This window comes from Neoarius graeffei, chromosome 20 (genome assembly GCF_027579695.1).
Source record: "Neoarius graeffei isolate fNeoGra1 chromosome 20, fNeoGra1.pri, whole genome shotgun sequence".
Classification (NCBI taxonomy): domain Eukaryota; kingdom Metazoa; phylum Chordata; class Actinopteri; order Siluriformes; family Ariidae; genus Neoarius; species Neoarius graeffei.
Genome location: NC_083588.1, coordinates 57,720,089 through 57,848,615, shown reverse-complemented (window position 1 = coordinate 57,848,615; position 128,527 = coordinate 57,720,089). Strand labels below are relative to the sequence as shown.

The 128,527-nt window shown below is 41.4% G+C and overlaps 3 protein-coding genes and 4 non-coding genes across 9 annotated transcripts; 6 read left to right on the top strand and 1 right to left on the bottom strand.

Moving 5' to 3' along the window:
• The first annotated feature begins 7,072 nt into the window (after positions 1-7,072).
• On the top strand, positions 7,073-49,992 carry map3k14a (mitogen-activated protein kinase kinase kinase 14a). 3 transcript variants are annotated; one of them, XM_060902063.1, is made up of 16 exons: positions 7,073-7,170; positions 35,596-35,864; positions 35,941-35,980; positions 36,068-36,254; positions 37,433-37,837; positions 38,769-38,903; positions 39,001-39,130; positions 39,714-39,842; positions 44,101-44,199; positions 44,297-44,454; positions 44,583-44,733; positions 44,874-45,209; positions 47,395-47,504; positions 49,051-49,189; positions 49,294-49,394; positions 49,483-49,992. In XM_060902063.1, the coding sequence occupies exons 2-16, from the start codon at positions 35,606-35,608 to the stop codon at positions 49,681-49,683; spliced, it is 2,580 nt and encodes an 859-aa protein (XP_060758046.1). In that variant the 5' UTR covers positions 7,073-7,170; positions 35,596-35,605; the 3' UTR covers positions 49,684-49,992. The 3 variants fall into 3 exon arrangements, with proteins under 3 accessions (XP_060758046.1, XP_060758048.1, XP_060758047.1); XM_060902065.1 differs by having other exon boundaries at positions 7,087-7,166; XM_060902064.1 differs by lacking the exon at positions 7,073-7,170 and adding an exon at positions 31,899-32,202.
• Positions 49,993-64,112: 14,120 nt separating this feature from the next.
• Positions 64,113-86,721, bottom strand: LOC132868836 (apoptosis regulator BAX-like). The gene is made up of 6 exons (XM_060902051.1): positions 86,653-86,721; positions 80,289-80,337; positions 80,030-80,188; positions 74,505-74,640; positions 74,185-74,289; positions 64,113-65,844 (listed from the first exon to the last, which is right to left on the bottom strand). Exons 1-6 carry the CDS (start codon positions 86,684-86,686, stop codon positions 65,746-65,748), a joined length of 582 nt encoding a protein of 193 aa, XP_060758034.1. The 5' UTR covers positions 86,687-86,721; the 3' UTR covers positions 64,113-65,745.
• A 25,257-nt stretch (positions 86,722-111,978) lies between these two features.
• rps11 (ribosomal protein S11) lies at positions 111,979-115,445 on the top strand. The gene is made up of 5 exons (XM_060902050.1): positions 111,979-112,082; positions 113,985-114,119; positions 114,353-114,428; positions 114,691-114,820; positions 115,247-115,445. The coding sequence occupies exons 1-5, from the start codon at positions 112,068-112,070 to the stop codon at positions 115,368-115,370; spliced, it is 480 nt and encodes a 159-aa protein (XP_060758033.1). The 5' UTR covers positions 111,979-112,067; the 3' UTR covers positions 115,371-115,445.
• LOC132869480 (small nucleolar RNA SNORD35) lies at positions 113,812-113,897 on the top strand. The gene has a single exon (XR_009650945.1). It is a non-coding gene; the product is annotated as a small nucleolar RNA SNORD35 (small nucleolar RNA).
• Positions 114,167-114,251, top strand: LOC132869479 (small nucleolar RNA SNORD35). The gene has a single exon (XR_009650944.1). It is a non-coding gene; the product is annotated as a small nucleolar RNA SNORD35 (small nucleolar RNA).
• LOC132869481 (small nucleolar RNA SNORD35) lies at positions 114,479-114,562 on the top strand. Its single transcript, XR_009650946.1, has one exon. It is a non-coding gene; the product is annotated as a small nucleolar RNA SNORD35 (small nucleolar RNA).
• On the top strand, positions 114,877-114,968 carry LOC132869482 (small nucleolar RNA SNORD35). Its single transcript, XR_009650947.1, has one exon. It is a non-coding gene; the product is annotated as a small nucleolar RNA SNORD35 (small nucleolar RNA).
• Positions 115,446-128,527: the final 13,082 nt, after the last annotated feature.

Below are 128,527 nucleotides of genomic sequence, written 5' to 3'. Positions count from 1 at the left end.
TTGCTCAAAATCCTCATGACTTCTGGATTTTCTTCACTGCTCCCTCTGCTTTCAAAATTTCTACGTCGTGGATTTGTGTTTTTGTGTCTTTATTTAAAAAATGGTTTTGAATTTTGAATTGTTGCCACATCTGAGTGATATTGAAGACTTCTTTATCAAAGGCCCAGCAGAAGTCACAACAGCTGACTTTGTCCACACAGGGGTTTTTATATGAGAAGTAGATACCACATATTTATCGCACAAATTGTTTTCAAACTGCTCGTTTTCTCGGTATTAGTTCTGCTCATGTTGTACCCACACCAAACCCATCTGGTTTTCCCCCAGTGCCTACCGTTGAAGGAAAAATGTGAAGACTTCGTTTTACAGTCCCTTTATTTTTCTAACCAGGTGGCTGCGATACCCACCTCCACTTCATTTCACCAAGCTGGATTTGAAAAATACACATCAAATACATACATCCACTTGCTGTTTGACGCAGTTATCTAATCAGCCGATCAGCAGCACAATGTGTCAAATCATGCAGATACAAATCAAGAGCTTCAGGTAATGTTCACCATGTTCAAACATCAAAATGGGAAAAATCGTGATCTCAGAGTGTGACTTTCTTTCACTGTGGCACTGTGGGTGTTGGTTTGAGCCAGATGGACTGGTTTGAGTATTTCAGAAGCTGCTGATCTCCTGGGGTTTTCACACACAACAGTCTCGACACAGAATGGTGCGAAAAACAAAAAACAAGCATCGAGTGAGTGAGTGAGTGAGTGAGTGACAGTTCTGTGGGTGGAAACAAACAGCTTGTTGATAAGAGAGGTCAGAGGAAAATGGACAGATTGGTTCGAGCTTTTTGGCCAGGAAGGACATAGCAACTCATAGCAACTCTTTACAACCGTGGTGAGCAGAAAAGCATCTCAGCATGCAACAGCAGAACAACACACTGGGTTCCACTCCTGCAGCCAAAAACAGGGATCTTAGAATCAAGAACAAGCTCCTATTAAAGTGGCCGGTGAGTCTATCTGAATTCAGCAGAATGTGAGGCAGTGATGAAAAGAAAATGGCATCGTTCACCAGCAGGGGGCACAATGACTCCCTCATGAGGCCATATGTTCTGATTTAAGCTCCTACCATGTTCCAAGAATTGTCTGCCACATCCTGTGAGAGGAGATCAATTTAATGTGTGAATTTTTTAGAAAAGTGGATTGTTTGTATTTCTAATCTGTGCATCACTCACTCTATTGTCCTCCATATTGATCAACTTTTAGACTTTCTACAGTAAACCCAAGCACAAAGTGTACAGGTGTGGGAGATAACAAAGTACAGCCACCCAAAATGACCTTCATATTCGTCCTTATAAGCAACATCTGCCCTTCATTGTTACTGAAGATTTATAATGTCATGAAATTCGCAGTTCACCTTTTTAGTTTAAACTTCTTTCACTGACACATTTGTCTGTTTTCATTCAACTTCTCGCGTTACCCACAATGCTGTTCGACTACCTGCTGTGAAAGTGGTGCTAGTGGAAATAATGCTGTATTCGAGGAAAAACTCTTAGTTTGGAATTTCTTTTTATTATCAATATTTCAATGAATATCAACATTTCTTTTTATTATAAATATTATATCATTATATTTGTATTATATTTTGTGCGACGGTTATTATTGTGTGTGCACAAGTCATTTATCTTGTGGGAACAAGTTCTTTACCTTATGTGCATAAAATTACTACTATCTTCGGTGCAAAAGGAATTATCTTGTGGGAGCAAGTTATTTATATGGTTATTATCTTGTGTGCACAAATTTTTATCTTGTGAGAACAAGGTTACCTTGTTATTTATCTTGTATGCATCAGGAATTATTTTGTGGGAACAAGTTATTTATAAGTACACAAGTGATTATCTTGTGTGCACAAGTTATTATCTTCTGGGAACAAATTATCATCTTGTGAGAACAAGTTTATCTTGTTAATTACCTTGTATGCGTCAGAAATTATCTTGTGAGAACAAGTTATTTACACATGCACAAGTGACTATCTCGTGTGCTCAAGTTATTGTCTTGTGTGTACAATTTATTATCTTGTGCACAAATTACCATCTTGTGTGCAAAAGTTATTACCTTGTATACACAAGTTACTATCTTGTGGGCACAAGTTTACCTTGTTATTTATCTTGTATGCACAGGAAATTATCTTGAGGGAATAAGTTCTTTATATTTGCACAAGTTATTATCTTGTATACAAAAGTTATTATCTTGTGTACAAAAGTTGTTATCTTGTGAGAACAAGTTATTATTTTGTTATTTATCTTGTGTGCACAAGGAATTATCTTGTGGGAATAAGTTCTTTAGATTTGCACAAATTATTATCTTGTGTGCACAAGTTATTATCTTATATACAAAAGTTATTATCTTGTGGGAACAAGTTATTTATACATGCACAAGTTAATATCTTGGATACACAAGTTACTATCTTCTGGGAATAAGTTATTATCTTGTGAGAACAAGTGTATCTTGTTATTTATCTTGTATGCATCAGAAATTATCTTGTGGGAACAAGTTATTTTTCATGCACAAGTGACTATCTTGTGTGCTCAAGTTATTATCTTGTATACAAAAGTTATTATCTTGTGGGAACAAGTTATTTATACATGCACAAGTTAATATCTTGGATACACAAGTTACTATCTTCTGGGAACAAGTTATTATCTTGTGAGAACAAGTGTGTCTTGTTATTTATCTTGTATGCATCAGAAATTATCTTGTGAGAACAAGTTATTTACACATGCACAAGTTAATATCTTGTGTGTACAATTTATTATCTTGCGCACAAATTACCATCTTGTGTGCAAAAGTTATTACCTCGTATACACAAGTTACTGTCTTGTGGGCACAAGTTTACCTTGTTATTTATCTTGTATGCACAGGAAATTATCTTGTGGGAGCAAATTATTACCTGGTAAGAACAAGTTTATCTTGTTATTTATTTTATATACATCAGAAATGATCTTGTGGGAACAAGTTATTTATACGTGCACTTGTATACACAAGTTACTGTCTTCTGGGAACAAGTTATTATCTTGTGAACACAGGTTTATCTTGTTATTTATCTTGTGTGCACAAGGAATTATCTTATGGGACCAAGTTATTTATATGTTCACAAGTTACCATCTTGTGTACAAAAGTTATTATATTGTGGGAAAAAGTTATTTTTTTTGTTATTTATCTTGTGTGCACAAGGAGTTATCTTGTGGGGATAAGATATTTATATTTGCACAAGTTATCTTGTGTGCACAAGTTATTATCTTGTGGGAACAAGTTATTATTTTGTTATTTATCTTGGGTCTACAAAGAATTATCTTGTGGGAATACGTTCTTTATATGTGCACAAGTTATTAGCTTGTTGGAACAAGTTATTATTTTGTTATTTATCTTGTGTGCACATGGAATTATCTTGTAGGAATAAGTTATTTATATTTGCACAAGTTATTATCTTGTTATTTATCTTGTGTGCACAAGGAATTATCTTATGGGACCAAGTTATTTATAAGTTCACAAGTTACTATCTTGTGTGCACAAGGAATTATCTTGTGGGAACCAGTTCTTTATATTTGCACAAGTTATTATCTTGTGTGCACAAGTTATTATCTTGTGGGAACAAGTTATTATTTTGTTATTTAGCTTTTGTGCACAAGGAATTATCTTGTGGGAAGTTATTATCTTGTGGGAACAAGTTATTATTTTGTTATTTAGCTTGTGTGTACAAGGAATTATCTCGTAGGAATAAGTTCTTTATATTTGCACAAGTTATTATCTTGTATACAAAAATTATTATCTTGTGGGAACAAGTTATTATTTTGTTATTCATCTTGTGTGCACAAGGAATTATCTTGTGGGAATAAGTTATTTATATTTGCACAAGTTATTATCTTGTATACAAAAGTTATTATCTTGTGTGCACAAGTTATTATCTTGTGGGAACAAGTTATTATTTTGTTATTTATCTTGGGTCTACAAAGAATTATCTTGTGGGAATACATTCTTTATATGTGCACAAGTTATTAGCTTGTTGGAACAAGTTATTATTTTGTTATTTATCTTGTGTGCACAAGGATTTATCTTATGGGACCAAGTTATTTATAAGTGCACAAGTTACTATCTTTTGTGCACAAGGAATTATCTTGTGGGAATAAGTAGTTTATATTTGCACAAGTTATTATCTTGTATACAAAAGTTATTATCTTGTGTACAAAAGTTATTATTTTGTGAGAACAAGTTATTATTTTGTTATTTATCTTGTGTGCACAAGGAATTATCTTGTAGGAATATGTTCTTTATATGTGCACAAGTTATTAGCTTGTTGGAACAAGTTATTATTTTGTTATTTATCTTGTGTGCACATGGAATTATCTTGTGGGAATAAGTTCTTTATATTTGCACAAGTTATTATCTTGTGCGCACAAGTTATTATCTTGTTATTTATCTTGTGTGCACAAGGAATTATCTTATGGGACCAAGTTATTTATAAGTGCACAAGTTACTATTTTGTGTGCACAAGGATTATCTTGTGGGAATAAGTAGTTTATATTTGCACAAGTTATTATCTTGTGTACAAAAGTTATTATCTTGTGTACAAAATTTATTATCTTGTGAGAACAAGTTATTATTTTGTTATTTATCTTGTGTGCACATGGAATTATCTTGTGGGAATAAGTTCTTTATATTTGCACAAGTAATTATCTTGTGGGGACAAGTTATTATTTTGTTATTTATCTTGTGTGCACAAGTTATTGTCCTGTATACAAATGTTATTATCTTGTGGGAACAATTTATTATTTTGTTATTTATTTTGTGTGCACAAGGAGTTATCTTGTGGGAACAAGTTCTTTATATTTGCACAAGTTATTATCTTGTGTGCACAGGTTATTATCCTGTAGACAACAGTTATTATCTTGTGGGAACAAGTTATTATTTTGTTATTTATCTTGTGTGCACAAGGACTTGTCTCATGGGAATAAGTTCTTTATATTTGCACAAGTTATTATCTTGTATACAAAAGTTATTATTTTGTTATTTAGCTTGTGTGCACAAGGAATTATCTTGTGAGAATAAGTTCTTTATATTTGCACAAGTTATTATCTTGTATACAAAAGTTATTATCTTCTGGGAACAAGTTATTATTTTGTTATTTATCTTGTGTGCACAAGGAATTATCTTGTGGGAATAAGTTCTTTATATTTGCACAAGTTATTATCTTGTGTGCACAAGTTATTATCTTGTGGGAACAAGTTATTATTTTGCTATTTAGCTTTTGTGCACAAGGAATTATCTTGTGGGAAGTTATTACCTTGTGGGAACAAGTTATTATTTTGTTATTTATCTTGTGTGCACAAGGAATTATCTCATGGGAATAAGTTCTTTATATTTGCACAAGTTATTATCTTGTATACAAAAGTCATTATCTTGTGGGAACAAGTTATTATTTTGTTATTTAGCTTGTGTGTACAAGGAATTATCTCATGGGAATAAGTTCTTTATATTTGCACAAGTTATTATCTTGTATACAAAAGTTATTATCTTGTGGGAACAAGTTATTATTTTGTTATTCATCTTGTGTGCACAAGGAATTATCTTGTGGGAATAAGTTATTTATATTTGCACAAGTTATTATCTTGTATACAAAAGTTATTACCTTGTGGGAACAAGTTATTATTTTGTTATTTATCTTGTGTGCACAAGGAATTATCTCATGGGAATAAGTTCTTTATATTTGCACAAGTTATTATCTTGTATACAAAAGTTATTATCTTGTGGGAACAAGTTATTATTTTGTTATTCATCTTGTGTGCACAAGGAATTATCTTGTGGGAATAAGTTATTTATATTTGCACAAGTTATTATCTTGTATACAAAAGTTATTATTTTGTGGGTACAAGTTATTATTTTGTTATTTATCTTGTGTGCACAAGGACTTATCTCATGGGAATAAGTTCTTTATATTTGCACATGTTATTATCTTGTGTGCACAAGTTATTATCTTGTGGGAACAAGTTATTATTTTGTTATTTATCTTGTGTGCACAAGGAATTATCTCATGGGAACAAGTTCTTTATATTTGCACAAGTTATTATCTTGTATACACAAGTCATTATCTTGTGGGAACAAGTTATTATTTTGTTATTTAGCTTGTGTGTACAAGGAATTATCTCGTGGGAATAAGTTCTTTATGTTTGCACCAGTTATTATCTTGTATACAAAAGTTATTATCTTGTGGGAACAAGTTATTATTTTGTTATTTATCTTGTGTGCATAAGGAATTAGCTTGTGGGAATAAGTTATTTATATTTGCACAAGTTATTATCTTGTGGGAACAAGTTATTATTTTGTATTTATCTTGTGTGCACAAGGACTTATCTCATGGGAATAAGTTCTTTATATTTGCACATGTTATTATCTTGTGTGCACAAGTAATTATCTTGTGGGAACAAGTTATTATTTTGTTATTTATCTTGTGTGCACAAGGAATTATCTCATGGGAACAAGTTCTTTATATTTGCACAAGTTATTATCTTGTATACACAAGTCATTATCTTGTGGGAACACGTTATTATTTTGTTATTTAGCTTGTGTGTACAAGGAATTATCTCGTGGGAATAAGTTCTTTATGTTTGCACCAGTTATTATCTTGTATACAAAAGTTATTATCTTGTGGGAACAAGTTATTATTTTGTTATTCATCTTGTGTGCACAAGGAATTATCTTGTGGGAATAAGTTATTTATATTTGCACAAGTTATTATCTTGTGTGCACAAGTTATTATTTTGTATTTATCTTGTGTGTACAAGTTATTATCTTGTAGGAACAAGTGATTTATATGTGCACAAGTTATATATCTTGTGTACAAACGTTATTTATCTTGTGGGAACAGGTTCATCTTGTTATTTATCTTGTGCGCACAAGTCATTTAAATCGCCTTAACGAAGTGACTTAAATCACTTTTTGAGACTTTCGGGGCTCTGTACATGTTTGCATATTTGCTGCGACTCTGATTCTCCATCCCACCTCCTCTTATGGTTACCGCCATCAGCTTCCTCCTGCTGAAGGGAAGCACATCTGGCGGAGAGAGAAGGGAAGAAACCGCCCCAGGCCAGCACACCACAGTTTTACACGAAATTTACACCAGTAGGTAAGTCAATCTCACTTTAACTCGTCCACATTGCGACTATATTGATCAAAAACTTCGGTTTGAATACGAATTCGCGATAACAGACTTTAGTTCGGTTACATTTTGAAACATTCGAGCTGTGAAATGGCGGAGGACAGAGGAGGCGGAAGTGCCTGACTTTAACATGACATCATTCAGCCCGGGGTTAGAACCAGAACTAACTTTATACCGGATTATTTGGTAACATGACGCGTTTACAGATGTTCAATACGTACATATACATCTATAAACATCAACATTTAAGCCTTTTTAACGGGTTTGTATGAAGTTATAGAAAGATACTGAAAACTCAGTCTTGTACCAGGAAGCAAGAATGATTTCCTCTTGTAGGTCTGTTGTCATTAATGTCTGAACCCGGGTTTGTATACCTATAGATCCTGTTTTTGTTCTTTATTTTTGTGGAAAGTAACTTTTATTTAATTAGAAGTAAGTTAAGGAAGTAGGCTGGGCTTAGATTTAATGAGAAACAGGTTCTATTTGGACATGTTCTCTTAACTTCCAGAGTAATTAACCCTTTAACAGATGTATACTCAGGAGGTTGTGCTATCAGATCTCTATTGTCCATGCACTGTATATATATATATACATACATACAGTACTGTGCACAAGTCTTAGGCACATGTCATAAAAAATACTATAAACAGTCAACAGTAAGCCATAATAAATGAAACAAAGTCGATATTTGGTGTGAGATGAAATTCCCTTTGGACATGTTTTCTTAAAGGGCATATTCTGGACCAATTTCGTGTTTTTTTTATATGAAAGCATGTCCCTTTACACACTCATCCACAAGGGTTGAGTGCCGTCTCCAGCAGAAAAAAATGAAATAACAAAACACGTCTGGAAAAATCCCAAGGGAGTCTGGAGCCAGATTCGTGACGTCACCTGCGGAAGCGCCAGCAGGCTGCGCGAGCTTTGCACGGTTTCAGTGCACAGCCTGTGTAGACCAAACCAAGCGCTCCCATTTCTCTCTCATTGTCCGGTCTTTTGGAAAACGATGAGTACTAATCCCATCATGATTGGTGTTGCTACACCCTCCGACGATACATCTGTTAACCATTTTAATAATTACGTGATAACGTTGAAGAAATTTGCAGAAAACCACCAGGTCGTTTTCTCATAAACAAACCAGCGCTGACGTAGGATTCAGAGGGAGGCGTCCCGCACGCGACGTCACGAAAATCAATGTTTGCCGGGAAATCCAAATGGCAAGTTTTTCAGAGGCGGACCAATTCGCCTCAAATGGCTTGATTTCAACTGAATTTTTCTGGTATTGCGCAAGGTAAAAAAAATTGCAGAAAATGCAAAATGTGACAGATATTTGACCAAAGTTTAATATAAAATAGGAGAATTACATTGATCTTGCTCCTGAATTTACCCGTGATATGCACTTTAACTTCCAGAGTAATTAACCTTTTAACAGATGTATACTTAGGAGGTTGTGCTTTCAGATCTCAATTGTCCATACGCTGTGTGTACATACAGTATATATATATACAGGTAGTCGTCGACTTACGACCTATGCGACTTACGACCGATTGACTTTACGACCTTCTGGTTATGACTGGCAAGTGTTTCCCAGCTGAGCTAGCTGAGCGTACGACAGTTTCCGCCCCAGCTCCTGGCAGCGCCCAGCATCCAGCCAGTGTCGCCAGATACTGCTGACGGTTTCCAGCCCAAAATATGTTCAAAACCTGCCAAAATGCACTTAAAACCGCCCAATCTGGCAACACTGCATCCAGCCTCTTCTATTATGTGTGCAGTGTTTTGCTGGACAAACAACGAGCGAGCTACAGCGCGCGTACGGCTTAACCAGATCTTGTGCTATAACGTGCGCAGCTGGTGATTAAAGTAACTTTCACTTTTCTGTTCTGTTACACTGTTCTGTGTCCAATGTCCAAAATGAAAAGTTAGTTTTCAACTGTTCAGCGAAAAAAAAATTTAATTAAAACGATTGTGTTGTTGAAATGATGTGTTTGCAATTTATTTATAATCAAAAACTGATACAGGTGGATGAAAGAGTGATAGTGTGATAAAAAAGTACTATACTAGTACTACTGAGTGATAAGAAGTCCTAGTGAATGCTTGAAAAGTAGACAATAATAAATAATTAGGTGTATTTTTCGGCGCACGCTGTGTGCGCGCACTATGGCTCAAAATGATATACTGGCAAGAAATAAAAGTTACTTTCACCCCTGAGTATGCAGTGTTTGACTTAAACCAAATAATGAGCCAAGGTAATGAAATAAGAAAATGTTGATAAAATAAGACTTTAAGATGATTACAATATCATTACACATCACAATATACTTACGTTCATTTAACATAGGCCGACTTACGACCAGATCGGTTTACGACCGGTCAGTCGTAACCAAATGCAGTCGTAAGTCGACGACTACCTGTATATACACTACCGTTCAAAAGTTTGGGGTCACTTTGAAATGTCCTTATTTTTGAAAGAAAAGCACTGTTCTTTTCAATGAAGATCACTTTAAACTAATCAGAAATCCACTCTATACATTGCTAATGTGGTAAATGACTATTCTAGCTGCAAATGTCTGGTTTTTGGTGCAATATCTCCATAGGTGTATAGAGGCCCATTTCCAGCAACTCTCACTCCAGTGTTCTAATGGTACAATGTGTTTGCTCATTGCCTCAGAAGGCTAATGGATGATTAGAAAACCCTTGTACAATCATGTTAGCACAGCTGAAAACAGTTGAGCTCTTTAGAGAAGCTATAAAACTGACCTTCCTTTGAGCAGATTGAGTTTCTGGAGCATCACATTTGTGGGGTCGATTAAATGCTCAGAAAAATGTCTCGACTATATTTTCTATTCATTTTACAACTTATGGTGGCAAATAAAAGTGTGACTTTCCGTGGAAAACACAAAATTGTCTGGGTGACCCCAAACTTTTGAACGGTAGTGTATATATATATATATATATATATATATAGTACTGTACACAAGTCATAGGCACATGTAAAGAAATGTTAGAGACCAAAAAAAATCAAGGTCAAGGTTCTTTATTGTCATTTGCATGTTTCACATGGAAACGAAATTTGTGCCTCAGGGCCAGCAGCGGATATAAATAAAAGAATTAAAATTAAAAATAGAATAGAAAATAGTGCAACCGTGATTAGAAAGTGTTCAGGTGAACAGTAAAAACTTCAATATGTGCAAAATGCAAAATGAGGGGAGTGGAGGAGGCAGCATCAGAGCTGCTTAGTGTTGATTAGTCTCACAGCTTCTGGGAAGAAGACGTCATAAAATAGAAATCTGTAAAAATAAAGGCTTAAAAATAATGAAATGAAATGTTTCATCATTAAAAGATATACTACAAACAGTATTAAGCCATAATAAATGAAACAAAGTCGATATTTGGTGTGAGACAAACTTCCCTTTGCTTTAAAAAAAAATAATAATAATTTCAGGTCCAATGAGTGCAGTTTTATGCGGAAATGAGCTGTAGGTTTTACTGAGCATCTTCCAGAACCAGCCACAGTTCTTCTGGACACCTTGACTGTCACACTCGCTTCTTCATTTTGCACCAAAACCCAGCAGCCTTCATTATGTTTTGTTGTTTTAATCTGGAAAGTCCTCTCTTGTGTAATATCCTACTCAGATACAAATTTTTTTCTTCCTGTAACATTTCATTTTGTTCTGGAACACAAACGTTTGGACTCTAAAATGTTTTTGTACTGTTTCGACTCGATAATATGTAATTATCGATAATTATCTGTAAAATAGAAACTGTAAGAAAGTTTGTATGGAAAAAAAAACAGGGGGTCTAAAACTTTTGCGCAGAACTCAATCCTGTACAAAAGTCTTCAGCACATGCAAAGAAATGCTTTTGAGAAAATATACTTTCAAAAGTAATGAAATTCAAGGTTTCTAGATAAAAAAACCACAATAAATAGTAGTAAACAGTGATAAATGAAACAAAGTCAGTCAGTGTTTAGTGTGATGATCTTTTGGTTTTAAAAAAAAATAAAAATACTCGTCCCAGATATGATTAATGCAGGTTTATTATAATATTATAAGGAAACGAGCTGTAAGGGCCTCTGCATGCTCTTGCGACAAGGCTTTCGCAGATAGCTTTTCGCAGACAGTTGTAATTTATCGTTGAGCGGGGAGTAATAGGCGTGCGCGATGTTATTCACCGCCACAACGCAAGGGGGCGTGAAGTCGCGAAATCGCTAGGAGTAGTTGGTGGGTGTGGTTAGTGGAGTGTTTATCCTCCGGTTACTTATAATGACTAGAACTGGAGTCGTATAGATGTCTGTACTTCCTCACTTCCTCGATCAACCGCTCTTCGTGCTGCTCCATCTTCGCTCGTGTTTTTAAAAATGGCGGTAGTGAAAACAAAACAAACTGGGAAAGTAGGGAAGCGGAAGTGCGTGTACAGCGGATGTAGAGTGGACCTGGAGTGGACCAATCAGAGCCCTCTTGTCTGCGACGCTGTTTGCGAGGCTTCTGCGGTGGTCACAATTTTTGGGAGGTGCGCGCAGAGCGTCTGCGAAGGTGGGGGGGCTACGCAGACGCCATCTGCGACGCCATCTGCGAGGACTGCGTTGTCAGCATAAATTGGCCTTAAGTTTTATTGAACATCTTACAGAACAAGCCTCAGTTCTTCTGGACACTTTGGCCCAATCCCAATTCTAATTTCTACCCCTTCCCCTACCCCTCCCCCTTCCCCTTGGCCCTTCCCCTTGAAACTGAGCTACAAGGAATAGGGCTTGAAATTGAACCCCTACGTATTGGGATAGCCCTTCAACGATCGCATACGTCATCGCGTACCTCCGTCAGCGTTTACGTTAGCAAAACGCGACCAAATGCGTCATTGGCTGCGACCAGCCGCTACAGTCAGAGCCAGAAATCTCTGCTGGCAGGGTGTGATTTGTTAACTAACACCACTGAATGGGATATCTTTGGCGCTTCGTGCACCACATCCGACAGAATGAGGTGTCAGAACACTCATGTAAACAATAAAAGCGAGAATAACAGAACAAAACGTACGCAGTCAAGCAACCGAAAACAATACTCACTCCCAAAGCTTTTTAGCAGCAGCTTGGATTTCAGAAATCGCTGCTCATTCTCAGCTCGAAAGCGAATCAAGCGGCGTGTTTCCTCTGGATAACAACTTAAAACACGTAAATAATGGAGAAAATACATTTATGACAATCTTTCGCCGCGGGAACCGCCATCTTTCTGAAATCCGCATGAAATCTCGCTGAAATCCGCATGGCATTGTGGGAAATCACTCAAACCCCTTCGTTCGGAGTCAGCTCCAGGAAAATCTCCGTTTGGAGGGGTACAGAAGCCCTACCCCTTCCCCTACCCCTCCGCGTTAACTGGGATTGGGATACCCCTACCCCTTCACGTGAACGCGCAAAATGGAGGGGAAGGGCCAAGGGGTTGGTCCAAGGGGTGAAATGGGATTCGGCCTTTGACTGACACTTGCGTCTTAGTCATCTTTTTTTTTTTTTTGCATTCAAAATAACAACCCAGCTACTTTCATTATGCTTTTTGTCTGAAAAGTTGTCTCTTTTGTAATAAGCTGCTTTCTTTACTGACATACAAACATTTTTCTGTCGCACTACTTTTGTGCAGGAAAACTAATTACCTCCACCAAGGAGGTTATGTTTTCGGTAGCGTTGGTTTGTTTGTTTGTTGGTTTGTCTGTTAGCAACATTACGGAAAAAGTTATGAACGTATTGATCTGAAATTTTTTCCAGAGGTGTGACTGGGCACAAGTAACAATCCATTAAATTTTGGCGGTGATCCGGATCACCTTCCGGATCCCGGATTTTTTTAAAGGATTCTTGGCGGAGGTCTGCGCTCTCCGAGTGATTTTCTAGTCTGGAATCGAAAATGTTTTGTACTGACTATAATGTAGAAGTCATGAAATGAAAATCTATAACAAAGTTTGTATGGGGAAAAAAAAATACGGTGCCCCTGCACACTTCATATTTTCATATAGCCTACATTACAATCATATTAAGATACATGATGCTAACTGACTTTACATTTAATACTTGTAAGACTGAATGTAATGCATTGTTTATAACTTTATTACGATATAACATTTTGTCGTTTGGAAAATGCTGGAATATTTTCACGTTTGTTAAAAGTAGCCCTCCTGTAATAGTTCTTTGCAACAATGGAGTCCAGTTTTCCCTGAATTCCATCTGGTATGTTTGTTGCAAGCAAGTAAAAATCTTGCTCATGCATTTGGAAATATGACCCCGATTCCAAAGAAGTTGGGACAAAGTACAAATTGTAAATAAAAACGGAATGCAATGATGTGGAAGTTTCAAAATTCCATATTTTATTCAGAATAGAACATAGATGACATATCAAATGTTTAAACTGAGAAAATGTATCATTTAAAGAGAAAAAATAGGTGATTTTAAATTTCATGACAACAACACATCTCAAAAAAGTTGGGACAAGGCCATGTTTACCACTGTGAGACATCCCCTTTTCTCTTTACAACAGTCTGTAAACGTCTGGGGACTGAGGAGACAAGTTGCTCAAGTTTAGGGATAGGAATGTTAACCCACGATTGTCTAATGTAGGATTCTAGTTGCTCAACTGTCTTAGGTCTTTTTTGTCGTATCTTCCGTTTTATGATGCGCCAAATATTTTCTATGGGTGAAAGATCTGGACTGCAGGCTGGCCAGTTCAGTACCCGGACCCTTCTTCTACGCAGCCATGATGCTGTAATTGATGCAGTATGTGGTTTGGCATTGTCATGTTGGGAAATGCAAGGTCTTCCCTGAAAGAGACGTCGTCTGGATGGGAGCATATGTTGCTCTAGAACCTGGATATACCTTTCAGCATTGATGGTGTCTTTCCAGATGTGTAAGCTGCCCATGCCACACACACTAATGCAACCCCATACCATCAGAGATGCAGGCTTCTGAACTGAGCGCTGATAACAACTTGGGTCGTCCTTCTCCTCTTTAGTCCGAATGACACGGCGTCCCTGATTTCCATAAAGAACTTCAAATTTTGATTCGTCTGACCACAGAACAGTTTTCCACTTTGCCACAGTCCATTTTAAATGAGCCTTGGCCCAGAGAAGACGTCTGCGCTTCTGGATCATGTTTAGATACGGCTTCTTCTTTGAACTATAGAGTTTTAGCTGGCAACGGCGGATGGCACGGTGAATTGTGTTCACAGATAATGCTCTCCGGAAATATTCCTGAGTCCATTTTGTGATTTCCAATACAGAAGCATGCCTGTATGTGATGCAGCGTCGTCTAAGGGCCCGAAGATCACGGGCACCCAGTATGGTTTTCCGGCCTTGACCCTTACACACAGAGATTCTTCCAGATTCTCTGAATCTTTTGATGATATTATGCACTGTAGATGATGATATGTTCAAACTCTTTGCGATTTTACACTGTCGAACTCCTTTCTGATATTGCTCCACTATTTGTCGGCGCAGAATTAGGGGGATTGGTGATCCTCTTCCCATCTTTACTTCTGAGAGCCGCTGCCACTCCAAGATGCTCTTTTTGTACCCAGTCATGTTAATGACCTATTGCCAGTTGACCTAATGAGTTGCAATTTGGTCCTCCATCTGTTCCTTTTTTGTACCTTTTAACTTTTCCAGCCTCTTATTGCTCCTGTCCCAACTTTTTATGCCTCCGCCACCATAAGGTTCAGGAGGCATTATGTTTTCGGGCTGTCCGTCTGTCCGTGCGTCCGTGCATGCGTGCGTCCATCCCGAAACCTTGTGAACGCGATATCTCAAAGGCTAATGAAAGGAATTTCACCAAACTTTCACCATTTGTGCACTTTGGGACAAACATGAACTGATTAGATTTTGAGATCAAAAGGTCTAAGGTCAAGGTCACTGTGAGGTCAAATGTCTGTCCAAAAACCTTGTGAACACAATATCTCCAAGGCTAATACAAGTAATTTCACCAGGTCACGATTACTTTGAGGTCAAATGTCCATCCCCAAATCACAACTTAATAAGGTGTGTAGTCTACCGGGCGGAGGCATCCCCATCGACGCTGTTGGCGTCGAGTTCTATCTAGTTTGAGATGTGTTGCTGTCATGAAATTACAAATGAGCCAATATTTGGTATGAAATTTCAAAATGTCTCACTTTCGACATTTGATATGTTATCTATGTTCTATTCTGAATACAATATCAGTTTTTGAGATTTGTAAATTATTGCATTCCGTTTTTATTTACAATTTGTACTTTGTCCCAACTTTTTTGGAATCGGGGTTGTAATATTTTACTACTTTTTAAACATTCATTCATTCATTCATTCATTCATTCATTTGTAGAATATTTAACATTGTCTTGTTACAGTATGCCATAATAGTTTTACATTACTGTGCAAAATGTCTTCGGCCATCCAAGATGTTTATGTTTATCAGGATTTATCTGGGCGTTAAGTGATCGTTTATGTGTTAACATGAAATAAATGTCATCTATTGGTATTAGAATTAACTGGATTTCTCCAGAATTGTTCCTAAAGTTACACATACGCCAAGAAAAGTTTTGAAAGTTACTTAAACACTGTCACCTTTTGCATGAGGATATTGTGAGCAGTGTCATACAAAAAAAAAGAAAGAAAATCTTTCCATGATATTGTGTTCAAATTTACATCAAGAAAGTGGGTAAATTATAGAAAATGCTGCTGAAGATCCAAGTGGTCAAAGAAGCGCACCATTTTCAACCAGGAAAACAAAGAGGAAGTGATTTCAGAATACTAAACAGCTACGTATACTGCAGTCAAATAATCTGTTAATAATCCGATTGATAGATCAGATTATTAATCTGAATAAAATGTTCTTGTATACAGTACTGTGCAAAAGTCTTAGGCACATGTAAAGAGCAGAAATGGCTTAAAAATAATGAAATTAAATGTTTCAACATGGAAAAAAAAACTATAAACAAAAGCAGTAAGCTGTAATAAATGAAACAAAGTCAGTATTTGGTGTGAGACGACCCTTTGCTTTGGGCAATTCCATGTAAATGTCAACCTCACCATGCAAAAATAAAGCAGCATGTAATACATCAAAACCACTCCCAGAGATCTCACCTAGGCCTGTATTTTACAGATGTGAATAAGTTGAACCAATTTGTAACCAACCTAATATGTCACTGTCAGTCTTTCTTTCTTATAATGTAAACCCCAAGCTAAAATCAACTTTGATCATGTACAATTCTGTATTATTGCCACAAGCCACAGAAATGTATGCTAAAATCCACAAAACAGCAAAACAATAGCCATCCTAAATATTATTTAAGAACTTTGATAGTTTTAGCTGATATTTAGAGTTTTTCAAAGGGTTATGGTGGTTAAATTGCTGATTTTCTAAACATATGCCATGTCTATTTCAGACGCGTCACATCCATAACGGAATTTCGTCACATCCATAACGCTGACTTTTCCTTCCGAAACTCTGCATGAAATACAAAACATTTTAAACAAAGATTTTTTAATATTCACCTTGGACCCCTCTATCAAATGGATATCTCCATTTCGACATTAGGTTTACGATTTCACAGAGTTTGATAAAAATGTACAGTCACCCAAGAAAAGTGATACTTTTTCTGTCACATCCATAACGCATCTTTTATTGGCATTTTCTGGCATGCCCTAGACGTACTATGGGAATTGTTCTTGTTCTATCGCTTCTCCAGTATGGTACAGCCTTAAAATATGCAACACCTGTTTAAATACTGGGAGACAATAAAACATGCACTGGGTCATTTGTTGCCGTTTTGAGTTCAAGTGTCACGTCCATAACGCTGGAATTGCTCCTTTAAAAAAAAAATGGTTTCAGGTCCAGTGAGTGCAGTTTTATGCGGAAATGAGCTGTAGGTTTTACTGAGCATCTTACAGAACCAGCCCCAGTTCTTCTGGACACTTTGACTGTCACACTCGCGTCTTCATTTTGCACCAAAACCCAGCAGCCTTCATTATGTTTTCTTTTTTAATCTGAAAAGTGCGCTCTTATGGAATGTAGAACGCACTTTTCAGTAATATGCCGCTCAGATCTCAGATACAAATTTTTTTTTTCTGTAACATTTAATTTTGTGCTGGAAAACGAACGTTTGGAACTCTAAAATGCTTTTGTAATGTTTTGACTTGATAATGTAGAAGTCATAAAATAGAAATCGAGACCAAAGTTTGTATGGAAACGCAAAAAAGTAGGGTGCCGAAGACTTTTGCACAGTTCTGTGTATATCAGTCGGATTAGAATAAACTGATTCTATTTTCTGAACATGTTTGTTGGAGTCACAGCGCATGTTGACCAATGTGGCTGATGCAAGAAAAGTCTTGTGGTTATACATGGTTCATCATTACGAGTTAAACACTTAGCTCTATGTACACGTGTATACATGTAAAAGCGACTCAGTGCATGCGTCTAACTTTGAATCAGATCACATGTAGCATTCTTGGTTCAGGGTGAACAGAGTAAATGAGTAATTTGGAGATAAACAGTACAATTTTATGCAAACATGAGTTCAGTTCTGAGATTTATGGATCAAACAGGAATGCAACTTGAATTTTACACCGGAGATATGAATCCTCAGAGTTGTTATACTTTGCATGGCTTATTGATGACGGTGTTGTTCCTCCACTAAATGTACTAAGTTCCGTCAAAATATCCAGCACTGCTGTTTATTCCACTGAAGATATTGGGGCTGTATACTGAATTGTATTAATGTGCATTTCAATTTATTCTATCCACATTCACTGGATATGAGCAATCGCACGCTCTGATTGGCTACTCTACTACTACACTGTAAAAAAAGAATAGTTGAGAATACTTGAAATTTCAAGGCAACAGTCTGCATTAAGAATTTTATGTTTTGCCAATGATGTGCCCATGATAATCCAAACTATGATAAAACTGTTATCTTTATTAAGAATTCTTAATTAAGTCAATTTTCAATTCCTCATTCTGCCAACATAGATTTCTCTTTTTGCTGAACAGTGGCATTCACAGTAGTACAAAAAGGCAATTGAGGTTATCAGACTTTTTTGGGGGGCTTTTTTTCACCTTTATTTGGATAGGAGAGTGTAGAGACAGGAAATGAGCGGGAAATGACCTTGGGTCGGAATCGAACCTGGGTCCCCGGATTTATGGTATGGCGCCTTATCCACCTGAGCCACAACGCCATACCTATGACGTGGGTTTTAAAAATTTTTGTAATTGTGTAGAACAATGAAAAAAGGCATGTATGGTTTAATGATAAATTGTGATAACCTCAGGGGCGTCGTGGCTCAGGTGGATAAGGCGCCATATCATAAATCCGGGGACCCGGGTTCGGTTCCGACCTGAGGTCATTTCCTGATCTCTCTCCTGCTCATTTCCTCTCTCTACGCTGTCCTATCCAAATAGAGGTGAAAAAAGCCCCCCCCAAAAAAATTGTGATTGCCTTTTTGCACTACTGTGAATGCCACTGTTCAGCAAAAAGAGAAATCTATGTTGGCAGAATGAGGAATTGAAAATTGACTTAATTAAGAATTCTTAATAAAGATAACAGTTTTATCATAGTTTGGATTATCATGGGCACATCATTGGCAAAACATAAAATTCTTAATGCAGACTGTTGCCTTGAAATTTCAAGTATTCTCAACTATTTTTTTTTACAGTGTAGGAAATCAGCTCATATACCGTGAGTAGAGAAAAACAAAATGGCGGCGCGTGTTGCCGAACCAACCGAGGATGGAAAACAATCACCTTGTGTTTGTTACAATGTGTCGTCCATTCAGTCTTCCTTCACCGACCCACCAGTTTCTTCAAAGTACTTTAATAGCCGAATTTCCTTCTTTTCCTGAAATAAAAACTCTACTCAAAAACAAAACCACAAAAAATACAACAAAAAAAAAAGCAGCAAAATATGGAATTAAAGTATTTGATGGGAAGAACGTATCTTTTTTATTTTTCAAGAGTTATTATTATTATTATTATTATTATTATTATTATTATTATAGCATTTTTCACAAATTGCGACTGTCATTTCGCCGGTTTGTTTACATTGAAAGCGGAAATGATTTTATCGGACGTTTTGTATAAAGTTTTTATTTATCGAATTTGCAAAAAATAAAAATGCTTTGTTTGTCATAATCCAGTGAATGTGAGTAGAATAAAACAGTTATTCCATTCAATCTCGTCGTACATGGTTTATAGCCGACTCGGTGCTACGCGCCTCGTCGGTTGTCAGCTCACGTACGACTTGATTTCGTGGAATAACTGTTAATTGTTTCAAAGAGTTAACCATTTGTTTGTGAGATATATTTTGTACAATTTACTTAAAAAGCGCCTAACAAATAAATAGAAAGATGATGGAAGTAAAATTGATCGTGCATAAGTAACTTTAAGGCATTCGTTAAAAGCAAACGTAAACGTATGCTCATATGAGTCTCAGAGAAAATGAGTAGGAATGAAATGTAAAGGTCAAGATTTTTTTTAATTATTATTTTATACTTAATAAGTAAGTCATGCACATGCGGCGTGCTATTCTCGGGAAAACAGTCAACAGCAGGGTGGAGTGATGTGGCCTGACGAGAAGTGGAGTTCCTGATACCACCCTAATGTTGATTATTTTCCCATCAGAGCATGTCCCTTATATAAAAGTTCCTCTTATTACTTGTGTTACAGCAGCATCAGCCTCTCATTTCTTTCTCTGTCTTGAAATTTACAAGACAAAACAAATGCAGTTTATTATTTTACCGAGAAAGTGTGGGTTGAGTCGGCGTGTGCAGATTCTTATGAATTTGCATCGATGAGAATTATTCTATTACATCCTTTCGAGTCATAACATGCCATAACATTATACATGCTGCTGCTGAATGAACGTGAAATATGAATGGAAGCGTGTGTAGTTACAGAAACGCTCACAGCCCGCATAGCAAACTGGATATATCCATTTGTATCCATGTTATATTTATAGCTGCTCAGAGCAAACAGGTGTCCTTGTGTATCCCGTGTTTAGTCGAGGTTGCCACAGCAGCTGGAAAATGTCCATGCTGAGAAGTTCAGCATCGAGTATCCAGCGGAAACATTTCTGAAAACCAGGACTCGGGTGTAAATCCTGTTTCTTTGCAAACATGCACGAGTTTAAAGTGTAGATGAAGTTCTTTGTCAGATATTTCATATGCAGTAGGTATTCTTTGGCACTTTGTCTCAATCAGAAATCAAACTAATGGCTGAATACACAAGTATTATAATAATAATGATCGTTTCTCAAACATTTGTTCTCTTCGAAGATGTATGATGATCATAAATATTGACAACCATTAGTGTACGAGTGTACAGAATTATTATTATTATTATTATTATTATTATTATTATTATTATTATCCTAATGGTTTTTAGGATGCTATTTCCCCCTCGGTTTTCAACCAGTCATCACCAAATATTGCATGATGAATACCGCTGGGCTGAATTACATTGCTATGACTTTTGGTACTGATCTGGATCACTGAACCGGAATGATCCATGAAAAATGGGATTTTTTTCAATCACTTATAACTCTTGTCAATTTTCATGATTTTTTCAATCAGTTTTATTTTTTATTTTGTTCAGCAAAAGAGGCAGGGCGCAACTTTTCCTCACTCTTTCTCATTCTCTATCTCTTATCGTTCCGGATCTATAGATTATGCTGACCAGGTTTGTAACAGCGAGCGCAAATTACTGTGACTTTAGTCACAGTCTCTATCTCGTTATTATTATTATTATTATTATTAGTAGTAGTAGTAGTAGTAGTAGTAGTAGTAGTGACTTGTAATCAGATACTGGAAATAGGACACAATAGACCTTTATTAAAAAAGAGAAAGAAAAGGATTTTAAAGGAGTAAAATATTTCGAACAAGTTATAAAGTAAAAAATTACTTTGTACGTAATTCAGAATGTAAAATGCTGAATAAAGAACGTAATGCTGAAAGAACATACTGTAATTCAGTCTGTATATTGCAAAGAAGAAAGGAAAGTGAAAGCTTTAATAGTTGCATTTTGAGAAGGATTATTAAATAAATTTGAGGTTTTTGGGGATTAAGAGCTGACTTAAAACACCTAGGCAGTGTAAAAAGTCACACTAATAGGTGTGTCAGTGTTGCATGTTGCAGAATTTAAAAAAAAAAAAAAAAAAAACTTCCTGTACTGGATGTTTTTTGGTACCCCAAGAGAGGTGGATATGATTTAAAGACTGAAAGATACACGCTTTCTCCCTGCTGGGGTAATCTGTGTGGGTGGTAGCTAAATGTAGGGAACTTATTCAAGTAATCAGTGTCCCAGAGGATTGTGGGTAGAAAGGAGTGGGGCTACGGGGTAAGGAGAGGTCGCCTGGTGCAGGTTAGGACTGGTTTTGGGGCTTTAGGTTCCTCTGGGCCCCAGATACAAAGCTCAGAGCGGGTCTTACTCAGGCCTTAAGCATCCTGTATATCTGCGTGGGCGTACATGAGTCATAGCCCTGTGTGTGTGTGTTTCTCATTCTGCCTGGTTCTGCATTTTAATGTCTTTTTTTTTTTTAATAGCGTTTGAATGTGTGCCCAAGCCATTGCACATTCTTGTCAGTGCCATTATCCTCTCGCTGAATGCACGAATCCATGTGAAAAGCTGTGATTGATCCTATTATTGGCTAAACCAAGAACTTCTCATTGCTCGCACACATTGTCTAGTCTCAGTTCCTTTTTGATACACCCATCACCCACCCACCACCAGATTATTACACACAATCCTGAGTGTAAACTTTCCTCTCTTCCTCTCCTCCCACTCCTGCACACTCCTTCTGTCAGGACATCAGGGTAGAGAAAACATCCGTTTTCCATTAGGAGAAGCTCTGCGATCCGTCTTTCTCATGCATTCCGACGTATCAAACACATTTTTTTTCACCGATAGTCATGCAATGGGGTGGGAACACAAATGTTTTTATTTCCTCCGGTAAGATTTCAACTTATACCACACCACTGCTGAATTCATGAATCTGATTGTTTAGTAACGGTCTGTAACTTGTAAGCATAAGCAATAACAGGAATTAACTTGCTATCACACACATTCTGAAACATTAAGCATAACTATAAATGGATACCAGGATTTCACAGATACATAGACACCAAATTTGTTTATAGTGATTTCCATTTCATATGACATATTCCGATAGGCTCCAGCTTGCCTCCGACCCTGTAGAACAGGATAAGCGGCTAGAGATAATGGATGGATGGATGGATGACATATTCCTCAATACTAATTGTGAACTCATCTCAGGAAAAAGTTTGTTTGGGTGTTGGATAACTGATAAAATCTTGGATCGCATATAAAGAGGGATAAATTAGGAGTGTAGTTAGTAGGGTGCATCAGTTGCCCTCACTTTCATAAAATCTGATGCATTTTTGTTTGGGTGTTCCTTTTCACCAATAAAGACATCCTGTAAAATTTTTTGACCATATTCAAAAGTCTAATGGCGGCACCATGAGGTTCATTTTTTGCCAAAAAACGCTTATTTTATGTTTTCGCGTAAGGTTTGAATCACAATGTTGGACTCCATTTATTGATTTCTTGTGAGCCAGAGATCATGTTAAGAACCTTTGCAAGGGATTGAGAAGCATTAATGTGATTCATAATACATTTGTATTGTTTAAAAGTAGTTGAACAATGATTCAATGAACAGCTAAAACTCAAACTGTGCTTGATAATATATTTAGAATATGTACTAAACATGTGTATCTAAGATATTTGGTATACTCTATAAGGTGCCATAATGTTTCATGAAAAGTGATCGAAATTTTGTCATAAAAGTCATAAAATAGCAGCTTTTTCCATAACTTTGAGCTCCTGGTGCCACCATTAAACTTTTGACTTTTGTCAAAATATTTCACCCAGTGTGTTTTCTTACCAAAAGGAACATAAAAACAAAAATGCATCATGATCGGAGGAACTTTTCATTTTTAGGGGGCAACTGATGCACCCTAGTAGTTAGTGATGTTGGGGTTTATTTACAAAACTAGGAGGGCATTCAGTAGAGTCCATACCTCCACCAAGCTACATATTAGAATATCCTGGATCCACATACATGGCCAGATTTGCATCAAAATTGAAACAGTTGTTCCTTGGCCCATGGCTCACCTTTCTGCCAAATTTCATCCAAATCCGTTCACTACTTTTTGAGTTATGTTGGGAAAAGTAAAAAATGTCCTGGATCCACATATATATCCAGATCAGCATCAAAATCTAATATATTGTTCATTGGCCTATGGTCCACCTTTCTTCCAAATTTCATCCAAGTCCGGTCACTACTTTTGGAGTTATGTTGGGATCCTGAATCCATATACATATCCGGATTTGCATTAAAATTGAATCTATTGTTCCTTGGTCCATGGTTCATCTTTCCTCCAAATTTCATCCAAATCTGGTCACTATGTTTTGAGTTACGTTGGGAAAAGTAAAAAATATCCTGGAGCCGCATACATATCCGGATTTGCATCAAAATCTAATCAATTGTTCCTTGGCCCATGGCTTACCTTTCTGCCAAATTTCATCCAAATCTGGTCGCTATGTTTTGAGTTATGTTGGGAACAGACAAAAATATCCTTGATCCACATACATATCCGGATTTGCATCAAAATCGAAACAAGTGTTCCGTGGCCCATGGCTCACCTTTCCTCCAAATTTCATCCAAATCTGGTCACTACTTTTTGAGTTACGTTGTGAACAGACAAACAAACAAATGGAGGTGAAAACATAGCCTTCTCCAACAATGCTGGCGGAGTTTAAAATGATGCACAGTACAGAGAGCAGCCAACATTGTAAATTAGGTTTTTCCCTGTGATAAATGGTCATTTTGGATTTCAATCAAACTCAAATTGAATTTTGCTGCACATTCCAGTGCAATATTAGTATAAAGCCTTAAAGCCTTTTAAAAACAGTGAGATGTTTTAACAATGTAGTTATCTTTTTACAGGCTCTTTAAATGTTGTTGGCACCTGAAATGCGAACATGCAATGAATAAATAAACATGAAACCAACATTATTACTGCTCTAATGTCGAGACAAAAATGGGAGAAATTCTTTCATGTTTCATTTTCATGCAATTTTGAGGAAAGTTAATAGATTAGTGGTTTTATTTTGTCTTCATAATGCAGAAACAGGCTTCTGCAAATGTAACGCCTGCCCTTTGGTCATACTGATGTAGACCGTACCCTATATTTTGTCTTTAATACCAAATGGACGAGACGCGATCCTCTGTAGACGCTGTGACAATATTTCTTTGCCTGATGTTGTCATATGCATGTGTTTTTACTTCCACACAGGGGCGCAGATACATTTTTTGAACTGGGGGGGACAAAGCTGTCAGCAAACCAACCCCAACCCCACCAACAACATGTGTTGTGCGAGGAATATACTCTGATGCTCGCTGAAATTATGGCAGGGAACGCCAGATTAAACATTAAAACTGCCTTCTGAGCACTGTATCTACAGGCTACCACCGAAAGAAGGAGGCTACCAGAAAGGCATCTCTGTTCCGTACGATTTTACTTTCACTACGACATTACTTTGAACAGACTATCAAAAAATTGCAAGGTGATATGACAAAGTAAGGCACAGTTTACTTACAGTCGTTGTTTTTTGAAAAAACGATGCAGTCGTTTTCTGCCTTTTCGGTTTGGCGCCCTTCATCATGCCGTGTTGGGATCCTGAACGAGGAGCTGTCCCCGATATGCCTGTCAAACTTGTTGTGGGTAACCATAGCAACCAAGCTCGAGCTCGCAACCTGTGCAGTCTGCGCAGCTCAACCAACCGAATATCAGTCTTTGTTTTGTTTTATGTGAGTTGTTGCAACTGTGTATGTACTGCTGTGCACCTCAATAAACCGAATGGTAATTAGTGTTTTGATTTTTCCGTGAGGTTTGCCTTATGCAAAGAAAGACAGCATAGACGTTTTTTCCTCCCTATAAGTGGGGGGGACCAAACGAGGTGAATTTAAATCTGGGTGGGACGAATCCCACCCGTCCCCCCCTCTATCTGCGCCCGTGCTTCCACAGACCTTTAGTAAATGAGTAGATATACCTACTGCATAATGATATATGGTCGTATCGTGTCGTGAATCAAGTGGCGATGGTTTAGTGAGGTGACATTCTTTGCTGTTAGAGAGACATGAGACATGGTGCATGTTCAGCTTTAGTAATTCACAGTACTGAGCTTGAGAATGTTCATATCCAGTGGTCAGGGTGGTTTGTAGTTTCAGGCCATGAAGAAGTGAACCCTATCATTAGAGTAGAAAACTGTAAGAGTGTGTGATTTCCTCTATGTTCAGCTCCCACCCAGTTGCTCACCACAGTTTACCGGGTGCTGCAGCCAGAACCATCTTTACTTCCCTTTTCAGTGGTGCAAACTTTATTCGATTGGGCGAGAAATTGTGAAATTTCTGTTCTACCCCCCAAACAGTTCTTGGTCAGGAACCCTGTATTGTCTGTTCTACAGTACCAGTCAAAATTTGTATACCCCTACTCTGCTCGTTCATAGGTTTTTCTGTATTTTGTATTTTTTACATTGTCAAACAATACTAAAGACATCAAAACGATAAAATAAGACATGGACCATATATGGAATTATGTGGTAAACAAAAAAAGTGTGAAAAACAAAAAATTTTTCATATTTTAGGTTCTTCAAAGTAGCTACCGTTTATTTTGATGACACTTTGCCCACTGCTGGCATTATCTTAACCAAGTTCATGAGGTAGTCACCTGGAATGCTCTTCAATTAACAGGTGTGCCTCGTCAAAAGATAATTAGTGAACGAGTTTCTTGCTTTCTGAATGCGTTTGAGATTCTCTTCTCATCATCTCTAGCCGCTTTATCCTTCTACAGGGTCGCAGGCAAGCTGGAGCCTATCCCAGCTGACTACGGGCGAAAGGCGGGGTACACCCTGGACAAGTCGCCAGGTCATCACAGGGCTGCACATAGACACACACAACCATACACACCTACGGTCAATTTAGAGTCACCAGTTAGCCTAACCTGCATGTCTTTGGACTGTGGGGGAAACCGGAGCACCCGGAGGAAACCCACGCGGACACGGGGAGAACATGCAAACTCCGCACAGAAAGGCCCTCGCCGGCCACGGGGCTCGAACCCGGACCTTCTTGCTGTGAGGCGACAGCGCTAACCACTACACCACCGTGCCGCCCGCGTTTGAGATTAAATAGTAAATAATAAAAATACTAAACAAGTGTTGCCTGGCAAAACAAACCTCGCCCGGTAGCACTTATGGTGAATATGAAGGACGATATCGCGACAAAACGATTTAGACCTTTTTGGTGACCTTGACCTTGATTTTGACCTTGTGTGTGAACATACTTGTCCAATAAACATGGTTCTGATTCTCTGCTGCTCTCAGCCAGTCAGAACACACCGTACTACTGTCAGCCAATCAGAACACACCGTACTGCTCTCACACCATACTGCACGATTGTTACACTCAGATTCTTACAGCACAATGACATAGTGGCTACCGCCTCTATATGCAGCAGTAGCCACAAAAACCTTGACCTTGACCGGATGACCCTCAAAATGTTGGCGGTTCTATTTGAGACCAATGCCCATGTATCCTGAAAGTTTCATGAAGATTGGTCCAGACGTTTTCCCGTAACATCATTAACAATAAAACAAACAAACAAACCTGACCGAAAACAATACCTCGCCCCCTGGTGGACTTCGTCCTGGGCGAGGTAATAAATAAATAGCCCAGTTCCGCACCTCAAGTCAAGAACCGCTCAACTAAGTAAAGAGAAATGACAGTCCATCATTACTTTAAGACATGAAGTGACTTTTAATTAATAAAAATAAAGAAAAAACATTGGATTAGAAAGTGTGTCCAGACTTTTGACAGGTAGTGTATATTTAACAGTTATTCCACGAAATCGAGTCGTAAATGAGCTGATAGCTGAGTCGGCTATAAGCCATGTACAGCGAGATCGAGTGGAATAACTGTTTTATTCTATCCACATTCACTGGATTTTGAGAAACAGAGCATTTTCATTTTTATTTTTTGCAAATCCGATCAATAAAAACTTCATACAAAACGTCCGACAAAATCATTTCCGCTTAGAATGTAAACAAACCGGCGAAATGACAGTCGCAATTTGTGAAAAATGCTCTAATAATAATAATAATTCTGAAAAGTTAAAAAAAGATATGTTCTTACCATAATATACTTTCATTCCATATTTTGTTGTTGTTGTTGTTGGTTTGTTTTTTGGGTTTTGTTTTCAAGTAGAGTTTTTATTTCGTCCTCAGTTGGTTCAGCAACACGCGCCGCCATTTTGTTTTTCTCTACTCACGGTATATGAGCTGATAGCCTAGTAGTAGAGTAGCCAATCAGAGCGCACGATTACTCATATCCAGTGAATGTGGACAGAATAAATATATATACACAGTGTCTTGCAAAAGTATTCATCCCCCTTGGTGTTTTGTCGCGTTACAAGCTGGAATTGAAATGAATTAAGAAACAATTTGCACCTTTAAAGTGGTAGACATGTTGTGTAAATCAAATGACACTAACCAACCCCCCCCCCCCCCCCCCCCCCAAAAAAAAAAGAAAAATCCATTTTAATTCCAGCTTCTACTGTGACAAAACAGGACAAACGCCGGGGTGTGTGTGTGAATACTTTTGCAAGACACTGTGCATATACTAACTGTTGTCTCTGAGTGATACAGTCATCACTGTAAGTTTCTCACTTCCCCAAACGGTTTCAGAAGAAAATAAGGATATGAGAAGTGGCTTATTTTGTTCAACTTTGGAAAATATTAACATTTTAATTTGTTGCAGTTGACTTTCAGGCATCACAGTTCAGTTTCCGATGCTGTCATGTCAAAGCCCACACCCATAAAAATAATAATAATAATCATAATGTTTTCCCTTCAAGCGTGTTTTATACCAAAACCGAAACAGGAGTGTCATGTCAGAGTTGTGGTCTAACGTCTATTGTGGTTAATTAATAAATCATCCTGACTGTAAACCTTCAAAAAAGAAGAAAAAAAAAGTGTGGGGGGGTAAATGTAGTATGATTGTTCATAGTGTAATGAATAAAGCAACAAAGTGCACTGCACTTGTGCCGGTTCCTTTAAATGTGAGTTAGGAAAATGTAGTTTACTCTAATTTGAATAAATTATATCAGACAACCTCTACTTTCTTCAGCGTCATCTCACTTACTGTCGAGTGATTCATCCTTATCACAGAAACACAGGTTTAAAGCTGTAAATTCTTCCATGTTGTGTGCGCATATAAGGAAACGAAGAAGAAGAAGTAGTCTTTTATACTTGGCGTGTTTGCCTTCTCAGATGTTCCTTAATCATAACAAGGAACAGAAATGGTTAACTCAGAAGTTAATCGTGAAAAGATCAAAATACAGTCGTTTTGAAAAAAGTAGTGACGAGTAGGGATGCGGGGCAGCACAGTGGTGTAGTGGTTAGCGCTGTCGCCTCACAGCAAGAAGGTCCGGGTTCGAGCCCCGTGGCCGGCGAGGGCCTTTCTGTGTGGAGTTTGCATGTTCTCCCCGTGTCCGCGTGGGTTTCCTCCGGGTGCTCCGGTTTCCCCCACAGTCCAAAGACATGCAGGTTAGGTTAACTGGCGACTCTAAATTGACCGTAGGTGTGAATGTGAGTGTGAATGGTTGGCTGTGTTTATGTGTCAGCCCTGTGATGACCTGGCGACTTGTCCAGGGTGTACCCCGCCTTTCGCCCGTAGTCAGCTGGGATAGGCTCCAGCTTGCCTGCAACCCTGTAGAAGGATAAAGCGGCTAGAGATAATGAGATGAGATGAGATGAGTAGGGATGCGTATCTAAACCCACATTCAGGTTCAGGTCCAGATTCGAATCCAAAGGTTTAGGTTCAGGTCCGGACCTAATAAGTCCGGACCTGAACCCATGGCATATTTGAATAATGTTATAACAGCATGACGCGAGCAACTTGGCAAATGTCTTGCAATGTTAGAAGTACCTCCAGCAGTGTGGATAACGCTCTCACAAAGTTTGCACTTTGCCTGGTTCTGTGGGAGTTTTGTTACATGGTCCCATACCCTGCTGCTAGTACGCCGCGGCATTGTGTAAACCAGGGAGGTCAAACAAACATGACCCCGTCTGCTGCCGAGAAAACACAAAAGACCTCTAAATGTCCAATATGGCGCCCACTGGCAGCCACGCGGTGTTTAGCGAATCACATCGCTAGCTTCCCTTGACATCATCCAAATCTCGCGAGCAGTTGCGACAACTTGCGAGACTCCGGGAATTCAGCAATGGCCGCCATACACAGCGATGCATGAGAATGTTTTCGTCTTTTTCCAGCACGAATTTCGCAATCTATGGAAGGTTTAAGATGGTCTAAAACGAAAAGGATATACAGTGGTGCTTGAAAGTTTGTGAACCATTTAGAATGTTCTATATTTCTGCATAAATATGACCTAAAACATCATCAGATTTTCACACAAGTCCTAAAAGTAGATAAAGAGAGCCCAGTTAAACAAATAAGACAAAAATACTATACTTGGTCATTTATTTATTGAGGAAAATGATCCAATATTACATATCTGTGAGTGGCAAAAGTATGTGAACCTCTAGGATTAGCAGTTAATTTGAAGGTGAAATTCGAATCAGGTGTTTTCAATCAATGGGATGACAATCAGGTGTGAGTGGGCACCCTGTTTTATTTAAAGAACAGGGATCTATCAAAGTCTGATCTTCACAACACATGTTTGTGGAAGTGTATCATGGCACGAACAAAGGAGATTTCTGAGGACCTCAGAAAAAGCCTTGTTGATGCTCATCAGGCTGGAAAAGGTTACAAAACCATCTCTAAAGAGTTTGGACTCCACCAATCCACAGTCAGACAGATTGTGTACAAATGGAGGAAATTCAAGACCATTGTTACCCTCCCCAGGAGTGGTCAACCAACAAAGATCACTCCAAGAGCAAGGCATGTAATTGTCGGCAAGGTCACAAAGGACCCCAGGGTAACTTCTAAGCAACTGAAGGCCTCTCTCACATTGGCTAATGTTAATGTTCATGAGTCCACCATCAGGAGAACACTGAACAACAATGGTGTGCTTGGCAGGGTTGCAAGGAGAAAGCCACTGCTCTCCAAAAAGAACATTGCTGCTCATCTGCAGTTTGTTAAAGATCACGTGGACAAGCCAGAAGGCTATTGGAAAAATGTTTTGTGGACGGATGAGACCAAAATAGAACTTTTGGTTTAAATGAGAAGCATTACGTTTGGAGAAAGGAAAAGGCTGCATTCCAGCATAAGAACCTTATCCCATCTGTGAAACATGGTGGTGGTAGTATCATGGTTTGGGCCTGTTTTGCTGCATCTGGGCCAAGATGGCGTGCCATCATTGATGAAACAATGAATTCTGAATTATATCAGCGAATTCTCAAGGAAAATGTCAGGACATCTGTCCATGAACTGAATCTCAAGAGAAGGTGGGTCATGCAGCAAGACAACGACCCTAAGCACACAAGTCATTCTCCCAAAGAATGGTTAAAGAAGAATAAAGTTAATGTTTTGGAATGGCCAAGCCAAAGTCCTGACCTTAATCCAATGGAAATGTTGTGGAAGGACCTGAAGCGAGCAGTTCATGTGAGGAAACCCACCAACATCCCAGAGTTGAAGCTGTTCTGTACGGAGGAACGGGCTAAAATTCCTCCAAGCCGGTGTGCAGGACTGATCAACAGTTACTGCAAACGTTTAGTTGCAGTTATTGCTGCACAAGGGGGTCACACCAGATACTGAAAGCAAAGGTTCACATACTTTTGCCACTCAAAGATATTTAATATTGGATCATTTTCCTCAATAAATAAATGACCAAGTATAATATTTTTGTCTCATTTGTTTAACTGGGTTCTCTTTATCTACTTTTAGGACTTGTGTGAAAATCTGATGATGTTTTATGCTGAAATATAGAAAATTGTAAAGGGTTCACAAACTTTCAAGCACCACTGTATGTGAGTGCTAGATTTTTTTTACAAGTCCAGTACCGAATCACTGGGGTTTCAGTTTTTTTGGACCTGAACCGAAACGTTTTTACAAGTCCAGAACCGGTCCGGCGTACCGGTACGCATCCCTGGTGACGAGCGTGGCCTCCGTCTTCTTTTGAACAAACTCTGTTGATTAAATTGCAAAACATTTGGCACATTTTATTTTATTTTATTTTATTTTAATTTTGACATTCAAAACCCATGGTGGTTGAAAACTTTTGCCCTCAGTTATACACTAATTGAGTCCTTTCAGAAATCTAATGGAAGTTCCTGCTTACAGGGCCATTGCAAGTCCTGATGTAAATAATCCTTTCACGTGCATGCACGCATCTTTTGTATGCATTTGCATGTGTAAGACATGACAGAGGAATGGAGGAAGCGGAATTAACGATCGTTCGCGCGACGATGAATCGTATGATCTGAAGAGGGCGGGGCATCACGATAACATCTCACAGATCGACAAGTGTTGTTTGTTTGTTTGTTTGTTTGTTTGTTTGACTGGTTTCTAGGGTAACTCTGTTTCCTCAGATGGTGTCGTAAATGTAGTGAAGATAACACAAAGTTTGTGATCGAGTGTGGAATTGCGTTTATCTGACAGCTTTGAAGAGAGAGCGAGCTTTTTGAAAGGTCACACTGCAGTCTTTTTTCAGAGGGAAGAAGAGAGAGAGAGAGAGAGAGAGGAGGGGTGAGAAAAGAGAAGCCGGATGGATTTCTTGTAAATCAGCATACCACTCGTCCAATGAGATCGCTTCGTTCACCTGGCAGCAGGCCAACATCAGAGGTATACACAGAGAAGGACGGATAGAGTGGGAGAAACAGAGAGGGAGGAGCGAATGAGCAGGACCTTGTGTTTGAGTATGCAACACACACACGCACGGACATGAGCACAAAAACCGTGCCTTCTCTCTCATGAACCTGGAACGAATAAAGAAAGAAGAAACCACTAGGAATGAACCATTCTCTACACTCGCATAGCTGGTATGTTTTTCCTCTCGTCTTTTCAGTCGTCCAATCTTCTTGACTTTTTTTTTTTTTTTTTTTTAATTCATGTGCAAGTTTACTTCCGACTGCGTATTGTACCGGTACATATTTCATAAAATAAGCTGTTTACCGTTTCCTACCTGGCGTGTGATTATTATGTGTAATACACAGGACAGTATTTAGCATTTAAATGTGTGTGTGTGTATGCATGTACATATACCGGTACAAGAGCTTATCTTGTTTTGAACCTGACAGTATCAGGAAGTTGGACAGATAAAAATGCAGTTTTACCTGCTCGACAGTTCACTGAGGCATGACAGCATAGCGATGGAGTGATGAGAGGGACGAGTTAAGGATCTAATCTGGTAACGTACGCTGCTTGTGTGTTTAATCAGTCATTACCGTGTAACAGGATGACATGCAGGCAGGATGACATGTTTCACAGCACTCATTTTTCAGTATGTAGGGATGCTTTGGGCCATGCAAATATTATGTCATTTTTGAAGGAGCATCATGGTCACTGAGCGGTCTCGCCGATGAAGAAAAACAACCATGCTGTGTTATATGGGCTTGTGCTGGCGTTTGGTTCGGATCAAAGGGTCAAAACTTTGCGTGCTGAGAAGAAAGGACGTTTTATATCTATCCAAACCTGTGCTGCTCTGATCTCCTACATTCTGATCTTCTTCATTGTAGTTTTATCACACAGAGATCTACCACTCCCACTTTCAAAGGTTGTCCCTGTGGCACTAAGTGGCACATGACCTAACATGCACCCATTTTCTACCCGGAGCAATAAGGAAAAGATGGCTGCGAGGATTAATGCGTTTTGCATCAAGACAGTGGATACATCTGCGCCCTTTGTGCGTGATTCGGTAATCAGCAACGGACTCGATGTGAGTGTTTGCTCAGTGCTGAGCCTGATGTTTAATGACGTCATCTCCCGCCTTTTTAAGGAGTTCAAAATGGAGAACTCAGCTTTCTGAAGCCTGTGAGTGTTTGGCAGGCTCAACACTCTGTTCACGAGTTCGTGTCAGCTTCAGAACGAGGCCTGCTTTCTTTTAAATTCAGAGAGAGAGAGAGAGAGAGAGAGAGAAAGTGGGTGAAAGGAGTCAAACGAGGACGCACTGATGCAACATGCTGTAACCATCGTAATCTTTGCACACATCTCTTGCACTCCCAATCAGTTGGCCAACTAAATATCTCAACAACATGAATAATTACTTGATTTTTTTTTTTTTTGTAGGTTACGTCGTAGGCCATTTTGGTAGATTTGGGAAGCTTTGGGAAGAAAGTAAAAAATGATACACTTTTTTGGGTCAGCCTTTGGGTGAAGCCTATAGAGGCACCAGTCTGTGTATGTTTAACCGAGTTCGAGCGGGTTTAAGAATGTAAGACGGTCATTGGCGTGCCAGCTTCAGGTCGCGATTCTACAGTCATGGCATGGCGCCACTGCGTACTGATTATATAAGTGCCATGTTACATAACTTCGGTTTGCGATGTAATCCTCCATGGCTGAGCAGTCTAGAGAACTGTCCAGGAAAGGGACGCGTTTTGCAACGTCGGTTTGAATCCTGGCGTCGATGTAAAAGGCGGAGCTCAAGGTGATGATACACGGGGCAACTTTTTGGGCAATGTTGCCGAGCAATGTTGCTGGCAACGGGCAACTAGGTGAGACACAGGGCAACTTTTCAGGGCAACTAACAATGGGCAACAACAGTTAGCAACGGCAGTTTACAGTTAGCTAAAAAAAATCGATGTCTTAATTTTTGCTGTGACCATTTAATCAAGCTGTCTGTTGTTTTTTAGAGCTTTGGTGAGGTAAATTCCTCCATATAGAATATTAAAATAACAACTTACCAGCAGGGCGGCACGGTGGTGTAGTGGTTAGCGCTGTCGCCTCACAGCAAGAAGGTCCTGGGTTCGAGCCCCGGGGCCGGCGAGGGCCTTTCTGTGCGGAGTTTGCATGTTCTCCCCGTGGGTTTCCTCCGGGTGCTCCGGTTTCCCCCACAGTCCAAAGACATGCAGGTTAGGTTAACTGGTGACTCTAAATTGAGCGTAGGTGTGAATGTGAGTGTGAATGGTTGTCTGTGTCTATGTGTCAGCCCTGTGATGACCTGGCGACTTGTCCAGGGTGTACCCCGCCTTTCGCCCGTAGTCAGCTGGGATAGGCTCCAGCTCGCCTGCGACCCTGTAGAACAGGATAAAGCGGCTAGAGATAATGAGATGAGATGAGACAACTTACCCGCGTAAAAACAGATGAGGAGTCTCTCCATCTCTTCACTCCACTGACACTGAGCGGCCGCCATGTTTGTTTGAAATTTCTGATCCGAACCTCACCGGAGGTCACATGACTCGATGCTCGCGTTCTGATTGGCTTATCTCAAAAAGTTGCCAGAGATTATCAAAACCATTCAGAAAGAAACAATGTTGCCCAATCTCAATAGAAAAGAGTCAAAACGCAATTGCCCAGCAACATTGCTTGGCAACATTGCCCAAAAAGTTGCCCCGTGTATCATCACCATCAGACCTGCACAGGTCTCTAGCGTTGTTGTTGTTTTCTTCAAGACCCAATCAAAAATTGTCGCTCTTTGGATATATATATATATATATATATATAGGAGGGGCACGATTTTGTGAAATTTTGTTTCATAAACAATATCTTCTTTCATTTTCCTCAGCAAGCTTTCCGCCAAGCAATTCTAACAACTTTAATAAATTCCGACAATTGTAAAATTTAAGAACGTCAAACTAGCGACTTCCAATCAGAAAATATTGAAAAAAAATGTTGAAAGAAATGTCAGAAAAGCGTATCGGGACATAATTTATAATAATGTTGGCATATTTCCCATTACGTCTTTATTAATTTAGATTTTAAAAAGTATAGCGTATCTGGATAGAAGGTCTTGTTTTCGTTGCCATCGATGATAAGGGTTACTGGTCTCCAATCATTGATTGTTGAAGCAGAGTTGGTACACTGGTACTTTTTGTCATATAATGTCCAGTTCGTATCTTATTTCGCTCTTAAAGCCTATAAACCAGCCTCACTGGCTTTGCTTTTCTGCCACATCCAGGCAGTCACTTCCTCGTCAACTTCACTGTCATCCTTTGAGGTCTCTGCTTCAACTGAGATAAGCGCTTGAGAACTGCTATCGGGTTTCCTCCTCGCCAGATGGCACAAACGTCCTCATGAGGCCCTGAAAGAACAGAGTAGCATTTGTCAGGGGTCCAAAGTTCACGAGAGATTAGTGAATCCTCTGGCTGTTGAAGTCGACAAGTTTTTATTACCGTCTCATGTCTGAAAGAAAATACTCACCCGTGCAAGTGACCTTGACGAGCAGCAGTTAAAGAAGGCCAGGTGTGAAGGTGGATCTTTTGTGTCTCCTTGTTCAGGTTCTGAAAGATGGCGAGGGTCCAGAGGATCTTTAACTCCACCCAGCCATTCTCTATGTCCACAACGCAACCTAAACTCAAGGTCCACGGCTGTCTCGCTTCCATCCCTGAGCCTCAGTCGCCTGTCACCTCTGGGAAGGACGATAAACAGCACGGGCTGACGGATTATTCCAACTTCCTTTTGAAGGTCATCTCTCATGGAACAGCCAAACATGTAGGCACAGGGCCTCTGGGCACCGAGAAGCCCTCCATCATCGCCCAGGCAGAGTGTAAGTATTTAATTCTTCGAATAAGAGCTTGAAAAAAGAAGCACCTGTGGTCAACATTATCTTTTTTTCTCAACAGGTGAATCTCAGGACTCACAGGAATTCTGTCCCAACAGCAGGTAAGGACCTGACCTGTCACTGAAAGACATCGTAAATGAAATGTGTACTGGTTGTTTGATTGGTTGGTTGATTTTATTTCTTTCCAGACATAAAAATGCATACAGCAACTTCAGGGCAGCCCTGTCCTCACCCCATGGCACAGTCTCTCACCGCCAGTCGAGGAGAAAACGACGGAAGAGACAACGGCGGAGAGAAGGCCAACAGAGGGATGGCGGGAGCGAGAGAGTGAGAGAAAGAAGACTCACAAGAGTGCCGCAACAGGACAGCGGAGAGGTGAGAAGGACTCGAGTGTATTTAACAATTTTATTCCACGAAATCGAGTCGCACATGAGCTGATAGCTGATATACTGTACGTAAGCCATGTACGATGTGATTGAGTGGAATAACTGTTTTATTCTATCCACATTCACTGGATTTTTGAGCAGCAGAACATTTGTAGTTTTATTTTTTGCAAATTCCATCAGTAAAAACTTTATACAAGAACGTCCCACAAAATAATTTCCGCTTAGAATGTAAACAAACCGACGAAATGCCAGGAACACTTTGTGAAAAATGCAATGATAATAATTCTTGAAATAATTTTAAAAAGATACGTTCTTACCATCAAATACTTTCATTCCATATTTTGTTGCTTTTTTCGTGTGTATTTTTTGGGCTCTTTTTCGCCCTCGGTCGGTTCAGCAACACGCGCTGCCATTTTGTTTTTCTCTACTCACGGGATACGAGCTGATATATCCTCGTAGTAGAGTAGCCAATCAGAGTGCACGATTGCTCATATCTAGTGAATGTGGATAGAATAAATCAAGTTATTAAGGGAGCCATTAAACAAAGTCCACGAAGAACAAAGTGACACACAGGGGTAACAAGCAATAGATTGTACTTATTAATTGTCTTGGGAACAGGGAACCGTGAAAAGGAAGCATTGACCATATAAGGAAAGCGGAGAGAATATAGATAGATAGATAGATTTATTAAACACAAGATCCACTCAGCTGACGCAGGTTTCCATTGGAGATGTGTATAAATATAATCTATATCTGCATTATAAAATTAACAAATTATGTATTATATAACGAATAAATTAAGTAATATATAATATAGTGATTACAATTTTGTTCCAAACACCAGCAGAGTGCTTCCAATAGTTAATTTCATCATCGTCTCAGAATTTTTAACATAGTCAGACATGGGACAAAACGAGACGTGTTTGAAAGGGACAGAATCTGGTGGACATGACTCTGTACTTTTCTGTAGATGTAACGTGAGAGATCCTTTACATTTATGGTTCGAGTAGAGGATCAGTGTCAGGAGCACGAGTGTATGGAAGCTCAATACTACTGTTTGAAACATGAAACTGCTTTATAGTGATGCTTTAACATTTCTCACAGTTTGTACTGTGTGTGTGTGTGTGTGTGTGTGTGTGTGTGTGTGTGTGTGTGTGTTTCCACCAGCCTGGAGAGTGCAGCTACATCAGCAGCAACAGCAGCAGTGCGATTAGCACAGAAAGCCTGTCTGTCCAAGAGACAGCAGCGCCGTCTTTCTCCTCTCACCCGAGCCACATTAGCGTTCAGCTATCTTCCAAATCCTGGGAGGGCCTTTACACGACCCCGCATGGCCTGGCGTCCTACAGCCAGGAGAGCGAGCGCTCTCTGAACCCCGACTCGCCGCTCGTCAGCGAAGCCGAATGCAGCCTGGCACTAGCAGGCCTCAGGAACAACGTCTCACAAGCCGAGTGCTCCTTTGCGTCGGCGTTCGCCAAACAGATGGTCCGAGACGTGAAGGACAGAGAAGACGAAAAGGATGGAGAGGACGAGATGGAAGAGAGCAACACAAACGAAGGCATCCTGTTTAAAGAGGTGCGTTTTTAAAAGCACTCTTGCGTGACATGTGCGTCAAGTCACACTCGACGTTTCATACTGAAAACGAATGCCTGACATATTCGTGCAGCAGTTAAAGAGTTGCTGCGTTGAATCGAAGCCTCAGAAATGTGACTCACATACAGTAGTCATACTACGACATACAAGAGAGAGTGAAACATACCTCGATAAAAACACAAGGCGCGCAATCGCTTGCATGTTTGTTCAGCAGTTTCCTGTTTTTCAGCTCTGAGGTTTAATGTTTATCTCAGTAGCCTAGTTCTGCTTACGGGAGTTTCCTCATATGCACCATACAAAACACATGAACATTTGTAGATTGTTGCGATTCACTCGCTGCGATTTGCTCTTCTGCAAGCACCGTTTTCACACCGGTATCATACACTAAGGTGTTCATTTAGACGTGCTTTTTGCTGTCTGTGAGAATTTTGAGGAAGATGTATTATTATTATTATTATTATATAGCTAAGAAAAAAATTTTGCATGAAAAAAATAATAAAACATGAACATTAAATTCAATTTAAAATCAGATTAAAACTACAGATAATTGATCGGCCAGCACAATAAATACAGACGTGAATTATTTTCGACTAAAAAATAAAAATCCTGTGACTGAGTTGGGAAAAAAAAATCACAGCTTGCAGGAAATGAGGAAGTGTGAGAGCTCATGTCAAGGATGTTATACAGTGCGCAGTGTGTATTCAGGAATTTCTTCGGAAAGATTGGACAGAACTCGCATAACTATATCTGAAATTGAAATATAAGAAATGAGAATACATTCGGAAAAGTAAGTAAGTATATCCAGTAATGTGCGCTTGTTGTAAAATGAGGAACTTTTGGATAAACCAGACCTTGTCCTATGTGTGTGTGTGTGTGTGTGTGTCTTTGCGTGTGTGTGTGTGTGCATGAGTAGGAGCTCCAGCCGCAGGACTATGAATATCGAGAGGGACGGGATTACGAGTGCTGTGATTTACTAAAGCAAGGCTCGTTCGGAGTCGTCTACAGCATCAGAGACAAATCCAGCGGCTTTGTGTGCGCTGCCAAAAAGGTGCTTAGGAATGCTACGTGCCAGTGTGTACACTGTGTGTGTGTAGGTCATGTTTGTTTGTCCTGACCTCTGTCTGTCTCTCTGTTGCGTTCGTTAGGTGCCGATAGAACGTTTCAGAAGTGACGAGGTGGGCTCGTGGAGTGCCCTCCAGTCTCCTCACGTGGTGGAATTTTTCGGATTTGTCCGAGAGGGTCGATCCGTCATCCTGTTCATGGACCTCAAACCTGGTACGAATTAAGGCTAACCCCGCCCCTAATGTGTTGTAGCCTACCGTATGTATTGGTGAAGTCGTGCAGGTAGCTGAATTTGCATTTGGGAGGCAGTGTTATAAAACACACACGAAGCAAGGTCTGAAACATCAGCAAGGACACACAACCAGACCAAGAGGAAGTCATTATTTATCAAAAATGAAGATATTTTAGTTGTTTGGTTGAAATTGTGCTGTTTCTACAAATAGTAATATCCGATTTGCTCATATGTTTATCGTTTTCTTAACGATTACCGTAAATCACTTACGGATTACACAAATGGCATTTAGCAGATGCTCTTATCCAGAACGATGCACAACATACAACCCAGAGCAGCCTGGGGTTAGATGCCTTGCTCAAGGGCACTTCAGCCATTCTTGCTGGTCCAGGGAATCAAACCAGCAACCTTTCGGTCCCAAAGCTGCTTCTCTGTGATCCATTAGGCCATGTCTTCCCTGTTGAATCACTTCCGCTTCCTAATTGAATCTCGTGCCAAACTTCACTTTGCCTCTCCTCTTTTGCTCCTTCTTCTCTCTTCGTTCTCTTCCTCGTCCACCTCCAGGCTCTCTGAGGCAGTTGTTGGCAGAAAGAGGTCTCCTGCCTGAGGATCTGTCCCTGCACTACATGCATCAGGTCCTGGGGGCGCTAGAGCACCTGCACAAGAGACGCATCCTCCACCTGGACGTCAAAGGTATAACCTGAAAAAAAGAAAACAGAATAAAATGAACCGTGGTGCATGTTAGGAATAAAATACTTGGAGTGCTGTACTATTAAAGGATAGTAATTAAATAATATTGGTTAGGGTCGAATGGTATATCAGATATATTCCATTCAGTCGAAGACGAGGTCAGTATCATGCTAGCTGAATGGAATATATCTGATAGACCATGAAAAAAGCCAGCCAATATTATTATTATTATTATTATTATTATACATACGCATTCCTTTCGGGTGTTCAACACGTCTTTCTCTTTCAAAATTCTCTCAAAATCTTCCGTATTTAACAAAGCAAACCTGGCGGCCATGTTTGTTTACAGATTGTCCCAGTCGCTCGCTAGCGTGGAAATTTTACGTCTCTGATGTGTGACGTCATGTTGTCTTGACAACCATGCAATATCGTGAACCATATTCAACGCTCATTCTCCATCGGGTAGAGTGACGTAATAGACGTAGGATAAGCGATATGCTAACGGTATCGCATGCTTTTAAAACCAAATGAACAAAACTCGCTAGAAGGGAATAGAACACGTGTTTTTATTCCATCGAAAAAGCGTCCTGCATGTACGGTATAATAATCAAGACGGGGTGATGCTGTGCGACGTCGACAAAACTAATTAATTCTCATTATCGCTTCAACTAGAGCAGCTATACAGTCATTCCCTCACCAGCCTCACTGGAGACTCGTTCCATAAATTCTAAATAAATCGTCTGCTTACAGAAAACTTCACCACATCAACGCTTTTATTTTAGGGTTTTTTTGTTTTTTTTTTTCACATGGACCATTTTTCACGCCGCGAATGAGTTGTTACTCTAGAAATGATACCGTATTAGACCATAAATATCAATAGCTGCTGTTACAGAAAACCATTAATCAACACCTTCTGACCAATACGAGTTCAAGAGAATTCAGGCATGATGAGGGTTAAATTTGGATCTTGACTCATTTTGCATTCACCAGTTTTGGAACATTTGAGAGTGTGAAACGGCGAATTTGTCGTTCTTTAATTTGTCTTTAAGAGCTTTCGGTCTGAAACTGAGAAGGTGAGTCATGTGTTCGAAACGGATCATGCCGAAAAGGTGCGTGTCACACCGGTCACTTGGAAAGCAGTCACAGACGCCAAAGCGCATTAATATTGCCTCGGTGGTTACTGCCTTTAATACGAGCGTGATCAGAACCCCAGCCAGTGATGAGTTAATATGCGTCTGTGCTGTGGGGTCGTACTAAAATTACCTCCATGATGAATATCTGTTCCGATAAAGTCGGTATCACAGAGAGCAAATAAGCTGGTTATTAGAACGATGGGTTCCAAGGTGTTGTGATGAAAAGATTAAAAAGGGGATGGGATGTTACTATAGTGTAACAACACTTCAGTTGTTTTGTTCTGTGGCTTTTTTTTTTTTTTTTTTAATGGCTTTTCTGAGGAATCGGGTGGGGCACAGAATACAGCACCTGTGGTGAGAATGAGGGCAGTCTGATGTGTGTGTGTGTGTGTGTGTGAGTTAAAGAATGATAGTGAGAGAAAGAAAGAGAGAGAGAGAGAGAGAGAGAGAGAGTGTGTGTGTGTGACTGAGACGAAAGCTGGGAATTTCCCAGAGTGACTCATGAACAGTGCAGAAGGGAGGAGGGAATGAGATGATATCAACAGTCAGAGGAAAGCGAACATAAAGAGACGTAAAGAGGATCCATTTGTTTTAAAAAACTGTGAAGACATTACTCTATGGTATGAACGTTTCGGTCTTGAATACACACCTTTGAGAGAATATTTAGGAAGGCAAGAAAGCTGGCTTCTCTCTCTCTCTCTCTCTCTCTCTCTCCACCATGTGTCGTCTGGAGCGCCCTCTCGCGTTGGGCTCAGCAAAGAAACAACAAAGGCCTTGTTTGTGTGGGCCATCAGGTTTATACTGTAGTCCGGTCATGACATGGAAACCGAAAGCATTTTTTTTTTTCCCACACACCTTCCTGGAACGAACCAATGACTGAGCAAAGCACCTGATTTCTGGGAAGAGTTGGCTTAATTACTTCAGTGTAATCCTGCAGAAGTCTTTCATTCACTTGCCAATCGAGACACGCAACCTCGATGTGACCTCGGCACGCACGCACACACACACACTCCAAATTAAGACAGCTTTAAGTGCATCTTTGTTGGTTCATTTCTTTGTGCACGAGTTATCAGTATCATCTAAAAGACCATAACAAATAATAATAATAATAGGCGGCACGGTGGTGTAGTGGTTAGCGCTGTCGCCTCACAGCAAGAAGGTCCGGGTTCGAGCCCCGTGGCCGGCGAGGGCCTTTCTGTGCGGAGTTTGCATGTTCTCCCCGTGTCTGCGTAGGACATGCAGGTTAGGTTAACTGGTGACTCTAAGGCCCAATCCCAATTCTAATTTCTTCCCCTCCCCCTTCCCCTTGGCCCTTCCCCTTGAAACTGAGCTACAAGGGATAGGGCTTGAAATTCAACCCCTACGTATTGGGATAGCCCTTCAACGATCGCATACGTCATCGCGTACCTCCGTCAGCGTTTACGTTAGCAAAACGCGACCAAATGCGTCACTGGCTGCGACCAGCCGCTACAGTCAGAGCCAGAGGCAGAACCAGAAATCTCTGCTGGCAGGGTGTGATTTGTTAACTAACACCACTGAATGGGATATCTTTGGCGCTTCGTGCACCACATCCGACAGAATGAGGTGTCAGAACACTCATGTAAACGATAAAAGCGAGAATAACAGAACAAAACGTACGCAGTCAAGCAACCGAAAACAATACTCACTCCCAAAGCTTTTTAGCAGCAGCTTGGATTTCAGAAATCGCTGCTCATTCTCAGCTCGAAAGCGAATCAAGCGGCGTGTTTCCTCTGGATAACAACTTAAAACACGTAAATAATGGAGAAAATACATTTATGACAATCTTTCACCGCGGGAACCGCCATCTTTCTGAAATCCGCATGAAATCTCGCTGAAATCCGCATGGCATTGTGGGAAATCACTCAAACCCCTTCGTTCGGAGTCAGCTCCAGGAAAATCTCCGTTTGGAGGGGTACAGAAGCCCTCCCCCTTCCCCTACCCCTCCGCGTTAACTGGGATTGGGATACCCCTACCCCTTCACGTGAACGCGCAAAATGGAGGGGAAGGGCCAAGGGGTATGTCCAAGGGGTGAAATGGGATTCGGCCTAAATTGACCGTAGGTGTGAATGTGAGTGTGAATGGTTGTCTGTGTCTATGCGTCAGCCTTGTGATGACCTGGCGACTTGTCCAGGGTGCACCCCGCCTTTCGCCCGTAGTCAGCTGGGATAGGCTCCGGCTTGCCTGCGACCCTGTAGAACAGGATAAAGCGGCTAGAGATAATGAGATGAGAATGAGATAATATTGGCTGCCTCCCCCCCACACACACAACTTGACTCAACACATCCTGGCTACAAAGGGTTGCGTCTTTAACCCTCTAAAGCCGACATAGACCAAGACACGCCTGGACGTACTTTTATATTTCTGCCAATTCTGAGCTTATTCTTTCAAATGTGATACATCATACGATTCAGACGAAGCTCCTCTTTCTTTCTAGCGCAGTATAAAGTCAGCATCCTGCATTACCTTTGTATGAGCATTCAATATTTAAATAATATTGTCTGGCATCGAGTGGGATATCAGATATACGGTGTAACTCCTCTTCGACTCGATCAATATCATGCCAGCTGAATATCTGATATACCATGGAAAAAAAGGCCTGCTGATATTATTATCGTTATTATACAGTACGTACGTATTCCTTTTGGGTGTTTGAAGCGTCTTTCTCTTTCAAAATCTTCCGTATTTAACGGAACAAACCTGGCGGCCGTGTTTGTTTGCAAATTGTCGCTAGCGCGGAAGTTTTGCGTCTCTGATGTGCGATGTCATGTTGTCTTGACAGCCATGCAATATCGTAAACCGTATTCAACGCTCATTCTCCATTGGGTTAGAGTGACGTAATGGACGTAGGATAAGCGATATGCTAACAATATTGCATGCTGCCAGACCAAATGAACGGAACTCGCTAGAAGGGAATAGAACACGTTTTTATTCCATCGAAAAAGTGTCGGGTCTGAATACGTGTTCGTTTTCTAGCACAGCGGTACATTATTTTCCTTTCCAATTCTGCATTTTAGATTGATTTTAAGCAGGAGTAATGATGCGAATTAGGAATTAGGAATGACTGAAAAGTTTTGGTTTTAAAATCGGTCCGTTGTCTGTCTTTTCAGTGGATAACGTGTTGTTGTCCGAGGATGGGAAAAACACCTTCCTGTGTGACTTTGGTGAGTCAGAGCGACTCGACCCGTATGGATTCAGTCCGTCTCAAGGTAACTTTAATAACAATTCAACGTTAAAAACATTGAGTGAAGACCATGTTGCAGATTGGATGACCAGGTATGTCTTTGTGTGTGTGTGTGTGTGTAGCTCTGAAGGGGACGGAGACTCACATGGCTCCTGAGGTGGCACGTGGAGAGAAGCGCTGTGCCAAGGTGGACGTGTGGAGCAGCTGTTGCATGCTACTGCACATGCTCAACGGCTGCCAGCCGTGGACGCGCTACTACTCCCGCCCTCTCTACCTCAAAGTAAGCGTAACGCCAAGTGTTCCGCTCGGTTATTTATTACATGAAAAGTAAGCTGTTTTCTGTTCACAACACACGTTTGCGTTCAGCCCTTGTGGGTCATGCTGATTGTAATAAACGTGTCGATGCAGATAGCCAAAGAGCCGCCGCCCCTGAGAGAGATACCACCCAACTGCAGCCCTCATACTGCTGATGTCATCAAGCGGGGACTGCAGAGAGAGCCGAGCCGAAGAGCCTCAGCCAAGGATCTCAGAGTTCAAACGGCTAAAGCGCTTAAACAATGTAAGTTTATGTATATACACACTGCGATATGTACTCCAAACGGATGTTTTTTACACGTGTATAATTTCACGTCATATTCAGGATAATATCGTCACTGTAGTTCCGTAGTCTTCACTGACTGTTCGTGTGCGTCCCTGCAGTGGGAGGTCTTCGGAGCCCAGCAAGGGGAGGAGCCTATCAAAAGCCAATTGGGAAGCCAGAAAGGTGTGTGCCCAGCCACTTCTCTGATAGCTCTGTGCAGCAGTGGATGGGCCCAGGGCAGGAGTGGAGAGAGCGGGCTGGACTGAGGGCGGAGCCGAAGTGCCGTAAACAGCGAGTGGAAAAAGTGGATGATGTAAAGGTGGAGAATGACAGGGAGGAAGAGATTGTGCTGAGAAAAGAGAGCTACGTTTCTCCACCTTCACCGCTCTACTTACATTCTCCACCTCACGAGTCCCACAAACCCACAGAGCAGGAGCTACGCAAACTTGAGAGGGGTCAGTCTTCACTCTGCCCTAGTACCCTACATTTATATTTACTATGCCCTTGTACCCTATACTTATATTCACTATGCCCTAGTACCATAGAATTAGGGTCATAGTGAATGTAAGTATAGGGTACTAGGGCATAATGATCCCCTAGTACCCTACATTTAGATTTACTAAGCCCGAGTACCCTACACTTATATTCACTATGCCCTAGTACCCTACACTTATATTCACTATGCCCTAGTACCCTACATTTATATCCACTGTGACCTAGTACCCTACACTTATATTCACTATGCCCTAGTACCCTACAGTTACGTTCACTGTGACCTAGTACCCTACATTTATATTCACTATGCCCTAGTACCCTACAATTATGTTCACTATGCCCTAATACCCTACACTTATATTCACTATGCCCTAGTACCCTACACTTATATTCACTATGCCCTAATACCCTACACTTATATTCACTATGCCCAATTACCCTACACTTATATTCACTATGCCCTAGCACCCTATACTTATATTCACTGTGACCTAGCACCCTACATTTATGTTCACTGTGACCTAGTACCCTACACTTATATTCACTATGCCCTAGTACCCTATACTTATATTCACTATGCCATAGTACTCTATACTTATGTTCACTATGCCCTAGTACCCTACACTTATATTCACTATACCCTAGTACCCTACACTTATATTCACTATACCCTAGTACCCTACACTTATATTCACTATGCCTTAGTACCCTACACTTATATTCACTATTCCCTAGTACCCTACACTTATGTTCACTATACCCTAGTACCCTACACTTATATTCACTATACCCTAGTACCCTACACTTATATTCACTATGCCCTAGTACCCTACATTTATATTCACTGTGACCTAGTACCCTACACTTATATTCACTATACCCTAGTACCCTACACTTATATTCACTGTGACCTAGTACCCTATACTTATATTCACTATTCCCTAGTACCCTACACTTATATTCACTATGCCCTAGCACCCTATACTTATATTCACTGTGACCTAGCACCCTACATTTATGTTCACTGTGACCTAGTACCCTACACTTATATTCACTATGCCCTAGTACCCTATACTTATATTCACTATGCCCTAGTACTCTATACTTATGTTCACTATGCCCTAGTACCCTACACTTATATTCACTATACCCTAGTACCCTACACTTATATTCACTATGCCCTAGTACCCTATACTTATATTCACTGTGACCTAGTACCCTATACTTATATTCACTATTCCCTAGTACCCTACACTTATATTCACTATGCCCTAGCACCCTATACTTATATTCACTGTGACCTAGCACCCTACATTTATGTTCACTGTGACCTAGTACCCTACACTTATATTCACTATGCCCTAGTACCCTATACTTATATTCACTATGCCCTAGTACCCTATACTTATGTTCACTATGCCCTAGTACCCTACACTTATATTCACTATACCCTAGTACCTTACACTTATATTCACTATGCCCTAGTACCCTACACTTATATTCACTATGCCCTAGTACCCTATACTTATATTCACTGTGACCTAGTACCCTACACTTATATTCACTGTGACCTAGTACCCTATACTTATATTCACTATTCCCTAGTACCGTACACTTATATTCACTGTGACCTAGCACCCTACATTTATGTTCACTGTGACCTAGTACCCTACACTTATATTCACTATGCCCTAGTACCCTATACTTATATTCACTATGCCCTAGTACCCTATACTTATGTTCACTATGCCCTAGTACCCTACACTTATATTCACTATACCCTAGTACCTTACACTTATATTCACTATGCCCTAGTACCCTACACTTATATTCACTATGCCCTAGTACCCTACATTTATATTCACTGTGCCCTAGTACCCTACACTTATATTCACTGTGCCCTAGTACCCTACATTTATATTCACTGTGCCCTAGTACCCTACACTTATATTCACTGTGACCTAGTACCCTACACTTATATTCACTGTGACCTAGTACCCTACACTTATATTCACTGTGACCTAGTACCCTACACATATTCACTGTGACCTAGTACCTTACACTTATATTCACTATGTCCTCAAAATTTTTTTTTTTACTTTTTTCAAAAAATTCTGTAAACACAAGCTCTCTTGTTGTCTGTAGAGTTTTTCCTGAGCAGCCTGTCTCAGCCACATTCGGCCGAGTTACAGGAGCAACTTCTTTCCTGCCTGGGTAGTGACTGCCTTTCTAGCAGAGAGCCAGGAGACAAAAAGGTAAACACACACACACACACGGAATCAGCACATCAGGACAGTGCGTGATATGAGGAAACCCACTTTTCGCTTGCAGATTAGATTAATCAGAATTAGTGCAGATAACAGTAACAGTACAAGCTGGTGTGTGTGTTTTGTTATGGTGTTTCTGGTTGTTACCAGAAAACTGTAGGAGGCCTCATTTCTTGTAAAATCTCTGAAATGAGTCCATCATTTCCTGACGTATCAATTCTTTTCAGTATTGGCTAATAATTACTGTCAGGTTCAGAGGCTTGTTTGTCCGTTGAAGCACATGATTCCTCACTTTGTGAGACTTGTCATGTTAGGGTATAAACCGATATCCAATAAACAGTGTGGATTTACACTTCTGCATTCCTTCTGTCTGGAAAGTCCACACTTCCTCAAACCTTTAAAATCTCTGTTCTCTGATAGTTGTTTATTTGGTCTCTGAATTTTGCATAAAAGTCTGTCTACATCAGGGTCACAGCTCAACTGAATGAGTGATACGTTTGTGTTTTTGTTTTTTTTAATAATGGGGAAATGCTTTTTGAAAACATTTGTAATATAGCGTTTTAAATATCTTGAATAGATGCGCAACAGTTTTACTTCTTGAAAAATTCTTTGTAAGCCTTAAAAATCCACAATATCTCAACCATGAGTTCTTTAAATGTCATGCTGTTCCTAAAATAATTTCTCAAGAAATTCTGAACCATGGTGTCAGGAAGAAAAAAAAAAAAGTTTGCAAATTAGATTTTGATCAGATGTGTAATTATTATAAAGTAAGAAAAGACAGATCTGCTAATCCCATTTAACACAGTAATAAAAGTACTTTTATTTTTAGATTTTTTGGGGGGCTTTTTCCACCTTTATTAGATAGGACAGTGTAGAGACAGATCGGGAAATGACCTCAGGTCGGAATCAAACCCAGGTCCCCGGATTTATGGTATGGCGCCTTATCCACCTGAGCCACGACACCTCCATAAAAGTACTTTTAAATCTCATCTCATCTCATTATCTGTAGCCACTTTATCCTGTTCTACAGGGTCGCGGGCAAGCTGGAGCCTATCCCAGCTGACTACGGGCGAAAGGCGGGGTACACCCTGGACAAGTCGCCAGGTCATCACAGGGCTGACACATAGACACAGACAACCATTCACACTCACATTCACACCTACGCTCAATTTAGAGTCACCAGTTAACCTAACCTGCATGTCTTTGGACTGTGGGGGAAACCGGAGCACCCGGAGGAAACCCACGCGGACACGGGGAGAACATGCAAACTCCACACAGAAAGGCCCTCGCCGGCCACGGGGCTCGAACCCGGACCTTCTTGCTGTGAGGCGACAGCGCTAACCACTACACCACCGTGCCGCCCACTTTTAAATCTTAAAAAAATAAATAAGCATTAGCTTGTTGCATTTCAAACAGTGCATATAATTTTGGATTTTTTTTTTATGATTAAATTAACGTGATTGATTGGAAGTTAAATATGCTTTTTTTAAATTATCTTATATGTGTTTTTTCCTTCTGTCTCTCCTTCTTCCAGGACTCCGGCCGCTGGTCAGTTGGCCCCGGGGACGACCTCAGCTCAGGTGTGTTTTCCTACAACAGCCAATCGGACGGCCAGAGCTTCAGTATGGATTGGCTTGGCCCCGCCCACCAGCCCCCACCTCGCTGCTTTGAGGGTGAGTGATGAATCATATGACCAGGTGTTAGATTTAGGTTTAGAGAAATGAGTCAAGCGCATTATATGTCATACCAAGCCGAGATTTTCTTTCTGTGCGTTCAGGAGTGGACGTTTGCATCCGGGACTTCAACGGGCGATGCCTCCGTATCCGTGAAACCCCCCGCGTAAAAGTGGGTCACATCGCTATAGGAATCAGTGATCAGGTAAGAAGACAAAGGAGCGTATACAAAGGAGTTCAAAATCACTCTCTGAACATTCGCGTGCTGACGTGTCCGTGCTCATCTTTGGCAGATATCCGAGAGTGTGTTCAGTCTGCAGAGTGAGGACGGTTCTCTGGTGCCCCATGATAAGCCGGTACAGGATGCTGGTCTCTTCCTGCGCTGTGTCCCTGCCCCTGACTCCGTCCACGTTCCACAACACAGACGAGGCTCCTCCTGCAACATGCCGTGGAGCTGGAGGATCCGGGACGGGAGGCTGGAGATCAGGGACTGATGTCTTTATGATTGGACCTCCTCTGTTGTCTATCATTTCACTTTTTGTATTAAAAAAATATATATATTTCACGTGCTCAACTGTGCCAGTGTGTTTTGGAATGATCTTATACACATCTTTCTACCAATATTGCAGGAAAGTATTTTTTTTTTATGTGTACTGTCTTCATGTTTAAGTGAACATAGTTCATCTGTCGGTCAAGGACATGACACAGATTTTTTTTTTTTTTTTTTTATTTCTGATCGGAAAGACAGAAGTCATTTCTATTGCCATAATGTACTGTATGTCACTGTACCAATAAACCTTATGATGATACATCATACCTCAGCTGTCGTTATTGTTCCAGACCTCACTGTTGGGATGAATTAAGTGATTTGGCAGTAAAACATATCACTGTAGAGTATTTCTTTTTTCATAGACGTATGATTTTATTTAATATCTCGTCGTCATGTTATGATGTCGTCAGGTTCGGATCTGATGGATCAAACAGCGGCACAACCGAATTATATTTAGGACAAGGTTGCATTCGCAGAACGTCTTGTTCCTTTTGTCCGAAATGAAAATCTACAGCATGATACGGTAGCATGTTTCTCATGCTTTGGCCAATGACGCTTCTATCGCTCCAGTGATGATTTAATTAATCAGTGCAAGCTACAACGTAGGCTGAGTCGCTGAAAGCCGCACGCACCGAATCTGGGAAACTCCATCTGGTGCTGACTCAAATCAAGCCTGACTAAAGCAGCTATACCACATTATTATACCATATTTATAGATATATTTATACACCACATATATACACAGACATTAAGACACTTTACTGGAAACATTGTCAAGCATCGATCCGCCACCCAAAATGTCACGCTTATTTTAATACATTGGTTTATTCGGAAATTCTCAGTATGTAGTTAATAAAACATAGGGTAACGTCCTGAGTATACAGTGCTTTGCATAAGTATTTACCCCTCCTGAACTTCAACACATTGGTAGTGTTAGAGTCTGGACTGAAACTGACTTTGGAAATCTGTGTCAGGAATCGAAGTGAAAGTCAGACATAAATTAAACTGCAGAAAATATCAATATAGTTTGCAACATTATTTACAAATGAAAAAAAAAGATATTTTTTTCTTGTATAAGTATTTAGCCCAACTGCTGTGATATGCTAAATCAGTTCGTAAATGATATGAAGTTTATCTTCGAGTGGTGGACGTACAACCCCGATTCCAAAAAAGTTGGGACAAAGTACAAATTGTAAATAAAAACGGAATGCAATGATGTGGAAGTTTCAAAATTCCATATTTTATTCAGAATAGAACATAGATGACATATTAAATGTTTAAACTGAGAAAATGTATCATTTAAAGAGAAAAATTAGGTGATTTTAAATTTCATGACAACAACACATCTCAAAAAAGTTGGGACAAGGCCATGTTTACCACTGTGAGACATCCCCTTTTCTCTTTACAACAGTCTGTAAACGTCTGGGGACTGAGGAGACAAGTTGCTCAAGTTTAGGGATAGGAATGTTAACCCATTCTTGTCTAATGTAGGATTCTAGTTGCTCAACTGTCTTAGGTCTTTTTTGTCGTATCTTCCGTTTTATGATGCGCCAAATGTTTTCTATGGGTGAAAGATCTGGACTGCAGGCTGGCCAGTTCAGTACCCGGACCCTTCTTCTACGCAGCCATGATGCTGTAATTGATGCAGTATGTGGTTTGGCATTGTCATGTTGGAAAATGCAAGGTCTTCCCTGAAAGAGACGTCGTCTGGATGGGAGCATATGTTGCTCTAGAACCTGGATATACCTTTCAGCATTGATGGGGTCTTTCCAGATGTGTAAGCTGCCCATGCCACACGCACTAATGCAACCCCATACCATCAGAGATGCAGGCTTCTGAACTGAGCGCTGATAACAACTTGGGTCATCCTTCTCCTCTTTAGTCCGAATGACACGGCGTCCCTGATTTCCATAAAGAACTTCAAATTTTGATTCGTCTGACCACAGAACAGTTTTCCACTTTGCCACAGTCCATTTTAAATGAGCCTTGGCCCAGAGAAGACGTCTGCGCTTCTGGATCGTGTTTAGATACGGCTTCTTCTTTGAACTATAGAGTTTTAGCTGGCAACGGCGGATGGCACGGTGAATTGTGTTCACAGATAATGTTCTCTGGAAATATTCCTGAGCCCATTTTGTGATTTCCAATACAGAAGCATGCCTGTATGTGATGCAGTGCCGTCTAAGGGCCCGAAGATCACGGGCACCCAGTATGGTTTTCCGGCCTTGACCCTTACGCACAGAGATTCTTCCAGATTCTCTGAATCTTTTGATGATATTATGCACTGTAGATGATGATATGTTCAAACTCTTTGCAATTTTACACTGTCGAACTCCTTTCTGATATTGCTCAACTATTTGTCGGCGCAGAATTAGGGGGATTGGTGATCCTCTTCCCATCTTTACTTCTGAGAGCCGCTGCCACTCCAAGATGCTCTTTTTATACCCAGTCATGTTAATGACCTATTGCCAATTGACCTAATGAGTTGCAATTTGGTCCTCCAGCTGTTCCTTTTTTGTACCTTTAACTTTTCCAGCCTCTTATTGCCCCTGTCCCAACTTTTTTGAGATGTGTTGCTGTCATGAAATTTCAAATAAGCCAATATTTGGCATGAAATTTCAAAATGTCTCACTTTCGACATTTGATATGTTGTCTATGTTCTATTGTGAATACAATATCAGTTTTTGAGATTTGTAAATGATTGCATTCCGTTTTTATTTACAATTCGTACTTTGTCCCAACTTTTTTGGAATCAGGGTTGTATATTTCATGAGTGAACAAAGTGAACGAGTGAAAATATTTTCAACGTAAGAAGATAAACGTCATATCTTTGCACCACCATGTAACATTCTTTATATTTCTTTATATGGACACAAACACACACAAAAACGCAAGTTAATTTTGAACCGGTTTGCCATTTTATAAACGCACGTCTAGTCAGCGGGAAAACACTGGGAGTGACGTTGCCGGAGTAAAATATCAGGAATTATTATACATACAGGACACTTTTTCGATGGAATGAAAACATGTGTTCTATTAACTTCTTGCAGGTTTCATTCATTTGGTTTGATAGCATGGAATATTGTTAGCATATCATTTATCCTACGTGTATTACTGTACATCACTCTACCCAATAGAGAATGAGCGTTGGATATGGTTTACGATATTGCATGGTTGTCAAGACAACATGATGTCACATCGTCGGCGCTGATGCAAATATTTAATGAGAAAATTTTCTGCTGCGCGTGTGCAGAAACATTTCTTTGTTCGCCGGGAAAAACAAAGATGCGTTGAACACCTGAAAGGCTACCAAAACTTCATTAGATATTCTTCACACATATTTACAAGAGAAAAACAGACCAACGGACATCAAAAAACTGGAAAAGGGACATGTCAGAGGATTAAAACTTCAGCGCTAGCGAGCGACTGTGACAATTTGTAAACAAACATGGTCGCCAGGTTTGCTTCATTAAATACAGAACATTTTGAGAGAATTTTGAAAGAGAAAGATGCGTTGAACACCCAAAAGGAATGTATAATAATAATAATAATAATAATAATAATAATATTGGCTGGCTTTTCTTCGTGGTATATCAGATAGCTTGTCTTCGACTTGTTCAGTATCATGCTAGCTGAATGAAATATATCTGATAGACCACTCAACGCCAGCCAATATTATTTAAATATGTCACTCAGATCCACGATGTATTTTGTATGAAAAATGTGTTTTTCAGCACGAGAAGGTATATCTTCAAGCCAGTGTGTGATTTTCTTTTTATTATATCGACACATTCACAAACAAAAAGGACCCAAATATCTCAAAACAATTCATCGATTTCCTCACGAGTGACATAAAGAGAAATGTCCTGGATGGAGCTCAGATGAAAAATATTTTCCAGTAAAACACAGGTCTATATAATATCTCATCTCATTATCTCTAGCCGCTTTATCCTGTTCTACAGGGTCGCAGGCAAGCTGGAGCCTATCCCAGCTGACTATGGGTGAAAGGCGGGGTACACCCTGGACAAGTCGCCAGGTCATCACAGGGCTGACACATAGACACAGACAACCATTCACACTCACATTCACACCTACGGTCAATTTAGAGTCACCAGTTAACCTAACCTGCATGTCTTTGGACTGTGGGGGAAACCGGAGCACCCGGAGGAAACCCACGCGGACACGGGGAGAACATGCAAACTCCACACAGAAAGGCCCTCGCCGGCCACGGGGCTCGAACCCGGACCTTCTTGCTGTGAGGCAACAGCGCTAACCACTACACCACCGTGCCGCCTGTCTATATAATATATAAGGAATAAAACATGATGATGTACTGCTATAAGAAAACCATCCCCTTTATTGTTTATTTTCCAGTAACAAGTCACAAAGTGGCACGGCATGGTGGTGTAGTGGTTAGCACTGTCGCCTCACAGCAAGAAGGTCCTGGGTTCGAGCCAAGCAGCCAGCGGGGGCCTTTCTGTGCGGAGTTTGCATGTTCTCCCCGTGTCCGCGTGGGTTTCCTCCGGGTGCTCCGGTTTCCCCCACAGTCCAAAGACATGCAGGTTAGGTTAACTGGTGACTCTAAATTGACCGTAGGTGTGAATGTGAGTGTGAATGGTTGTCTGTGTCTATGTGTCAGCCCTGTGATGACCTGGCGACTTGTCCAGGGTGTACCCCGCCTTTCGCCCGTAGTCAGCTGGGATAGGCTCCAGCTTGCCTGCGACCCTGTAGAACAGGATAAAGCGGCTAGAGATAATGGATGGATGGATGGATGGAAGTCACAAAGTTATTTATTCCACTTACTAATATGTCACAACTATTTGCCAATGCTCACATGAACAACACATTGCTCTTTTTAACCCTTATATTTAAAAGGTTGCCTCACCCTTCCCAGAATCCAGTGCTTCGTTTTTATTTGAAGTCATGTGACTGTGACTTTGCTAGTTTGCTGTGCAGCAAAACATCTGCAATTTCACTGTTAGCAATCCTGTCTAAATCCATCTCAAACTTTTTCTTCATCTGCGTTTCAGATGTGGAAGTTTTGAGTAGAATATGCCTGATGTTTTCTTTCCTTCTTGGCTTCCCGCGAGATAACCGAGGCCGGTTCTGGTCCATTAGAACAGACCATATGAAAACGGAATGGTTTGGTGTAAATTATTGAAAATATAACTACTTGGATAATATCTTCAATTTCATGTTACAATTTATGATCTATGGCTTAGGATGTGACCAGATTGTTGGGAATTCTTTTTTTTTCTTTCCCCCAAAACAGTGGAATATCCATGGATGTGAAAATGGTGACTCGCGACTTGGCGCAGAGGCTTCTGGGAAGGGTGAGGGTGAGCCGGCCCCTTTAATGCTGTGGAATGGCTGAGAAACAAGTGAATTAACAGTTATTCCACGAAATTGAGTCGTACATGAGCTGATAGCCAATGACGCGCGTAGCGCCGAGTTGGCTATAAACCATGTGTGACGAGATTGAATGGAATAACTCTCTTATTCTATCCACATTCACTGGATTTTGAGAAATGGAGCATTTTTATTTTTAGCAAATTCGCTAAATAAAAACTGTATACAAAACATCCAGCAAAATAATTTCCGCTTAGAATGCAAACAAACCGGTGAAACGACAGGAGCGATTTGTGAAAAACGCTACAATAAGAATTCTTGAAAAAAAAAAAAGATACGTCCTTACCATCAAATACTTTTTATTCCATATTTTATTGCTTTTCTTGTATTTTTTTGGGTTTTGTTTGCGAGTAGTTTTTATTTCATCCTCGGTTGGTTCAGCAACATGCGTCGCCATTTTGTTTTTCTCTACTCACGGTATATGAGCTGACAGTCTAGTAGTAGAGTAGAGTAGCCAATCAGAGCGCACGATTGCTGATATCCAGTGAACGTGGATAGAATAATTCCTATTATCACTTGGGGCCAGTTCTTCAAAAAATTTAATCTGGATCAAAATGATCCGTATTTCCAAATCACATTTTTTGCTATCCAGGATCAGGTAATCCTTCTTACTTTTATGCCGGTTTTTGAAAGCAACATTGGATTGGATCACGCTAATTCAGATACACCGTTTTCAAGATTACCTAATCCAGATAACCAATGCTCTAAATGGGACAGCATATCACAATGTGGGCTACCAGGTATGTAAAGAACAGGTGGAAGAGCCAATATGGGGTCACTTAAATGTACACTAAGTAACTTTAAAAACGCACATTGATAAAACTTGCTGAATTCGTGCTGAGTTTATCTCAAGAAGAAAAGAAATATATCACAATGGAAAAATAACTGCGTTCCGCCCGAATAAGTTCCAAATCTGTGCTCAAATCAGAATTTAAGGGAGTTGTACTCAATAACGTACAATATGACTCGGGTAGTCAATGACATGGACAGGCTTTAATTTTCAAACAAATTTTGCATACACTGTACACACACAATCTTGCCTATAAATACCCGGGGGAAATGATGGGAAAATTGTCATTATTGAAGATGCCACGCCGAAGCCAAAATCAACGTGAACAGGCCATCGGGATGTTGCGTGCCGGAAGTACACAGACAGAGGTCGCCCGGCACTTCGGTGTTCATCATTCGACCATTTCCCGTTTGAGTCAGCGTTACAGACAGACAGGGAGCACCAGGGATCGTCCACGCCCTGGTCAGCCTCGAGTCACGACGCCAGTTCAGGATCAGCACATCAGGCTAGCTCACCTCCGTGACAGATTCCTGACCCCCTCAGTCACTGCTGCTGAGACCCCTGGACGACACGGACCCAGAATCTCCAGCATGACGGTCCGAACATGGACCAACTGTCACTTTGAATTTTTTTATTGTGAATTAATTCTTGAGTTTGACAATAAATGTTCTTTATCGATGTTTCAAGATGTGTGTGCATTACATACACATCACATCACATCACATTATCTCTAGCCGCTTTATCCTTCTATAGGGTCGCAGGCAAGCTGGAGCCTATCCCAGCTGACTACGGGCGAAAGGCGGGGTACACCCTGGACAAGTCGCCAGGTCATCACAGGGCTGACACATAGACACAGACAACCATTCGCACTCACATTCACACCTACGCTCAATTTAGAGTCCCCAGTTAACCTAACCTGCATGTCTTTGGACTGTGGAGGAAACCGGAGCACCCGGAGGAAACCCACGCGGACACGGGGAGAACATGCAAACTCCGCACAGAAAGGCCCTCGCCGGCCACGGGGCTCGAACCCAGGACCTTCTTGCTGTGAGGCGACAGCGCTAACCACTACACCACCGTGCCGCCCCGTTTTTAAAGTTACTTAGTATATTTTATTTTGAGACAAAACACAAAAATAACCCACAAAAAGACCCACTTTTGTTCATAATTGCTTTTACAACCTCCTCTGAGCAACAACAAATAAAAAATACATTAACAAATACATTGTGACTATTTTGAAAATATCTTAAATTAAAAAATTAAAAAAAAATGTCCTATTCACAGGGTTCTTCTTCAGATGAGGAGGGAAGAGCAGCATTTTCAAGGCCTGCTTTCAGGATGAGGATCTGAAGTTTTGCTTTGGTTTGCTGCAGTTTGATTTGTTCCTCTGCCAGGAGTATCTGTGTTTCTGCCCTTTCAGTTTCTCTTTTAAGTAGTAATTGATAGGCATCATCATTCTTATTTGGCAAAGGACGCTTCAAGGATATTTTCTGAGCTCCTGTGACTGCTGGCTCTAACTGTGAGGATACAGGTTGTTCTTCCGTAACAGGGCTGAGATCTAGAATAACTGTTTCCTCCTCATTAAGGGGAACTGGCTCACTTTCCTCTACAGTTGGCTCACCATCCCCTACAACACCTTGAATCCCATGCAGAGCATTAGAGTTCTCACCTCCAATAATGTCCAGAACCACATCTGTGTATTCACCTTTCTTAAAGGGTTTGTTGCCCGTTTGGGTGTTTTTTACTTCAGCGAGGTCCTTTGTTGCTCTGGCCCTCAGATTCTTCCATCTAAATTTCACTTGATCCAAGGTCCTCTTCTGGCCAGAGCCCATTGCATTCACATTCTGGGTGATTTCAATCCAAATGTCTTTCTTCTTTTTGTTAGTTACTATTGCACCTGAACTAGAACTTCCTATTATTGAGGCATAATGGTGCTTAACACCCTCCAGCAGTGCATGGGTTTCTGCAACAATGAAATTAGGTCCTTTTGAGTCCATGGTTCCACCTCATCTGTTGCAGTGAACAGAGTATTCATAGGCTTTGGACATCTCATCTCATCTCATCTCATTATCTCTAGCCGCTTTATCCTGTTCTACAGGGTCGCAGGCAAGCTGGAGCCTATCCCAGCTGACTACGGGCGAAAGGCGAGGTACACCCTGGACAAGTCGCCAGGTCATCACAGGGCTGACACATAGACACAGACAACCATTCACACTCACATTCACACCTACGGTCAATTTAGAGTCACCAGTTAACCTAACCTGCATGTCTTTGGACTGTGGGGGAAACCGGAGCACCCGGAGGAAACCCATGCGGACACAGGGAGAACATGCAAACTCCACACAGAAAGGCCCTCACCGGCCACGGGGCTCGAACCCGGACCTTCTTGCTGTGAGGCGGCAGCGCTAACCACTACATCACCGTGCCGCCCCAGCTTTGGACATGATTGATGTAATTGAACACAAGCTGAAGGACATCAACTAATGAGTGGGTGGGTATTTGACAACCATCTTATATTCAGCCTCTCTCAGAGGACTTACAGAGAGACACTGAAATGGCAGGTACTGTCCATCGCTACCACCATGTTGGAGGAAGAGGATACCATCAAAGGGTGTATATTGAGCGTGCAAAACTACTCGAGCAATACACCACTGAAGAAATGTATGCTCACTTTCGCTTTGGGAATGCAGATATTATGTACATTGCAGACCTTGTCAGGCCAAAATTTCAACGGACAACCCGAAGCAGTCACAGTCTGTCCGTGGAAGAACAGGTCCTCATTGCTCTGCGCTTCTATGCATCTGGGACTTTCTACCAAGTTGTTGGTGACAATATAGGAGTAGACAAGTCAACTGTGAGTGATGTCGTGAAAGCTGTGTCAACTGCATTGGCCAGCCTGGTCAATCAGTTTGTTTCATTTCCAAAGGATGACCAGATTGCACAGACCAAGCACAAGTTTTTTCTTTTGGGGAACATGCCCAATACTATTGGGTTTATTGACTGCACACATGTGCATATCCAAGCACCTCATGAAAGGGATTGGGAGTACATCAACCGAAAGGGGAGGCGTAGTATCAACATTCAACTTGTGGGCGACGCTGACCTAACCATCACAAACTGTGTTGAAGTGGCCTGGGTCTGTTCATGATGCACGTATCCTGAGGGAGAGTGCTTTATACAGAGAGCTCCAAACTAACCAACCGGATGGCATAATATTAGGAGACAGTGCCTATCCACTCCTACCATGGCTAATGAGTCCTTTTCTTGCAGCAGCCACACCTGCTCAGGCACGCTTCAACACTGCTCATTGCAAAACAAGATGCTCAATTGAGCATTTAAATGGAGTTCTAAAGAGACACTTTGCATGCCTTAACTACTTATGAGTGAAACCACAGGTAGCATGTAAAATAATACTTGCATGTATTGTCCTACACAACATCGCTACCAGACGCAATGTGTCTCTCTGTGACAACGTTTATGATGCACCTGAGCCTGTTGAAGAACCAGACCAACCTCTGGCGTTTTGTCAGAATGTGGGACAGACTGGACGTGTAGTAAGGGATGCAATTGTTAGAAATTATTTTTGATGGCATCTGTCATCTCTGATTGTTTCTTTGAAATTAATATAGCCTACAATGGTCAATGACAGAAAAATATAATGTATTTTAGTTTGTTAATGAATTCTGTTTGGGGGAAAAATATATATATATATGTATATATTTAATACAATACTGAAAGGCTTAATTGGTAACCTATGTCTACTTCTACTTTATCACTGTACAGTGGTGCTTGAAAGTTTGTGAACCCTTTAGAATTTTCTATATTTCTGCATAAATATGACCTAAAACATCATCAGATTTTCACACAAGTCCTAAAAGTAGATAAAGAGAACCCAGTTAAACAAATGAGACAAAAATATTCTACTTGGTCATTTATTTACTGAGGAAAATGATCCAATATTACATATCTGTGAGTGGCAAAAGTATGTGAACCTTTGCTTTCAGTATCTGGTGTGACCCCCTTGTGCATCAATAACTGCAACTAAACGTTTGCGGTAACTGTTGATCAGTCCTGCACACCGGCTTGGAGGAATTTTAGCCCATTCCTCCGTACAGAACAGCTTCAACTCTGGGATGTTGGTGGGTTTCCTCACATGAACTGCTAGCTTCAGGTCCTTCCACAACATTTCCATTGGATTAAGGTCAGGACTTTGACTTGGCCATTCCAAAACATTAACTTTATTCTTCTTTAACCATTCTTTGGTAGAACAACTTGTGTGCTTAGCGCCGTTGTCTTGCTGCATGACCCACCTTCTCTTGAGATTCAGTTCATGGACAGATGTCCTGACATTTTCCTTTAGAATTCGCTGGTATAATTCAGAATTCATTGTTCCATCAATGATGGCAAGCCGTCCTGGCCCAGATGCAGCAAAACAGGCCCAAACCATGATACTACCACCACCATGTTTCACAGATGGGATAAGGTTCTTTTGTCGGAATGCAGTGTTTTCCTTTCACCAAACATAACGATTCTCGTTTAAACCAAAAAGTTCTATTTTGGTCTCACTCGTCCACAAAACATTTTTTCAATAGCCTTCTGGCTTGTCCACATGATCTTTAGCAAACTGCAGACAAGCAGCAATGTTCTTTTTGGAGAGCAGAGGCTTTCTCCTTGCAACCCTGCCATGCACACTATTGTTGTTCAGTGTTCTCCTGATGGTGGACTCATGAACATTAACATTAGCCAATGTGAGAGAGGCCTTCAGTTGCTTAGAAGTTACCCTGGGGTACTTTGTGACCTCGCCGACTATTACACGCTTTGCTCTTGGAGTGATCTTTGTTGGTCGACCACTCCTGGGGAGGGTAACAATGGTCTTGAATTTCCTCCATTTGTTCACAATCTGTCTGACTGTGGATTGGTGGAGTCCAAACTCTTTAGAGATGGTTTTGTAACCTTTTGCAGCCTGATGAGCATCAACAACGCTTTTTCTGAGGTCCTCAGAAATCTCCTTTGTTCGTGCCATGATACACTTCCACAAACATGTGTTGTGAAGATCAGACTTTGATAGATCCCTGTTCTTTAAATAAAACAGGGTGCCCACTCACACCTGATGGTCATCCCATTGATTGAAAACACCTGACTCGAATTTCACCTTCAAATTAACTGCTAATTCTAGCAGTTCACATACTTTTGCCACTCACAGATATGTAATATTGGATCATTTTCCTCAATAAATAAATGACCAAGTATAATATTTTTGTCTCATTTGTTTAACTGGGTTCTCTTTATCTACTTTTAGGACTTGTGTGAAAATCTGATGATGTTTTAGGTCATATTTATGCAGAAATATAGAAAATTCTAAAGGGTTCACAAACTTTCAAGCACCACTGTATTGGTTAAACAAGTCAAGTGCAAAACATAAAAGTATCACTAAATAATGCAGTTGTATTATTGGACCAATTTTTGAAGTTTTACTACATTTTCTACCTGATATCCACCTTGAAATCCTACCCCCTGTTGGGATCAGGATAATCTTGTTTTTTTGGATTAAAGTTATCCAGATCCTTCTGAAAAGTTTTGAACAACACAAACTGAAGGTTTGATCCAGATTGAAACTAGAATTGGATTACATGATCTGATCAGATTTCAGAATCCTACTTTCTCTTCTGAACAACCCATTTTCAAGATTTGATCCAATCCGATTACCAAAATCCGCCAAGATTACCTTTGAACAACTGGCCCTCGGTTATAGCAGCTATAATTAGTTGTTCCCTCACCAGCACTTATTTCTCTCTCTTGAAGTTAAAAAAAAAATCTCATAGCTTCACAGTATCGATAATTATGTTTTTCTTTGCTAAACAACAGCACGTTTCATTCATCTATTATCATCATCATTCGGGTTAGATTTCAATGAGCTGAACTACCATTAGAGTCGCTGTTAGAGAACATTAATCCACATCTCCAGAAAATTCAGCGTAACAAAAATCAGTATAATGCAGGACCAAACAAAAATTATTAGACACAGCTTCGAATTCAGTGTTTTTTTCTTTATTGTTATTAATTAAGTCACTTTACTTCATGTCTTAAAGTAACGATGGATGTCATTTCTTTTTACTTTCTTGAGCGGTTCTTGACATAATATGGATTACTACAGTTGTGGTGTTGAACAGGGCCATTTACTGTATTTTTATTATTTATTATTTGATCTCAAATGCATTAAGAAGTCAAGAAACTAGTCCACTAATTACCTTTTGACGAGGCACCTGTTAATTGAAAAGCGTTCCAGGTGACGACCTCATGAAACTGATTAAGATAACGCCAATAGTGTGTAAAGTGTCATCAAGGTAAACACTGGATACTTTGAAGAATCTAAAATATTAAACCTACAGTGCTGAGCGTAAATGAGTGCACCCCCTTTGAAAAGTAACATTTTAAACAATATCTCAATGAACCCAAACAATTTCCAAAATGTTGACAAGACAAAGTTTAATATAACATCTGTTTAACTTATAACGCGAAAGTAAGGTTAATAATATAACTTAGATTACACATTTTTCAGTTTTACTCAAATTAGGGTGGTGCAAAAATGAGTACACCCCACAACAAAAACTACTACATCTAGTACTTTGTCTGGCCTCCATGATTTTTAATGACGGCACCAAGTCTTCTAGGCATGGAATGAACAAGTTGGAGACATTTTGCAACGTCAATCTTTTTCCATTCTTCAACAACGACCTCTTTTAGTGACTGGATGCTGGATGGAGAGTGATGCTCAACTTGTCTCTTCAGAATTCCCCATAGGTGTTCGATTGGGTTCAGATCAGGAGACATACGGTACTTGGCCACTGAATCACTTTCACCCTGTTCTTCTTCAGAAATCCAAAAGTGGCCTTAGATGTGTGTTTAGTCATGTTGGAAAAGTGCACGATGACCAAGGGCACGGAGTGATGGTAGCATCTTCTCTTTCAGTATAGAGCAATACATCTGTGAATTCATGATGCCATCAATGAAATGCAGCTCCCCGACACCAGCAGCACTCATGCAGCCCCACATAAGGACACTGCCACCACCATGTTTCACTGTAGGCACCAGGCATTTTTCTTTGTATTCCTCACCTTCGAGACGCCATACTGTTTTGAAGCCATCAGTTCCAAAAACATTTATCTTGGTCTCATCACTCCAGAGTATAGAGTCCCAGTAGTCTTCATCTTTGTCAGCATGGGCCCCGGCAAACTCTAGGTGGGCTTTTTTGTGCCTGGGCTTTAGGAGAGGCTTCTTTCGTGGACGGCATCCATGCATGCCATTCCTCTGCAGTGTACGCCGTATTGGGTCACAGGAAATAGTCACCCCAGTTTGGCTTTCTACTTCTTTAGATAACTGCAGTGAACTTGCATGCCGATTTTCTTCAACCCTTCTCATCAGAAGACGCTCCTGTCGAGGTGTTAACTTCCGTGGACGACCCGGACGTCTCTGTGAGATGGTTGCAGTTCCATCTTTCTTAAATTTTTGTACCACTTTTGCTACAGTATTCTGACTGATAAGTAAAGCTTTGCTGATCTTCTTGTAGCCTTCACCTTCGTGGTGGAAAGAATTTATTTTCTTTGGGGAATTCTCTCCAGCCAGTATCCAGTCACTAAAAGAGGTCATTGTTGAAGAATGGAAAAAGATTGATGTTGCAAAAAGTCTCCAACTTGTTCGTTCCATGCCTAGAAGACTTGGTGCTGTCATTAAAAATCATGGAGGCCATACAAAGTACTAGATGTAGTAGTTTTTGTTGTGGGGTGTACTCATTTTTGCACCACCCTAATTTGAGTATTATTAACCTTACTTTCACGTTATAAGTTAAACAGATGTTATATTAAACTGTCTTGTCAACATTTTGGAAATTGTGTTCATTAAGATATTGTTTAAAATGTTACTTTTCAAAGGCGGTGGACTCGTTTACGCTCGGCACTGTATTTTCTTTACCACATAATTCCATAAATGTTCAATATGTTATTCCAATAGTTTTGATGTCTTCAGTATTCTTCGACAATGTAGAAAATACAAAACACAGAAAAGCCTACAAATCAGTAGGTCTGTCCAAACTTTTGACTGGTACTGTACGTGAAGCCGAAGGTGATTTGAACATTGTGATGCTTCCCGAAAGTCAAGTCCCGTAATAAAGTCCATACGAGTTGAACTTCATAAAAACATTTTATTAGTTATTACAACTTACAAAAAAGGTAAAGGGCTCAGAGAGAGAAAACAGCTGCAGGGCATCGAATCCGGCGGAAATTCATACGATTCTACAAACATTAAGAAAATGACAGGAAAATGGTGATTGTATCAAAGTGGATTTATAATAAAAAACGCCAAGGCACTGTCAACATAAGAAAGAAACGGTTGCTTCAAAACATTGTATCCAAAGAACACGTCGTGAAAAGGCGTAGAAAAGTGTGATTGCGTGTGATTGAGTTTTAAATAATCAAGGAAAACTAAAACAACGGTACAGTACTAAGACCACTTTGAGAAGATCAGGTCGATGTCCGTCTATGTGCAAGTGTGTACTTTTGAACGAAACACACACACACACACACACACACACACACACACACACACAAGGAGCTTGCAGCAAGTGGAACATCTGGAGCTCTTATATATTGCTCTTCATCCAGCAGGTTGATCAAATTCAAAACTGTGAACTCCAAGTTTTATATACAGTCAAATTTATACAAAGTCCTGGATGACTGACTGTGTGTTAGTGTGAGTTTTTTTTTTTGTGTGTGTGTCCTGTTCCGGGTTCGAGCACACCACTCAGTAACTGGCGAATATCATCGGTGAGAAACTGGTAAAGAACCCAACCAGGACTTGTATAAAACCCCTGCATTATTAGATTGTCATCGTTATTTACCTTTTTTTCTTTTCCCTACTGTTAAAGCTGCAAGCTCCTATAGTGCCTCTGCATAAGAGTTCAGCACCAAAATCACAACTGTGTCCACACACACACACACACTCGCTCGCACTCACTCACACACACTCGGTAGTAGGACAATCTGGATGTTGTTGAGATGAAAGGAAGGAAAGACAGAAAGAACAAGAGAGACAGAGCAGAGTACCTCCTGAACCTACTGCTATCAGTTACAACTTCAGCTGACATTAAAAAAAAAAAAAAATGAGGTAAAATATCAAATGGCATGCTTATAAAGCCTTTATAAACTCTTTGTAAGTTGTAAGAATGTGCAATTCCTATGTGTGTGTTCATTGCAAGAGGAGAGTGATTCAAGTAGGCATGCAGATCATTTCCTCATCCAGGAAGAGTCTGTCAATTCTTTCAAAAAGTCTAAACTAAATATCTAATCTAGTCGATATATAAAGACAAAAGGCAACTCTTGTTTAATTTGCCTGATAAAAAATAAATAACTTAAAAGTAAGGCCCACCACAACCTCCTGCACATCCCTCACTCTGTCTCTCTTCGTCTCATTTTTTTCAGTGCATGTGTGTGTGTGTGTGTGTGTGTATTTATATATATATATATAGATTATATATATAAAAGATTGACGAGAAAGGAAATAGGCTCAAGAGTCATGAAGTAGAGCGATTAAATAAGCATTCCGCTTGGCTCTCTCGTTATCATCCAATCTCAGTCAAATCTATCTCTCTCTCTCTCCATTCACATCACAACGGATCTGCCTCTTATTGCCTTTCTCCTCCTCCTCCTCTTCACCTCTGCTCCCTTTATCAGATCTGTCTCTCCTTCTTTCCATCCTCTCGCTTGTCTTGAGTGCCACTCTTGCCGCCTCTCGGGTTTTTCTTCCCCCTTTTTCTTTTCACATCTTGCGCATGACCAGCACGGTGGTGAGAACTCCGGCCAGAAAGACGCCGACGGTCTGCCAGGTCGGTGTGCCGAAGTAGGAGCGGATCCCTTCCTGGGGGAAGAAAGGAAAGGAAGAAAGCTTTGCACAGGAATATAAATACGATTTGGATTCGAACTGCATCGGCTCCGTTTTAGCTTCCTTGTCCGTCGAGGATACGGTTTTGGTTTCTTTTCACGGACTTGTGTCTCGCGACAAAACCGAAACGTTCAGTGGTCTGCTCCCACCGTTACGATTTTTAAATAAAAGTCAGAAAATAACCGAGATCGCGTTTTCATTCATGAGTGCTGACAAAGCAAAGCACTACACTGTTCTTCCTCGGCTTCTCTTTCGTCCATGTTTTTCCCTCCTGATCAATTTTCTGCTTCACGTAGAAGTTTCCTTGCTTCTCTCTCTCTTATCCATGTTAATATCTGACTTCCCCATCCGTTTAATTTCTTTATCTATCCATCTATTTCAATTTCTTATCTCTCTCACACTCACTCCATCCATCACTTTCTATGTTAATATTTAACTTTCCCATCCATTTCTCTCACTCTCCCTATCCATCTCTCTCTCTATTATAGTATATCTTCCCCATCCATTTCATTTCATTTCTTTCCTTCTCTCTCTCTCACACACACTCACTCTATCCATTAGGGCTGGGTAAAAAAAAAAATCGATTTAATCAATTTTGGATCGACTTCATTTTAATCAACTTTGGATCGATTTCATTTAAATTTCGCACTATCGATTCACAGGGCATGAGATCGAGGTTTTTTTTATTTTTTCCCCACAACACAATCTCGTGTGTTGTGTGATTTTCCTCCCTCAGCCGTCTCGTGCGTGATGACGCAGCTGCGCAGTCGTACGTCGTGACGTTCAAGCACGCACACAAAATGGCTGAGGCCAGAGCCATGGCTGAGGCAGGGAAAACACCGCTCGGCAAGCCGTCTCAAATGAAATCTGACGTGTGGGATCATTTCAAATTTAAAACGACAAAGAGCTTGATAAAACCAAGGTCGTTTGCAAGACATGCCAAGCAGAGCTCAGTTATTGTAGGAATACTACAAACCTCAGAAACCACCTGACAAGGTGGCTTCTTCTGCCCCTCGGACCTGCTTGATCCATCCTGGTGCCCTGTGTCTGGTCGGAGTTTTATCGCACCGCTCCTGTGAAGGACGGCCCCATGAGGACAGTTGAGGGTTATACCTGGAGGACGCTCTGGACTCTTACAGTAATGCTTTTATGGCTGAGGACTACAGTTGTCTTGCTAACTTTAGGACTGCAGTTATCATGAACAGTTTTGCACTCAAGTTTCCATCAATGAAGAGTTTATAACATCAACGAAACTGACTTCATGTTAAAACTGTTAATATTATAGTCAGGCTGTCTGTTGTTGCCCAAATGAGGATGGGTTCCCTTTTGAGTCTGGTTCCTCTCGAGGTTTCTTCCTCATGTCGTCTGAGGGAGTTTTTCCTTGCCACCGTCGCCACAGGCTTGCTCATTGGGGATAGATTAGGGATAAAATTAGCTCATGTTTTAAGTCGTTCAAATTCTGTAAAGCTGCTTTGCGACAATGTTTATTGCTAAAAGCGCGATACAAATAAACTTGACAAGGTACCGCACTACGCTAACCTTAGCTTCCGACAACAAGCCGCCCGGAGCAAAACAAAAGGAACTGAAGGACCTGCTAGCGTTACCATCAGAGTCTCCGCAGGCCATAAAGATAACAGAGGCCATCGCAACTTTTGTTTGCAGAGATTTACGCCCATACTCGGTAGTGGAAAATGAAGGATTCAGGCAGCTCATTCAGGCACTCGAACCACACTACGTTATGGTGCAACGTAAACATCTGACTGAAACTGTGATACCCATGATGTATACATCTGTGAAAGACGCGATACGAATGAAAATGCAGTCAGCAAACAGAGTCGCTATCACGTGTGACACCTGGACATCGCTGTCAACGCAGTCCTATCGGAGAGGGTGTTTTCCACTGCGGGTGATATTGTCACTGCCAAAAGGAGCTGCATCACCCCAGAACACGTCAATGAGCTCCTTTTCCTCAACAAGAATCTCGCAGTCTCTTAAGTGTGACAGTTTAAGGCCCTGTCCACACGACAACGGATTCAGGTGAATCTGATAAAACTGTTCATCGTTTCGGCCTGGCGTCCACACGGCACCGGCGTTTTGGGTGCCCCAAAACGAAATCTTTTGAGAACGGGTTCCAGAGTGGAAAAATCTGGCAACGGCACCGTTGCGAAGTCGTCTGGAGGAGTAGAACGGATTTGTTTACAATGACGTCACAACCACATGACAATCCCGCCAGCAAAAATACGGGAAAAAAAGGAGCGATCTCACCTCTTCAGATGTTGGTTTAAGTCCGACAATACATTCCTCAAAAAGGGCGTAGAAGAACAAAGTAATCCATCAACGTGTAGCATTCAATTTATTCTGGACCATTAAAGAATTCTGGAGGATATCAGAACGTTGGCATACCGGCTTCCATCTACCCCCGTTCATTCCTCTTTCCGCGTCTCCATTCAAAAAACGAGCACGTGATTTAAAGGGACTATATCCATAGGACAGGGAGTGAGAAGGTGTGTGCGTGCGACAGTGACAGGGAAGAACCTAGGCTCATGCTCGCCCTGAATTTCTCTTAAAGTGAAGGCAGAAGAACGTTCAGCACCTGGCCAGGCTTTCTAAGTATTAATTTACATAGACGTTTTAATATGAAATATAAATGTCTCGGACAATAGATACTATTTTACGCTACTGATTAATAATCAAAACTTTATGTGGCTGATGCTACAGAAGAAGGGGTTTATGCGCATGCGTCCTACTTCTTCTGTTCTGGTGTCTCCGATGGGACCGTCTTACAGCGCATGTAGAGGTGTGGCATGTGTATTGCATCGTTTTCAGCAAGCGTTGCGTTGCCATATGAACCTGAAATTTTACTGATCCGTTGCCCATGTGGACACGATATTTAAAAACAAAAAACCTCATTGCCGTTGTCGTGTGGATGTAGCCTAAGTTTACTGTCTTCGTTTTGTTAATATTAATACTTTTGTTAATATTTTTTCACTTAAACAATACAATTTGCTGCAACGTTCATTTGCACTTTTTACATTTGCACTTTTATTTGCATTTTTTTTAATTACAGGAAGATAAGACAGTTTTGTTTACAGTTACGTATGAACTGTCAAATTTACAAAATAAAAGACGTGTATTTTGCAACGTATTGTATGGAGATATTTTCATTATTTGAGAGCAGATTGAAATGATTCAGATTGAATCGAATCGTGATTAAATCAATTTACCGTATTTTCTGGACTATAGAGCGCACCTGTATATAAGCCGCATCCGCTCTATTTAAAAAAAAAAAATTAAAAAAAAAGATATACAAGCCGCACCGGGCTATAAGCCGCAGATATCTATGTTGAAAAATTAGATATTTACTGCATGTACAGAACGATTTTGTACTGTAAATGTACATGTATGTACCTGAACAGATTCTTTCCGAACAGTGCCTTTTAACACGGCAGCAACTTTGCTGATTAAAACGGAACAGAACCAAGAGAAAATAACCGGTATTTATTTACCTTCATTTCTCCTGTGTTTGAAACCACAAGTCACTTTAATCATCTTCGCTGAAACCCATGAAGTCGTCTTCTTCATTTGTCGTGCGTGTTCTATCTGCGAAAGATCTGCTAATTCTTCTTTGCATTGATTTTTCGTCTATCTTATTTTTGATTCTACTTCCGGTTAGAGCGCCCCTAGCGGTGGAAGAAAAATCCACAGAATAGCCGCACCTTTGTATAAGCCGCATGGTTCAAAACCTAGGAAAAAAGTAGCGGCTTATAGTCCAGAAAATACGGTAAAACCCTAAGAATCGAAATCGAATCGATCTACGAAATTGACCGATACCCAGCCCTACTATCCATCCATCTCTATGTTAATATCTAACTCCCCCATATACAGTGTTGGGCACGTTACTTTCAAAAAGTAATTAGTTATAGTTACTAGTTACTTTTCCCAAAAAGTAACTGAGTTAGTAACGGAGTTACTTTGTCATAAAAGTAACTAATTACCAGGGAAAGTAATTATTCCGTTACATTTTGCTCCCCCTCAAAAAAATCAAATTCAATTAGTGTAATCATAATAAAAGTGAATATTAAATGTGTTTAATGACCGAAATGGACACTTAACAGAACCAGTTAGTAACGTGATCTACACTATATTAATATTTTTGTGGGACAATGCGAGATAAGACATCTATCAAATGTAATATATTTTTGTAGTTATTAAAATTATGTTACTAATTACTGGCCACTGACGAGGACAAACGCTTTGTTCCTTGACATAATGTGCATTGCACGTAAACACACTTGCCTTTTATTTCAAGTAATGGCTGTATTTCCAGTGTGAAAGCGCAGTGCTGGGCTGACCGCTCGCCATCGCTGGCTCTTCCGATTGAAAGAGCGCGCAGTAGTGCAGTAGGCGTGGCCTACCTACGTATGTTGTCCAAATCTACTCTGATTGGCTTACTGTGCCGTTGTCTCGTGTCTCCCCGCCCCACACTAAAGCAGAGTAAAGAAAGGCTGAGCGAGCAGCGTGCCAGATGAGAACAGCTTTAATAAAGTAACGCATAGTATTTTATTGTAAGTAACGGGAACGGCGTTATAACGATGTAAAAAGTAATTAGTTAGATTACTCGTTACTAAAAAAAGTAACGCCGTTTATTTCTAACGCCGTTATTCCCATCACTGCCCATATACTTCATTTCATGATATCGCCCTTTTCTCTTTTTCTGTGTTAATATCCAATCTCCCTACCCATTTCTTTCTCTTTCCATTTTCCTCTCCGTCTCGCTCTCTCTGGATTAACATCCAACCTCCCCATCTATTTCTTTCTCTCTCGTTCTCTTTCCGTTTTCCCCTCCATCTAGCTTTCTGTATTAATATCCAACTTCCCCATCTGTTTCATTTCCTTCTCGCTCGCTCTCCCAAACGTTCTCACGCTATCCATCCCTTCGATGTTACTAACTTCCTCATTCGTTTCATTTCTTTACGTCTCAATTTATCTCTCCATCTTCATATCTGACTTCATCTCTAATTTCTTTGACACACTCACTCACTATCTGTCTTTTTATATATTTAGTTCTCTCTCCCTGTAATTGTCTTTATCACCTTCTAATCTCTCTACACTCTGTGTCTCTTATATCACGGAAAGTACTTTGGGTTAGTTAAGTATAATCTCTCAGCGCTCTCTCTCTCTCTCTCTCTTTCTCCTCATCTATCTACATTAACATCGAACTTCCCAATCCATTCCATTATATCTCTATATCTATCCATCCTTTCTCTGTTTCCTACTGAATTAACATCTAACCCCATCTATTTCTTTATCTCTCTTTCCATTTTCTCCTCCATTTTTATGCCTCCGCCACCGTAAGGTGCAGGAGGCATTATGTTTTCGGGTTGTCCGTCCGTCCGGAAACCTTGTGAACGCGATATCTCAAAAGTTAATGAAAGGAATTTCACCAAACTTTCAGCATTTGGGGACAAAGATAACCTGATTAGATTTTGAGATCAAAAGGTCGAAGGTCAAGGTCACTGTGAGGTCAAATGTCTGTCCGAAAACCTTGTGAACACAATATCTCCAAGGCTAATACAAGTAATTTCACCAGGTCACGGTTACTGTGAGGTCAAATGTCCATCCCCAAACCACATCTTAATAAGGCGTGTAGTCTACCGGGCGGAGGCATCCCCATCGACGCTGTCGGCGTCGAGTTCTGTCTAGTTCTCTTTATTTGTGTGTTAATATCTAGCTTCCCCATGTGTTGGGTTTCATTTCCTTCTCTCTCTCACACACACACACACATTATTCATCCGTCCCTTTCTTTGTTAATATCCAACGTCTCCATACAGTGGTACTTCAAAGTTTGTGAACCCTTTAGAATTTTCTATATTTCTGCATAAATATGACCTAAAACATCATCAGATTTTCACACAAGTCCTAAAAGTAGATAAAAAAGAACCCAGTTAAACAAATGAGACAAAAATATTATACTTGGCCATTTATTTATTGAGGAAAATGATCCAATATTACATATCTGTGAGTGGCAAAAGTATGTGAACCTTTGCTTTCAGTATCTGGTGTGACCCCCTTGTGCAGCAATAACTGCAACTAAACGTTTCCGGTAACTGTTGATCAGTCCTGCACACCGGCTTGGAGGAATTTTAGCCCGTTCCTCCGTACAGAACAGCTTCAACTCTGGGATGTTGGTGGGTTTCCTCACATGAACTGCTCGCTTCAGATCCTTCCACAACATTTCGATTGGATTAAGGTCAGGACTTTGACTTGGCCATTCCAAAACATTCACTTTATTCTTCTTTAACCATTCTTTGGTAGAATGACTTGTGTGCTTAGGGTCGTTGTCTTGCTGCATGACCCACCTTCTCTTGAGATTCAGTTCATGGACAGATGTCCTGACATTTTCCTTTAGAATTCGCTGGTATAATTCAGAATTCATTGTTCCATCAATGATGGCAAGCCGTCCTGGCCCAGATGCAGCAAAACAGGCCCAAACCATGATACTACCACCACCATGTTTCACAGATGGGATAAGGTTCTTATGCTGGAATGCAGTGTTTTCCTTTCTCCAAACATAACGCTTCTCATTTAAACCAAAAAGTTCTATTTTGGTCTAATCCATCCACAAAACATTTTTCCAATAGCCTTCTCGCTTGTCCACGTGATCTTTAGCAAACTGCAGACAAGCAGCAATGTGTTCTTTTTGGAGAGCAGTGGCTTTCTCCTTTCAACCCTGCCATGCACACCATTGTTGTTCAGTATTCTCCTGATGGTGGACTCATGAACATTAACATTAGCCAATGTGAGAGAGGCCTTCAGTTGCTTAGAAGTTACCCTGGGGTACTTTGTGACCTCGCCGACTATTACACGCCTTGCTCTTGGAGTGATCTTTATTGGTTGACCACTCCTGGGGAGGGTAACAATGGTCTTGAATTTCCTCCATTTGTACACAATCTGTCTGACTGTGGATTAGTGGAGTCCAAACTCTTTAAAGATGGTTTTGTCACCTTTTCCAGCCTGATGAGCATCAACAACGCTTTTTCTGAGGTCCTCAGAAATCTCCTTTGTTCGTGCCATGATCCACTTCCATAAACGTGTGTTGTGAAGATCAGACTTTGATAGATCCCTGTTCTTTAAATAAAACAGGCTGCCCACTCACACCTGATTGTCATCCCATTGATTGAAAACACCTGACTCTAATTTCACCTTCAAATTAACTGCTAATCCTAGAGGTTCACATACTTTTGCCACTCACAGATATGTAATATTGGATCATTTTCCTCAATAAATAAATGACCAAGTATAATATTTTTGTCTCATTTGTTTAACTGGGTTCTCTTTATCTACTTTTAGGACTTGTGTGAAAATCTGATGATGTTTTAGGTCATATTTATGCAGAAATATAGAAAATTCTATACTTTCAAGCACCACTGTATATATCATTTCTTTACCTCTTGATATTCAACTTCCCCATCTATTTCTATCTCTCACTCATTCTCTCTTCCTGTTTTCCCTCTCTCTCTATTATCTAACCTCCACATATATCTATTATCTTTCTCTCTCACACTCATTCTCCCTTTCCATTTTCCATCTATCGGTCTCCTGTTTCAATATCTAACTTCCCCGTGTGTTTCATTTCCTTATCTCCTTCTCTCTCACGCACGCACACACGCTCACTCTATCCACCCATCCCTTTGTGCTAATATCCAACTTTTCCATCTAGTTCATTTCTTTCTCTCTTGCTCCTTCGATCAGTCCGCCTGCATCTCTCTCTCGTTCTCCATATCAAACTTCTCCAACTCTAATTTCTTGATCTTACACACACACGCTTTCTTTTCCTCACTCCCTATTTATATATTTATTTCTCTCTCCTTGTAATTGTCCTCATCACCGTCTTGTCTCTCTACCATATCAACGAAAAGTACTTTGGGTTAGAAAAGTAAACTCACTCACTCTCTCTCTCTCTCTCTCTCATATATTAAACATCTTTCCAGTTTTCTAATCCTTTACTTTCTCTTTACTCTGAATTTTACACTCCACTAATATTTCCTTCAGGAAATGCAAATCTAACTAAAATAGAGGTCACCGTTTTAATTTTTTTCCTTTGATGCCTGTTACAGACATAGATACAGCACTTTCAATTTAACGCGTTTTAGAAATAAGCGTGCGTACTCACTCACTCACTCAAAATAATCTAGGTGGCATTTGAGCGTCCAGTATATTTAAATGCCCATAATATCCGAGCGTAGACGAAGATGAAAACGGTTTTCATGTCCCAGTTTAAATATCTCGTCATAAACTAAGCAGCGAGACACTTACCCAGCCTCCCTGCTCTCTAATCCAGTTAATCACATGCTCCTGCAGGTAGTCCAGAGTCCAGGTGATGATGGTTCTGATGATCTCTGGGATTTTCTTCACAATAGCCTGAGGTTGAGTGTAAATGAGAGACAGATTTAAAGAAAAAAAAAAAAGCAATGAGGATTCATGCAACTGTAGGGAGAACTGATAACAGGGACAAAAATACAGCTTTAAAAAAAAAAAATCCATGAGATTCTGTTCTTCTTAAAGCAACACTGAGGAACTGGACATGAAAAGGAGAAAGAGTCTCGGAGACAGAAGGAAGCGTCGTGTGTCCTTACCTTGATCACAAGTCGACAGGCAAAGTAAAAAAGCGCCACCACTCTGCCCCAGTTGAACTTCCCATCTGAGAAAATCTCGCGTGCAACGTTCAGAAAGACTTCTTTAGTTGGCTGGAGCGAGGAATTGGCTAACATTCTGTCATGGAAGAACAGACACAGAGAGAAAAATTATAAAAATATGGAAAAATAATGGGATTTTCCTCCTCCTTCCATCCTGTCTGGCTCTCTCCTGTGTGTGCGTGCGCCCGCCCGCCCGCCCGCACCCTAAGCAATTGTATAGCTCAATAATACGTACAAGACCCCATCGGTAAATCTATAATCCAATCCGTCGATGGCACTTTTTGGAGCCAAGCGCTCAGATCTCATGTTAACCAGCTCTCAACATATCTCATCTCATTATCTCTAGCCGCTTTATCCTGTTCTACAGGGTTGCAGGCAAGCTGGAGCCTATCCCAGCTGACTACGGGCGAAAGGCGGGGTACACCCTGGACAAGTCGCCAGGTCATCACAGGACTGACACTTAAGGCCAATTTATGCTGACAACCCAGTCCTCGCAGATAGTGTCTGCGTAGCCCCCCCACCTTCGCAGACGCTCTGCGCGTACCTCCCAAAAATTGTGACCACCGCAGAAGCCTCGCAGACAAGAGGGCTCTGATTGGTCCACTCTACATCCGCTGTACATGCAATTCCGCTTCCCTACTTTCCCGGTTTGGTTTGTTTTCACGACCGCCATTTTTAAAAACACGAGCGAAGATGGAGCAGCACGAAGAGCGGTTGATCGAGGAAGTACGTACATCTATACGACTCCAGTTCTAGTCATTATAAGTAACCGGAGGATAAACACTCCACTAACCACACCCACCAACTACTCCTAGCGATTTCGCGACTTCGCGCCCCCTTGCGTCGTGGCGGTGAATAACATCGCGCACGTCTATTACTCCCCGCTCAACGATAAATTACAACTGTCTGCGAAAAGCTATCTGCGAAAGCCTTGTCGCAAGAGCATGCAGAGGCCTTTAGACACAGACAACCATTCACACTCACATTCACACCTACGCTCAATTTAGAGTCACCAGTTAACCTAACCTGCATGTCTTTGGACTGTGGGGGAAACCGGAGCACCCGGAGGAAACCCAAGCGGGCACGGGGAGAACATGCAAACTCCGCACAGAAAGGCCCTCGCCGGCCACGGGGCTCGAACCCGGACCTTCTTGCTGTGAGGCAACAGCGCTAACCACTACACCACAGTGCCGCCCCAGCTCTCAACATAGCGCGATATTATTTATAACCCTAAGTTCTAGTACCCAGGCTGATGACATTAAACTGGAGGCGGGCAGAAACGGACACACCAACACCCATGCCACAGTGAAAAGTCACACTTTGGGATCGTAATTTTTCCCATTCTGATGTTTGAACATTAACTGAAGCTCTTGATTTGTATCTACAGGATTTGATGCACTGTGCTGCTGCCAAGAGATTGGCTGATGAGCAACCTGCATAAAACAGCACAGCAGGTGGACGCATGGGTGTTCCGAATAAAGAGGCCGGTGAGTGTATTCTTTTGCATCACATCACGGTGAATGTTGTTTTATTAGATATATTACATTACAGGCAGTGAGCAGACACTTTTATCAAGTTCAGCCATTCCTGCTGGTCCAGGGAATCGAACCAGCGACCTTCTGATCCAAAAGCTGCTTCTCTAACCATTAAGCTATGATCTTCTAATTTGGTGCAGCCGATAAAGAGAAATTTGCAAGAATGTGCAAGGTATCATTATCTTAACAGAAAATCAAGTCTGAAGAAACTCAACTGGAAAACATGCCAGGGCTCTACGTTAACTTTGAGACATGGTTGCCCATTCGGGTAGAAATCTGGTTGCCCGAACTCAGAACATGGTTGCCCAAATATTACATATTTTTTATTCAACCTTCTCAGATGCTGTCTATATCAACAAGCATTGACACTAGCGCCCCGTGCGAGTAATGCGGTAATTAGTCATGTAGTGAAGGACATACCAATATTCAGTCCCCCCAGGATTCCATGGGCCTTTTTTGTGATTGTTGCGGGCTAAAATGTCTGATGTTGCGGGTGGATTTCCAAAAAATTGCGATGAAAGTTGCGGTGTTTTTTAGGTTTTTGTTGCGATTAGATTGCGGGAGGAAGTGAAAGTTGCGAGAAATTGTTGCGATTTTCTTTTTGTGATTAAAATTGAGTGATATGTTAAATATTAAGTTATTATTGATTTAAAAAAAAACAGACACCAAGAAATGATCCTATAAACAACTTTACCAATATAAAAGATTACCAGGGCTACAAAAATGCAGAAAAATAGACTTTACTTATCCAAATGCACCTGTTGGTTCAAAAGTTAAAGTGCAGAGAACCTCACAGCACAACATGAAGTTACCTTCAAATATAATAGAAATGCCTCAGCTTTCATGTTTTCTTACAAGAAAAAAAACCATTAATACTAGTACTGTGTGCAGGCAGTCTCTCCTGAAGACTAAATTAAATAATAATTATAAACTAATAAAATAAATGGCTCAGGCTTCATAGAAGAAAAAAAAAACAATTGGAATAGAATCTCACAGTATGATGCTGAAGCTGCCTAAACAATGGAAAATAAAATAACATTTTGGTAAAAATGTTGGCATCCAGTAATTTCTTGTATTAAGTAAAAAAAAAAGTAAAGTGCACACAGTCCTTCACTGTAAACATAACACTTTCAGTAACAGAATTTAAGCCTACATAAACACTGACTCGCGCATCATGCAGTGTTGCCAGATACTGCTGACGTTTTCCAGCCCAAAATATGTTCAAACCCCACCAAAATGCACCTAAAACCGCCCAATCTGGCAACACTGTGCACATGCTGCTTCTCTTGAATGTATACATGGAAGTAAGGCGGAAGGTAGTTTGTCGACGTCACCTCAAGACGACACCAACGATTGGTCAAATTTGCGGGAACATTGCGGTGATTGGATACAATTGCAACACCGCCCTGAATTCGCAGGGATTGGTTGAATTTGCAAATCGCAACATCCTGGAGGGTCTGAATAGAACACTGAATATGCACTACGCGATAATTATTAGCAATGGGAAACTGCATTGCGAGCCCGCGATGTGCAAATGTGAATTCCGCTAGTTGTTGAACATCCCGTAATGATAACACGGACGCGGTCTTTCCGAGTCAAACAATCGCAAATTGTGATGGAATTTCATCATAGTATGAATGAATAAACATCGTTTTTCATGCAAGTTGACATATTTGGGTAGTTACCCGATCGGGCAAGCATTTGTGAGAGTCTGGTTGTCCGAATCTATTGAATGGTTGCCCCGGGCAATCGGGCTACTGTTAATGTCGAGCCCTGCATCAGGGTTTTTTCTAGAAAAATTTAGTATGAGGGCGCTCACCATGGCGAGGGAGCGAAGCGGGGGGGATGGTGCCGGTTGTCCCCCCCCGCCGTGCAAAGCCTTTGAAAAATGCTCCAATGGGACATTCTGAGGCTATCTGAGAGGGAAATTGTAACAAATTGTCTGTCAACATTGAAAAAGAAAGAAGTAATCTTCTTCTGCCCCGGACAGTCTTTGGCTTTCTTCCGTTTCGTGCCGCGGGATGACATCTTTAAATGCCCAAGTGTCAACAAAAACAATTCGCGAACTACTTCTGTCAAAAGCTCCCGCGCCGGTGGGTGAAAGGTCATTCAGTCTCGAGAAATCTCGCTCTACAAGTCAGCTGACCTTGTATGTAACCCATGTCAAATCTCGCGAGAGCAGCCGCGACAAGTAAACAACTAAACAACATGGCGCCTCAGTCTGGAAAACGCCAATTCGGATTGTTTTTGCACCGTCTGGCGGTGTATCTACTATGATTGGAATATTTTTGGAGCAATTATAGCGTATTTGATGATCAGACACATTGTCACGTGGTGTTGCTGGGATGTTTTCACGGAGTCGGTAAGGGGGCGCACGCCGAGAGTAAGAGGGCGCAGCGCCCCTGTTCCCCCGTTTAAACGAAAGCCTGCTGCATGATCTGTAAATTTAAAATTAATTGAGTCATATTTATAAGTTGTCTTACAGGACAGCATTTCAGTGGTGAATAAATTATAGATGAAGGAACGCCAAAATTAGAAAAACCACATGCGAGTCATTTTTAACGCACTCATTTCGCAATCGACTTTTACGACACCGGGCTCGAATTTACAAACTAATCGCAAATCCACACTTCATGTCCAGTGAGTTGACTTTTCCACTGAAAAGTGAATTTTATTTGTTGTAGCGCAACATGAAACTGTTTGCCTCAGACTCTCCCCTGGCAATCGGAGCAATTCTTTCCAGTCACGGGTATCTGGGAGATCAGGTATGTGGAAGAGGGCGGATAGCGCTCTTCTCCGAGTGGGTTACGCTGCCTGTGATAACAGCACGGGAAAGCTAGGTAAGGAGTGTGCATTCGGAAGTGATCTAATTGGACAGAAAACAGCTGTAACAGCAGTAACATGGGGGAAACTATGGCTTCATGGTTAGAGAAGCAACAGCTTTGGGACCAAAACGTTACTGGTTCAATTCCCTTGACCAGCAGGAATGGCTGAAGTGCCCTTGAGCAAGGTACCTAACCCCCAACTGCTCCTCAGGCTGCTCTGGATATGTTGTATGTCGCTCTGGGTAAGAGCGTCTGCGAAATACCTGTAATATGATGTAATGAAAATAGCAGCTACAACCTCATATATGTTATTTACCAGCTGGGAGGTCCGTATGGTGAAATACCGTGACCGAGGTCTTGAAAGTACTGAGCGAGGTCCTCTGGGCCAAGGTCACGGTATTTCACCATACGGACCGACCTTAAGCTGGTAAATAATATATTTATTTTTTTCTTTAACAAATTCTAACAGAAAACGAGAGCGCCCGAAAGGGAAAACCGAGCCGAGACGCCATTTTGAATCCTCATTCACGGCTGTAATGCAAATTGCTTCCTCCTCGGTATACAAGTGCACTTCCATGGCAGGAAAAAAACTACATTTTGCCGCCTATGTAGTCCCCTATTTATACAAATAGGAGTCATTCAGGATTCAGCCATATTTTTGCTCGGCGTTAGCAACAGTTACTGGTTTTTAGCTTTCTCCTGAAATGTTTTCTTTTATTTTTTCTTCCTCAGGGTAGTAAAACTCGCTTTCGCTGTGAACACTGTCGTTATCGCTATCCATGCTGTAAAATTAATGCTATTCTTCTGAGAAATGCTGGCAAAAATGTATAAGATTTTTGATAATCTTATTAAAAAAAAAAAAAAAAAGATAAATGTTGACAAAAAAAATTCTACTATGTTTGTTGTTGCTGTGAATGAGCGAGTCGCCAGAGGTCCGTAACCGGGGTCCGTATCATAGGATACGCACCTGCTCGCCAGCCAATCAGAGCGCAGGATTTGATGGAAACCGCACCGTGAAGAAAATAAATCATCATCATCATCACCATCATGTTACGCACCTGTCTTGAAACATCTTTAAATGCTGAAAGAAGAAGCAGCAGCTCACCTCTGCAGGTCTACATTGTTGTCCAGCTCGTCTCCAATCTGCTGTAAACACTGAGCGAGTTTCTTATGGGAGGGGTCACACAGCTCTCTCCCGCCCAGTTCGTGCCGCGATACAACAGCACTGCTGTCCCCATGATGACAAACTCTCTCATAAATGAACCTGTGGGTCATATAGAAAGAAAGGTCAGGCTTGATTGGACGATGAGGGGGGAAAAAAAAAAAGTTACATATAATAAAGAAAAGACAGGATGGACCCTCACTCCTTCAGCAGCACAGCTCCGACTTCGAGTATTTGGTCATTGCTGATTCCTGTGGAACAAGAGAACATGAAAGAACACATGTACCGAGAGTGTGAGAGTACTGTTCGAGACCGAGAAACAGAGCACGGCTGAGCAAAAACCAGAGAGCCATCGTCTTGGTTTAATGTTGTATGAGAAAACACACAGGTTTACATTTCTGCCTGTTTGTTACTACTCATCTCTCGCCAAACATGACAGGAAGGAAACAAAAAAAGAAAAAAAAAAAAAGGGCATGCATCGATGTACAGCGAAGTTTCCGTTTCTATAACGTGGCAGCTCACAGATCGAGAACAAAAGCCTGACAGTTTGCGCTGTGAGTCATCACTGAACACCATGAGCCGTTGCAGACTGGATTACGGCTTTCTCACTGACAAGGTGTTGCATCCTGTACGATAATATTTATCACGGTTGACTATTACCCACCTACGTTTTTGAGGTTCAGGTGTGTAGGCTTGTCCGCTGCCATTGTTCAGTCGTCTTTTATAAATGCATTTGTGAAACTTTCTACACCCAGAGATCAAATCTGGCGGTTTAAAAACAAACAAACACAAAAACCCCTAAATCCAGATTTATTTCCTGAACTATTATGCACGCTATTCAAATTATTCATATTAATCAACTTTCCACTGACAGAACAAATCCAAGTTGAGATTATTTACAGGCTTAATCACGTAGCGTACACAGAGCTCACAAAATACAGACTCAAGACATTCAACACTACCAGGGCTCGACGTTAAGGCCATTATTAAAAAATGTTCCGTTTCCGGTCCACCGGCCGGATGAGTGCCGTTTGTGCGGTTGAAATTTTTTTTTTAACGCCGGTTTTTCGACATTTTTTTCGGGTTCGTAAATCTAAAATCGAACTTGACATTTACACGCAGAATATAGAATCGAATCAGCTCTGCGCATGCGCCGTGCGGCACAAAAAAATGGCAGCCACCATGAAGGAAGGAGATCCGGAGTTTTCAAACATTTGCTTAAAGTTACATACATTCCACCATTGGATGTATTCTTTGGCATAAAATACAATATATTTTATGACAACATGACTAGACAGAGAAATCTTTTAGCTTCAAAATGATATATCAAACAATTTTTTGACAACAAGTATATTAATTTTGCGACCAAAGTCACCTACCCTTTTAATTTCCGCGCGGTAGTGAAACGTGATGTCATCGGCAGGTTCCCCTTCTTGTGTACGACGTGGCACAGATTATCAGCAATGGCGGATAGAACGCGACTGTCAGCTTCGGAAAAGAAGCTTCGGAAAATAGCAAGTGATGCCCAAAGGAGATGGTCGATGGTGAATATCGGCACAGCAATCGACAAGTGGAAATCGCGTTCTATCCGCCATTGCTGATAATCTGTGCCACGTCACACGTGACGTGGTACACAAGAAGGGGAATTTGCCGATGACATCGCACGCGGAAATTAAAAGTGTAGATGACTTTGGTCGCAAAATTAATATACTTGTCGTTGTCAAAAAATTAGGTTTGATATATCATTTTGAAGCTAAAAGATTTCTCTGTCTAGTCATGTTGTCATAAAATATATTGTATTTTATGCCAAAAAAAAAAAAATACATCCAATGGTGGAATGGCACTTGAAGTGTGAAATCGCAAAATGGTATTCTAGCAAACAACAAAATAGTAAAGATTCAGAAAAACAAATCATTCAGTGATCATTTTAATAGTGTAATTTCATCCGAACTAGGCCTAACGGTCGATTTAGAACTACAAAAAGTCCGTGTGTCGGACCATCACAAACCGTGACTGGAAAATTTGTTTGATCTTGATCCATCCGAGACGTTACAAACAGCTTTTGAGTTTTGTTATGCGAAATTCATTACCTACTTTGTTAATGACCCTGACAGATCTATAGGAGAACCTAAACGGTAGTCCGACTGTCCGGGACGACCAATATAAATCCTTCTCAAGGTAACTAAACACCAAAAATAAACAGCACACCATCAGTGAAAACTGCTAGTTTAATTAATGTGTGACATGCTGGGCTTTCTACTTGCTTCAACTCCAAATTAGCAAAGTGAGTAAACTCTACTAAATACGTGCACAGGGTTCGACATTAACGGTAGTCCGACTGTCCGGGACAACCAAACGTTTAATCTGGACAAGTCAAATCCGCATCTCCCTGTCCAACAGGACAAGTTGAATATTTGTTGAAAAAAAAAAAAATCAGCATTTTGATAATAATTATTCAAGAGTTACATCAATAAAGTTCCAACAAAACTAGTTCAGTGATCCGGCCACGTTACTGTTTACAAAATTCCAGGGAAGCCGAGCACAGCAGGTGTGTGTGTGTAAAAATAACCACGCCGCAATAGCTAATTATAGATTATCGGACTCATTGAAATCAGACAAACGGCGGTTTTATTAATGGCCTTAATAAAAAAGAGACCTGTGATGAAGCTTCATTTCATTTCATTCAGGACAGTCGTTGTATTTTTCTTTTGTATGGTTCACATTAACCATCACAAATGTTGTAAAATACTTCACAGGAATTTTACAACAGTGCCAAACTCACTTACGGCTTGTTTTCATTCACGGCGTGATTCTGTCATCCTTATCGTGTCCGACTGGTTTTCTTTAAATTAATTTATACTTCAGGTTTCATTGGATTAATCAAGATATAACTATTTCCTGCAGAAGCTTTGAATTTGATTGAGTCTTACTCTTAAAACTGCAGATCAGGTAATGGTTTCGAACAATAACAACACACACCCCATAATGGGGAACTGGATAGTTTTTGTTTATTGTTACAGTTAAAGTTTGGTTTAATCGAAAAATTAACAGGCGCCAGATCCACCACAACCTCGATCAGGACAAAGCGGTTACTTCAGCTGACTGAATGAATAAATAAATGAATGGTTTTGTGCCAAGTTTCCCCAAAAGCCTCTTAAAGTGCATATCCTGGACCAAATTCGTTTTTTTTTTAATATGAAAGTATGTCCCTTTACACACTCATCCAGAAGGGTAATTTTGCACAAGGCCATCTGACAGCAGAAAAAAATAAAACAACAAAACGCGTCTGGAAAAATCCCAAGGGAGTCTGGAGCCAGATTCGTGATGTCACCTGCGGAAGCGCCAGCAGGCTGCGCGAGCTTGCACGGTTTCAGTGCACAGCCTGTGTAGACCAAGTTTAGCAGCTAGCGATTTTGCATTGAAATATGGAATTGTCACCTGAGCGCAATGTAGGAAACGATGAGTACTAATCCCATCAAGATTGGTGTTGCTACACCCTCCTACGATACACCTGTTAACCATTTTAATAATTACGCGATAACGTTGAAGAAATTTGCAGAAAACCACCAGGTCGTTTTCTCATAAACAAACCAGCGCCGACGTAGGACTCAGAGGGAGGCGTCCCGCACGCGACGTCACGAGAATCAATGTTTGTTGGGAAATCCAAATGCCGAGTTTTTTCAGAGGCGGACCAATTCGCCTCAAATGGCTTGATTTCAACTGAATTTTTCTGGTATTGCGCAAAGTAAAAACAATTGCGCAAAATGTGACAGATATTTGACCAAAGTTTAATATAAAATAGGAGAATTCCATTGATCTTGCTCCTGAGTTTACCCGTGATATGCACTTTAATGCTGTGTTCACACTTATACCGGTACGAAAGTGGTATAACTGTATCGATACAAAGTATACCGGTACAGTTTAGTGCATCTGTCCACACTAGTGAGAAATGTTTGCGGTTTTCTTTCACGGTAGTTGAAATGCGCGTGCGCGAAATGTTTCCGTGGTTACCGAGTAACTTCCTTCCGAGAATATGGCGGATGAAACAACGTGTGTGTGCTTTTTGTTGTCAATGTACAGTCTGTATTTCTGGCGGTCATTTATTCAGTCGAATCATATAAAACGCGCAAGGCAGTTCAGAAAGAAACAAACGAATCTCTGTTCTTCACTATTTTATTCAGCGAAGGCATTGATTGAGATGTGTGACTTTGCGCATGCGCATTATATTTGTATCAATACAGAGCCGCTTCATCTGTCCACACTACAGCGAAGCGCTACAGTACCGATACTTACCGGTGCGAAACCCATACATTTGTGGGTTTCGTACTGATACAGTTATACCGCGACAGTACCGATATAGTTGCGAGTGTGGACAGGTGTTGCGGTACGAAAGTAGTTTCGTATCGGTGCAAAATCCCTAGTGTGGACAGTAGGGCTGTAACAATATGCGTATCGAAATTGTGATACGCAGAGCCACGATCCGTGTCGCGATACAAGAAGGCAGAATCGCGGTACACCCTTTCAAACTTCTCCTCAGCCCAAAAACAGAGGCGCTTCCAAACTTCAATTCATGAATACTTTACTTTTTATTTAAATTACATTTTAAACTTACTTAAATTACTTTTATTTTTTTATATCTATTAGTAAGTCGTTTTTTCGCCGACCTGCGACAATCTTCTGCGAGTCACGCAATGTCCACACTCGCCACTGGCAGAGCATTCATTTCTTTTAAGCGGTCGCCATTCTGGTTGCGACGCGGGGAGCGAATCTGTAAACAAGCAGCTCATTGGCTGGCTAGGTGTGCCACAAGCCAATCACAATCACTTGACCGGAAAGGCATGCAGTGTTGCCAGATTGGGCGGGTTTAGGTGCTTTTTGGCTGGTTTTGAACATATTTTGGGGTGGAAAACGTTAGCAATATCTGGCAACACTGAAGGCACGTCTGCTTGGGCGGAAGCCTTCTGCGGCAGTTACATTTTGACACGCGAGCAATGTTTCACAATAAAAATTCCGTAATTTCCATCTGTTTTCCGCGATCACAGAAAATCATTGGCCCTATGAGAGTGAGACAGTGAGAGAGCCACCCCCCCCAAAAAAAAAAATCTTAACGGATTTACACGATTTGGAAAAATGACTTTTTCAGAACCGAAAAAAAACAGAGCTTCCGGCTCAACAGTATTATTTTGAGAAATAAAACAATCTTTGGATATACATTTGTTCATTTTTGCATACATATTACTCATTCTCTGCAGTGGTCTGAATTATTTGTGATTAAACAGTTAATGTCTCATCTCATCTCATTATCTGTAGCCGCTTTATCCTGTTCTACAGGGTCGCAGGCAAGCTGGAGCCTATCCCAGCTGACTACGGGCGAAAGGCGGGGTACACCCTGGACAAGTCGCCAGATCATCACAGGGCTGACACATAGACACAGACAACCATTCACACTCACATTCACACCTACGCTCAATTTAGAGTCACCAGTTAACCTAACCTGCATGTCTTTGGACTGTGGGGGAAACCGGAGCACCCGGAGGAAACCCACGGGGAGAACATGCAAACTCCGCACAGAAAGGCCCTCGCCAGCCACGGGGCTCGAACCCGGACCTTCTTGCTGTGAGGCGACAGTGCTAACCACTACACCACCGTGCCGCCTAAACAGTTAATGTAAGTAAGTAAATGTTAATAAGTCAAACTTACTACTTTAAAAAAACATTTTTAAAAAATCATGGGTGTATCGAATTGTGGGTCAAAAATCGTGATACGAATCGAATCGCATCGTGAGTTGGGTGTATCGTTACAGCCCTAGTGGACAGGGTATAACACTAACAGCATCGTAACTCAGAGACAGAGAGACAGACAGAGTTCATTGTGCTGCTTGCTTGACCATTTAACGATGATCTTTGTGCTGTGACGCTTTTGGGAATCTTGGCACTGTTCTTGATTGGCAAAGAAGGCTCATAAACCGAAGACAACTATCAACTGAACTTTCATCTGCCTGTCCATTTCTCTAGAACAAGAAACAATTCATGATTCAGCACATCATCAATCTCACAATTTCAATTTGCACAACAGGATCACATGACCACCACAACGCCAAGGCTCACTGGGGCTCTATTATGCCTAATAAGCTCATTATGAACACAATATTAAGGATTTTTATTCTAAATAGAAGACAGGGCATTTTTTAAACATCCTAATGATGATGGTTATGGTGATGTCATCCGTCTGTCCAGAAAAACAAAAACACCACCATCAACTCATGATCTAAACTGATAAAATACGATTTCCAAAAACTGTTAAGATGAAATATCAGTTTATTCAACATGAGCGAGTCTTTGTTTACACTGACAGTGAGCTGGGACTATGTACGGACATGTTTCTGTCTTCTGTTAGCTTAGCTATGCTATGCTAATACTATGCTATGCTAACAGTAGCCTCAGGTTGCTGCCATGTCCTTTTCATAAATAAAAACATATAGAATTTACTCAAATGCACGAGTCTAATGATGTTTTTGAACATCCTGAACACTGGGTTAATCATTACAGGTAAAAAACTGGTCTTACCCGCATCGCCTCCTCCTGACTGCGCCGCCGCCATATTCCCGTGAAAAATAATTACTGATCAACTTCCGCCTCCAGTGACGTCAACGTTAGGGAGCAGGAAGAAGGGCCAACCCGGAAGTGCACAGTCATCTAAGTCTCCATCTTTGTTTTTATTCGATTGTGTGTGTGTGTGTGTGTGTGTGAGAGTGTGATAACATTACAGATAAATCATAATGAGAACAATTAAAAAAAAAAGAAAGTATATATAAAAACACCACCACCAACAACAAATACACTATATAACCAGAAGTATGTTTAACAATGTTTGTTTCACAGTGTTTAAACAGGAAGCTCTTGTCACCATGGTGTTTTTCAGAGAGGTCCTGCACATACAGTGCATCTCAAAAAATTAGAATACCATGAAAAAGTTCCTTTTTTTTCATAATTTAATTCAAAAAGGTAAACTTTCATACATTCTATATTCATTACATGTACGGTAAAGTGAAATATTTAAAGCCTTTTTTGTTTTAATTTCATGAAAATCAGAAATCCAGTATCTCAAATTATTAGAATATTCCCTAAGATCAGTAAAAAAAAAAAAAGGATTTACAATACAGAAATGTCTCATCTCATCTCATCTCATCTCATCTCATTATCTCTAGCCGCTTTATCCTTCTACAGGGTCGCAGGCGAGCTGGAGCCTATCCCAGCTGACTACGGGCGAAAGGCGGGGTACACCCTGGACAAGTCGCCAGGTCATCACAGGGCTGACACATAGACACAGACAACCATTCACACTCACATTCACACCTACGGTCAATTTAGAGTCACCAGTTAACCTAACCTGCATGTCTTTGGACTGTGGGGGAAACCGGAGCACCCGGAGGAAACCCACGCGGACACGGGGAGAACATGCAAACTCCGCACAGAAAGGCCCTCGCCGGCCCCGGGGCTTGAACCCAGGACCTTCTTGCATACAGAAATGTCCAACTTCTGAAAAGTATATTCATTTATACACTCAATACTTGGTTGGGGCTCCTTTACCATGAATTACTGTATCAATGCGGTGTGGCATGGAGGTGATCAGTCTGTGGCACTGCTGAGGTGTTATTGAAGCCCAGGTTGCTTTGATAGTGGCCTTCAGCGTATCTGTATTTTTGGGTCGGAAGAGTGGAGAGCCATCTTCCTCTTGACAGTACCCCATAGATTCTCTATGGGGTTCAGGTCAGGCAAGTTGGCTGGCCAATCAAACACAGTAATATCATGGTCAGCAAACCATTTGGTAGTAGTTTTGGCACTGTGGGTAGGTGCTAAGTCCTGCTGGAAAAGGAAATCAGCATCTCCAAAAAGCTCGTCAGCAGATGGAAGCATGAAGTGCTCTAAAATCTCCTGGTAGATGGCCGTGTTGACTTTGGACTTGATAAAATACAGTGGACCAACACCAGCAGATGACATGGCACCCCAAATCATCACAGACTGTGGAAACTTCACACTGGGCTTCAAACACCTTGGATTCTGTGCCTCTCCACTCTTCCTCCAGACTCTAGAACCGTGATTTCCAAATTAAATGCAAAATGTACTTTCATCTGAAAAGAGGACGTTTGACCACTGAGCAACAGTCCATTTCTTTCTCTCCTTAGCCCAGATAAGACACTTCTGACATTGTCTCTGGCTCAGGAGTAGCTTGATATTAGGAATGTACCCCCTTTCTTGAAGATGTCTGTTCGTGATGGGTCTTGATACACTGACACCAGCCTCAATCCACTCCTTGTGAAGCTCTCCCAAGTTCTTGAATCAACTTTTCTTGACAATCCTCTCAAGACTGCGGCCATCCCTGTTGCTTGTGCACCTTTTCCAGCCACCCTTTTCAGCAATGACCTTTTGTGGCTTATCCTCCTTGTGGAGGGCATCAGTGATCATCTTCTGGACAACAGTCAAGTCAGCAGTCTTCCCCATGATTGTGGTTGTGTGTACTGAACTAGACCGAGAGATACACTGTGTTCATACTGTTTTACTCAAACTCGAAATGAAATATTCTAATATTTTGAGATGTTTTTTTTTATGTTTTTGTACTGTATGCCATACTGATTAAAATTAAAATAGAAAAATGCTTGAAACATTTTAGTTGATGTGTAATGAGTCTATAATGTATAACATTTTCACTTTCTTAAATAACTGATGGAAAATATTGAACTTTTTCACAATATTCTAATTTTTTGAGATGCACTAGTATATCATATTTTTTTTCACCCTCCAGGTTCCATCAAATCATGCACTCTGGCTCACGAGCGGTCTGGAATCCTACGATCTGGACCCCCTGTTACGGACTTTTGGCGACTTGTTTGTTCACAACAGCGACAAACGTGGTCGCAATTTTTTGTCAATGTTTATTTTCGCATTTCTCAGTATAACAGCATTAATTTTACAGCATGGATAGCGATAACGACAGTGTTCATAGCGAAAGCACTTGGTTTTGGGTCGCCTAGATCAAGTTTTTTATTTTTGGAAAATTTCGAGCTGACGTAGCTTGTCAAACAGGTTTTTGACGAGCTTGGAGCAGGTTTGTTCTAAATATGGTTTCCCTTCCGGGCGTGCTCATTTACTGTTAGAATTTGGTAAAGAAAAAAATAAACATGTTATTTACCAGGCGGCATGGTGGTGTAGTGGTTAGTGCTGTCGCCTCACAGCAAGAAGGTCCGGCTTCGAACCCCGTGGCCGGCGAGGGCCTTTCTGTGCGGAGTTTGCATGTTCTCCCCATGTCCACGTGGGTTTCCTCCGGGTGCTCTGGTTTCCCCCACAGTCCAAAGACATGCAGGTTAGGTTAACTGGTGACTCTAAATTGACCGTAGGTGTGAATGGTTGTCTGCGTCTATGTGTCAGCCCTGTGATGACCTGGTGACTTGTCCAGGGTGTACCTCGCCTTTTGCCCGTAGTCAGCTGGGATAGGCTCCAGCTTGCCTGCGACCCTGTAGAACAGGATAAAGTGGCTAGAGATGATGAGATGAGACGTTATTTACCAGCTTAAGGTTGGTCGGTATCGTGAAATACCGTGACCTCAGCCTTGAAAATACTGACCGAGGTCCATAACATATATCCATCCATTATCTGTAACCACTTATCCTGTACAGGGTCGCAGGCAAGCTGGAACCTATCCCAGCAAGAGGCGGGGTACACCCTGGACAAGTCGCCAGATCATCGCAGGGCTGACACATAGAGACAAACAACCATTCACACCTACGGTCAATTTAGAGCCACCAATTAGCCTAACCTGCATGTCTTTGGACTGTGGGGGAAACCGGAGAAAACCCACACAGACACAGGGAGAACATGCAAACCCCACACAGAAAGGTCCCCGTTGGCCACGGGGCTCGAACCCAGAACCTTTTTTGCTGTGAGGTAACAGTGCTAACCACGACACCACCGTGTCACCCATATCTATCCATCCATCCATCCATCCATTATCTGTATCTGCTTATCCTGTTCTACAGGGTCGCAGGCAAGCTGGATCCTATCCCAGCTGACTATAGGCAAGAGGCGGGGTACACCCTAAACAAGTTGCCAGATCATCGCAGGGCTAACACACAGAAACAAGCAACCATTCACACAAACACACATTCACACCTACGGTCAATTTAGAGTCACCAGTTAACCTAACCTGCATGTCTTTGGACTGTGGGGGAAACCGGAGCACCCGGAGGAAACCCACGCAGACACGGGGAGAACATGCAAACTCCACACAGAAAGGCCCTCGCTGGCCCCGGGGCTCGAACCCGGACCTTCTTGCTGTGAGGTGACAGTGCTAACCACTACACCACCGTGCCGCCCAACAAATAATATGAATGACCATTATACAAGTTAAAATCTAAGAGTGAAATATTTCAAAATAATATAAAATATTTGTAATATATGAATAAAATTAAGCCCATCTTAGAAACGATTTGAAATCATTAAGGCTAGATGCCTGTCTTACAGTACTATCAAAATTATTCCAGTCAGCGGCCGCATGAAATATAAAGCGCTGTTCATCCCAGTTAGTACGCGCACGTGGCAAGTGTAAATCCTGATAGCGGCATGTATCATGATTATGTATACAGTAGTTCCTAGTAAAACTAAAATCAAAATCTATAATCTTGTTAAGGCATTTATTTACAGCTATACAACGATGGCGGATAGACAGAGGTTCCCATTTTAACTGATTAAGAGCTTGAGTGGCAGAAAAGTACTTAGGTTGGTCTAAAATAGATCTTGCTGCATTATTTTGAAATAAAGGTGTTGAATGAGTTCTTCATTATTTTTATCACCCCATACTAAATCAGCATCATCAAAAAGCAGTTATATAAGGCTATTTTAAAGTGTCAAGCAAACGCTAAGCAGTAGTAGATGCTTAACGCAGCGCAGTACGCCAAGCCTCTGACAGACTTTTGTGTTTAGGGCATCTATACCCAAATATTTAAAAGATTCTTTGCGCTCAGGTGGTTGACCATTAACTTCCAGTGAAATATTACTGAAAGAGCTAAGCTTACGTGTACTACCGAATATTAAAGAATTTACATTTGTCTATATTTCAAGTCAAAAGATCGTCATTAAACCACTTGCATAATAATTTGAGAATCAGTATTCGGATTATCTTGGAGTTCCTTAATATTTGACGAAGAGTCGATAACTGTATCATCTGCGTGTAAGGACACTTCACAGGACTTGACACAGGAGGGCGTATCATTCACATAAATCAGGAAAAGCAGCGGCCCTAACACGCTCCCTTGTGGCACACCAACAGACACGGACTTTGCAGTAGAGCAAGCGTTTCCAGTGTGAACAGTCCAGCCACTGGGGTTGCACAAGCCTTTTCCTTCGTCTTTGCCACCGCTGTCTTTGCTTTTCTTTGCATCTCCTTGTATTCTTGTCTGCTCGCTTCATCTCTCTTTTTATCCCAGTTTTGCTTTGCCAACTTCTTCCTCCTTACACTCTCCTGGACTTCCTTTCTTTGTCCTGATGTCACTCCCAGTACCTTCCTAGCTGTCTCCCTTGCCACTTCTGCCATCATTGTCCAATCATCTAATACCTCTTCACCCAATGTCTGTCTCACCACATCCCTAAATTCTGACTTACAATCTTCCTCCTTCAACTTCCACCATCTGATTTTGGGTTCAGCTTGCTCTTTCTTCCTCTTTTTTTTAACCTCCAAGATAATCCTCCCAACCACCAGATACGGACTACAGGAGGAGATGGAGGGACATTATTTGCACTGTGGTGACCCCTAACAGGAACAGCTGAAAGAAGAAGAAGAAGAAGCCAAAAGTATGTGGGCACCTGATCATGACACCCATATGAGGTTCTTCACCAAAATACTGCGACAAAGTTTGAAGCACACAACTGTATTGCATATCTTTGTGTGCTGCTGCATGAAGATTTCTCCTGATTTCATCCTATTCCAGCATAACTCTTGTTTAGAAGATGGAACATAATATATCTTTATTGTCATTGCACATTCACACACATACAAAACATTCACCCTCTGCTGTTTTTTAATTGCACAGTTCCTTTAAAACAAGCAGTGTTTAGAGCAGTTATGGCTTTGGGGTAAAAGTTGTTTTTCAGTCCGTGTCTTAATTGACCTGAACCGTCTGCCCGAGGGCAGTAGAGAAGCAGCTTTGGGACCAAAAGGTCACTAGTTTGAGTCTCATGACCAGCAGGAATGGCTGAAGTGCCCTTGAGCAAGGCACCTAACCCCCAGCTACTCCCCAGGCAGCTCTGGGTATGTTGTACATCACTCTGGAAAAGAGTGTCTGCTAAATGCCTGTAATGTATTGTTGGCTCCTTCGATCTTGAAAGATCATGGTGATCTGCGCCAGGGGTCATCCATCAGTTGTCGAGTTGCAGCACCTAGTATGACTGTATAGGCCGATGCGTGAGCCGCACAGTCTGTTACAGTTGCTGCAGGTGAAGCTGCTTGGTCGGGTGTCTGTTGATGCCGTCTGTAGTTTCTGCTGTCGTCGGCGCCTCCTCTCCCTCCACCGGATCTCTCTCCTTTCCTTGGCTTCCCCAATGATGGCCTTGGTGGTGGACCACCAGCCGGTGCGGTCTGAGGCCGCCGTCTCCAGGTCTGCGGGGTTGAAGCCGCCTGCCCTCAGGTCATACTTGCACACATCCTTGTAGCGTAGTGCAGGTCGTCCTGTGGGTCTGGCGGGAGTAGAGGGTCTATGCTTTGCTTCCATAGAGGAGAGTACTCAGCACGCAGACCTGATACACTCTCATTTTGGTGTTGGTCATGAGCATGGTGTTGTCCCAGACTCTCTTCGCAAGATGGGCCATTGCTGCTACTGCTTTGCAGATCTGCACGCTCAGCTCGGTGTAATGTAATTTGCACAAAACAAGAACCATGAAGACATATTCTTAGGGCGTCTGTTGATCACAGAAGCCGTGTTCCACAGGCAGTAGCCACAGCTGTATGGTCCTGGGTCAAGGTAGACCCAGGTAATTGGGATAAAGTATCCTTCTCCCTCTCCTAAAGTGTCGACCGTGTTCCAGGCTCCACAAAGTTAACTTTGCGATTAGATCCTTCTTGGGCTGCCAGAGCAAATGATCCCAACAGCAAAGCTGTCTCTCTTTCACTCTTTTGCCAAGATTGGTGTGGAAGAACTCATGTATCCTCACAGAGCCATGACTTCAACCCCAGTGAACACCTTTGGGGCGAATTCGAACACAGATTGCACCCCAGTTCTCCTTGCTGATATCAGTGCCTGATCTCACGACGACGCTTGTGTCCCCACAGCTACACTTCACAATCTAGTGGAAAGGCTTCTCAGAAAAGTGGAGGATATTATTACAGCAAAGGTTGATACAATCTTAAATGGGATGTTCAACAAGTACATATGATATTCATGGTCAAGTGTCCACAAACTTTTGGCCATTCTTCTTCTTCTTATTATTATTATCAATATCACTTCCACAGCAGTGAAATGTAATATTATTTTTGCTAAACTGGATTAAAAAACAAAATTAATATTCAATATCCAACCAAAAGATTCACAGCACACTTATCTCCCTCAAATTGCATGCTTGTGTCTCAAATTGCATGCTCATCAAGTAATAAGATATACTTACAGTGTAAAAGATATACAGGGTCAATGATTCACACAAGGAAATGCAGTACAAGCACGTGTGGAAACTAAAAACTCCCAGATGTTCATCTCATCTCATTATCTGTAGCCGCTTTATCCTTCTACAGGGTCGCAGGCGAGCTGGAGCCTATCCCAGCTGACTATGGGCGAAAGGCAGGGTACACCCTGGACAAGTCGCCAGGTCATCACAGGGCTGACACATAGACACAGACAACCATTCACACTCACACCTACGGTCAATTTAGAGTCACCAGTTAACCTAACCTGCATGTCTTTGGACTGTGGGGGAAACCGGAGCACCCGGAGGAAACCCACGCGGACACGGGGAGAACATGCAAACTCCACACAGAAAGGCCCTCGCCGGCCCCGGGGCTCGAACCCAGGACCTTCTTGCTGTGAGGCGACAGCACTAACCACTACACCACCGTGCCGCCCTCCCAGATGTTCAGTCAAGGAAATGGAAAGGAATCGAAGAAGTTGTGTCTTAAATGGCGTATTATGAACTACATAAAATAATCATAATAAAATATAATTTTATTTATTTTATATTTCAAACAAGAGCATTAATAATTAATATAATCAACAGGTACATAATATGTGATTTTTGTTTCCTCAGTAAAAGTTCAGATCAGGTTGAAAGTGCGTACCAATGAACACACGGTGATTTAAAACCCGAAATGGCATTTGATCTGAAAGGGGCCGGGTCACCCTTCCCAGAAACCAATTCGTTGTTTATGCTTTGAAAGCACATGACTGTTACCTGCTCGCTTTCTATGTGGCCAAATCCCCACAAATTCACTGTTAACGATCCCATCGAAGCTCATCTTGAACTTTTTCTTCATCTACATGTCATACGTAGAAGTTTTGAACAAAATATATTTCTTTCCTTTGTGACCATGTGCAAGACATCCGAGGCCATTATAACAGAATAACCATACAAAACCAGAATGGATCAGCTTCAGCTCTGCATGCTCCCAAAGGGAGCATGGCACCTCTGCATATGGCTCTCCAAGTGGGTCTGTTCCTGGCAGCCTCCCAGGCGGTGGCGATGTTGAGGCCAGCAGCCTGCAGGTCGTCGCTCAGCTGGTCGGACCATGTGCGTCTGGGTCAGCCTCTGGGACGGGACCAGGTGGTGGGGGTCGGTTCCCTCAGTAGGGCGGCTGGTTCCAGGGATGGCTCCGCCCTGGCGATGTGGCCGAAAAGGCGGAGACGGGCCGAGCGGATCTTGTTGGACAGTTGAGGCTGGTTGGTGATCTCACGCAGGGTGGCATTGGAAACGTGGTCATACCACCTGATCCCCAAGATCCTTCGTTGGCACTTGGTGTCGAAGGCATCCAGGCGGTGTTCCTGGGCAGCTGTTAGAGTCCAGGTCTCAGCTCCATACATGAGAATGGACAGCATGAGGCTGTTATACAGCCTGATATTAGAATGGATCAGCTGAAATAATTTAAGATAGATTCTTTGACAAATTATCTTCAATTTCACGTTACGATTTATGGCCTAGGATGGCACTTGACTATTTTGGTTTGGACTATTGTTTGCATAGGGCGGCATGGTGGTGTAGTGGTTAGCACTGTCACCTCACAGCAAGAAGGTCCTGGGTTCGAGCCCAGCAGCTGGCGAGGGCCTTTCTGTGTGGAGTTTGCATGTTCTCCCCGTGTCCACGTGGGTTTCTTCCAGGTGCTCCGGTTTCCCTTACAGTCTAAAGGCATGCGGATTAGGCTAATTGGTGGCTCTAAATTGACCGTATGTGTGTTTGTGTGAATGGTTGTTTGTCTCTATGTGTCAGCCCTGTGATGACCTGGCGACTTGTCCAGGGTGTACCCCACCTTTCGCCCATAGTCAGCTGGGATAGGATCCAGCTTGCCTGCGACCCTGTAGGACAGGATAAGCAGCTACAGATAGTGGATGGATGGAATGGTGACTTGCTACTTGGCGCAAAGGATTCTGGGAAAGGCGAACCGGCCCCTTTAATTTGTATGCATCATAAAAGGCTCTGCTCAAGTCAGACTTTTAACTTTCAACCAAATTTAAGGCGCAGCGCCCTCTGGTGGCTGCACGCTTTCATTACACCCAGTGCTGAGTGCAAAAAATGTCCTGTGGCAATCACACATGAGTGTCACTGAAGACACAACTGTTTAATTTCTTTGTTCTCCTGAATCCTCCGTGTTGTAGTGATGGCTTTCAAAGCAGAAGCTTATGAGTTCGATTCCCAGCAAGGACAATTAAAAAAAAAGGGGGGGGGGGGGAGCAAATTAAACTAGGCAGAAAGACAGGTAAATAAGTGTAATTCTGAGTAGAGAGGATAGAAGATATAAAGGGGTGGAGTGAGTGAGACAAATGATGGGGAAAGGTGAGTAGAGAGTGGTTGTTGAATTGTTCTCGTTCTTTTATGAGAACCCCGTAAAAAAATTAATAAATCCAAGCCCCCCCCACCTGCTTTCAGAAGTCACCTGTAACATACATCTCTCATCTCATCTCATCTCATCATCTCTAGCCGCTTTATCCTTCTACAGGGTCGCAGGCAAGCTGGAGCCTATCCCAGCTGACTACGGGCGAAAGGCGGGGTACACCCTGGACAAGTCGCCAGGTCATCACAGGGCTGACACATAGACACAGACAACCATTCACACTCACATTCACACCTACGCTCAATTTAGAGTCACCAGTTAACCTAACCTGCATGTCTTTGGACTGTGGGGGAAACCGGAGCACCCGGAGGAAACCCACGCGCACACGGGGAGAACATGCAAACTCCACACAGAAAGGCCCTCGCCGGCCACGGGGCTCGAACCCGGACCTTCTTGCTGTGAGGCGACAGCGCTAACCACTACACCACCGTGCCACCCTGTAACATACAAATAAACATATATAATTTAAGGATAAATTATATGTATTGATAAAGTATAAATATTTATAGATATTATTTAAACTATAAAACTTTTATCTTCTGTTTTTTGGGCTTTGATCTGAAACCACTGAGCTCTCTATCAACTCTGGAGAGCTCAGTCTCCTCAGAGTGAAGCCGCCATCTTACCACTCCCATCTGGCCGCCATCTTACCACTCCCATCGCGCATTTCGTTTGTGTTAAACCGTCGTATCCATTCAAACTTACCCCAAGAAAAGTACCTCCTGACTTTTTACCCCTTTCATTACCTCCTCTTATTTTCTCAAATTTACACCCATTCCTTATCTTTATAGCACTCCCCTAACTGTTATTGTCTTTTTCCCACTTTACCAGTTCAGTCTCTGATCTTTTTTTTTTTGAATGGCTGTTTTACTACTATAAATATTTCAACTGAGATTATTTCAGTTTCTCTTTTACAGTGTATCTTTCTCTTTCATATAGTTCTATCTATCTATCTATCTATCTATCTATCTATCTATCTATCTATCTATCTATCTATCTATCTATCTATCTATTATTCCAACACAAAGGCTGTACAATACTTCGTTTCTATTTCGGATAGTTATCGAAACAGGATTATTTTCTCATGTTATTTGCCATTTTCACTTCATTCTCACAGTCATGTCTTAACAGTGTTTATTGGTCACAAGCTGTATGAATACCGTGACAGTGAATTCTCATCTCATCTCATTATCTCTAGCTGCTTTATCCTGTTCTACAGGGTCGCAGGCAAGCTGGAGCCTATCCCAGCTGACTACGGGCGAAAGGCGGGGTACACCCTGGACAAGTCGCCAGGTCATCACAGGGCTGACACATAGACACAGACAACCATTCACACTCACATTCACACCTACGCTCAATTTAGAGTCACCAGTTAACCTAACCTGCATGTCTTTGGACTATGGAGGAAACCGGAGCACCCGGAGGAAACCCACGCGGACAGCATGCAAACTCCACACAGAAAGGCCCTCGCTGGCCACGGGGCTCAAACCCGGACCTTCTTGCTATGAGGCGACAGCGCTAACCACTACACCACTGTGCCGCGCACAGTGAATTACGTGACCAATAAACACTGTGAAGACATGACTGTGAGAATGAAGTGAAAATGGCAAATAACATGAGAAAATAATCCATCCATTATCTGTAGCCGCTTATCCTGTCATACAGGGTCGCAGGCCAGCTGGAGCCTATCCCAGCTGACTATGGGCGAGAGGCGGGGTACACCCTGGACAAGGCACCAGGTTATTGCAGGGCTGATGAGAAAATAATCCTGTTTTGATAACTGTCTGAAATAGAAACGAAGTATTATACAGCCTTTGTGTTGGAATAATAAATAAAATTAAATAAAATAGATAGATAGATAGATAGATAGATAGATAGATAGATAGATAGATAGATAGATAGATAGATAGATAGGCATGCAAAAGTTTGGGCACCCTTGCTGAAAAATGTCTGTTACTGTAAATAGTTAAGTGAGCAGAAGATGAACTGATCACCAAAAGGCATAAAGGTAAAGACAACATATATCTTTTCAGCGTTTTACACAGGATTTGTGTATTATTTTTGTTTTGTACAATTGGAGAGTGAAAAAAGAAAAGGAACACCATGCGAAAGTTTGGGCACCCCAATACATTTGAGTTGTCAGGTAACTTTTACCAAGGTTCCAGACCTTAATTAGCTTATTGAGCTGTGGCTTGTTCAAATTCTTCGTTAGGAAAGGTCAGATGATGCAGATTTCAAAGCTGTATAAATTCTCTGACTCCTCAAACTTGTGCCTAAAATCAACAGCCATGGGCTCCTCTAAGCAACTCCCTCGCATTCTGAATAATAAAATAATTGACGCTCACAAAGCAGGAGAAGGCTACAAGAACATAGCAAAGTGTTTTCAGGTAGCTGTTTCCTCAGATCGTAATGTTATTAAGAAATGGCAGTTAACAGAAACAGTGGAGATCAAGGTGAGGTCTGGAAGATGAAGAAAACTTTCTGAAAGAACTGCTCGTTGGATTGCTAGAAAGTCAAGTAAAAAAACCCTGTTTGACTGCAAAAGACCTTCAGAAAGATTTAGCAGACCCTGGAGTGGTGGTGCACTGTTCTACTATGCAGTGACACCTGAACAAATATGACCTTCATGAGAGAGTCATCAGAAGAAAACCGTTCCTGCATCCTAGCCACAAAATTCAGTGTCTGAAATTTGCAAATGAACATTTAAATAAGCCTGATGCCTTTTGGAAACAAGTCCTGTGGACTGATGAAATCAAAATAGAACTTTTTGGCCACAATGTGCCAAATGTGAAAAAAGGGTGCCAAATTCCAGGAAAAGAACACCTCTCCAACTCTGAAGCATGGGTGTGGATCGATCATGCTTTGGGGTTGTGTTGCAGCCAGTGGCACAGGGCACATTTCATTGGTCGAGGGAAGCATGGATTCGAATAAATACCAGCAAATTCTGGAAGCAAGCATCACACCATCTGTAAAAAAGTTGAAGTTAAAAAGAGGACAGGTCCTACAATAAAACAATGATCCAAAACACACCTCAAAATCTCCAATGGAATCCCTCAAGAGGCACAAGCTGAAGGTTTTGCCCGGGCCCTCACAGTCCCCTGACCTAAACATCATTGAAAATCTGTGGATAGATCTCAAAAGAGCAATACATGCAAGACAGCCCAAGAAACTTGTAGAACTAGAAGCCTTTTGCAAGGACGAATGTGTGAAAATCCCCCAGGTAAGAACTGAAAGATTATTAGCTGGCTACAAAAAGTGTTTACAAGCTGTGATACTTGCCAAAGGGGGTGTTACTAGGTACTAACCATGCAGGGTGCCCAAACTTTTGCTTCAGGTCCTTTTCATTTTTTGGTATTTTACACCTGTAAATGATGGAAATAAAAATGTAATCTTGTGGAAAATATTAAAGAAATGTTTCATCTTTACCTTTATGCCTTTTGGTGATCAGTTCATCTTCCGTTCACTTAACTATTCACAGTAACAGACATTTTCAGCAAGGGTGCCCAAACTTTTGCATGCCACTGTAGATAGATAGATAGATAGATAGATAGATAGATAGATAGATAGATAGATAGATAGATAAAAGAGAAAGATGTACTGTATAAGAAAAAACTGAAATAATCTCCGTTGAAGTAATTATAGCAGTAAAAGAGCCATTCAAAAAAAAATCAGCGACTGAACTGGAAAAGGAAAAAAATACAATGACAGTGAAGCGGAGCACTATAAAGATATGTAAGGAATGTGGGTCAAGTTGAGAAAATAAGAGGAGGCAATGAAAGGGGAAAAAAGTCAGGGGGCGGCACGGTGGTGTAGTGGTTAGCGCTGTCGCCTCACAGCAAGAAGGTCCGGGTTCGAGCCCCGTGGCTTTTAAGGGCCTTTCTGTGCGGAGTTTGCATGTTCTCCCCGTGTCCGCGTGGGTTTCCTCCGGGTGCTCCGGTTTCCCCCACAGTCCAAAGACATGCAGGTTAGGTTAACTGGTGACTCTAAATTGAGCGTAGGTGTGAATGTGAGTGTGAATGGTTGTCTGTGTCTATGTGTCAGCCCTGTGATGACCTGGCGACTTGTCCAGGGTGTACCCCGCCTTTCGCCCGTAGTCAGCTGGGATAGGCTCCAGCTTGCCTGCGACCATGTAGAACAGGATAAAGCAGCTAGAGATAATGAGATAAGATGAGACGACGGTTTAACACAAACCAAATACACCCGATGGGAGTGGTAAGATGGCGGCCAGATGGCTTCACTTTATTTTTTTGTATTTTTATTTTATTTATACAAGAACACAATATAATACAACCTCTCGTAGAGGAAAAAAATAACCATATTTCACAGCTTTTTATAAAATAGTACAATAATAAGGCTTCAGTTGTCTCTGCAGCAGGGAATCACTACACTATGAGCTCTCCAGATTTTATTATAGAGCTGGCTGAATTTATTTTTTTAATTTAATATTAGACAAGACAACAACAAAACAATAAGAACAAGTAAAAGACAAAGTGACAGACATTCCAAGACATGACAAAGGCATAAATAAAAAAAAAAGTAATATAGAAAAAAAGGGGTAATAAATTGAAATGACAGACAATTTCACTTAATGTCTCATCTCATCTCATTATCTGTAGCCGCTTTATCCTGTTCTACAGGGTCGCAGGCAAGCTGGAGCCTATCCCAGCTGACTACGGGCGAAAGGCGGGGTACACCCTGGACAAGTCGCCAGGTCATCACAGGGCTGACACATAGACACAGACAACCATTCACACTCACATTCACACCTACGGTCAATTTAGAGTCACCAGTTAACCTAACCTGCATGTCTTTGGACTGTGGGGGAAACCGGAGCACCCGGAGGAAACCCACGCGGACACGGGGAGAACATGCAAACTCCGCACAGAAAGGCCCTCGCCGGCCACGGGGCTCGAACCCAGGACCTTCTTGCTGTGAGGCGACAGCGCTAACCACTACACCACCGTGCCGCCAGCTAAAATAATTGCAGCAGATATTAGACTGGTACCAAAATTCAAAAAAGTGCTTATTTAAGGAGTTAAAGGCATTTTTGAGACAAAGTCGGCAAACAGTCTTATTTTGTCAATTTGGATGTGCCGAATTCAAATCTGCAATATGCCGAGCTCTATCTGACCTCTGTTGACCTCTAGAGGTCATTGAACTTTGGGCCTGTAAACGTCTCAGCTGAACCCAGTTTCTCAGCTTTCTAAGGAATGAAATGTACTAAAATGATTAATGAAGTTAGCAAATGGCCTTGTTTGTTAAATGTTTGGGTGCTGAATTCATTTTTCATTTGTAAAACGACATATGACCTCTGATAACCTCAAGGTCATTAAACTTGGCCTATAGGCCTATACATTTAACGACATTTTTAAACTGACTTTACTCCCCCAAAAAGAATATGAACAGACAAAAAACAAATAGAAAGGAACAAATGCAACATTAAATGCCAGTCCATGTACATGTGACTTACTTTTCACAATGAGAATGCCTAGGCGATCACCTTACATAACATTGCATTACATTTAGCGGTTATTGTTTATACAAAGCTACTGAAAAAAGGGCAGATTCAGCAGCATACAAAATGTGGGGGCGTACAGGGTATACAGGTTAATCAGGGTTAGTATATATGAGAGTTTTTTTCTTTGTTGTTTGTTTTGTTTTAAACGGGGTAAAGCCTTTACAAAAAACAAAGAACAAAGAAAAAAACTCTCATATATACTAACCCTGATTAACCTGTATACCCTGTACGCCCCCACATTTTGTATGCTGCTGAATCTGTCCTTTTTTCACTAGCTTTGTATAAACAATAACCGCTAAATGTAATGCAATGTTATGTAAGGTGATCGCCTAGGCATTCTCATTGTGAAAAGTAAGTCACATGGACATGGACTGGCATTTAATGTTGTATTTGTTCCTTTCTATTTGTTTTTTGTCTGTTCATATTCTTTTTGGGGGAGTAAAGTCAGTTTAAAAATGCCGTTAAATGCATAGGCCTATAGGCCAAGTTTAATGACCTTGAGGTTATCAGAGGTCATATGTCGTTTTACAAATGAAAAATGAATTCAGCACCCAAACATTTAACAAACAAGGCCATTTGCTAACTTCATTAATCATTTTCTTCTTCTTCTTCTGTGTTGTTTAATGGGCGGGTAGCGCACAACATTTTAGGCGCATTTCCGCCCCCTACTGTCTACTGCTTCTGAGCCAGAGTTTCATCTCATCTCATTATCTGTAGCCGCTTTATCCTGTTCTACAGGGTCGCAGGCGAGCTGGAGCCTATCCCAGCTGACTACGGGCGAAAGGCGGGGTACACCCTGGACAAGTCGCCAGGTCATCACAGGGCTGACACATAGACACAGACAACCATTCACACTCACATTCACACCTATGCTCAATTTAGAGCCACCAGTTAACCTAACCTGCATGTCTTTGGACTGTGGGGGAAACCGGAGCACCCGGAGGAAACCCACGCGGACACGGGGAGAACATACAAACTCCGCACAGAAAGGCCCTCGCCGCCACGGGGCTCGAACCCGGAACTTCTTGCTGTGAGGCGACAGCGCTAACCACTACACCACCGTGCCGCCCGCCAGAGTTTCACTTTCCCCTTAATACTAATGAGTTACATGTGTGTGGTGTAGTGTGATGCTTATTCATATTCTGTTCAATAAGCCTGATTCTTGAAGAAAAGTTAAGTGTTTTCTGCCTGATACCTGTGAGAATGTTCTTAAGGCTAATTTCCTTTCGCTGAATCCTGAGTTCATGAATTATGTGTCTCCTTTGTAATGCATACCTGCTACAGTGAATTAAGACATGCTCAACTGACTCCTGCTCATTGCACTGCGCGCAGAGGCCTGATGGGTGTTTTCCTATGAGGTGGAGTGATTTATTTAACTGGGTGTGACCTATCCTAAGCCGGGTGATGATTCTCTCCTCCTTTCTGCCTCCCAACGCTGCCCGTCCCCTTAAACCCACTGTTTCCTGCAAGGTAAACAAATGCCTCCCCTTAACTGCCCTTTCCCAGTATCCCTGCCATTCTTTAATGAAGTACTCTTTAATAATTGATTTACTTTCGGATCTACTTAAAGCTACGTTCATTAGAGGGCTGTCAGATACCTCTGCCTGTTTAGCCAGCTGGTCAGCTTCTTCATTACCTCCTATACCCCTATGTGCTGGAACCCACATAAATGAGACCTTTGAGTTTCTTTTATGAAGTCTGTACAGGATTTCAAAAATCTCAACTATTAAATCCTGTCTGCTAGTAGACCTGAAAGATTCTATTGCTTTCAGTGAGGAGCTTGAGTCAGAGCATATTATCACCTCCATCACTTGGACACTTTCCAGCCACTGGAGAGCTGCTAGAATTGCCAATAATTCCACTGTAAACACAGCCAGATTATTTGATGTTTTCTGTTGTACTGAGACATGCAGAGATGGGATAACAAACACGAATCCTGTGCTACCCAACTTGGGATCTTTTGAACCATCGGTGTACACTGGTACACAAGAGCCATAAAATATTCTTAGTCTTTCATCCACGACCTGCTTTACATCTGCAGGTGGTTTGCTTGACCTTACTTTATCTAGGATACTGAAGTCCACTGAAATCGTTGGAAACAGCCATGGAGGGGTAACAGATAATGCCACACTGGAGGAGAACTGCTTCTGGGTGAAGAGTATCGTTTCTGCTATGCTACCGCTTCTCCATGCAAAACGCTCTTGCTTTGCCCTCTCACTTTCCCAACACGGCTGCAGGGTGCCAACTGTCATTAATCATTTTAGTACATTTCATTCCTTAGAAAGCTGAGAAACTGGGTTCAGCTGAGACGTTTACAGGCCCAAAGTTCAATGACCTCTAGACAGGGGTGTAGTGGGCGTGGTACGCGGGGGTACGCTGTCCACCCACTTCTCCCGAGGTGAGATTAAAACAAAACAAAAAAAACTGTCATTCAATGGCCTGAGTTTATACGCTCTACAGTAAGTGACACGTGCCTTTGTGCTCATCATCAATGCCCCCCCCATCGAACGTTACGTAAAACGTAGTGACGCAAAGTAGAATGCATTCTAAACGCAGCCGAGATATTAGAATTATGTAAACGGTTGACTCCGCCATCTGTCGGTTTAATGCTTTATGATCTTTGAAGTTCTAATGCGATTTTTGCTCAGTATAGGCCTATGATTTTGAATAGCCTAATAATAACAGTAGGGTCTCTCTCTGTGTGTGTGTGTGTGTGTGTGTGTGATTTCCGGGCGTTCATGGTAGCAGCACCGAGAGGGCAACAGAACTGATATAATCGCCCGCCTGGTCATCCTTACGTGGATAATTTCACCACAAACTGTATTATATATCTCATCTCATCTCATTATCTGTAGCCGCTTTATCCTGTTCTACAGGGTCGCAGGCAAGCTGGAGCCTATCCCAGCTGACTACGGGCGAAAGGCGGGGTACACCCTGGACAAGTCGCCAGGTCATCACAGGGCTGACACATAGACACAGACAACCATTCACACTCACATTCACACCTACGGTCAATTTAGAGTCACCAGTTAACCTAACCTGCATGTCTTTGGACTGTGGGGGAAACCGGAGCACCCGGAGGAAACCCACGCGGACACGGGGAGAACATGCAAACTCCACACAGAAAGGCCCTCGTCGGCCACGGGGCTCGAACCCAGACCTTCTTGCTGTGAGGCGACAGCGCTAACCACTACACCACCGTGCCGCCTGTATTATATATATGATTTGAAATTCATAATCTTTGTGGCCTTCCTGTTTAGTGTTTTGTTGTACATCCAAAAATGTGAAATGACAATAAATTTAAAGAAATACTCAAGTCTTTAAGAAGGAGTGCATGGTAGGGCTTAACCCAATGGCTGCATGTCATGTATTTTGTATACGCAGGTGCCTCAATCGCGCCAGACTAAATGCTTGATTTATTCGATTGGTGCCTTTTATAATAAATTTCAGCCCATTGCTGGTTTGTATGCGATGTGAGTGAGTGACGTGACTTTTTTTGAACTTCTGGACACATGCTGTAGCTGTTGCCACGGCAGTAAGTAGGCTAGTAAAAATATCGAATTCCGAATGCAGCTCGGCTCAAATGAACATGAATCGAACATGAACAAAGGTGTTTGTGTATCATAATTTCCAAAATTTTGGCTTCACGCCTGATAGTCCATGTTAAACCTATGCAAGGTTTATGTTGAGTTCCAGCAGCAGAGTGGTGCTGTCTACGACGATGCATTCGGAAGGAGAAGGCGAATTTGTTCCTCTTTAGCCATTTCGGCATATTTATTGGAGACAAAATAAACCGCGGCTTTTCGCCATAACAGTTGGGCTGTACTGACAAACACGAATGAAAATTGCACACATAAAAATGTCTGAAAAAAAGTGTCTTCTTGTGTTGTTCAAAGAACGTAACATTTATACAAATCATTCAGACCAAACATAGGCGACCAAACAAAGGCTACCGCTTCTGACATGATATCAAATCGATGACGTCACGAATCGCGTACCCCCACTTTAAAAATCTCCACTACACCACTGCCTCTAGAGGTCAACAGAGGTCAGATAGAGCTCGGCATATTGCAGATTTGAATTCGGCACACCCAAATTGACAAAATAAGACTGTTTGCCGACTTTGTCTCAAAAATGCCTTTGGGTGTCACAATTCTGGATTTTGGTACCAGTCTATATAAGTGAGCACACCAAGACAAATTAACATCAACTGGAATTGAAACAGTTATAATAACTGATATAGACTGAATTCTAGGTGAATCCATTCCACAGTAATAGCCAGGCGGTGTAATTTACTTCCGGGTGAAATATAGGATCAGTCAAATGAAATTCAATAAAGGAATAAATGAATATTACAAAATAAGAAAACGATCAGAAATGTTGTCCACTTTTCTAATACTACTATTTGATGACGGCAATAGGGGAGAGTGGGGTAAGATGAGCCACTTTTTACATTTTTCATCATAATTACATGTTAAAGCCATTTTTGCTTCCAGTCTACACACCATACCAAATTTCAAAGTGTACTGTTACTATCTGAGCAAAACATAATTGATAAGCTCTTATGCTTAGAGTGATATTACCTCTTGAAAAAAAAATGTCAAGTGGCTCAACTTACCCCATGCACGGGGTAAGATGAGCCACTGTGTGGGGTAAATTGAGCCAACACAAAACATGTTAGGTTAACAAAGTAAACAACTTTTATTATTAGAAATGCAATCAATGAATCAAGTCAAGTCAATCAAGTGGGGGATAGGGCCGTTGCATAGAGAAGGGGAGATGAAGAGAGAGGTGATAGAACGAGATGGGATAGGGAGGGATAGATAGATGGATAGAGAGAGAGATATGCGTAGATAGATAGAAAGAGGGATGGTTAGAGAGGGAATGAGAGATATACTATATTATAGAAATTACTAAAACAGTAGAACAGTGCCAAAAGAATCTTATTTCTTTCAGTAGGTTAAAACATTGCTAAAACATGCAGCAATCATTCCATCAATCATTCAATCATTTCATCATTATTCAATGTTCCAAGCGTTCAAATTGCAAGGGAACACCATTTGCCTCTCCCTCCGTGCTGTCCCCCCAACAGTAAAGGGGCGGGGCAATTTTTTCACAATATCCTGTCTTGACAGGACAGCCTCATCTTTCTCTTTGAAGACAAAGGTTGGCTTTCTTGCAGAGCCATGGCATGACCGGCTTCTTTTGAGAAATCTTGCCTCTATTTCGAAGACATCCAATTTGATTATCTGGCCAATGAAGAAATGCACTTTCTTCTTCCCCGTGTATTTTGCCACAACATAATCCCCCACATCTAACAACTGGTCTTCCTCATCTGATGTCATATATATATATATATGTTGTTGTCATATATGACCAGTAAATGTGAAAACTTAAGTGTCATCCATATTGGGTAAGCTCAGCCACCAATGGGGTAAGTTGAGCCAGTGGCTCAACTTGCCCCACATCTAATGGCTCATCTTACCCCATGGCCACCATTTTGTAGAAAAATGCTAATAAAGGGGATTAGGCTAATCAAAATTATTTTTATTAGCATTCATATCATAGCTTAGAAAGCCACTAACTTAACCCTAATGTGTCTAAATATTATTCTACTTTTGTCTTCTCTAAATCATCTTCACTGTGGACAAACATGGAATTGACTTAGAAAGCACAAAAACACATTTTTATAAATATGTCCCTCACCTAGTTTGACATGTGGTGCTCCTCTCCACAAGTGTAAGTAAATGGTCCCGGCCCCCTTTGAATGTGGTCACATGGTCACATTTGTTTACTGTTTCTTAGAAACAGGGGGTGGCTCATCTTACCCCCTGGCTCATCTTACCCCGCTCTCCCCTACATTTCGAAAACAAAATAGAGCCATTTCTGCTTGTATTGTTTTCAATAAAACACCAAGCTGCACCCTTTTTTAAATTTCATCTTTCATTCCAAAATTTTTTTTTGTTTGTTTTGTTTTTATTTCCAAAAACATTCAAAATACAAACAAATAGAGCACCATATATATACAGATCCAAAAAACATCAAAGAAGTAAAACACACACATAGCAATAAAGTAAAAAATATGAACAAGAAAGGGGCTACTTAACTATCTTTACATATGTTAATCGAGTAAATCAAAGTCATCCAAAAAGGAAATAAAATAACCAACATCCTTATTTTCAACTAACTTTAAAGATTTGGCAAAAAGCTTGAGGTCATTCTTCCAGTGTGTAACATAAGGTTTAGTTTAAAAAAAAAATGACATTTGTGAATAAAGTGTTTACCTAAAAGTAAAAATTATTAATACCATATTCAATTTTGTTATTATTTAAAAACACTCCAAATTTAATTCCTTTAATGGATAAAGGGGCAAACTGAATCCCCCTAGACTGTAGCCAAGCCTGAAAATCAATCCAAAATCTTTGTATTAAATCACATAGAAAGAAAAGATGTTCCAAATCCTCCTCCTCTGTTTCACAAAACACACATTTACCAGTTTCAAATTTAACTTTCTTCTTAAGAAATTCTTTGGTTGGGTAAATTCTATTCAAAATTTTGAACTGTATTTCTTTCGCTTTGAAGGGAATTAGAAAGGAGAGATATTTAGTTCTAATCTTTTTAATTTCTACTGTTTCAAAATCTTTTAATATGTAATCTCTTTTGACAGAATTAGGAAAGCAAACATTTTGTAAGGAACATCTTAAAAATTTGTTATCGCACTTTTTATTACAAAATTCGACACCTTCAATCCAAAGTTGTCTCAGTCTAGGAGAAATATCAGAGTACACCATATCCTGTTCCACCATAGTTCAGATTGGTACAGGAATAGCCTTTACGATTTGGTTGTATTTTCTTTTTGTACATTGAATCTGAAATTTCTGACAGAAATGACCATGTTGTAAAATCTGTCCATCATTCATAAAGTGAGCAATAGCCCACACACCTTTGGAAAACCATTCCTCAATAAAAATAGATTTTCTATTAACCAATATATACCTGTTATTCCACACTGGGCTATTATGAGGGGTAAAATTATGCTTAAATAATATTATTTTCCAATAAAGGAGGACCTGTTGATGAAAGTCAGAAAGTGTCTGAGGAAGTTTATTTAACTCAAAATCACATTTTAATAGGAAGTCGATTCCACCGAGCTTATTGAAAATGAGGTTGGGTATGTAATACCAGATAGAGAGAGTATTATTTAGAAAAGACTTTCGCCATTTAAGTTTTAGTACACTGTTCATGATGTCAAAATCTATTGCATTTCCCCCTCCCTCACCATAGGGCTTGATTAGATCATCTTTACCTATATATTTATATTTATATATTTACCTATACTTATATTTACCTATTTATTCTTTACCTATATATTTATATTTATTTATATTCATTTGTTCTTCCAAATGAAGTTAAAGTTTAATCTATTAAATGTTTTTATCATTCTTTTTGAAATAGGGAGGGCTTTCATTCCAAAGTAGAATAATGCTGCGTTCATGTGCTATGGGAATTATGGTAAATACCAAACGCCGACATGGAAAGCACACATGAACGCCCCCTCTTGTGGTATTTTCCACTGGGCAACTCGTAGAAAATTTTGATACACGAGTTGCCGAGACGGTGGTGTAGTGGTTAGCGCTGTCGCCTCACAGCAAGAAGGTCCTGGGTTCGAGCCCCGGGGCCGGCGAGGGCCTTTCTGTGTGGAGTTTGCATGTTCTCCCCGTGTCCGCGTGGGTTTCCTCCGGGTGCTCCGGTTTCCCCCACAGTCCAAAGACATGCAGGTTAGGTTAACTGGTGACTCTAAATTGACCGTAGGTGTGAGTGTGAATGGTTGTCTGTGTCTATGTGTCAGCCCTGTGATGACCTGGCGACTTGTCCAGGGTGTGCCCCGCCTTTCGCCCATAGTCAGCTGGGATAGGCTCCAGCTTGCCTGCGACCCTGTAGAAGGATAAAGCGGCTAGAGATAATGAATGAATGAATGAATGAATGAGTTGCCGAGATGAGATGAACTTTAACCTTTTCAACATGGCGGCGAGGGGTACAATGCTGCGTTCATGTGCTATGGGAAGATGATATTTTCCAGTTGGGAAGTGGTATTTACCAGTGTGTTGTGTTCACATGCTTTTGTTGTTGACAAATTAAAGATGGTGGACCAGATTCAGAATCAGGCCTGTTATTTGGCTAAAACAATTATAGATTGCCTTGTTCATCAGCTGCAGCAGGAATATGAGTTATCAAAAGTCAAAAGGTAAATAATGCTGAATATTTCCTGATCATGACAAGTAGAGATTTTCTTAACACATTGAATGCCACGCAGTTTTTGGAAAGTTGGCTGTCGCCACAATGAGAGTAGCCAGTATCGAGATCATTGTTGGCGTTCTTTGGACAGCCACAGAATATTTTGTATTAGGCTATAATATACATATTATAATAATATAATATACATAACATGACTCGTTTAAAAGCTGAGAGTCAGCTTTCCGTAGGTGAAAACCACTTCTTTCTTGGTTCATAAGCTAGTCTTGTACCGCTCGCCGCCATGTTGAAAAGGTTAAAGTTCATCTCGTCTCGGCAACTCGTGTATCAAAATTTTCTACGAGTTGCCCAGTGGAAAATACCACAAGAGGGGGCGTTCATGTGTGCTTTCCATGTCGGCGTTTGGTATTTACCATAATTCCCATAGCACATGAACGCACCACAAGACTAGCTTATGAACCAAGAAAGAAGTGGTTTTCACCTACGGAAAGCTGACCCTCACCTTTTAAACGAGTCATGTTATGTCTCATGTCATCTCATTATCTCTAGCCGCTTTATCCTTCTACAGGGTTGCAGACAAGCTGGAGCCTATCCCAGCTGACTACGGGCGAAAGGCGGGGTACACCCTGGACAAGTCGCCAGGTCATCACAGGGCTGACACATAGACACAGACAACCATTCACACTCACATTCACACCTACGGTCAATTTAGAGTCGCCAGTTAACCTAACCTGCATGTCTTTGGACTGTGGGGGAAACCGGAGCACCCGGAGGAAACCCACGCGGACACGGGGAGAACATGCAAACTCCGCACAGAAAGGCCCTCGCCGGCCACGGGGCTCGAACCCGGACCTTCTTGCTGTGAGGCGACAGCGCTAACCACTACACCACCGTGCCGCCCCGTCATGTTATGTGTATTATATTATTATAATATGTATATTATAGCCTAATTCAAAATATTCTGTGGCTGTCCAAAGAACGCCAACAATACTGGCTACACTCATTGTGGCTACAGCCAAATTTCCAAAAACTGCGTGGCATTCAATGTGTTAAGCAAATCTCTACTTGTCATGATCAGGAAATATTCAGCATTATTTACCTTTTGACTTTTGATAACTCATATTCCTGCTGCAGCTGATGAACAAGGCAATCTATAATTGTTTTAGCCAAATAACAGGCCTGATTCTGAATCTGGTCCACCATCTTTAATTTGTCAACAACAACAAAAGCATGTGAACACAACACACTGGTAAATACCACTTCCCAACTGGAAAATATCATCTTCCCATCGCACATGAACGCAGCATAATAGTACGACGGAGCATTAGGGCCATTCATGAAGGAGAAGATATTTTTTGATATGACGAGATTAAAGTCAACATGTCGACATTAAACTCGAAATTCCGAGAATAAAGTTGAAATTGGATGTCGACTTTAATCTTGATGGGTCGACTTTAAACTCGACATGTCGACATTAAACTTGGAAATGTCGAGAATAAAGTTGATGTCAAGTCGACTTTAATCTCGACAAACACGTTAAATGTCGAGAAACAAAGTTTATTTTTTTTTTTTCTGAGTTTTGCATGCAGACAGAGCACTGCTCCACACTTTATCAGACCAAGTACTCAACATGCCACCCGTGGACAATTTGGTGAAATTATACTTTGGTATTGGATTAAGCAACAAAGAAATACTCGCTGTTTTAGCGCAGAACCACGGTGTGGTAATAAGTATTAGGACGCTGAAAAGATTGTGCCAAAAACTCCGTCTTTTTAGGAGGAAAAACTACACCGACTTAGAGGAAGTGGCCGCATTCTTGCAAAGCGCAATATCTTCTCCTTCATGAATGGCCCTAATGCTCCTGTCGACATGTCGAGTTTAAAGTCGACCCATCAAGATTAAAGTCGACATCCAATTTCAACTTTATTCTCGGAATTTCGAGTTTAATGTTGACTTTAATCTCGTCATATCAAAAAATATCTTCTCCTTCATGAATGGCCCTAATGCTCCGTCGTATCATAGAGCTAGCTGAAACGAAGGGGCGTTTCTTTTTGGTTTACATCACTTCCGGTTGTACCGCTCTTCCGTTTGTCTCGCGCATGTGTAGTTCTCTTTACGACTCGGGTGGCAAAGATGGCGGATACCCAGGTATGTTCGGCCAAGCGGCGTGGTCGTCATAAAGCACTTCTTTTGGAAGAAGTTTCAGCTAGTTATCGCAGGTTTTGATCTGTATGAGCGGTAAAAACGGTTTATGTGTAAATTTGGTCGTTTATCGAAGGTGCGTGTCGGTATTTTGTGGTATTTTTGGGGCTCGTGCTGAGCGGAAACAGTAGTGAGGGCCGCGCGAGGCAGTAAAGCGTGTTCCTGTTCAGGGAAAGAGAGATGGAGAGGAGAGGAGAGGAGTTGTGTGTTAATTTCTTCAGTTTAATTGGTTTATTAAAGGTTTTCTGGATGTATGTTTCTTTTTAGGAGTGTTGGGTATCTGTATAAGGCCCACACACAGACCGAGCTGTCATTCCAGGCTGAATAAAGCTCTTTGCTAGCACATGGATTTGAATAATATCCCAAATTTGCAGGTTTCCAAACCTGAGAATACTGGTTTGTTTGTTTGTTTGTTTGTTTGAAAACGTCCTTAAAGTAGTCAGGTCAACAGAATAGATGGTGTTCCTGCACCAGGATTGGGACCTTGAGTTGCTTGGTGGGCCTTTTTTCCCCCTCTTTCTTTCTCTCTTATTAAAAAAGTGTTTTTTGTTAGGACTTCATATTACAAAGCAAGTGTGATCATATCCAGTTTTACCTTTTGTGTAGAACAGACAACAAAAAAGTATAAATACACTACCGTTCAAAAGTTTGGGGTCACCCAGACAATTTTGTGCTTCCCATGAAAAGTCACACTTTTATTTCCCACCATAAGTTGTAAAATGAATAGAAAATCTAGTCGAGACATTTTTCTGAGCATTTAATCGACCCCACAAATGTGATGCTCCAGAAACTCAATCTGCTCAAAGGAAGGTCAGTTTTATAGCTTCTCTAAAGAGCTCAATTGTTTTCAGCTGTGCTAACATGATTGTACAAGGGTTTTCTAATCATCCATTAGCCTTCTGAGGCAATGAGCAAACACATTGTACCATTAGAACACTGGAGTGAGAGTTGCTGGAATATTGCACCAAAAACCTAGAATAGTCATTTACTACATTAGCAATGTATAGAGTGGATTTCTGATTAGTTTAAAGTGATCTTCATTGAAAAGAACAGTGCTTTTCTTTCTAAAATAAGGACATTTAAAAGTGACCCTAAACTTCTAAGCGGTAGTGTAAATAATAAAAAAAAAAAAACCTTCGCAAGCCCAAGTTGGTCCACTTTTATGAATTAATGTCAAAGCATGTAAAGCGTACAAATTCTGTCAGTGTGAATGTTCAGCTGGATTAAAAATAATAATAATAATAATAATGGAAATATTCCTACCTAAGTAATAGGAGCTGTCAATATTTTATAGAAAGGTTAAAAAAATTTTGATTGGTTATTAATTCTTTCCTGTATGTGTGATTTTAAAAAGGGTGTGATGCTCTGTTCCTTGTTCATCTTTATATCCAGGGTGCCTTTTGAAAACTAGTTTGCATCAAATAATTACTTGAGAAGATTGGATAGTTTGCATTTTAGCGGCGTTTGAGCGAATTTAAGCCGTGGTTCGGAGGCGGCAGCCCCCATATCGATTAAAAAAAAAAGCTTACCTTGTTCTATTATATGTCAGTCATCAAAACTGGTGTTTGTCTGTAGTTTGGGACTGGTTGTTTTAGGGTGAGTGTGACTTTTCGTGTATTTAGCTCCTGCGAAAGTGCAGTAGTCCTATTAGATTTGCACAAAGTCTTGTGATGACTGCAAATGATGTCTTTTCTCACGATGGTCTTCCAAGCCACTGGTGCTTTGACGATATTGCCTATACGGCTACACTGATGCAGTCTAAACTATTACTACTACTACTCCTACTAATGCTGCTAATTGACCTGCATCTTGTAACTTTTTTTTTTTTTCTTCTTCCCCTTTTGGCAGAACGAAAGGGCTTATCAAAAGCAGCCCACCATCTTCCAGAACAAAAAGCGAGTGCTGGTTGGGGATGCGAGTACAAAAGAAAAGCTCCCACGATACCACCGAAATGTTGGCTTAGGCTTCAAAACTCCCAGAGAGGTGAGCTCATGTACAGTGTAATTTATTTGTCGTTCTATTGTCTTAACTGCAGGTGATGTTTGTTCTCACGATGGTCTTCTGAGCCTTTGTGGCTTTGAGGATGATGCCTTACGGCTGTACTGATGCAGATTTTCCCATATGGTTATGTTCTCTCAGCCCAAGTCTACACAAGCTGCATTGTTTTACCTTAAGATTTAGTGTTTTTTTTTTTTCTTCCCTTATTTTCTTCACAGGCTATTGAAGGCACATACATTGATAAAAAATGCCCCTTTACTGGTAATGTGTCCATCAGAGGCCGTATTCTGTCTGGTAGGTTCCCTTGATTCGATTCTACTCATTGTTTGTGGTACTTCCTGGGTTGCGAATGATGTCTTTCTCACGATGGTCTTCCGAGTCCTTTGGGCTTTGACGACATTGCCTTATGGCTGTACTGAAGCTTCCAGCATCCACAAACTTTTTTTTTTTTTTCTTCCAGTGTTAAAATTTTAAACAGTAATCATATACCTGTTGTATTTATAAGCGACACGTTTATTTTAAGTGTATTTAATCTTCAACTTTGTGAACCCTGCAGGAGTGGTGACCAAGATGAAGATGCAGAGGACAATCGTCATCAGGCGTGACTACCTGCACTACATCCGCAAGTACAACCGCTTTGAGAAGAGGCACAAGAACATGTCTGTCCATCTCTCTCCCTGCTTCAGGTAAATTACAGATGTCTGATCGAAGCTCTTGTAGCTGAAGCTAGATCTTGTGTTGCTGCATATGATGATATTTTTTTTTTCTCACGATGGTCTTCCGAGTCTTTGAGGCTCTGACGATGTTGCCGAATGGCATTACTGATGCAGCTCTTATGAAGATGGACAGTCTTGTGTTAATTCTTTTGAGAAGTCGTGCTTTGTGTAACAATCTAAGCTGCTCCATATCCATGTTATTCATCTAGGATTAAGAATAGACAGTGCTGAAGTAGTTTTGCTGGTTTCTTGGTTGCTATGGCTCCAGCCCAAGTGATGAGGGTTCTCCAGTGGAGCGGATTTAGTGAAGGAGTTAAAGCATCTGTCATGAAGGTTTTAAGTCTTTTTTTTTTTTTCCTTTCCCCTCTTCCCTCCGTTATGTTTCATTTCCTGCAGGGACGTGACTGTGGGGGACATCGTCACTGTCGGAGAGTGCCGACCCCTCAGCAAGACCGTGAGGTTCAACGTGCTGAAGGTCACAAAAGCAGCAGGAGCCAAGAAACAATTCCAGAAGTTTTAAAGCTGTTTGCTGAACATTTCCTGGGTTCTGTCGTATTGCCATGACTTTTGGAAGTGAAATTAAATCTGTTCTTTAGATCTGTGTGGAGTTCCGTTTTATTTCAGTATACAGGAATCGCTTGCGTAAACATTCTGACCATCCACTGCAAAGCCAGTCCAGCTGGTCAATACAAACCTTATAGACATGGTTCAAAACTGTTGGATAAAAGCTTCTATAATGAGATGTTTTTGGAAAAGTGCCATTAAAGGTTGCTTGTTCACAAGTAAATCCACTTTTAATATCTTTGGACAATTGTGGTATGAAGTTTTCCCATACACAGCAGCCGTGATGAGTAAAGCAACGATTCTGTAATATAGCTAACTCCAAATTAATACTTAAACTTTAATGTCTATAGAATAAGGTGTATGGGTATTGCTTTAGAGAGCATGAATAAAACATACACTTGAGTGTCACTGCATCACAGGTGACATTTATTATTTAAAAAGCCAACAAGGGTGGCATAAGTGGCTAGCATGGTCGACTCACAGCAAGAAGGTTCTGGATTCGAGCCCAGTGGCCCGTAGGGGCCTTTCTGTGTGGAGTTTGCATGTTCTTCCAGTGTCCGCATGGGTTTCCACCACGGTTCAAAGACGTATGGTGGTTAGGTTAATATGGGATGGTCTTGAGCGAGGTACCTAACTCCTGGGTGCTGTTAGCATGGCTGCCCACTGCTCTGGGTACGTGTGTGTGCTCATTGCTTCAGATGGGTTAAATGCAGAGAGGAATTTCACAAGTGTGTGATGAATAAATTTCTTCTTCTAAATGAATACCTAGCTACGTAGCCTGTGTTTATTCTGTTGCTGAGTAAGGAAGGTGTTTGCAGTTGCTTTCAGGCGAGCTTCAGAGCCGAGGCTGAAAAGGTTTTAATATTTACGCTTGGAGGCCAGCGCTCAATTTAAGAATATAAGAAGTTGTTTGAACACTACTAGTAATCATTTTTAGACCGTGAGTGAATAAAGCAGAAAGTACAGGACTTAACGTTTCAACAAATTTTTTAATGTTTGTGGTCATTAATGCTGAACGTGGGCGGCATGGTGGTGTAGTGGTTAGCGCTGTCGCCTCACAGCAAGAAGGCTCTGGGTTCGAGCTCCATGGCCGGCGAGGGCCTTTCTGTGCGGAGTTTGCATGTTGTCTGCGTGGGTTTCCTCCGGGTGCTCCGGTTTCCCCCACAGTCCAAAGACATGCAGGTTAGGGTAACTGGTGACTCTAAATTGACCGTAGGTGTGAATATGAGTGTGAATGGTTGTCTGTGTCTATGTGTCAGCCCTGTGATGACCTGGCGACTTGTCCAGGGTGTACCCCGCCTTTCGCCCGTAGTCAGCTGGGATAGGCTCCAGCTTGCCTGTGACCCTGTAGAACAGGATAAAGCAGCTAGAGATAATGAATGAGAATGCTGAATGCCACGTTAACCAATAAAAACTTAATGGCGTTTAATCCACATACGATTGACCAGAATTGATCAGGAGTTTGATGTTGATTTCTGTGTTCTAAGTGCTCCACTTGGGCTGTATTGGGAAGGAGAAACCATGGTTTAATGGTTAGAGGAGCAGCTTTAGGACCAAAAGGTTGCCAGTTCAATTCCCTGGGCCAGCAGGAATGGCTGAAGTGCTCTTGAGCAAGGCATCTAACCCCCAACTGTTCCCCAGGCTGCTCTGTGAATGTTGTATGGTGCTCTGGATAAGAGTATATGTAATGTATTGCTTTTAAGATAGAACTCAAATATAAGTCAGTTGTGTGTCAAACCAACAACCTGCCCTCCTTTGGACGGTACTGATTACATTGCACTACTTTAGATAAGTTCTTCAAATTCAAGCTTTCTCCTGAAATATCATGAATGGTATGAAAATTAAGGTCTGAGACAGACATTTTCCAACAAAATGAAGACCTTCGGGTGTTTTATTGCATAGCAATGTTCATGTTGTGCTGCCCTGCCTGGACAAGCTGTGTTTCCTTGCTTTACTCGATCCAATAGTACTTTAAATTCAGTATGGTATACACTTGGCAGGATAACACAGCTCTTCGATGACAATTTATTTTCTATTCGAATAACTCAAAAGTTACATGATACAATATAAAATAAATAGAACATAATATACTCCAGTAAAATCTGCAGAAGCCTGTAGGAAACAAAAGACGATTTCTTATTTGTGGCCAGAAAACACACAAAGGGCAGTGAGGAGAGAACAGTTGGAAAACCAGTCTGTTCTACAGATGCTTCATGACCAGCAGAAGGTCAGATCTCTCAGCAAGATGATCTCGTGATCACATATGATATACAGTGGTGCTTGAAAGTTTGTGAACCCTTTAAAATTTTCTATATTTCTGCATAAATAGGACCTAAAACATCATCAGATTTTCACTCAAGTCCTAAAAGTAGATAAAGAGAACCCAGTTAAACAAATGAGACAAAAATATTATACTTGGTCATTTATTTATTGAGGAAAATGATCCAATATTACATATCTGTGAGTGGCAAAAGTATGTGAACCTCTAGGATTAGCAGTTAATTTGAAGGTGAAATTAGAGTCACGTGTTTTCAATCAATGGGATAACAATCAGGTGTGAGTGGGCACCCTGTTTTATTTAAAGAACAGGGATCTATCAAAGTCTGATCTTCACAACACATGTTTGTGGAAGTGTATCATGGCACGAACAAAGGAGATTTCTGAGGACCTCAGAAAAAGCGTTGTTGATGCTCATCAAGCTGGAAAAGGTTACAAAACCATCTCTAAAGAGTTTGGACTTCACCAATCCACAGTCAGACAGATTGTGTACAAATGGAGGAAATTCAATACCACTGTTACCCTCCCCAGGAGTGGTTGACCAACAAAGATCACTCCAAGAGCAAGGCATATAATAGTCAGAAAGGCCACAAAGGACCCCAGGGCAACTTCTAAGTAAATGAAGGCCTTGCTCAAATTGGCTAATGTTAATGTTTATGAGTCCACCATCAGGAGAACACTGAACAACAATGGTATGCATGGTGGGGTTGCAAGGAGAAAGTCACTGCTCTCCAAAAAGAACATTGCTGTTCATCTGCAGTTTGCTAAACATCGTGTGGACAATCCAGAAGGCTATTGGAAAAATGTTTTGTGGATGGATGAGACCAAAATAGAACTTTTTGTTTTAAATGGGAAGCGTTATGTTTGCAGAAAGGAAAACACTGCATTCCAGCATAAGAACCTTATCCCATCTGTGAAACGTGGTGGTGGTAGTATCATGGTTTAGGCCTGTTTTGCTTCATCTGGGCCAGCATGGCTTGCCATCATTAATGGAACAATGAATTCTGAATTATACCAGCGAATTCTAAAGGAAAATGTCAGGACATCTGTCCATGAACTGAATCTCAAGAGAAGGTGGGTCATGCAGCAAGACAATGACCCTAAGCACACAAGTCGTTCTCCCAAAGAATGGTTAAAGAAGAATAAAGTTAATGTTTTGGAATGGCCAAGTCAAAGTCCTGACCTTAATTCAATCAAAATGTTATGGAAGGACCTGAAGTGAGCAATTCATGTGAGGAAACCCATGAACATCCCAGAGTTGAAGCTGTTCTGTACGGAGGAATGGACTAAAATTCCTCCAAGCCGGTGTGCAGGACTGATCAACAGTTACCGGAAACATTTAGTTGCAGTTACTGCTGCACAAGGGGGTCACACCAGATACTGAAAGCCAAGGTTCACATACTTTTGCCACTCACAGATATGTAATATTGGATCATTTTCCTCAATAAATAAATGACCAAGTATAATATTTTTGTCTCATTTGTTTAACTGGGTCCTCTTTATCTACTTTTAAGACTTGTATGAAAATCTGATGATGTTTTAGGTCATATTTATGCAGAAATATAGAAAATTCTAAAGGGTTCACAAACTTTCAAGCACCACTGTATGTGATGAGATGCTGACTTAGTGTGGCTCATGTGAGAAAACTTCAAGAACCTCCCATCAGGTGGTTCATGGAAGAATGAAACGATTGGAAGAACTTGTCTCCACCAGCAGGTCTGGAGAAAAGTCCTTGAGCCCTGATTTGGTCTCAGTGATGACTAAAGTGACAGTTAATGATTGTGCTTCATCAGCTTCTGTCACTGACAGGCTTTTCAGTGATCAGTTTCTGAGCAAAGCCACATTTTCTTCTGAAAACAGAACAAACAAAAAATATTGCAGCCTCAGTGTTGTTGAAAACCTTGGTGTCTTTTTGCACTCAGGCAAAGATTAATTCCCTGACAGATGAAGTCGAGAGCACAGCTTCGGGAATGATGCGAATGTTTTTACAGCAATTGCATACATTTTTGTCACATCCCAGGTCTAATGATCCTGACCAGCCTGGACCAGGATGAGTGGAAGAACAACTTCTTTGCTGCTTAAAAGATCCACAAGAACATCTGTAAATGGGTGTTTGGATTCCTCTCGAAGCAGAAAGAAGTAATTCCCAAGAAATCCAGGTTGCTCTTGGACGTCTGTCCTGAAACTATGGCGACTTCAATGTCAGGTTGGGGAACATCGAGGAATCTATCAATGCTGAATGGTGCCTTGATCAAGCCATGCAGGTTGTGAGTGATATTCTCATGAAGATGTTATCTTCGCACATTTCCTGTGGTTTATTCAGTGCAACGCATTCAGGTGCCAGCACAGCACCATCAGCTTTAACCACAATGTTGTCAGAAGGTCTGGGTCAAATTGCTGCTGAAACCGTATAGAAGATTCAGAGTGGCTTTTCTGTCACCAGAAAACCGGACATGGAAAACAAGCTCAAGTAGGTCAGCGATACTGATGCACACTCAAAGAGCTCCTTGGACTTTTTTCACAAAACTCTGAAGGCTTTTTAGACTCAAAAAGAAACAGGTTGATGTTGACAGCTGCACCGAGAAGATTTCAGTTTTATATGTGTGTGAGGAGCTGACGGCCAGGTCAAGCTCTTCGAAAGCATCTCAGGACAGTCAGCCTGTAACCCAGTCTGGAGATCTGGTCATCAGACAGGCATGAACAGGTTTCTGAGCTTTGAGGAGTTTCTCAATAAAGCCAAGATGGTGTGTGACACTGTGCTCAGAAGATCATCCTCAGATCTTGTCAACAACACAGCAAGCTCCACGTCTGCTATTCTGGCCTTGAGAGTGGCACTGTAAGTACTGCTGCATCACATATCGGCATTTTAGACAGCTTTTATCAGTCCGTGAAAGATGTGATGAAGAGATCTGAAGCATTCAATGCCTTTTCTGGTGTGTCTCATGTCAGAGGAACAGAATCTGCCTGGCTTTCATGGATTTGGTGTCCATGGATCTTTGGAACAGCACACAGTCTGATTCAGGCATTTTAGGTACATTATATGTTCCTTTTGAAGGCCAAAAAGGTACATATAATGTTCCTGAGCGGTATAGAAAGGGCACAAATAAGTACCTTAGAGGGTACTGCCCCAGTGACAAGCTGTTGTACCCCTAAAGGTACAATAATGCACTTTACTTTCCAAGAGTGTAGGTGAGACATTGGGGTTCACCCTGGACAGGTCGCCAACCACAAAGAAACAGACTCATTTACGCTCACATTCACACCAATGGGCAATTTAGCGTAGCCAGTCGACCCAATCTGCATTTCTTTGGACTGTAGGAGGAAACCAGAGCACCCAGAAGAAACCCACACAGGTATGAGGAAAAGGTGCAAACTCCACACAGAAAGGACCTGGTCAGCTGGCATATTCATGTCCAGAACCTGATTGTGCCACGCTGATTGCTGATTTACTGTCAAAATTCTGAAATGTACTTTGAGGACAAAGAACTTTGTCCAATTTTGATTTCAGGGACATTTGAAGAAAGTGGGACAGTATAGAGGACTGGAGCTATAATAATAATAATAATAATAACAACTAGAGGGAAGCACGGTGGTGTAGTGGTTAGCACTGTCACCTCACAGCAAGAAGGTTCTGGGTTCGAGCCCAGTGGCCGGTGAGGGACTTTCTGTGTAGAGTTTGCATGTTCTCTGCATGTCTGCATGGGTTTCCTCCGGGTGCTCCGGTTTCCCCCACAGTCCAAAGACATGCAGGTTAGGCTAATTGGTGGCTCCAAATTGACCGTAGGTGTGAATGTGAGTGTGAATGGTTGTTTGTCTCTGTGTCTCAGCCCTGCGATGACCTGGCGACTTGTCCAGGGTGTACCCCGCCTTTCGCCCGTAGTCAGCTGGGATAGGCTCCAGCTTGCCTGCGACCCTGTAGGACAAGATAAGCGGCTACAGATAATGGATGGATGGATGGATGGATGGGCAATAACTAGAAAGGCATTTGGTAGAGTGTATACCTCCGTCAAGCCACATATTCACATTTGCATCAAAATCTAATCAATTGTTCCTTGGCCCATGGACCATCTTTCCTCCAAATTGAATCAAAATCCGTTCACTACTTTTTCAGTTACATTAAGAACAAACAAACAAAGAAACAGAAAAGAAAGCATAACCTCTTCCAACAAAGTTGGCAAAAGTAATAATTATACAGGAATAATAATAATACCGCAAGTTGGCCTAGTGGTTAGCGTGTCCGCCTCTCGATTGGGAAATCATGAGTTCTACTCACGGTCGAGTCATACCAAAGACCATCATAAAAATGGTACCTACTGCTGTCTGGCAAGGCACGCTGCAATACAGATGCGAGTGGGGAGTCAAACTCTTGCGGTTACCAGAGGACCAGCCCCCCACTGTAACCCTAGCTATGTAATAGGCGAGAGGCTGAGGGCTATGGAAACAGAGATCGGTGCCGCCCTATGTGCCACATGGCATGGGAAGGACTTTGATTTGAATATTAATAATAATATGGTACTTATTGAGTCATTTTAACAATCCTAAATCCATCCATCCATTATCTGTAGCCGCTTATCCTGTTCTACAGGGTCGCAGGCAAGCTAGAGCCTATCCCAGCTGACTATGGGTGAGAGGCGGGGTACACCCTGGACAAGTCGCCAGGTCATCACAGGGCTGACACATAGACACAGACAACCATTCACACTCACGGTCAATTTAGAGTCACCAGTTAACCTAACCTGCATGTCTTTGGACTGTGGGGGAAACCAGAGCACCCAGAGGGAACCCACGCAGACAACATGCAAACTCCACACAGAAAGGCCCTCGCCGGCCGCTGGGCTTGAACCCAGAACCTTCTTGCTGCAAGGCGACAGTGCTAACCAAACTCTTGCGGTTACCAGAGGACCCGTCCCCCACTGTAACCCTAGTTATGTAATGGGCAAGAGGCCGAGGGCTACGGAAACGGAGATCGGTGCCGCCCTATGCGCCACATGGTGTGGGAAAGGCTTTGATTTGAATAATAATAATAATAATATGGTACTTATTGAGTCATTTTAACAGTCCTAAATCCATCCATCCATTATCTCTAGCCACTTTATCCTGTTCTACAGGGTCGCAGGCAAGCTGGAGCCTATCCCACCTGACTGTGGGCGAGAGGCGGGGTACACCCTGGACAAGTCGCCAGGTCATCACAGGGCTGACACAGAGACAAACAACCATTCACACTCACATTCACACTCACGGTCAATTTAGAGCCAGCAATTAGCCTAACCTGCATGTCTTTGGACTGTGGGGGAAACTAGAGCACCCGGAGGGAATCCATGCAGACACGCGGAGAACACGCAAAGTCCACACAGAAAGGCCCTCACCGACCGCTGGGCTTGAACCCAGAACCTTCTTGCTGTGAGGTGACAGTGAAGAAGAAAGAAGAAGAAACCTTTATTTGTCACCTGCACACTTCAAGCACAGTGAAATTCAGCCTCTGCATTTAACCTATCTGAAGCAGTGAACACACGCACCTGCACCCAGAGCAGTGGGCAGCCACACTAGAGGACCCGGGGAGCAGTCAGGGGTTAGGTACCTTGCTCAAGGGCGCTTCAGCCCAAGGCCGTCCCATGTTAACCTAACTGCATGTCTTTGGACTGTGGGGGAAACCGGAGCACCCGGAGGAAACCCACACAGACACAGGGAGAACATGCAAACTCCACACAGAAAGGTCCTCGCCGGCCGCTGGGTTTGAACCCGGAACCTTCTTGCTGTGAGGTGACCGTGCTAACCACTACACCACCATACCACCCCCCTAAAGCCTATATTAAATAATAATAATAAAAAAGCACAGAATATGCAGAACACATGCGGAAATATGTGCATTAAATTTAGTGACTTGTTTGTTTGCATCACACGCACCGTCAACAACAGCTTTTACTCTATAATTACAATTTATTCACTTACAAATATTACACATTGTGACTATTAAAGATTAAAGCTTTTAACGCTATTTAATCCACAAATTAACCTTAGCTAAGTTAACAATGGGCGGCACAGTGGTGTAGTGGTTAGCGCTGTCGCCTCACAGCAAGAAGGTCTGGGTTCGAGCTCCGTGGCTGGCGAGGGCCTTTCTGTACGGAGTTTGCATGTTCTCCCCATGTCCGCGTGGGTTTCCTCCGGGTGCTCCGGTTTCCCCCACAGTCCAAAGACATGCAGGTTAGGTTAACTGGTGACTCGTAGGTGTGAATGTGAGTGTGAATGGTTGTCTGTGTCTATGTGTCTCAGCCCTGTGATGACCTGGCGACTTGTCCAGGGTGTACCCCGCCCGTAGTCAGCTGGGATAGGCTCCAGCTTGCCCACGACCCTGTAGTAGGGTGACCAGATTTCCCTAGTCTGAAACCAGTACACTTTTGCGCGCGACCATGCTCGTGCACGCACACCTTTTTTTTTACGTAAACGTGACACTCAGAGAGGTGCTCTTATCATTTTGTTGAAGCTCACATTTATCAATATCTCACATGAAATAAAACAAACAGGCATTTTGTTATCTAGTAGCATAGTGGTATACAGATCAGTTAAATTATGGTCAGACAACAGATTTTGTAATGGCTGAGAATAGGCCAGGCTATGTCCATAGGCCACATTTACACTGATTTATTTCACCTATTTGTGAGAACACCAAGAAGAATGCATATGCACATGTAGGCTATATCTCTAAAATTGTATGCACTATAGCATGAACTTAAAAAGTAGATATGTGACCTCAACATAGCCTAGGTCAGAATCAACCTTACTAACCATTCCCCACAACTGAATGAATAAAGCAAGAAGATGTGTACAAAAGTGAACACTTTAATGGAAGGTGCAACAACAAGCTGTTCAACACAGCAATATGGCCAAACTGTCAGAATGGTATGTTAAACAGAAACAAAAAAGAGACAAGTGATTTGAGAATATATACTACGGAAGCTGAGAGAGGCCCTTCATATAATCCTTTTTTTTAATTCACCTTGTTATCCCGAAATAACGACATAATTAATTCAGGATCTCGAGAAAACAACACAACTAATTCGAGATCTCGAGAAAACAAAACCGTTATTCCGTGATCTCGAGAAAACAAAACAATTATTTCATGATCTCGAGTAAACAGCTGAGAAATGGTTCATTCAGGAGCGCCAAGAGACTTGTGATATGCTGACTTTGGGGCTATTTCTCATTCTGTATAGACGCAACTTTGGTCATTAGAATGTCTGGAATAATCGATCACCTAATAAGGCAATATTTTGATCAGGGGTTGACACAGGGAGAGATTGCATTAAGTCTTTTAATAAGGGATAATTTCAAAATTAGTCCGCGGCACCTCCGTAGAAGACTGGCCCGGCTTCGTCTCTACCGACGGAGATACAGCGATCCAGCTGAGATCATGAAATAATTGTTTTGTTTTCTCGAGATCTCGAATTAGTTGTGTTGTTTCCTCGAGATCCTGAATTAATTAGGTCATTATCTTGGGATAACAAGGTGAATAAAAAAAGATTATATGAAGGGCCTCTCTCAGCAGTAAAGGAGGAGAGGGGCGACAGCCCGAGGAAAGCCCCCACAGGAGCGCACAGCATTTGCAACATAGGCTACCCAACTCAGTACAAGAACAAAGCACTTACAGTGTGTGCAGTAGGCTTCGTGCGCATTGTTCTGCACCTCTCGGAGGAAGGGGTAGGTGCCCTGTAAATCTTTGGAAAAGGTACATTTTCTTTTCGGCATAATCGCTGCGGCATTACTGCTGCTAGCTGCGAGACAAAGAACATTCGCGCCGGTTAATGTTTATTTTATTGTTGCATGGCAACCCGTTCTGTTGTCTGGAATAATGTGGCTAAATAAACACCCATGCCACAGGGCCAGGGGGCAGTAACCAGGAAAGTTTGCGATTCCTGTCCATTCATCAAAATAGTAAATGCAGACATTTCTCCGCTAATGATTCCCACACTGCTCAGTCGCAAACGTCGCGAGTGGCGAAAACCGGGACATATCCGTGTCCCGACAGACTTTTGTTGGGACTCGGGACACACAACCCCAAATTGGGACTGTCCCGGTAAAACCGGGACGTCTGGTCACCCTACCCTGTAGAACAGGATAAAGTGGCTAGAGATAATGAGATGAGAAGTTAACAGTGACATGCATTCATTGTTTTCTTAGCTAACTAGTTAAAGGGCCCATGGCATGGTGGTTTGTTGATGTTTTAAACGGGCTCGTGGAGGCTTCCGGATGTTATATCCGCAGGCTTTCTCGAAATGAACCCTCGGTACGTAGATATAGCCTCCTGGGAGAAAGCCCCATTTCAGCGCTTTTCCCAGTGCGTTGTTTTGCTAATGAGAAGCAGGAGGCGGGGAAGGGTAGACGGTGGGGGCGTGCCATGGGGGGAGGGGGAGGGGCTGCCGTCTGCCTCCCAAGCCGGCCGAGAGCGCTCCTCGTCGGGCATGGCCAGGCGGGCGAATGCCCTGGTCCGTCCGCCCTGTCTAAAAAAATGGTACAACTCGAGCCCATGTACCTGGCTAACTGCAGGAAGCAGTTAGCTGCACAGCTAATGTAGCCATTGCTAGGCTAACGCACCGATTTTAAAACACGGCAAAACGACCAGTTATACACTTACTTGTTCGGTGTTTGTGGCTGATGCGGCAGGGATGCTTGGCACAGACCCAGGCTTCAGTGACAGTTGATGTGCAAAACCTGCCCTGTACTGTCCCAAGTTGCAGAAACATTCATCAGGAAAATGCTTCTGACAAACATACACCGTCTTAGGTAGACTCGACAGCGTATTATTGAAGTAAATAAAATTAAGCCACTGCGTCTTCAGGGGCTCTCCCGTCGGCAGTAAAAACAGACTCCTTTCTGTGTTGTCACATCCATGTACAGCGCAATTTCCATGTTGTGTCTTCTATGGGCTCCTCACTACAAAATGTAGTCATGTGTTCTGCGCATGCACAGTAGGCTTCGCGCATGCGCAGTAGGCTTGGTAGGACAAACAGCAACTTTTGAGTTGGGCAGGCAATCCATACAGTGGGTGGGAATCCAGAGGGGGGGGCGTGGGGATCATCTCCCTTGCTGACGTAGGCAAGGGAAGAGCTTATCAACGCGCCGTTTTGACGCGCCATTCTCAAATGTTGGGCATAGTTTGGTTTACACATTATGAAATTTCTAGCCACTGGGGTGACTTAAGAAGGTCAGAGGAACTCATTTTAACGTTAAAAAACCTCAGAAAGTGAAAATTTCATGCCATGGGACCTTTAACCAGCTAAAGCTCCATCCAGAAAAAAGCTAGTCAAACAATGATGTCATTATCAAACGAGTCGACTCTTTTATGAGCAGTTTGTCAAGTCAAGTCAAGTTTATTTGCACAGCGCTTTTAACAATAAACATTGTCGCAAAGCAGCTTTACAGAATTTGAACGACTTAAAACATGAGCTAATTTTATCCCTAATCTATCCCCAATGAGCAAGCCTGTGGCGACAGTGGCAAGGAAAAACTCCCTCAGACGACATGAGGAAGAAACCTCGAGAGGAACCGGACTCAAAAGGGAACCCATCCTCATTTGGGCAACAACAGACAGCCTGACTATAATATTAACAGTTTTAATATGAAGTCAGTTTTGTTGATGTTATAAACTCTTCATTGATGGAAACTTGAGTGCAAAACTGTTCATGACAACTGCAGTCCTAAAGTTAGCAAGTCAACTGTAGTCCTCAGCCATAAAAGCATTACTGTAAGCGTCCAGAGTGTCCTCCAGGTGTGACTTTTAACTGTCCACATGGGGCCATCCTCCACAGGAGCGATGCGATGAGACTCCAACCAGACACAGGGCACCAGGATGGATCAGGCAGGTCCGAGGAGCAGAAGAGGTCAGCATCTCGATCCCAGGACCGACATGTAACTCAGAGGGATGGATTTATTTCTCCTACTTTTTGTTTAAAATGAATGTACACAATGTCTAATTTTGCAGTGTAAATGAATTACAAAAAAAAATGCTTTCATGGAAACTTATGGCGTATTCACACCTACGTTGTTTGGTCCGGACCAAACGACCTAACGAATCAAATTTCCCTTGGTCCGGACCTTTTGGGTTGGTCTGAATACAAACCACCGAACTCTGGTCCGGACCAAACAAGCGGACTGAGACCGAGCTGCAAGGTCGGACTCGGTCCGGACCAAAGGAACCCTGGTGCGGATCTTTTGGAGGTGTGAAAGCAGACCGGACCTAATCCGACAGTTTTGCTTTTTTGTACCTCGGGAGCTTCCGTCGTTTGTCGAGCATTATGGGAAACAGAGTCTTGACACTCCACCGCAAAGTGCAAACACTGTTTCGGTTGTCAAGGGAACCTTACAACAGTCGTTCAGTCATTCAGACCAGTGGTAGGCTAGACTACAGAGTACAAAAAATGAGTCGGGGGCAAACGTGGGCCGAGGAAGAAACGCGCACCCTTGTGGATATATAGGCAGATGTCCACATATCTGAGCTTTTGGAGAGAACACACAAAAATGCCGACGTGTTTGCTGTATTCAGTGAGAAAATGAAGGAGAAGGGGTTCACGCGCTCCCCAGAACAATGTCGGCTAAGAGTGAAGAAACTCCGTCAGACCTACATTAAAATCAGGGACATTCTTTCAAAAAGTGGAGGCGAAGTGGCCAAGTGGTTAGAGCGCTTGACCACTAAGCGAACGGTCCCCGGTTCGAGCCTCGGCTTGACGGGGATCTGGGGCTCGCTCCCTGTCCACCCAGCAGTGAATGGGGACCTGGTGGAAACACTGGGGGAAGTAAGGCGGCGAGGAAAGGAACTGGCCACCCTACCTCACTATGCCGATG

Excerpts from the sequence above, each read along its gene's own strand:
- map3k14a (XM_060902063.1), top strand. The coding sequence starts at position 35,606 with ATGGCGAGGGTCCAGAGGATCTTTAACTCCACCCAGCCATTCTCTATG. Across the intron at positions 35,981-36,067 it reads GAATTCTGTCCCAACAGCAG|ACATAAAAATGCATACAGCA; the intron begins GTAAGGACCTGA and ends ATTTCTTTCCAG. Across the intron at positions 38,904-39,000 it reads TTGTGTGCGCTGCCAAAAAG|GTGCCGATAGAACGTTTCAG; the intron begins GTGCTTAGGAAT and ends TGCGTTCGTTAG.
- LOC132868836 (XM_060902051.1), bottom strand. The coding sequence starts at position 86,686 with ATGGCGGCGGCGCAGTCAGGAGGAGGCGATGCGG. Across the intron at positions 80,338-86,652 it reads GTCAGGAGGAGGCGATGCGG|GAATCAGCAATGACCAAATA; the intron begins GTAAGACCAGTT and ends CTTGTTCCACAG. Across the intron at positions 80,189-80,288 it reads GGAGCTGTGCTGCTGAAGGA|GTTCATTTATGAGAGAGTTT; the intron begins GTGAGGGTCCAT and ends TATGACCCACAG.
- rps11 (XM_060902050.1), top strand. Across the intron at positions 114,429-114,690 it reads CAGAGGCCGTATTCTGTCTG|GAGTGGTGACCAAGATGAAG; the intron begins GTAGGTTCCCTT and ends TGAACCCTGCAG. Across the intron at positions 114,821-115,246 it reads CATCTCTCTCCCTGCTTCAG|GGACGTGACTGTGGGGGACA; the intron begins GTAAATTACAGA and ends CATTTCCTGCAG.